The sequence below is a fragment of the Cnephaeus nilssonii genome, assembly GCF_951640355.1.
Source record: "Cnephaeus nilssonii genome assembly, chromosome: 15".
NCBI lineage: Eukaryota > Metazoa > Chordata > Mammalia > Chiroptera > Vespertilionidae > Cnephaeus > Cnephaeus nilssonii.
The window spans coordinates 24,828,314-24,952,560 of record NC_137086.1 but is presented as its reverse complement, the minus strand read 5'-3'; the positions used below and the strand labels follow the sequence as shown (position 1 = coordinate 24,952,560).

At 41.0% G+C, this 124,247-nt stretch overlaps 1 protein-coding gene, 1 long non-coding RNA gene and 1 pseudogene across 10 annotated transcripts; 2 read left to right on the top strand and 1 right to left on the bottom strand.

The window, feature by feature from the left end:
- Positions 1-31,612: 31,612 nt before the first annotated feature.
- Positions 31,613-117,395, bottom strand: SOCS5 (suppressor of cytokine signaling 5). 7 transcript variants are annotated; one of them, XM_079791696.1, is made up of 3 exons: positions 78,387-78,945; positions 64,862-64,945; positions 31,613-36,541 (listed from the first exon to the last, which is right to left on the bottom strand). In XM_079791696.1, the coding sequence occupies exon 3, from the start codon at positions 36,527-36,529 to the stop codon at positions 34,922-34,924; it is 1,608 nt and encodes a 535-aa protein (XP_079647822.1). In that variant the 5' UTR covers positions 36,530-36,541; positions 64,862-64,945; positions 78,387-78,945; the 3' UTR covers positions 31,613-34,921. The 7 variants fall into 7 exon arrangements, 6 of the variants coding, with proteins under 6 accessions (XP_079647822.1, XP_079647821.1, XP_079647825.1 ...); XM_079791695.1 differs by having other exon boundaries at positions 78,678-78,945; XR_013814611.1 differs by lacking the exon at positions 31,613-36,541 and adding an exon at positions 59,872-64,484 and having other exon boundaries at positions 78,678-78,945.
- LOC307111703 (small ribosomal subunit protein uS8-like) lies at positions 75,639-77,486 on the top strand (annotated as a pseudogene). Its single transcript has one exon. The product of its transcript is annotated as a small ribosomal subunit protein uS8-like (transcript).
- LOC307111706 lies at positions 79,419-113,617 on the top strand. Of its 2 annotated transcripts, none has more exons than XR_013814612.1 (3): positions 79,419-79,808; positions 81,034-81,147; positions 113,488-113,617. It is a non-coding gene; the product is annotated as an uncharacterized lncRNA (long non-coding RNA). The 2 variants fall into 2 exon arrangements; XR_013814613.1 differs by lacking the exon at positions 113,488-113,617 and adding an exon at positions 99,819-101,282.
- Positions 117,396-124,247: the final 6,852 nt, after the last annotated feature.

Sequence of the window (124,247 nt, the reverse complement as noted above, 5' to 3'; positions counted from 1 at the left end):
ACAGGGATGGGCGGCCGTCACTACCCCGTGCTCCTCCGCCCCTGACGTAGCACCACCTCCCCAATTTATCCCATAGTCTCTCAGCCTCCCAAGTGCAGCTTTTGTGCTTTTTCTTCCTTGGAGAAGAATATGCACTAGGAATCCTAGAGGGAAGAGCCCTGCTGGGAGTTGTGCCTTCCACTGCTCAGGGTCCCACTCCCACCTCTGGTGTTCTCTGCTCTGTGGAGGGGGCAGAGTGGGACCAGGCACCTGGCAGCCGGAGCTCACACCAGGACCTGGCTGCCTTAATCTCTCAGGGGCCAGTCATTTACACTCTCAGCCTCCTCATCCTATAAAATGGGGGGAGGATTAAATGGGAAATGGCTGTGGGAGCTCTTTGCCAGCTCTAAGTGGCTCTATCTAATTTGGTTCCCTCCCACTCGTGGCTTATTCTAGTCTTGGGCAGCTGAAGTCCACTGCCTCCAGGAAGACCTACCTGACTACACCAGTATGGACCGAGTCTTCAGCCTGGAGGGTCACCATCCACATTTGGTGACCTGTTTGTTGTGTGCTCCTGCAGCCCTAGAGAACCATGAGTACCCAGGCATCTCTTTCATGAGCGTCTGTTGGAATCCGCCATGCTGCCTCCACAGCCACGGACCCAGCAGGAGCTCAGCTTGATCCACTCATAACCTCCATGTCTTAGGGCTTCTCATGTTCCAAGTGCTTTTACCAGAATGGCCAGATTTGAAGGATCTCTTCACAACACAGAGAGACGGTTGTGGAGAGATTTTTATTATTCCTACTATACTGGTGTGGAAAGTGAGGCTGAGAAAGCCCAAGAGACATGGCTAAGATCACGGGACTGAGTATTCAATTGCAGAGTCCAAATTTGAACCCAAGTTTTTATGCTCTTAACAATCCCCAGGTGGCCACGTTTGCTCGGGCCTGACTAAAGCCAAGAAAACACCCAAAGTGCTTGCACTTGGGGTCTTGACCTCTGAAGTGGGCTTTTGCCTTTTCAGCTTTCCCCTGCTCCTTCCACCTGGCACCCCTGCCCCCCTCCCTGCCCCTCACCTGGCAGAGAGAACTTCAACAGGCCGCAGAGGCACAGGGACGCTAGATACTCATAGGTCTGCATCCGGGAAGCAGCAGGCGGGGCTTTGTTCTTGGTAGGACAAACAGTCCTGGTTCCCAAGGGCCCCAGAGGCCAGGATAGGGTTTTAAATAGCCAGTGACAGGCCGATTGTGAGGCCCGGTTTAAATTAGTTGTCAGTGCTTGATTGAATCAGGTTTAATTGTTAGTTGGTGCTGAAATGATGAATGAGGCATGGCTCTAAATAGAAACCATAAGTGTTTCAGCCTCGCCCTGGGCGGGAACTGCAAGTGCAGCTCGGGCCTCCTATTCAAAGGGTTCCTGGAGGGGGAGGTGAGAGAGAGGGTGCACTGAGCTGGGCTGGCTGGGCTGCTTCACCTGTTCCCCGGTGGTTTATTATTTTAGGAGAGTGATCCGAGAAGAGCCTGAAGGGTGCTCAGGAAGGTGAGGGCTCAATGGTTCAATCAATCAATCAATCAAGCAATTCATCCATCGCTTTCTCACTGCCCTTTGACTCAGCTGGCTTCCTCCCATCTGCAACTTCGCAGTTGTGCCCAGACCCATCTTCCCAGATTCAACAGAGGAAGAGAGGGGTGCGACAGAGCAGGAAATAAAGTTCAGGGAGCTTGGGAGCCAGAGCCCCTGCATTTGGGCCTCACTCTGCCCCTCATTAACTGTGTGGCCTTGGGAAGTCATAGGAGCTCTCTGAGCATCAGTTTCCACATCTGTAAACTCAGATGCAGCTCACCCTACCTACCTCCTTCAACAAGTTGTTGAGGGACCGAGAGGGCTAATGTGGAGAAGGAGCTCGGAAAGCTGTCACCCATGCCCTCCCTGCTGGTGGATCAGTGTCTCCCCTAGTGCCCTGGGCGGGCAGGGGTGTGGGGAGAGTGAACCCCAGTATGATCTCTGGAGCCTAAGGGCTCTCCCCACCCACAGGTTACTGCCCACTCAGCGGTGCTTTGGTGCTTTTCTTGGTGTCGCTGGAAATTTCTGGTTCTCTGGGCTGTGGCAGGAGTCCCCATTCGTCCCTCTCACTTGGGGCCTGCCTGGTAGGCTCACCTGGTCGTACTTTCACCTCTGTCTTCTCCTAACTCACACCCAGAGCCAAGTGGGGCAGTCAGAAGGGAGGGCCAGAGAAGCCCACAGACCAGGGTTCTGACGACCAGTCTCCTTGGGCGGGCACCCCCGTCCGTGTCCACACCAGTTCTGGGGCCGGACCAGGGGCAGTTAAGGGTCATCAGGGCCATCTTCCCATGTCTGAAGGACGGGTGTGGCCAAGGGGAATTTAAATTTCCTCTTCTTGCCTGCAGTTAGACTCAGGACATCTGCCCGTGGGAGAAAGTGACAGGGAGGTAGGTCTCAGCTCAAGCCTAACGCACCTTTCAAGCGAAGCTTTCTCAGGGAACACCGGGCCTGGACGGACCTTCTGTTGAGCGTGGTGCCGGGGGACGCCTCCTGGGCTGGGACAGACAGAGCTGGGCTCAGAGCTGGAGGACTACACCCTGGTTCCACCGCGACCTCCGCACTTCATGACCTTGGGCCAACTGCTTCATCTCCCGGAGCCACAAGCTCCGCATTTGTGAACACAGGGAAATAAGGTCTTTCTAAAAAAGGGTGGTGCGAGGGCTCCCAAATATAAACCAACAGATGCAAAAGCCTTCTTGCGGGGCCCAGGGCTGGCATTCGATAAATGTGGCCGACTGTGAATCTAAGTCAGGAGGGGACTCGGGCCAAGGACGGCGACAACCCCTGCGACCCTGAGCGTCGGTGACTTGAATCAGCACACTGGCCACAGGTGGCCCAATACCCGGGTGCAGACACCGCCTGACGAAGCGCCCACAGGGTGGATAGGGGATCTGCTAAGAGTGGGCAGTTGACTGCAGCACCGTGTCCTCAGCTTGACTTCTTTCGGGAGGGGGCGTACGGAGGGGGCCGGCAGATCTTATGATCTGTCTGAAGTGGACAGAAAGCTCTGATCATTCCCTGCTCCCAGCTCCATGGGGTGGAGAGGACTGTGGTGTGGACGTGCTGGGGGATAATGGGAACTGACAGGCAGGGCCACATTCTCCAGGTCCTCTTCCCACAGAGGTGTCCAGAGCGGGGAAATCAGGCCCTCTCCGCGGTGCCAAAATAAACTTACATTGTTTCCAGCATCACAGAGTCCTCAAGTGAGGCCAGCTTTTGCCAAACCCTATAAGGAAGGAAGGCCAGGGGAGGAAAGAAAGGTTTGGAGTGGGAGGTGCAACTCCCCCCCCCCCCCCCCCCCCCGCTTTTTCCTGATTTCCAGAAAACTCCATGTAGGCAAGCCCTACAGCAAATCCCAGAGGGCCCTGTGGAAATCTGCGATTTTAGAGCAAAACGAAGGGACTGGAACTCCTGTTTTTCGAATGTCAGTGTGGCAGGGGCTTTGCTTATAAGGAGAGTCCTGTAAGTGGGCTGGTACTGCACACAGGCCCGGGTTCAAATTCTGACCTCGTCATTTTTTGAGCTCTGTGGTCTGGGCAAGCAAATAACACCTCTGAGCTTCCGTGTCCTCCTTTCCTCAGGTGCAATGGAACTTACCGAAGGTTAGCTCAGGTGACGTAATCGAGTACTTGGCATGTCAAACGCACTCAATATAAGTGAGCTGTCCTTATAGCAAATAGCTGATATTAGTATTAATAATAATAACTTTCATGTGGAAACTGAGGCTCAGTAGGGATTGGGGCAATTTTTCAGAGCCTGGTGGTTCATGAGGGACAGGCTCAGGATTCAAACTCAGGTCCTGCTGGCTCCAAGGCCCACCCTTGCAGCACATGCATCTGAGATGGAGGCCCGACTGGGTTTCCTGATACAGATGCCAAGTTGCTCTGAGGCTGGGGAGTTGGAAAGCAGTGAAAACAACCTGCCAGGCATCATTTTCATGGCCCCTGTTCCCTAGACTTCATCGGCTTGGCCACTGTCCAGCTGGGCCTGGCTGACCACCAGTGCCAAGGGCTCCCCTCGCCAGGCCCGGGGCTCCTCTGTCTCTGGAGCATCCAGCTGGAGTGCGTGTCTGTGCAATCGGACCCCGGGCTCTGCACAGTTGGCCTCCCATTCCTGCACGGACAGCTCATTGAAGCGGAGCCAAAGCAGCCCGGGGTTTAAATTCTGGCTCTGTCACTCACTAGCTGGGTGACTTTGGGCTTGTTACTCACTCTCTCTGAACCTCTGTTTCCTCATCTCCAACACTGGAGCAATAATAGCTAGCTTTCCGAGTCCTTGTGTGAATTACATGAGATAATGAACATGACAGGAAGTTTCTGGAAGGTGTTACCCTGCCCCCCCGATCCCTGTGTCTTGAGACAAGTGCTCCTTAGGACCAAGGGGGCCCAGGCCAGGACCTATTTTTCATCCTTAGATATGGACTCTCTCCATGTCATTTTTAATGAAAAATGAATTACTCATGTGTTCATTTCATTAAGTGCTGCCCCCACAAAAGTGTGGGCTTATGCAATTCTCCAAAGACTGTCAACTGGAAGATATCTCAGAATTCCTCATAAATCAAAGGTTTCACTTTGCTGCCAAGACAGTCAACTTTCTCTGCTTTGAGTCAGGCAGAGGGTGGTGCTGGGCTGGGATTGGAGTCAGGAGACCTGCCTGCTGGTCCAAACTCTGCCAATTATCAACTCGGAAAGGAGAACCCTGCTTCTTGTTGCTGGGGCCTTGTTTCCTCTCTGGAAAATGGGTGGAGTGGGGGTGGGGGTGGGGGTAGTGCTACTGGATGATCTTCTATCTCCTCCAGTTCTAATATCCGGGAACTTCATCTTTCCTTCTCTCTGATTCTTTCTACCCTCCCAGGCTCTGCCTCTCCAGACCCCTTCCTACCCAAACGTTCTCTTCCTAGAATCTCTATCTCTCCTGTCAATCAGGCCAGATGAGCCCAAGGCAGAGACTGTGGAGGAAAAACATCTATGCATTCCTGGCAGACGACAATCTTCTAATGCCCCTTTATTGCAAAAGCAGCCCTTCTTGGGGTGAAGAGAAGGGCAGCCAAAATCTGTGTTTCTATTATGGGGTCCAGAAAGGAGGGGTGTTTGCCTTGGGGCTAAGGATGAATACATTTAGAAGTAATAAAATGTCCCCTTCTCTGGCTGTGGGCTTTGTGGTTGCCTGGTGGTGTAGATTCTAGGCCACCCAGAGAAGTCCATGACTATGAGGGTGAGGGGGGGCGGGGGGGAGGCATGGGGAAAGGGCCCTGAGAGAATTCAGTCTCCTAAAAACCACAGTCATAGTTGGTCTCCTGGGGAGGAGAGCTAAAATGTTCGGGTTTCTCTACCGCTGAGCCCATCTGACGGACAGTCGGAGGTATAAATAGAGGACTGGAAAGATTGCCAAGTGCAGAGGTTAGAAGAGGAGAAAGAGCTAGAGAAAGGGACAAGACAGAGACGGAAAGAGGCAGAGGGGACAGAGAGAGAGGCAAGGAAGGGAAAGAGGAAGAGAGGAACAAGGAGAGGGAGAGGAAGAGAGAAGGGAGAGGAGGGGAGGGGGAGAGAAAAGCAGTCAAGAGGAAGGGAGAAGGAAGGAAACGGTGAGGAAGGACAATGTATCTCCAAACCCTGTCATCTGAGTGCCCACCCTCCGTGACTGAGGGGTGGGAGGGCAATCAGGAAGCAGCCCGCACGTGGCGTGGCTTTCTGACACCCCTTTCCTGGGTAATCACTGTGTCCCAGCAAAGGCAGGTTTTGAACCTCCTCATCGCACAATTCTGGGAGCACTATTTACCTGAAACACCAAGTGAGCAAGTACCCTGGAGCTGTGCAAGGAAGTAGGAGGCCCTGGGTGGCTGGCAAACCCAACAGCATAATTAGATAGAGATATAACTGAATATTCTATGTTCCATTCACTAAAATCTTGCTTTAAATATGCTTTAAAATCTCTTCACTACTAAAAACAAATAAATAAATAAAATTTCTTCACTAGTTCTGAAAATAAAATATCCTATTTATGCCCGGCCGGCGTGGCTGAGTGGTTGAGCGTGGACCTATGAACCAGGAGGTCACGGTTCAATTCCCAGCAGGGCACATGCTTGGGTTGTGGACTCGATACTCAGTGAGGGGGGAGGGAGTATGTACAGGAGGCAGCCGATCAATGATTCTCTCTCATCATTGATGTTTCTGTCTCTCTTTCCCTCTCCCTTCCTCTCTGAAATCAATAAAAATATATTAAAACAACAACAACAACAACAACAAATCCCCATTAAGATCTCTATCCATCCATCTATCCTTCCATCCATTCATCTGAAGTCTATCTTTTCAGCCAACTTTTAGTTGAGTATCTACAGTGTGCCCTGTACCCTATTTTATTGGGTCAGCCATGAAAACTTCTCAGTCCTTGCCCTCCAGTGGCTCACCCTCTATTGGGGAAACACACAAAAATAATTTTTGTAATATATCATTATAAGTGGAATAATAAAAGTCTTACCAATTGTTATCTGGGAAAAACAAAAGAAGACAATCTACTGTGGCAGGTACCGTATTTTCCGGTGTATAAGACGACTTTTTAAACCCAGGAAAATCTTCTATACGCCCAGTCGTCTTATACGCCAGAAAATACGGTAACTGTTCCAGGGAATCTATTATGTGGGTCCCCTGGCTGCCAGCAGGAGGCGCCCTGCTCTCTCGGCCACTCAACCATAGACACCTTGTTTGGCTACACTGACCTGACTTCAGAATTGGCGTCTACATTTTTCTTCCCTTTTAAAAGACTATCATTTAAAAACTGTATAAAACTTATTCGTATTTAGAAAGAACTATAAAGCATATAGCTTTGTAACCACTCATGAGGTCAAGAAATAGACTAGAGCCCAGCTGGAGTGCCTCAGTGAATTGAGCATCATCCCATGGACCAAGAGGTCCCGGGTTCGATTCTTGGCCAACGCACATGCCCGAGTTGCAAGCTTGATCCCGTATTAGGCATGCAGGAGGCAGCCGATCGATGTGTCTCTCTCATCGATGTTTCTATCTCTCTGTCCCTCTCCCTTCCTCTCTGAAATCAATAAAAAAAATATATATTTTTAAAAAGCTACATCCTCAAAAAAAAAAAAGAAAAAAAAAAAAAAAAGAAATAGACTAGAACATCTCCAGTACCTGCAAACTTCCCTAACCCCTCCACCTCTCCCAATCAAAACTCCCCCCTAGTCCCCAGAGGTAACAATACCCTGACTTTTCTGTTCAGCATAATCTTGCTTTCCTACATGGTTTTACCATTTATATATGCACCCTAAACAATATTAGGGTGAACTGTAGGAAACTGCTATATTAGTGAAACAAAAATGGTTGAATATCAGCAATTTCTATAGGTTAAATTAGTAGTTTACTCTATTTTTAGATTTGTTAAGTAAGTATCATATGTTATGCATTTTTTTGTTTTGTTTTTTTTGTAAACCAGAGATATAATTGACTGTGCGGCCTGCCATGCCTCCCTCTTCTAGGACCTATGAGTATAACAAATTCTTTCATTTCATATGCTTCTCTGAGTGTAATTTCCGTGGCCATGTTGGAATGATCCTTAAAGACTCCACCAGGGAACCATTTAGAATACATTTCCCCATAGCTCTTTTTTTCTAGCATCATTTAAAAAAAAAAATCTGTTCTTTCCTACTGCTTTGTAATCATGCATATATCAAGTGTCTATATACATGTGGATCTGTTCATGGGCTCTCTATTCTGTTTTATTGACCCATTTCTCTATGTCTGTGCCAGTGTCACACTGTCTTAATTATTATGGCTTTATAAAAGTCATGCTACCTGGTAGGATAATTCCTTCAGTTTGTTTTTCTTCTTGAATACTTTCATATAAATTTTACAATGCATTTACTAAATTCTACATGCAAAGCTTTGTTGGAATTTTGATTGGGATGCATTGAATCTATATATAAATTTGGAAAAAATGACATCTTTACAATGCTGAATCATCCACCCATGAATATAGTATACCTTTGTATTTCTTAGAGCATCCTTTAATGTTTCTCAATAAAGTTTAATAATTTTTTATATAAATCTAGCATAAATTTTGTTAGATTCATTCATAAATACTTCATTTTTGTTGCAAATGTAAATAATCACTTTTAAAATATTACATTTCACAATGCTTATTGTTCATATATTGAAACAAACTCATTTTTTGTACATTAATCTTATACCAAGCAATCTTGCTAAACTTTCTTACCAGATCTAATAATATTTAATATTATCTGTACATATTTAAAGTTTTATTTCTTTTATCTCAATATTAATCATTACTTTTTTTTCTTTCTTTACTGACATGTAGGGCTTCAGTACAATGTTGACAGAAAAAGTGATAGTAACCATTCGTCTTGTTCTCGGTCTCAAAGGTAGTAGTTGGACAAGATAATCTCTTGTAATGCAAAGATCTTGATTTTCTTCATGATCATATGCTTACTTACAGCTCCCTAGTCTTTCTCCTGGTCCAGAGAAAGAGTCCTAACTTGTATTAAAAACTTTGAGAGTTGTGTATCTCTGGCCTAAATCTAGAAGATCCTGTAGTCTGATCTCTTATTCTCTAACAGGTCATACTTGTTGAGTCATTTCCTCTGAAATTCAGTTCCTCCCAAACTCCCAAACCATTTCTGGTCCACATTTGAATCACAAATAATCTTCAGAAAAACTACTAGTATGATGGGGAGAGGTTGGATGCAACCATCTCCCTTTTTTGAAACTCTCCCTGACCTTCTTTAGGGTGGGAGAGAGGGACAGTGTCTTTGCTCCCTCATCTAAACGCTGCCTGAGAGAACTGAAGTGTGCTGTGCTACGCTATTTTCTCTCAGTGTCTATGTGGCATCCAGGTGTAAGAACACCAGGAATACCACAACTGGAATCACCAGATCAGCCCCCTTTCACCAGAGAAATGCCTAATGTTCTAATCTACAGTTACTGAGGACTGATATAACACACAGTTATTGGAAAAAGGTTTGCCAAATAAGTATTGAAGATAGTGTTCACCATGTTGGTCAACATTCCTGGTATAAGAACCCACAGAATGCATTTCTTTTGGAATGTAACATCAGCATGGTTGGTCTCTCCCATTGAATGAACATGTTCTGCCATGAAGTAATTATTGGAATTACTTTTGGAATATTTTAGATGAATTTTTATATTCTGTAAATCTTATTGTTCTGGGGTTTCTTGTCCATTGAAGCAATGTTTGGGGCAGGAGGTAAGAGGAAGGCAGATAGAATACTAGCTCGACATATTCAGATTCGATTTTGTCTGGGTCTGTAACAAGGTTCTCAGATGGAAAGCTAGTAATTGTTAAGAGAAAAGGTTTTCTAAATGTTTTTGAACTCTCATTTAACATATCAAGGGTTCGGTGTATCTGACTCGATCTTTGAACACGAAGAGAGAAAATCCTGTTCCTTCTACTCTGATAGATTGCAGGGGAACAGGTAGTCAGGCACCACTGTCACCTCTTCCGTCTTCCTCACCAACGTGTCAGGGCACAACCTGGCATGTCGGGAGTTTTGAAGCATCCAGAGAAGTATAAAGAGATAGCGAGTGTCTGGGCTAGGAGGGCCCTGATCCAGGCCGGTGGGGGGAGAACACAGTCATGGAGAAGCACCTACACTGTGGCATGGAGGCGTGGCAGGGAGTAGTATGTAGGGGAGCCCAAGATAGCATCTGAGCAGGTTCTGAGAGAGCAGGCTGCACGCAGAGGACAGGCCTGGCAACGGGACCAAGCGGTCACCGGTCCTGGCACAGCACAACGCAAAGCAAGACGGGGCCGTCCCACCACAGTGACCATCCGTTCAGGGAGCAGCTAGTTCAGCCCTGGGCAGTGCAGAGCAGCGAGGATCCGGGTCATCCCTCAGGAATGCAAGGACCTTCTCCTGGGCTTCCAGCAGCGTCTGGTCGGAACCTTTCACCCCACTGCATCCCGCAGGCAGAGAAAGCAGTTTCCCCAAGGTTGAGATTCACCTGAATCAGACAAGTCACCTAGAAAGACAGTTTTGGTAACCGAATCAGATTGGAAATTTACCAAATTGGACAAAATTGAGGGATTTTTTGCCCCCTCCTGATACCTAGTAGAGCTGATAAGAAAAAAGTAGATTGATTATAAAGTAAATAGGAAAATCACATTTTTCCGCATTCACATTATAAAGTGAGTATGTATGCCCCACTACACATCGTTTTCATGGCACTAAGAATTATCCACCACATCACAGTCTCCTTTTAGTTTAAGAACCGACTTGCAATTGTACCCAACGACGGCAAGTATCCTTGCTCAGGCATGGAAACAGCGCAGGCGTGGAGCTGGGCAGGTGAAGTTTGTGGTCCTGGGCTGACGTACGACTTTTCCAGGTCCTAGGAACTTTGACACTTGTGAGCCCCTTCCTCCATTAAAAAATAGCAAAAAAAGTTATATTTTATAATTATGTTGGTATAGAGAAGACTATACAGTATTAATATTATATGTTAAAACATTTTCTCCAACCTAAATGTCCTTTATTTCTTCTGATAGTAAAAGAAATTGTAAAACATTTTCCTGGCCTCTTGAAAGTATCGTGGGCCCCGGACCCCGTGCCTGCTGTGCCTAACAGAGGGGTTTTGCTTGCGCCTGCACTTGCCTGGGCACACCTCTTCGCTCTCGCCTTTCTCGTCTGCAAAATGGGGCTGTTAGATTACAAGACCGAACGCACTCAAGAACTCGGTGCATGGCGATAATAGATGCTGCTGCTTTTCTTCAATTCCATGGATTTTTCTTCTCAGTGATCTTGCTGCCTATGTGGTTTTCATTGTGAGTCACTTTGGGAGTAGGTGGATAGAACTTATAAATACAAATTCCTTTGTACTTCCTCAGCCCTCAGCACAATGCTTTGCTTTATATTCTCAATCTTTGTTTATTGATGGTGCCGGTAAACAGCTCCCTCCCTTCCCAGCTTCCACCCACCACCCTGTCCCACCCGCGCCTGACAGACTCCAGAAGCTTCCCTCCTCCCTTTCTTTCCCTTCAGTTATCTCCCTCTGAATCCTTCTTTCCGTAGTGGCCTGCTCCGTGGGCTGTTCGAGTGAGGAAGGCACCCACGAAATGTCAGACACTGAACTGGACGGTTTCCCACAGTCCCGCTTCACTGATGAGGAGACGGTGAGGAATTCGCTCCATAAATCATGGGACAAGGATGTACACGGGCCTGCCTGGCCACGACTGTGCTGCGTTAGGTCTATAGAGTGCTACCTGAGAGGTAACCCAAAGGAATGCCTCTCCCGTGTCAAGGGAGATGTTTTTAGATGTTTCCGGGGGATTCCCGGGTGCTGTTTAAATCAAACCCTGTGGAAAACACCAAGTCTCTCTAGGTGTGTACTCAGCTTTGTCATTGTCAGCGGGGCCTTGCCATTCACCCAGGTGAAAGTTTGTGCTGAAACCCCCTTCCTGAATGTTAGAGGGAGTGACGCCAGAAGTTCAGAGAGAACAGTGAGGAGCCACAACGATCAAGCTGGGCGTTTAAAATGATGTGTCCACTGAGAGGGTAGAAACGGACCACACTTGCTTTATTCACTAGGCATTTGAGCGCTCATTATCTGCCAGGCACGGGGACTTGCAGAGGGTAGGAGAGCATTCAAAGAAGCAGCGCGTGTGAGGTGCTGAGCTACGTGGCGGCTCGAACGGAACCGAAGGCACCGGCACACATCGAGCACCCACCGTCTGTGCTGGGGAGATGCGCATGAATAAAACATCTTCCCTCTGATTCAAGAGAAGACAAAGCAAAACTTGCCCCGTGATGGGGTAAAATCTGATACTGAAAAAGAGACGCATGTGCAAGTTTATTTATGTCCTATTACACAAGCTCCTTCATTCTCCACCTCCACCTCCACCCTCTCCCTCTGACACATTCAGGGATCTGAGCATGAGAATGAATTAACCAGATTCAATGGCATGCCAGGTTTGCAAGGAGGAGGAAGAGAGAAGGTGGAGGAATGAAGTGGAGGGGAAAACTAAAAAGAGACCGGATTATTAGAAGTCAATACACGAACCTTGTGGAGAAGAGAGTGGGGGTCAGACAGAGACCTGGCGTGTTCCAGCTGGAGCAATCCTAGCCTTAATGCTAGCGATAAAGGGTCACGTGTATGAGTGTTTCCAGTGCCAGTGGCTGTTCCGAGTCTCTTACACGATTAGCACGTTGGATCCTCCAGTACCTTGGGCGGTATCTTCCACCACAACCCTGATATCCCTGATGAGAAACCAGGGGCTCAGAGAGGGACAGTGACTTGATCCAGAGTACTGGCGCCAAGAGGCAGCCTCCCACCTGAGCCTGCATTCGTCTATGGCTCCCGCTCAAGTGCCTGTGACCCGGTGGGACAGGAGAGGTCAGGGCGGGCTGTGCAAAACCTAGTGGGGTTCGGAGCAGAAAGTGTGGAGTGGGACTGCCGGGGTGTGTATCCTGGCTCACCATTTATTAACTCTGTGGCCTTGGACACGTTTTTTGCCCTTTCTGTGTCTCAGGTTCCTTATGTATTAAATGAGGATTGATGATGCTGATGGCAACTACGGTATCTGGTGGAGTAACTGTAAGCATGTAATACGATTCTGCATATAAAGGGTTCAGCACAGTGGGCTGGCCCAGCAAGCGCTTGATAAATGGCAGGCTTTCCTGAGACCAGTTTGCTTCCTGCGAGAGCTCCCCGCCACGCCACCCCATTGTGGGGTTCGTGGACGCCCTGTGGACTTGTGTTGACCCAGCACCGGTGTCCAGCCTTCAGCACTCACACATGCAGGGGCTGGAGGCCAGGGGAGGAGGCCAGTGCACAACGCACAGCGGGAACCACAGAGAAGCTGATGAGAAGGGTCCCCCGCCAACTCCCACCACCACCACCACCACCGCCCCTCCGGAGCCTGGCCCCATGGGAAATGAGGATGGCTGTGCCAGGCCCGCAGGAGCAGCTTGGACACAGGCAGCCTGTGATTGGCCATGGGGATGCTGGAGGACGTGGGCTGGTCTCTACCTCCAAGTGGAGCAAAAAGACTTGCCTACACAAAGCAGTTAGTGGACCAGGCAGGGTCTTCCCAAGGGCCCAGCAGTCCTGGCCGTCAGAGAGCAGGTGTGGGCGGCGCAGCAGGGGGAAGGGCACAGGGTCAGGTAGGCAGCACGGGGAAAGGGATGCTACCTGGCCACGCCAAGGGCGAGTTTCAGGTCTTTCGGCCCCACCTTCCATCGGACCTCTATGCTTTTGACCAGGTCTGTCTGATTTCCTCTCTCCTTTTCTCCCTTCTGGTGCGGGGCCCTTCTGGCCCCAGGTGAGGCAAGGCTGAGGCCAAGGTCCTCCTTGCAGAGCGGCTTCGCGGACTCTGCAGCTTGAATGTGCAGGGCTCAGCCTGCAGGATGCCAATAAATGCGCCAACCAGAAGGAACGCCCTCAGAGATGTGTTCATGCAGATGATTCTGTCCCACCTGTCGAAGAGAGAGTCACGCCAACCATCTGTTAGAGTCTTTATTTCCACCCCGCCGTGTTCATTTTTAACCACCGATTTTCACAGTTTGCATTACTTATTTAACTCTGTTATATAAAAAGACACATGTGTTGCTAAGTAAGGAGACAGCAGCTTTTGCCCATTGAAGCCTGTTCTTTCCTCTCCATAGTTGGCTGTGGCCCCATGGGAGACCGTTGTGTGCATTCCTGGGTGTCCCTTGACCAGGTTGGACTTAGGACTAGGTCCATCCTGGACTATCTGCTCTGGCTCAATTTAATATTTAGGACCTGTACTTGAGGGGTTGCAAAGCCTGTTTCTCTCCTCTCTGGGGAAATGAGTTCATGACCAGCAAAAATCCACAGGTCTAGGTGTTCTCTGAACAGGAGTCCAGTTCCACGCGCCCCTGCCAGGCTGAGAGCCTGGTCCTGCATCCATTCACCCAGCTCTCAAGGATAGCAGACACTAGCCAGACCCTTGACACAATTGTCTTTCATCTCACTCCAACAATCACACCCATGAATCTGATGAGGAAACTGAGGTTGAGTTTGGCTAAGTAACTTGGCCAGAGTCACACGGGTAGTAGGCAGCAAGCAGGACTGAGATTCAGACCAGGATGACTGGGCTCCAAAGTCCATTCTCCTTCAGAGCAACACATTTTTTCTCTAGCCCAGTCTCCTCCACCCCCTCTCCCCCACTCCAGAGTAGAGTTCACTGACCAGGGGAGGAGACCTTCAGGGCTTCATTCCAGGCCACAGACAGTGAGAAACACCGCCTGGAAGTGTTAGAGAGGCAGTGCCAAGGCTACAGAGGGGAAAAGGTAGTATTCACCTCGAGGAACTCAAAACCAAAGGTGAGGCAAGACACCGTTCATTCATAAACTGTGGATGACACAGGTCAATATACAACCCATGCCTGATTCTGGGGAAGCAAGTGGTGAGTGCTTTAAGACCTGGAGAAAGCTGGACATTCAGGGTGTAGGCCTTGAAGCTGGATCTTGAAGGATGGGAGGAATTTGGGAGCAGGGCACAGAGGGAAATTAAAGAGGTCGGTTGGGGAGATGAGGAGTAATATTTATTAAGCACCTGTTGTGAGTCATGGATGGTGCTGGGAGCTTGTATATATTATTTCATGTATTTAAATCAATTCTATTTCATTTCATTTACACATAAGAAACTGCACACATTTGAAGTGCACCGCACAGCCTCAGGGAACTGTTTGACAAATATTAAGCAGTCTGGTGTTTATGAAATTGGAATTCCAGAAAGATAGAAGGGAGGGGGAAATAAACAAAAGAATGTTTGAAGAAATTATGGCCAATATTTTTCCAAATCAGATAAGAACTATATAGCTACAAATCCAAATGTCTTACGCTATGCCACGATATGATCAAGTTTCTGAAAAACAGTGATAAAGATAGTGTCTTTAAAACATCCAGAGAAAAAAGACACATTTTTGTACAAAGGAACAAAGATAAAACTTAACCATAGACTTATTATTAGAAACAATGCAATCAAGAAGGCAGTGGAATGCATCTTAAAGTATTGAAAGAAAAAAAATATCAGCCCAGAATTCTAAATCTAGCAAAAATATAATTCAAGAGTGAAGGTGAAATGACTTTTTCAGACAGAAAAAAAGACAAGAGCATTTGTTGCCAGTAAGCCTGAGCTTAAAAAATATTAAAGTTCTTCAGGCAGTAGGAAAATGATGCCAGATGGAAACTTGGATCGACACAAAGGACTAGAGAGATCAAGGTATGGTAAATATGTGGGTAAAAATAAATCCTTTTGTTTTTTCATTTAAAAACTTAAAAAATAATGATTTAATGCAAAAGAGTGTATTGTGGTATTGTAATCTATGAAGCTGTAAAACGTATGATAACAATAGCACCATACAGGAGGGGAAAGTAGAATACCTTTGGAAGGTTTTTGTATTATATGTGAATTAGTATTTTACATGAAGGTGGACTGTGACACCTCAATTATGCATATTTTGAACCCTAGAGCAAGTACTAAAAATTACAACAAGGTGATATAATTAGCAAATCAACAGTGGAGCTAAAATAGAATGCTAAAGAAATGTACAGTTCATGCAAAAAAAAAAGACAAAAAGAATGAAAAGGAAACAAAGAACAGATGGGACAGATAGAAAATAAGTAGCAAGATGGTAGATAAAAAGCTGACTATATCAATAATTACATTAAATGTAAATGATCTAAACACCTTCCCTTGATGTGCAGATGTGTTTCAGAAACAGAGTCCCCCTTCCCCCTTGAGGTGGTTCGGGGAAAGAGGGGTTAGTACAAGGATCTATGTGGGAAGAATGGTGACTTGTAGAACAGGGGCCTTGACTTAATTGTCTCTCATGGGAGCTGTGACTGAGACAGGAAAGCCATTCAAAGCTAAGGCCATACTCCTCAGGTGACTGGGGTGGGAAGTCATCTGCGTGCATGTACAGGAACAGTCCTCTGAGCCTGCAGGAGACCTCCAGTAGACCAAGGGTATGTGTGTGGGACACAGACCAGGTCTCACTGACCAAGGTCCCCAGGCTGCTCTCCCTACAGGTGCTAACATCATCCGTGGTGACCCGGGAGGCAGGCTCTGCAGCCAGAGCCAACCCCGAGCCGCTATCTTTACCTCTCGGCCTTGTTTCCCTCTTCAGTTGAAATGGAGGTGCACATACTTGCTCCCACAAGAATGCGGTCAGTCCTGAAGGAGGAAATGGATGCAACTACCGGAACGTGCTCTAGAAACATAAATGCTCCTGGTGACCAAGCAAGTCCCCAACACCTGAAATAAACAGCAGGATGTCCACCACCCTCCCAGGCTGTCCCCATCCCCAACCCTCAACACCACTGCCCAAACCAGAAAACATATTCTGAAATGGCGATGCTGTGTGGTTTTTGAGACAAATGATGCGCGCCAAAATTTTTATTATTCGGTTCGTTCACCACGTGCTGCAAGCAGTTACTGGTAATTCTCCACCGACCACTGTGCACGTTTCACCGTGAATGAGAACCGGCGCGGCCATCCCGGTGCACTCCTGCTACTTCGCCATTTGCCTACCTCTTACACGCCTGATCCCAAATGTTCCCCCAGCCTCCAGCCCCCCCTCCCTCTTCTCTTCCCTCATTCCTATCCTGCACCTCCCCGAAGGAGAAGTCTCTAAAGTGCAGCTTCACCCTAGCATTTGCCTGCTGAAAAGCAAGGGGCGTTCTTCTTTCTCCTCTTATTGTACTGGACACGGGATGAGACATTCAAATAAGCAAACGGAGCAAGACAAAAGAGTCCTTTCAGTTGGGTTGGGGTGGGGCGGGGGGCGGGGAAGCCAAGCGTTCAACTTTGAACACTTCCTGAGGCTGGGTATGTGTCCAGCCAGTGACAGGGCTGGTGATGCAAAGAGGGACGAGATGTTGTTCTGACTCTTCAGGCATCCACAACCAAGTGAAGTGTCCGGCATAAGAAATAAAGGAGCTGTAATGCAAACAACGCCCCCCCTGCACCCCCTCCCCCCGAAAAAAAAATACACCAGTTATAATAGAGGTGTGAACAGAATATTCGGAATCCAGAGGAGGTGGGCGGTGTCAGGGAAAAGAACAGAGAGGAGATAACAGGGCCTGGGTTTGAGCAGCGCTGGGCCAGGCCGATGGGAGAGGGTGGCCGGCGGGCAGGGCAGCAGTCTAAGGAGCAAGAACAGCAGGCACAAAGGCAGAGAGTGCGGGGGAGTGGTGTGTCCCAGGACTGTGAGAATTCCAGAGTGGCTGGAGCACAGAGTGCAGGGGGGAAGTGTGGCTAGAGGGAGGTTGGGAAAGGTGGTCAGTGGTCAGACCACAGAGGCTGTTGTGTGGGATTAGCCCAAGGGATCTGGGTTGCATTTGTGGCCCTGGGGAGTCAGTGGGACAGTGATCAGAAGTGATGTTCGGGAGCTGTGGTGAGAGGCACAGGCCTGAGTAACCCGGGTGAGGCAAAGAAAGGAGAGGTGGGAAGAACATTGAGGATGGCCCTGTTGCCTTATAGTCAAGCCCAGGGACGCCCCCCTCCCCCCCTCCCCCGTCCCACAGAACCTGGGCTTCATGAAAGAAATGCTTGCTTCTCGTGATGAATTTTAGGTTTGTCACATTCGCTCGTTGTTTTATATAAAAAGCCTTGCCTAAAATGAAATTTAAAAGTCCCCATTTAACCTACTTCTCAGGACCCCAAATAACCTATGTGGCAACAGACTCGGGACCTGGGATGTTAGAATAAGAGGGATCTCAGGGATCCTCTAGTCCAACTCCTTATTTGATGGCAGTTCTTGCAGAAAAGGCTTGACCTTGCTTGAGTTTCCTGCAAACAGATTAGTATAATCAGACCATGGTCCTCTGTTCTGCCCATGGGGCTGAAGGACCAAGTAAACAGAGGGTGCAACATGAAGGGTTTCACCAGGTACTGTTGAGAAAGTGGCTTTCAACCTTCCAGATATCATAGTTTTTTGTTTTTGTTTTCAATGTTTTTATTGATTTTAGAGAGAGAAAGGAAGGGAGAGGAATAGAGAGATGGAAACCTTGGTGAGAGAGGAACATCATCAATCCGCTGCCTCCTGCACGGCCTCTACTGAGGATAGAGCCTGCAACCCAGGCATGTGCCCTGACCTGGAATCAAACCTGTGATCTCTTAGTTTATGGGCTGACACTCAAATGCTGAGCCATACCGGCCGGGTAGTTTTTGTTTTTAAAAATATATATATATTTATTGATTTCGGAGAGGAAGGGAGAGGGAGAAAGAAAAAGAAACATCAATGAGAGAGAATCTTTGACCGGCTGCCTCCTGTATGCCCCACACTGGGGGTGGAGCCTGCAACCTGGGCATGTGCCCTGACCAGGAATCAAACCGTGACCTTCTGGTTCATAGGTCAACGCTCACCACTGAGCCATGCTGGCCAGGGCCAGGTATCATAGTTTTGAAATTACAAATGAAATATTTTCCATTCTTCCTAAGAGTTTATAATTATGATTAACATTACTGAGGCCAAAACAGTCATGCTGGGAGCAGGGATGTGAGCTGACATCCGTCTTGGGAGCCCGGTTCTAGGTCAGCTTTGTCCCACCTCCAGCCTGGCTTTCAGAACCTGCTACCAGTGTTCCTCACTGTGTCATCTGTAAGTTGCAGCAAATGCCCACAGTGATCAGTAAAGTAGTTGGTTGTATCTGTTTGTTTCACCCTACAGTTCTAAACAAATGATGTGTATTTAGGATCTTAATGTCTGAAAAATGGGCAAACATTACATTGGGATTAGTGGAAAACATAAATTATTTTGTTATTATAAAATTTTTTTTTGGCATTAGCCAAAACCGGTTTGGCTCAGTGGATAGAGCGTCGGCCTGCGGACTGAAGGGTCCCAGGTTCGATTCCAGTCAAGGGCATGTACCTTGGTTGCGGGCACATCCCCAGTGGCGGGTGTGCAGGAGGCAGCTGATCGATGTTTCTCTCTCATCGCTGTTTCTAACTCTCTATCCCTCTCCCTTCCCCTCTGTAAAAAATCAATAAAATACATATTTTAAAAAAATAATAAAAAAATAAATTTTTTTTGGCATTAGAGGAACATAATAGCTATATTTAGAATAAATAAGCCAACCAGTTGAAAATAGTTTGTTGATAATTGGCAGATAGTGTGCTATTGAATAGAGGAAAGTTATTAATATAAATATTATATGTATACATAAACATATAAACACATACATCTATAATATATATATATATATATATATATATATATATATATATATATATATATATATAACATATATGTATGAATTCAGCTCTGGATGAGAGAATGGACACAGGTTAGATTTTTCGGAATCAGGTACTGAGGCAGAATTTGGGGTGCAAGATATTCTTAGGGATCAACACCGGTAAAGAAAAGAGGGAGAACGTTGGGTGGGACAGAGGGAGAAGCTGAATTGCAATGAGGCCTTGCTCAGTCCAGCAGGGAGCTCCGCAGCCGTCTGAAATGGCGGCGCCTGTGCATCCCTGCCTCTCTGTTACTGGTTGCCAACTGCCCGGGGAAGGGCATGACCTTGAGCGAGGCAGCTCTTGGGGGGAGGCGGCTCTTGGCAGCTGAGGCAGACCCGGAAGGAGCTGCCAGCTGGAGACCGACTACTGCCCACACTTCCTGCAGACACGGAGCCGGGGTGGGGCTCTGGGCGGTGCCTCCCCACATCCACCGCAGACAAAGGCGCCCTGGTCCTCTTGGTCATTTTATCCCGACAGCCTCCTCTGGCTGACGGTAGCTCACTCTGGAGTTTCCCTCCCACCTCCTTCTGCTGCCTCCCCCATTTCTCTTGCTTCACCTTTTATCCTCCTTGAACAAGCTAAAGGCGGTTTGAGGCTAGGAGGGTGCAGAAGAAAAGAACAACTCCAGATCGTCGCCTCTCCGGCTCAGGAAGTCTGGGAGGTCATAATAATGCCAAGACATCATTCGCTTTTTTTCACTTTCATTCTCGCATGAGTGTGCAGTGGAATTTTCCAGAGGCCACCGGCATATGACATCATTGCTCTGGCGACTGATGGGATGCATGTTTTGTGAATTTTTGTGTTTTCAATAATTTTCTTAGGTGGTAGGTTTAAGGTATAAATATGTGCCTATTTAGAGACTAACTCAGTTTGTTCTTAATGCTTTATACTCTTACTATATTTTATTATATTTGCTATAATTTCTGTAACTTTATTATTGCCCAAAGTATTGTTTTGAAATCCCAAAGTTTCCCTTGCATCTGTTTGGAAACTCAACAAGAAATAAGTATCCTTTGTTGTTGTTTTTGCAATAATATTTTTTCCCAAAAACTTTCAAATTTTAAAAAGCTTATCTCAAACAGTTATTACTTTATAATTCATTATTTTTTTCAAAATTAAAGAGAAAATTATTTATCGGATATTTTTCTTATCTTTAAGGATAGATCATTGGCTTAAATACAAGGGAAAAGAAGACTTGCTTTCTTAATCCATACCTATAGCATCTATATCCAAAGATGCTGAAGAAGATGAAACTGAAATAGAGACCTTGACTCATGGAAGAAAGAATCAACCTCATAGAAATGGGATGAAGCTATTCATAAGAAATGAAAACACAATGAAAGCTACCTTCTCACCTTTCTGGAAGTTAATAATTCATCTTTGTGTGTCTTATGCAACAAAACAATTTCAAGTTGTCATTTTGAGATTGATCAGAGTTTGAAAAAAGGAATAGTTTAAATGTGGGCATGATGTGCTCTTTAAAAGCTAAAAATTGTTTTACATTTTCAACCTAGAAATGGAAAAGAGGCTGAACCACCTTACAGGATGAGTTATCGTATTGCAGTGGCTGGGGAAGTTCACACAACTGAAGGGAAAATAAAGCTCTGATAATTGGATGAAAAGTCAGTAAAGTAAACCAGTGTCCCTTCCCAAAGACACAATAACTTGTCAAATTACGAATGTCACTGCAAACAGGAAGACTAAGTCAATATCTTACCTGCAGAATTGCACTTGTGCCTTCAAACTGCACAGATTTGCAGATGTGGCTGTATTTGCTATATTGTCCATATTAGTCCCAGTGAATCACTGAAGATCTTTTATTATATGAATGCTTGGAAACAAACACATCTGAAACAGTCAAAGTTTTTGAATTAACTTACACAACTGTGTCAAAATTTGCATTGATGGTACGAACGCAATGGTGGGTGAAAATGCCTTCACATCAATCCAGGGCCCAATCTGTACTAGGGGTCATTGAATCCCTTACCACCATGCACTGGCAAAACAAAAATGCCAGCTTTAGCTAAGAATGTTCTTGATGAAACAATACAGATATTAGTTTTATTAAATTTTGATTCCTTGAGTACACACTTTTGAATATTGTGTGTCAGAACTGGAGTGCACCAGAGCATTCTGCTGCATCCCGAAGTAAATGGTCCTCTCCAAGAAAAACACTGGCGTGACTGTTTTGAGTTTCAAGCTGAACTAGCCCCTTTTTAATGGAACACCATTTTTATTTGCCTGACAGACAAACTCTGATCGTTCAGACGTGAGTATGTGGCAGTAAAATTTTTTCTCTTTTTTTATTAAGGTATTATATGTGTATATATCTTACCATTGCCCCACCCCCACCCCCACCCCACTCCCATAAACGTGGCAGTAAAATTTGAGCTCTCAAGCCAAAATTAGAATTTTGGAATACTTGTAGCTAATATTATGAATTGGCCAATACTTAAAGATGAGATCAGAGGTGCTATTACCAAATGTGATTTTTAAAATATTCTATATTGAAATGAGTAAACATTTGGAAGAACTGCATAACTCAGTTAACTAATATTTTCCAAATGACCAATGCATGATGCTACAAAATCCATTCAGAGTGCAAGATGAACCACTGGATTTTAATGCAATGATTTTTAAAGTTCACTGATAGAATTTCAGATTCTAGTTTGCAAAGAGCCTTTAAGAAACTACCATTTTGCTCTAGTATCATTGAAGAGTGTCTACAGTTATTTGAAAAGTCTATGAAAATACTCCTCTACTTTACAACTACATGTCTATGTGAGGCCAGATTTTCTTCATATTCTTTAAACCAGAGCAACATATTGCCACAGGCTGAATCCAGAGGCAGATAAGAATATCCAGATGTCTTCTATTAAGCCAGATATTAAAGAGACTTTCAGAAATTAAAACAATGCTGTTCTTCTCACTACATTTTGTTTTTCAAAATATAGTTTTTTTCCAAAAAATGTTATTTGTGTTAATTGGTTTATCATTTCTTTTTAAAAGAAATCTACATTTGAACTTATTTCTGTTTTAATTTCTAATATGGCAAATATTGATGAATAAGGCAATGAATAAAAGTTTTTGGGGTCATCAATAATTTTATAGAGTATAATAGAGTCTTTTTTTTCTGTTTTTGTTCATCAGTTTATGTTGTTCAATATTTCCCCTAGATGCGTGAGATCATGTGATACAAGAAATTCACTTATAAGAACCGAAAATGAGACCAGCCGTAATGGTTATGCTGAGAGGCAAATGGATCAGTCTGTAGTGAGTTTCTTTCTGGGCCAACAGTTCCTTTGAGTCCTAATTTCAATGTCAAACAGTTCCTTATGTGTACATGTCAGCAATGATATTTCAGTTCTGGATGGTGGACAAATGGTGGTGATGCAGGTCCGACTGTCTCTGGTTTGGTCCTGGGCATCCTTCAGCGACACACAGCTGCTGTCTGCTAGTATGGCAAGGCATTGTCAGTGTCTTCCATCCCTGAACTGTTTCTCTTCTGTCTTCATGGCTGGAGCAGTCCTGTCAATTTCTCTCTGTTGCAGGAATCCACATGGTCCTCGAGTTGTTTTCTGAAAATATACTAACATATTCTCGACCAAAAGTTAATAAAGGAATTTTTTCTATAAATTTGACTTGGGATCCTTTTTCATTTTTTGCACAAATGATTTTCCTCTGGCTTGTTTTGACACCATGTGTGTTTTTCATGGGTGTCTTGCGGTTAGCATTACAAATGAAAGTTAATTTTCAAAAGTAAAAATTTTCTAGATGTAATTTACTTACAGGATATTTTCCCTTACATGATATTCTTCTACTATCACCCCCTTTTTAAAATTTAAATATTAGGAGGCTTTTGGAAATTTTATAATGTAGTCTTGATAGCTTTTACATTTTAATTTTTTTGCACTAAAATAAAACCTGCTTTAGGTTCATTACATGTTACGCAATTTTACCATGAGATGAACTGCCAATAAAAATTTTTGTTAATACTTTAGGAACAGCTTTTTGTACATTACAATAAATTTTTCTAGAATATTCAATTATTTCAATTAGCCAATTTAAATTACTCTGAAAACTTGACTACTATTCTACTGTCAAACTCAACACTCTAACAACAATCTTATTTTACCCTGTGTATATTAGTGGAAAGGATTATTTGCCTTCTTGAGTAGGCCCTGAGCATTCCTGGTACTAGGCTGGATTTGGATATCAAAAACCCGCTTCCCCTCACCATGGGTACAAGACATCTCAAACAAGTCTTGTTGCAGTGAGAGGACAGCTGCTGTCAGCCAAGTCTCTGTCTGTTACCTGGGTCCCGATTTGAGCTGTGCATGGGAAGCGAAGCAGCCATGGGGGCAGGAGTATAATAGAGTCTTAAGACCCAAGAGTCTGAGGACCACTGTCCTAAACTGATGGAAACATAGGATATATGGGGAGATGAACTCAAGTGGCCTAAGGTAACTAATTCCAGAAAGAGACAAGAGAACGTAGACACAGATAAAAGGCCACACAACTGCCATGCTCAAATGTCTGGTGGGGACTAGAGCACAGCTTTTGTAAGGCTGGGCCATGCCTTTTCTTGAAGGAGTCATTTATTAGACACAGCGACTTCCTGGTATGAGAATATTCTTCTTCCAAGATGTGGGGTTGGGACATCCAGATGTTTATTATTATTTTTGACCACTTAATATATTTAAGCAAAAAAATCAAATTAAGTATACTTTGGGTCATTCAAGTTTGTTCTCCATTCAGCAACAGAATAAAATAATCTTATGATCAAAACTGTAAAGCTTTAAACCTAAAAGAACTAGAATCACCCAAAGAACAGATCAGTGGTAAACCGGGATCGGGATTACACACTCCTCAACATTTTTCTGGTTTATGTAAAACAACAACAACATGATATTAGCTTTCTTGAACTTGAAGAAGAATCAAATAATTTAAAGTAGAATTGAGCTTCAATTCTACTAGTAAGGATATGGTTAGAGTGGTTTGTTTTGGAGTTCCCTTCATTCACCCTGACCTTCCTTCCCACATAGCCAGACTTGGGAGAAATGTGGGCCTCTGCACTGGATAGCACACACAGTTCCTCAAACCAGGACCTCCGGACAAGACATGCACTAGAAGTCACTAACCATTAAAATAAAACTACCACTTCTTTTGGCTTGATCTATATTGTGGTGTTCAGAGACATTCCTTAAAAGGGAAATGTAGTTTTCAAAACATTCTGTTAGAAACCCCTCCAGGGCAAGTCCCAAGGATAAGATCCTGAACACGGTGTCTCAGAGAAGGAAAGCACCACTCTGGAATCCATTGCCATAAATAAGTACATTCAGAAGTGACAGCTACCGCGGCCTTTTACCTAGGTCCCGCTGTCTCTTTTTAAGAAAAATCTTTATGTCAATTCGGTAGAAGCAATTTCCTCCTTATACTGGGGCACTACAGGTCCTCAGAGCCTCCCTTTTCAACAAACGGTAGGCACTTCAACTTCAAAGCAAAACTGACATCTTCTAAACCTCCAGCAATTCTAGAATCAGATGTGAATGCAGCCTTTTTATGGTTTAGAGGTTAGGGTCTAGAATCAGCAGAATGATGCAATTGAGTCTCAATTTCAAAATTAACAGTTAGAGAAACTTTTAACTACTCAGCTAATTGAGTCATAAGGTTAGAATAAAGCACCACGGCTTTTTATCAACGTTTTTGACATAAGGCCAGGTAAAACTAGCAGTTACACGATGCTCTCTTTAATTATTTCAAATCGAGATTTGGGTTTTAGGTCAAAAGGTCATGTTTCATGCTTTTAAAATATATGCTCAATAGATATTTAATTACTTTATTTTTGAAAATTAATTTATTCTTTCAACCGATATTATTTACTGAGTGCCTGCTATGAGCTAAGCACTGGGCTGGGCACTAGGCACACAGCTGGGGACATAATGGTAGGTCTCTGCCCTCAAAAGGCCCACAGTAATAACTTAGCAATGATTTTGTGTATAAGATTATGAGTGGCAAACACATATGATGAAAAGGTATACAGGAGTTTTTCCAGAAATCTCAATCATGAAAGGAGCCACATTGGCTTTCAAAGTCTCAGCCAGTAATCGATAATAATGTGGATTTCCCACAGGATGACACAGTTGCAATAATTTGTATTGGTGGTACAAGGTGGCTACAAACAGGTCTTATGGCTTACTGTAGCCATCCCCATGCAGTGTGTGCATGTGTGCGTGTGTGTGTGTGCCTGTGTGTGCGTGTGTGTCCCAGTCCTGTGGTCATAGCCCCGGTTATAAAATAGCAGGGTGTATTTAGAGAAAAATAATTAAACTTTAATAAAACTTTTCTATGTAGATTGCCACATTTCTACCAGGATGTAAAAATATGAACTAAATTTATAATAACTCTACTTCTATTGATTCCAGAGATAAATTCTTTCACTTTATGGAAAAAAACTAAAACATTTTATGAGCCTTGAAATAAAAATTTGAATAGAGTTATGGTTGGCTTTATCTTGGTTCCAAGTAATTTTCTGAGCAAGTTTTATAGATTTATTTCTCGTGAAGATTTAGAGATTATGTTTCAACATTTTGACTATGTCCTTCAATAAAACTCCACATTAAACCAACAATATATAGAACTACTGGCTGAATTCACACTGTAGTCAAGCCTTCAGCAGAAGACCAAAATCAACTCTAGATTTCAGTTCTGCATTTCTACTAATGGAATAATATGCATGATGAATGTAAGGATAAAGAAAACAGTAACAACATGTATTGAGCACTTATGATGTGCCAGGCACTGTGCTATGCACTTCTCAAGGATTATTTAGTACAGTATTTGCTCACCACAGTGAGGTAGGTAGAGGAGGTAGACGAGAAGAGTTAAGAAACTTACTGGTTAGTAGGTAGTTGAACTGCAGCACAACCCAGGCAATTTGACAATAGCTACACAGCTATGAAGTTTGAGTTTATCAGAAGAAAAATGTTATGTAAAAAACAACTTTCTTAACTTAAAAATTATCTATATTATAAAAGGCCTGTGGCCGTAATGCCGTAATGACCAAATGACTGGTCACCTGAAGGTGCATTGATGGGTCCTGCCTGCAGCAGTGTGGCAGAGTCTGGGGTCCTGCCCATGGCGGTGCAGCGGAGGGAGTCTGGGGTCCCGTGGTGCGAAGGGGTCTGGGTCTCGCGCGATTTTGCGTGCTGGGTCTCTAGTTTTGAATAAATCCCTGTCTTGTATTAACTCATATATACAAATTACAAAATGCTCATTTTTCCAAATGCCATAGAGCTCTGAAAATGATTGGTGATATATCTGCCATTTCTTATCTGAGATGATTTTCAAACTATGATTCTGTGAGATAGGCAGATATTTTCTTTTTGATAAGAAAAAAGGAAGGTCAAGAGATACCGTGATTTGACCAAGATGACATGAGTGGGGGCCAAGTCTCCTAACCTGAACCCAGGACTGCTACTCCCCTGCAACCAACTCCTAAAATCTCATATGATGTTTCTTCAAGGTCATTGGTTTCCACTAAAAAAGATGACTTTCAGTACCATATAACTTTGGACCTGTATTTTCACAGATATAGTTACCTCCAATGGCAAGAGACTATTGCCTGAGTGTTTCCTAAGGCATTCATTTGTTCTGTGAATTATCCATGGGTTTCTCCGTTCACCACAGGAAGGCCATCATATTAGTTATGTCCTTATCTTTCTTTTAAAGCTATCTGGATGGATAGCTTTGAGCCCACACAACCAGAGAGAACATAGTCCCCATTTCATCCATTCCCACATGATCATGAGTCCCCTTGGGTCTCTGCCCTCATTTAATAAGAATTGAAGAAACAGTAATCCTACACCTGCCCACCAGAGGTTCGGTTCAGTGAACTGAGACTGTAATCACAATCCATTTGAAAACATGATACCATGCTTTTGAGCACTTCTCCATTTCCAATGCAGCATTCTTTCACTGCTTTCCTAAAAGTTCAAAATAGCTTTAAGGTGTTGGTATAAAAGCAATTACTTTTATCTATCTAATCATCTTTCTATCTATCCATCTATCTTCTTTGTATTGGAATTCACTAGAAGCTACCTGAAGAACTGTGAAAAAAGTATGTGTGCTTAAAAAATATCAGCATATAAAGAAGGAAGATAATTCGAACACTAAGTATGAAAACAAGATTGGGGAAACAAACAAAGGGGGGAGGTGAATAGATATGTTCATTTGATTTTATCACTCCAGGGCCCTGCATTCCGGTTATTCAGGCAGAAAATTTATATTTTTCTGTAGGATATTTACTCTGAAACAACTTTTAAATGTCTCAGATATGGCATGTTATCAATCTTTTACTTTTAATAAAAGATTTAACTCTGGGTTATTTTAAATAGAGGTATTTTCAGATATTCACATTACACCACTTTGCTTTTATGAGACCTACAGTAGTACCTATTTTTGCTAACTGAAATATATCCAAAGAAGATTTTCGCTTTTATGATAAAAGACAAAAATTTAAAAAGCATTCAGCTTTTATTTTGCAGTGAGTCATTATAGACTCTGATCCAAATGCATGCTACTTACCACTGTATTTCCCCATCTTACTTCTCCATCTTCTGCTAAGTCAAATTCTTAGACACTGTTGTGATGAAACAAATCCAAGACACCAAATCACCCTGCTTCTACTCACGTTTCTGTTTTTCCATATCAAGCATGCAACCAGTTTTTGCTTAATTACTTTTTGCTTGGTCTATTTCCATATATTTGCATCATTATATTTTTACTAGAGGCCTGGTGCACGAATTTGTGCACAGGTGGGTCCCCTCTGGATGGCCTGCGGGGATCAGACCGAAACCCTCAGTCCAACTCCGCCTGCAGCTCCTACCTGCCGCTCCCACTCATCCCGGCCCCACTGTGCCTGCCATGGGCTCATGCCCAATCAGTTCCGATAGGGAGAGGCTTGAGCTGCCGCAGCAGTGTTCACCAGCCATGAGCCCTGCATCTGGTGCCCTCCTGAGGGTAGTGGCCTGTGGGATTGGGCTGAAATTGGCTCTCCGACACCCCCTGAGGGGTCCCGGATTGCGAGAGGGTGCAGGCCAGGCCAAGGGACTCCACCAGTGCACGATCGGGCTGGGGAGGGACCGCGAGAGGGCTCCAGGGTGTGTCTGGCCCATCTTGCTCAGTTCCGATCGCCGGACCCCAGCAGCAAGCTAACCTACCGGTCAGAGCATCTGCCCCCTGGTGGTCAGTGCACATCATAGCAAGCAGTTGAGCGGCCTTACCATATCATTAGCATATTACACTTTGATTGGTTGAACTGTCAACTGGTCACCAGATGACCGGACACTTAGCACATTAGGCTTTTATTATATAGGATATATTTGCCCATGTTCTCACCTAGTTTATAAATTCTGTGAGGTGAGGGTTCTCATCTTCTATTGAGACTTTATTTCAAGAAAGCACCAGTGATTAGGCCTTTGCATTCTCAGTTCCTCTAACCACTGAATAATTTGGAGCACATCTGAGTATACTCTCTAAAAGTTATTTGAGGTTTAAGCTCTTCTCATCTCTGTATGTTAATATCTATCTATCTATCTATCTATCTATCTATCTATCTATCTATCTATCATCTATCTATCTATCTACCTATCTATCATCTAAAAGCCAAGTGACCAGAACAACTGGAATGACTGGAACGACCAGAACGACTGGTCGCTATGATGCACACTACAGCCTGCCAACTTCCTGTCCCCCCCCCCCCCCCCCCCGGTCGGCTGGACCCCACCCATGCACGAATTCATGCACCGGGCCTCTATTATTTTATAAACTTTGATCTTTTAACTGTTAAAATGCATGGAAAATAGTGGAAGGGAATAAATGTTAATAACAGTTACTACTGGAAGACTACAAAATGGGAATTGGGAGAGGGAGGATTGGAGTTGGTGATAGTAGAGAAAGAGATAATATGGAGTTTTTTTGCTTTTTGGTACTGATTCTTTATACTTTCAGTACTTTCTAAATATTCCATAATGTACTTGTATCTCTCACATGAAAATTTGCACTAAAAATACACAAGTAAACTTGACATGGAAGGCATGACAACCAAATTTGACATGGATAAAGTGTTAAGAGTGCAAGGTTATGATTCCAGTATTCTAAAATTTTTTGAAAGGAAAGTCTCCTATTAAAAGTAGTTGGCTTAAAAAACACACCTAATCTTGCAGAATCTTGAATTGTCCAAAGATAAATGTTGCCATAATTACTTCCCCCAAAGAAATGCTTTACTCCATGCAAAACCCCTAGCTGTTGCCCTCCTGTCCTATGGTTTTAAATACTGTCTATCTAGTGACTCCCCAGATTTTACTTTCCCTTTAACTCTACATTCATACATCCAATTGCCTACTCAGTGTCTCCGTTGGGGTAATTAATAAGAATTTCAGAACTCAGCATATCAAAGATACCCTCAAATTTTCTCCTTCACTGTTTTTCTGAAATCGTAGCTACTGGCATCACCACTCTTGCTCAGGTCAAAAATTGGTGTCTGATTTCTTCTTCACATAGAATCCATCACCAAATCCTTTTGGCTTTACCGCCAAAAGACATCCTGAATTTGACTTCTCCCTATGACTACCACCCCAGTCCAGGCTCCCACCTTCTCTCACCTATTCAAAAAGTTTCACTTCAATAAACATGACACACTGAAGTAAAAGTAGCCACGAGAATCGTGCTACCTTCACTGGTTTCATAATCTGGAGCAAGGTTCAAGTGCAGCTGCCCCACAGCCCGCTTCCAGCAAGGTATCCTTATGGAAGGTGAACGGAGCTGGTTGTGGGCACAGTGGCCCCTGTGCCTTCACTCGATCAGTTCAAAAAAGGTGCAATAACTTTCCAAGTACCTGAGTGTGTGTGTGTGTGTGTAACTTATTGGGTAGTGAAGCCCGGTGAGGCTGTCAGAATGAGTGTGTGGTACTTTTAAATGTTAAGATAAAGATGTGTATAGAAAACAAAAGCTGTCTCCCTTATTTTGCCCCACTATAGCTCCATGTACCAAAGGAATAAAAAGCAGACCATGTCACTCCCCTACTTAAAATCCTCCAATGGCTTACCAACATATTCAGAATAAAATAAAAATTTCTTACTATGGATTCATAGTCCTCATTCGTCAGTCCCTTAACAATCTCTATAACCTTAGCACCTACTCTCTCCCCCCCCCACCCCCCTGCTACCCCCTCACTGGACTCCAGACTTGGTGGCATTTCTTTCTCAGTATATAAGCTCATTCTTGACTTGAGATTTTTTATTTCATCAAAATGCTCTTTTCTTTGGTCATTCTTCTCTCACCACTCCCCAGTGACCCTATAACTTTGTCTTATAGCCCACTGTAGACCCATCACCTAAAATGGTGACTGGCACATGGGTCTTCAATGAACATTTGTTGAATGAATGGCTCAAGAGTCTAAATGTTCAAGCTTCCTGGGCACCAAAACAGTTGTTCCAACTGAACCATACTTTGCGATGGCAAGCAACCACCAACCACTTCCCACAAAAACCCCACCCCAAACCTCTGTAGACCATACTATTTAGAAAGTCTGTTCTGTATCAGCTGTTGCAAAAAAAAAAAAAAAAAAAAACGAAACAAAACTTAACATCATTGGTACTGTAGTTTTTGTGCATACAACCAAGCAGTCTTGTCCTCTTTGGGAACTCTTCTCACCTTTAAGTCAGCCCTGTGTGTGCATCTTTATCTAATTTCATATAGTAAAACTGTATGTGTTGGTGTGCAGAACAAGTGAACGAACTGGTGTAATTTCACACTCCCAGAGATGGAGAGTCCTGACTCACTCATAGCCTCTTTTCCTTCACCTAAAAGCAATTTTATAGCTATCAAAGTAAGTGATCTAAGACTAATCTCAATAAAACTTATCAAATGACTGTTTAGTGCCAAGGAGCAAAGGAAGCTTGGGATAAAAATGAACAGTTCACCCTATCTGGTTTGGCTCAGTGGACAGAGTGTCGGCCTGGGGACTGAAAGGTCCTAGGTTCGATTCTGGTCAAGGGCACATGTCTGGGTTGCTGGGGAGGTCCCCAGTAGGAGGTGTGCAGGACTCATCACTGATGTTTCAATCTCTCTCCCCCTCTTCCGTCCTCTCTGAAATCAATTAAAAATATATTTTAAAAAAATGAATAGTAACCAGGTCAAAACGTCAAATAAAAAGGTTCATAAGCTTTGAATTTTGTCAAAATGAAGCTCAGAAGTATCAATTTTTATATTCAAGCCATTATCTTACATAAACCTTCTAATAGACCTTAAGAAAATGGATCAGTTGTGGGGTATAATTACTTGGGCTAAATTTTTGTCTAAGAAATATCAATTTAATTATGACTGTTAATAACTATATTTAAACCAAGCTCTTTTTTTTTTTTTACTGTGTTTAGCCAAAAAAGATAATACTAATAAAAGCATTATCTTTGTATGGTGATTGTGTTACAAAAAAAGACTAAGAGTAGCAAGACTAAACTGTAGGTGCACATAATCAAATTTGAATGATACAAGGTATATATATACACACACACACACACACACACACACACACACACATATATATACTAGAGGCCCGGTGCACGAATTCGTGAATGGGTGGGGTCCGGCCGGCTTGCCCTGATTGGGGCTGATTGGGGCCGGCCCAGCTGGGGGGAGGGGCCGCAGTGTGTGTCAAAGCAACCAGTCATTCCGGTGTTCCGGTCACTTGGTTTTTATATATATACACACACACACACGTATATATACACACATATATGGAATAAAGCCTCTAAATGACTTAAAATCAGATGGCAATATTGTCTGAAGTATTATTAACACCACAAATGTATGTATGTCTGTGTACATATATGCATATACAGAGAGAATGAACAAGTGAATGAGTGAGTGAAAGAATGAGAATATATATGAATCAGAGCAATCTGTCCTTGGGTTAATTACTTCACTGTGAAGATGTGTCTAAACTTCTCTAAAGAATTTCCTGGTTTGTATTAAAATACACTTCAAAAAGACCATGAAAACACAAATTTAGTTGACAGACTACAATGGGATTCAGAAAAAGACACAGTGAATATAGACTTCAGTGCAATTTCATGCTGGTGATTTTTCTTTTTTAAAATGTAAGCCACTAATATTTCAAGAAAAAAATTTTAAACCAAAAGTTGCATATTAATATTACACACAAACTGAAACATAAGTGACTTTTAGCACAGTGTATACATGCTTACAGAAACTCAAATATTTACACATTTAAAACAATTTCATTTAACATATAAAGTTCTGAAATACATAAATGCATTAATACTTTCTATAAAACTACAATTAGAACATTGATTTGCTACAAGCATATAAAACATCAAGTGCTTTCTTGGAGTTTCAAGTTACCTCTTTAAAACAAGATCTTGCTTGCACATATAGTCCGTCTCCAAAAAGCAGTAAGAACTTTTCATTTCCAAGAGGTTTATTTTCCAGGTACATGATAAGCTCGAGAAAATGAACCCAACAATTATGCAATATAATTATGTCATAACAACTTAATTGCACATAATGCTGTAAAGTAGGTTTGGATGAAGTTCTCAAACACTTTGGTATATGTTCTTCAGGGACTTCTATTAGAAATAACAGGAATTATAAGTTCCTTCAATTCCCATTTTGCTTTAAAATGGACAAATCTTTGGTTAAAGTTCTACATTTCAGGCATTTGTTAATTAAAATGGTCCCCTAACCAATAAATGGCGCTGATGTATTAGTTCACAAGACTTCTTTTAACCTGTTTCTGGTGTAGTGGGAGGCTAGAAATACGGTGACATGTCATTGACAGTTTCTATTTTTCACTTAAAAGCAGAGAAATCAACAGGTTTAGTCAATATTTCTCTGTTCATTTTCTGTTACAATCTGAACTGCACAGTAATTTGCAGTAACTATAGTGTTCCACAGTATATGTGATGATTGGAAAGATGTATAGCATTACATTTAGAGTTAGTTTAGTCAGAATAAGTCAATATTAGACTGTACAGTAATTCTGCATTGACTATAGTAGGTTGTCAGGTAAAGCTTATTTAAAAACCCAATCCATTCCATTTACAAGAGAAATTGTTGCAAATGTATAAAACAGTAGATATACAAGAAGAACACCAAACATACTTTATTAGCACAAAAAAGCAGCCATAACAAGGCACAGCAAGCAGAGAAACATACATTAGCAGTCAAAGGGTTAGTGTTGCATACAAATATAGCTTTTCTTTTTTGTAGCCTTGGCAATAGCCATCAGGATGTAAAATCACTTTCTGTAGCAGCAGGTAAGGGAACTAAGGAGCACTCACCAGTGGTACAGAGCACATGAACAAAAAGACACAAGAATGGATTCTACTACTTTAGTGCAAAATGTCTAGGACAGAACTGGAAATTCAGTTCAATGCTAAGAAGCAAACACTAGAACTTGCTATTACTTCCAAAATAGCTCACTCAAGTAGTATTGCATACTATTCTAAGTGACAAAAAGGTGCTAAGTAAAGTTATTTACAGATACAATGGTTGTACAGTACCTTTTAAATCTGCAACTTAGATTTCAGATTTTCCATTAAAAATGAAATTCAATTCCATTGAAATTCTATAAATCGTACTTTAAGTAATTCAGCTATGAGCATTTACAACAAAGAGATAAATACTGCCATCCAAATTATTACAGTTTAACAATAACCTCAACATTAGCAATCATTGTAGTTATTATTTCTGACTTGTTTGGACATCTTCTAGTCTCATTTTCTTCATGGTTCACAAACTTGTCATGGGCATAGGAAAAGATCCAACATTAATAAATCAACAATTAGACTACATATGTCAACTTTAAACATCACACACAGGACTAAATTGCAGCAGCTATTCCCAATATGTTTTAAGTTAAAGCATTCATTAAAAAATTAACACCTAAGGCTTTTAAATAAAATTCTCCTACCAACTTCATAAGTCTGAAATTTTAAGAAAAACTGGTTTACTTAACAGTACCTTTTGCAGAAGAGAAAAAAACTATAAACTATATCAACACTTAAGTGAACTGCACTATGCCCTTGTGGCCAAAAAATTGCATTTATTTTTTAATTTTTTCTAAAAGGAAGGCAGTCTTTATTTTTTGGACTTCCAAAGCTTGATTTGTAGTAACTACAAACATCACTACTTTTGGAAGGTAATAGAAAAATTCTTAGAAAAAATAATAATTTCAAACATTAGTCACACTTTTGAAATACTCATCCAATATTAACAATTTGTTCTTTAGTAAGAAATAGAATTCTTAATAGCAAATGCCTCAGAATTGACTCACTCAATAACTTCAGCCATTAAAAACCAAACAGCTAAATCGGCAAACTATTTTTGTAGCCTTACTGAACACTTCAGTTCTATTTTCTGTTGTCTCAATAGCCACCATGTTTTTCTGAGTAAGTAACAGCAGATCGCATCTGACAGATACTAACACCTCTGACAGATACTAACACTAAGCTTACATACGGTACTGAAAAAAACCTAACACTGATATGTGTGCTTGCTATAGGTGTACTGTCTGATGCACATAAAAGTAGATCTAGGACAGGAGAATTTACTTTGCCTTGACTGGTTCTCGCTCTAACCAGCGAACTCTAACTTTTTGTTTATAATGATACTCTTTTAGAAAATCCTGCAACATTGATGGTAAAGGGAGCCCATCAATTCCATCGTACGTAGTGCATCTGCAGATTACTGCACGGCAGATATACTGCAAGCTAAAAGGGAAAGTCCTATTTAGTGAGATAGTAAGCAAAGGTTCAAAAAACATGCAAGAACTGGGATCTTTATAATGTTCCAAAAGTCCTGTTACAGTGGAGGAGTGAAATACACATGGGTCGTGGGCATCAAAACTGAAGTTGTGATTCCACTGTTCAATTCGGGCATGCAGGGATCTGTTGTAGCGACGGAAGCTCACAGAGAAGAGGTAGTCCTCTTGTGCAGAGTCCCTGAGCAAGAATGTGCCTTCAGGTTTCCCTTCAAGAAGGGCTTCTGCTTCATAACGGTCCATCACTCCCCAGTAACAGGGATTGCCTGTAATCTGAAGCAAATCAGGCACGAGGCAGTGTATATAATCAATCTGTGTATGGACTTTCCAAGCTCCCTGTCTGCTAACGTGGGCATGGCTGTCTCCAGATACCTGACGTTGCTTCTGCCTACGTGACTGCAAACACAGCGTGGTTGTGTCCTCTTCTGAGTCACAATTAGCTTGTGGAATTGCAGAACTGTCCCCACTTATTTCAGTCATCCCAGGAGCTAACTTTGGTCCCAGTTTATATAAGGGATTAACCTGTGCAGTGGCTTCAAATGTATGTATTTGTGCATTGGGTGGGGGATCAACCCCTTCTTCAATACTAAGCCGTCTTCTCTCTCTAAGCCTATCTTCTTCATCTTCTGTAGAAACCAAGGATGGATCAAATGTATCAAAAAATGTTGAATGTGGGCTCACAGGGGCTGTATGCTGTTTAATCAAATGCCATTTTTGGGCTAAATCTGAGCCAGCAGGAAAAGGACATTTCTCAAGCATTAATTCAGAAAGGTGTATTTTTCTTTTATTAGAAAAGAGAGGCTTTGACTGCTTGTTATAAGTTCTCATGGGAAAACACAAGCCCACAGTATCCTGTAACCTCTGTCTCAGAGAGCGACTTCCTACAGTTCTGCTGGAAACACTGTCCATGTCATGTACGGAGCTTACGCCGTATCGCCTCTCTCTCCTCTGAAGTCCACTTCGAGTTCTACCAAACTTTTTATCAGTATCCAGTGAACTTTGAGTCTTTGTAGAACAGGAATGTTTCTTCTTCCCACCCCACGGAGCATGTCGAGAGTAGGAATCTCTTCTTCCAAGTCTTGATCCTGTGGTGACACACGGATCGTTATCCTTTTCAATGCTTATTTCAACAATCTGAGGAATTTCAGTGGCACAGTTTGGGTTTCTCCTTGAATTCTTTGAAGGGCTTAATCCCAGTTGTAAGGCAACATTTTCTCTTAAGGGACTGCTTTGTTGCTGAGGAGCTGAGTCTCCTATACTGATGCTTTTCTCTCTGACAGACAAACATCTGTTGGAGTTCATGTCCACATTTTCATTACGGCTTCCTCCCTCATGACTGAAGAGATTCTGACACCTATATTTGAAGTTATTCCACATTTTCCCCACTTTATCCATTGATTATAAGACCTAAAGACAAAACAGGGAAAGAAAAATAAGTTAATAGGTGTGTGAAAACAGAAAAGGCAGAACCCACTCCCCCTCTCTTTGAAAATTTCAGCAATAATGGTCAAGAGTTTGCCTTCCATTACTAAAGTGACAGGACAGACATCCCGCTAGGTAGCTGTTAAGGTCACCAGGCCTTTGTGGCACTGCATTCAAGCTAGTCCTCACTTCCCATTTCCCTTCAGATAACATATTGAGGACTCAGGGCAAAGGAAAGAAACACTTTCAATTAAACTCTGGTTTCTTTTCCCATTTATCAATCTAATTTCATTATGACATTGATTGTCTTCTTACTTTGAATAATTTAGGTACTTGCCTCAAGTATGAAAAGGGAAAACATATTCTGTATTGTTGAAATATATCTGATTCAATACTACTACTCCACTAACCTAGCAATCTAAAGCTTACAGGTTAATCACTTATAAAAATTCCATATCTTCCCTCTCCACCCTACAATATATCATATTTTATCCATGATTTTGAAGAAGCAGTTTGAGTAGAAAGAAAAATAAGAGGAAGGAAAGAGAATATAATATTTAGGTTTAAGTGAAAAGGTATCTTTAAGCTTCCCAATTCTCAATCCTGGAAGAGCTTAGAAGAAATAAAAAAAATTTATACTTTAGTAATTAACAAAATAAAAACAAAAAAAATGTGATTTGGCATCTTTATTCTTGCTCCTTTATAAAAATTTAAAGCAGTTTATGGCATTTTACAAATAAATTATTTTAAGACTACAATATTAACAGGCATACTGTCTTATTCAGTAACCTAAAAGTCAACATTGGAAGAAATGGAAAAACCTGAACTGATAAAATTCTAGGTGGAAAATAATTTGCCCTCAGAATTTTGAGGGCATTACTTCACTGTTCTAGTGGTGGCTGTCAAAAAGTCCAACATCATACTAATTCCCAATCTTCTTTTTTAAAAAAAATATATTTTATTGATTTTTTACAGAGAGGAAGAGAGAGGGATAGAGAGTTAGAAACATCGATCAGCTGCCTCTTGCACACCCCCTGCTGGGGATGTGCCCGCAACCAAGGTACATGCCCTTGACTGGAATCGAACCTGGGACCCTTGAGTCCACAGGCCAACGCTCTATCCACTGAGCCAAACCGGTTTTGGCCCTAATCTTCTTATGTGGCCTGTTTTTGTTTCATGAAAAACTATAGCTGTTCTTTATCCTTCGAGTGACCCCCCCCCTTTTTTTTTACATTCATTGAGCTGGGGCCTTTCCATGTCCTCCCCACTGCCCCCTCCCTCTCTCCGGAAAGTCCTTTTTATTAGATACTAGAACTCTTAGATTCATCTTTTGATTATCATGTTTTCTTTTTAATATTGTATTTCCTTTCCTTTTCTACTGTCTGGTAGATTTCTTTGGTGTCACTTTCCAACATTTCTAGTTTAGTTACAATTTTTCTATCACAGTTTTAATTTCCAAAACAATTTTCTTGCTCTCTGTTCTTCATATATATATATATATACACACACACACACACACACACACACACACACATATACACACACACATATATATACACACACACATATACATATATATACACATATATATGTGTGTGTGTGTGTGTGTGTGTGTATGTGTATATATATATATATATATATATATATATATATATATATATATATAAATTAATGTCAGAGAGGAAGGGAGAGGGAGAGAGATAGAAACATCAATGATGAGAGAGAATCATCGATCGGTTGCCTTCTGCACGCCCCCTACTGGGGATAGCAACTGAGGCATGTGCCGTTGACCGGAATCAAACCTGGCACCGTTAGTCCACCGGCTGATGAGCTATCCACTGAGCAAACTCGGCTAGGGCTCTCTGAATGTTCTCTTTAATAGCATCCTATTTTAATTTCTTGGCTGTAATATCTCATTTCACTAAGGACACAAAAAATTTTAAATGTTTTCTTTTAACATTTTAAATATTTTTATCTGTTTCTTCTCAGTACTGTTTTCTTCTTAAGTCCCTGTCTGATGAGCCCTGACTATCCATCAGCACTAACATGCTAATCAGAAGCTCTGTCTACTTGAGAAAGTTGTTTGCCAAATGACTGGTTTTACTACAGGGTAATGAGTCAATGAGTTGTTTTTTTATCCCCAAAAGTCAGTATCTATAAGTCTGTTTGCTGGCTGGCTCATCCCAGAGACAAATGCTCCAATCTCTTCTCTAGAGCATACAGGGGTGGGCAAAAGTAGGTTAATAATAATAATAATAATAATAATAATAATAATAAATATAATAATTACTTAATACATAATAATCTTCTCTAATAAAATGGTAATATGCAAATTAACCATCACTCCGCTACACAAGCCACACCCACCAACCAAGCCACGCCCACCAGCCAATCAGGGCGAGTATGCAAATTAACCCAAACCAAGATGGCTACAGCCACAGAGAGCAAGGTTTCCCAGGTAACAGAGGAAGCCAAGCTTTCCATAGCCGTTGCAGGCCTAAGCCTCCACTCAAGCTACAAAGTTTCAATTATAGAAGGTAAACAAATCAAACAAATGGCGGCAGAATGGAGCTTGAGAGAGCAGGCCAGGGTTGCCGGCGGCAACAGGGGAAGCAAAGCTTTCCGCACACCCTGGCCGGGCCCACCCGCTTAAGGCAACAAAGTTTCAATTGTAGAAGGTGAATTAACTGCCACAGAAATGGCTGCCGCCTGGGAGGGAACAGCAGGCTTGGCTCCGCTCCAGGCTACAAAGTTTCAATTGTAGAAGGAAAATAAATCCCAAATACCAGGGCCTCTGCTTGGGTTGCCAGGGGGCGTGGCCGGCCTGCAAACCACCACAGGCCCCTTGCTCAGGCTGCCCCACACCCCAAGGGAACCCCACCCTGATCCGGGACACCCTTCAGGGCAAACCAGCTGGCCCCCACCTGTGCACCAGGCCTCTATCTTATCTAATAAAAGAGTAATATACAGATTGATCATCACTACAACACACAATATAGCTGCCCCCATGTAGTCAAAGATCCTGCCCCCATGTGGACACAAGATGGCCACTACAAGATGGCCAGCAGGGGAGGGCAGTTGGGAGGCACCCGGCCTGCAAGGGAGGGCAGTTGAGAGGGACCAGGCTTGCAAGGGAGGTCAGTTGGAGGTGATCAACCCTGCAGGAGAGGGCAGTTAGGGGTGACCAGGCCGGCAGAGGAGGGAAGTTGGAGGTGATCAACCCTGCAAGAGAGGGCAGTTAGGGATGACCAGGCTGGCAGAGGAGGGAAGTTGGGGGCAAACAGGCTGGCAGGGGAGCAGTTAAGCATCAACCAGGCTGGCAGCGGAGTGGTTAGGGGGTGATCAGGCTGGCAGGCAGAAGCGGTTAGGGGCAATCAGGAAGGCAGGCAGGCAAGCAGTTGGGAGCCAGCAGTCCTGGATTGTGAGAGGGATGTCCGACTGCCCGTTTAGGCCCAATCCCACCAGGATCGGGCCTAAACGGGCAGTCGGACATCCCTCCAGGAGTCCCAGATTGGAGAGGGTACAAGCTGGGTTGAGGGACAACCCCCCGCCCTGCACGAATTTCGTGCACCAGGCTTCTAGTACAAGAATAAACTGTTTTGAGTGCTCACAACTGTAAGCCTACTTTTGCCAACCCCCATAAATATCTGACTGCCATGTTCTGAGAACAGGGCAAGAGAATAACCTCAACCTTAAGTTCCTGTTTTTTCAAAGGTGTCCTTATTTATAAAAGCTGTCCCAGCTCCAGGTATACCCAAACCTCTTGATTAAATTTCTCCCAGATCTAACCTCTAGTTTCATCTAAGGTAAAGGAATGGTGATCTCCTGGCTGCTGAGGATGAAGGATGACACATGGGAGCCTGATGTATACACTTTCAACCATACATGCTTTCAGCTGTATACTTCATCCTTACTCTCTGAAGTAGCTGGTTCCTCTAATTTCTGAGCCAGCAGTGTAAATTGGTTTGCTCCTTTCTAACATACTCATTTTGCAGGCGCTTAGATTGCCGTTCTCAGTTCTGTTAATTTCTAGTGACTTGCTTTTACCAAAAACTTGATCAATTAGGCCTATTTTTGTCTTCTCTCATTTGTTTTCTGCTTGTGAATTTATTCCTTATGCTTTTTTTATTCCTTTAGTTTTAGTGGTCATATGCAGGAGGCAACCAATCGATGTCTCTCTCTCACATCGATGTGGTTTTTTTTCCCCTCCCTCTCCCCTTCCCTTCCGTTTTCTCTAAAAATCAATGGGAAAAATATCTTCAGGTGAGGATTAAAAAAAAAGGACAATGCTCTGAAGTAGGGTGTGAACAATACTAAATAAACTATGTGCCACAATCTCATCACTATTTCTCATGTTTTTATTTTTGTCATGTATTCCACAGGCCTATAGAATCCTAGGAGAGACTGTCTAGAGCACTGACTCTTTTGTACTATAAGATATAAGAAGAACAAATTACTGGAAATAGGAAATGTAATAAAGACATGAAATGCAAGTGCATTATTAGATTGAACAGACATAAAAATAACTGTCAAATTGCTATAAAATATTTTAAATGATTGCTTTTAATTTCTATACCTAACTTATCATCTTTCTGGCATCAATTCACAGCCCATACTTTGAGTAGCTCTGGTATACAGTTGTGCTATCTAATACATGTGGTTATTGAGTCCCTGACATTTGGCTAGTGTCACCTACTGAAATAACAGCATGGATATAATTGGTTAAATATATCATTAAAATTAATTTCATCTGCTTTTTACTTTTTCAATGTGGTTACTAAAAAATTTAAAATTACATATATGGTTCAAATTATATTTCTTTTGGACAGTACTGATTTAAAGCAGGGGGTCAGCAAAGTATATAGCCTGAGGACAAAATATGGCCTGTGGCCTATTTCTGTATGGACCCTGGCTAAGAATGGTTTTTCCATTTTAAAAAAATATATTTTATTGATTTTTTTACAGAGAGGAAGGGAGAGGGATAGAGAGTTACAAACATCGATGAGAGAGAAACATCGATCAGCTGCCTCCTGCACACCCCCTACTGGGGATGTACCTGCAACCAAGGTACATGCCCTTGACTGGAATCGAACCTGGGACCCTTCAGTCAGCAGTCCGACGCTCTATCCATGGAGCAAAACCGGTCAGGGCTGTTTTTTACATTTTTAAAAGGATTAATAAACAACAACAACAACAAAAACCCCACAAAGAACATTGACAGAAACCACATGTAGCCTGCAAAACCTAAAATATTTGCCATCTGGCCCTTTACAGAAAGTTTAATGACCCTGGTCTACAGTCTGTAAGATTACAAACCATACCATGATAGACATTAGAATAGCAATATTCAAGAAGTCAGAGTCTCTTTTCTACATGTTTACAACATAAATTTTGTAGCTATCTAAAAATATTTCTTTGACAAGCAAATTATACTTGAAAAATGGCTGTTTTAGAAAGCAACTAAACTTAAAGCCACTTATCTCCCTATACAGCTGTTTATAAGTTGAATAACCAAGTGGGACATGCAAAAAACAACTGTACTTGCCAGGTTACAAAAGGCAGTTTCTAATACTGAAACTTTGGTTCAGTTTTATAAATAGAGCATGAAACTTAGTGATTTCTCTGTTTCTAATCTGAATAGTGTTGATAGATTACATCGTGACAAAATACTCTAATTTAAAGAAAGACTATTATGCTTCCACACCCTTTGGGGATATAAAGTGGAATTTTTCTTGATGTGGGAAATGCTATGTGGGCGGCTGTAATACTGGGAATAAAAAAAATTCTGATAATGATTCATAGAAGAGTCCATGTAAGAATCAGGCAGGCATTTCAACTATTTTTTTTTTTTTTAATGTTTTGCCTTGACATTCTCAGGAGGTTTTTTTTATTTTATTATTTTTATTTATTTATTTACTGATTTGAGAGAGAAAGAAACATCAAGTTGTTGCTCCACTTATTTATGCATTCATTGGTTGTTTCTTGTATGTGCCCTGACCAGGGATCAAACCTGCAACCTTGGTGAATGTGGACAACACTCTAACCAACTGAGCTACTGGGCCATGGCCTGCATTTCAACTATCTTAATATTTACAATGTCAGTTTTGAGGTTCTTTTGTTTGTTTTGTTGTTAAATTTTAGGAAATATTTTTAGCTGAAACCCTTTGAAACCTAAATTACATCTCTATTACTTTATATAACACTAGAGGCCCAGTGCACAAAATTCATGCACGGGGAGGGGAGGGAGGTGTCCCTTAGCCCAGCCTGCACCCTCTCCAATCTGGGACCCCTCAAGGGATGTCCAACTGCCCATTTAGGCCCGATCCCAGTAGGATCGGGCCTAAACGGGCAGTCGGACAGCCCTCTCACAATCTAGGACTGCTGGCTCCCAACTGCTCGCCTGCCTGCCAGCCTGATCACCCCCTAACCACTCCCCTGCCAGCCTGATTGATGCCTAACTGCTCCCCTGCCAGCCTGATTGCCCTTAACTGCCCTCCCTTGCAGGCCTGGTCCCTCCCAACTGCCCTCCCCTGCTGGCCATCTTGTGTCCACATGGGGGCAGCCATCTTGTGTGTTGGAGTGAAAGTCAATTTACATATTACTCTTCTATTAGATAGGATTAGATAGAAGCCTGGTGCACGGGTGGGGTCCGGCTGGTTTGCCCTGAAGGGTGTCCCGGATCAGGGTAGGGGTTCCCTTGGGGCGTGGGGTGGCCTGGGTGAGGGGCCTGTGGTGGTTTGCAGGCTGGCCACGCTCCCCGGTGACCCAAGCGGAGGCCCTGATATCTGGGATTTATTTATCTTCTATAATTGAAACTTTGTAGCCTTGAGCGCAGGCCAGGGCAGGCCAGGAAGTTTGGCTTCCTCCATCACCGGGGAAACCCAAGCCTCCTGCTTGCTCCGTGGCCACAGCCATTTTTGTTGGGATTTATTTATCTTCTATAATTGAAACTTTGTAGCCTTGAGAGGAGGCAGGGCAGGCCAGGGCAGGCGGAAAGCTTGGCTTCCTCCATTGCTGGGGAAACCCAAGTCTCCTGCTCGCTCTGTGGCCGCAGCCATCTTGGTTGGGTTAATTTGCATACTTGCTCGATTGACTGGTGGGCATGGCTGGTGGGTATAGTGGAGGTACGGTCAATTTGCATATTATTCTTTTATTAGATAGGATTACACATAGCTAAAAAAGTGTTAAATTTAAACTGTATTGATTCTGGAATAAAAGTCACTCGTTCATTACAATTTTTCCATTTCCACTCCTGTATAGCTATCCTAAAAAATAACAAAAACAAATTTCTAAAAACTCATTTCTTCCTCCAAGGATAATCAGAATTTAAAACTGGTTTTATAATGCCATTTTTAATAACAGCGTTTGTTGAAAAATGATATTTAACAGGATAAGCTATAAACCAGAATTATTGAAAATTATAGGTCAAATTCCATTACTAGAAAAATTTACATACATAAAATATTAAAGACTACAGTCAATGGCCCTCTTAATGCCAAGTTGTATCTATTACAAAATTCCCACAAAACAAAATAATTAAAAGTTTCCAGGAGTTCATTTTAATGTGACTCAAGTCACACTTTATTAGAAATAAATTAATTCAGTAAGTTTTAAGACTACATGGCATGCCACAATGGTTAAAGAGGAAGAATATGACTCAACTCAAATCCTTCGTCTACTGTTTAGTCTATCTAGACTACTTAGTCATGATAATACCTTCCCAACAGAAAGTCCTTCAGTTTCAGTAACAAAAATTGGGACACATGATTGAGGAAAGTATTTCTGTGCCAAATTCAGAGTACATGAGACAGTTTAAGAGTTTCAACTTTTGATTGGTATTTCAATAATTTTTAGAAAAATATAACTGGATGCCTATTTACTAGAATCTCTTATACTGTTATTCAATATTATGTTCAATCATACAAAATTACTGTTTTGTGGGTAATAAATGTTGATATAATTCAACCTCAGAGTTCTACTACTGGAATATACATAACATTTATATGTAATTTATACATAATCATTTAGACAATGATTTTCAACTGGTGTGCCACAGGAATTTTAGTAACTAGTTTATGTGTACCATGAGATGGATTCGAAATGTCTAGAAGTCAAATCTACAGGATTAATAACTGATTGGTAATAGGTAATGAAGAAGAGAGAGGTATAAAAAATGAATGCCAAGCCCGACTGCTGTGGCTTAGTAGTTGAGAATCAACCCATGCACCAGTAGGTCACCGGATGATTCCCAATCAGGGCCTGGGTTTTGGGCTTGATCCCCACCAATAGGGGAGGGGCAAGCCAATCAATGTTTCTCTGTCATTGATGTTTCTATCTCTCTATCCTTTTCCCTTAGTCTCTCTCTAAAATCAATTTAAAAATACATAGAAAAACAAAAACAACCAATGCCAAGTTTCTGACTTGTGAAAATAGGTGGATAGAGATGCTATTCTGTTATTTCTGGGATAGGAAACACAATAGATAGAGAAGTTTTGGCAAGTGAGGGGTTGGAGAGAGTTAATAAATTCAATTTAGAAAATGCTACAGTTGAGACTGTCATTGAGATATCTAAGTAAAGCCTCATTAGTCCCTCAATGTATGTTCATATAATGGATTACTATACAGCAGGGATGATAAAGTACATTACTTGCATCTATACACATGAATCTTAAAAACATAGTGCTTAGGGAAATAAATCATACAGATGATATATACATTATGAATTCATTTACCTTTTAAACTGGCAAACCCCAAAATATATTGTTTAGGTATACATACATACATACATAATAAAAATATAAAAAGCAAGGAAATGGCTACCTATTTGGGGGAGGGATATGGAATTAGGGATAGGCGCTCAGGAAGCTTCGAGAACACAGGTGATTTTTTATTTATTATAGTAATGGGGACATGGTTTTTACTTATTAACTATTCTTTAAACTGCACTTACATTTTATAGACTTGTTTCTGTACATGATACATTGCATAATAAAATTTAAAAAACTATGTAGGCCACATTTTGACCACAATAGGAATTAATAACAAAGTATTATACAAAAAAAAAAAAAAAGCCACCAGGAAAATAAAAAGTTCTCATAACTCTTAGGTAAAAAAGGAATTCAAAACTAAAAGTTACAGACTATTTAGAAAATAGCATATTCATATTTTGCAATTTTTTTCCTATATGACAATTTGGCAATATTTATCAAAACACTCTTAACTCTTCAACTTGGCACTTATTCTAGACTAGATGGTTACCCTAAAGCAGGCAAATTTAAAACAAACAAACAAACCAACAACCAGAAAAAAATATTAAGCTAAACTGGTTTTCTAATGTAATACAGAGGTCAGCAAACTTTTTCTGAAAAGGGCCATATAGTAAGTAAATATCTTAGGCTTTGTGGGCATGCATTCTCTGTGGAAACTATTGAACTTTGCCATTGTAGCCTGAATGCACACAGATAATATGTAAGTGAATAAGCATAACTGTTTGTCCATAAAACTTTATTTACGGTCAGTGAAATCCAAATGTCATATAATTTTTAGTGTCACAAAATATTCTTTTCCTGATTTTCCCCCCCAACCATTTAAAAATGTAAATCCATTCTTAGCTCTGGGGTTGTACAAAAACAAGCAGCAGGACAGATTTACCTACACAGTTTGCCAACTTCTGATAAAGTACATCATAAAGCCTTTGATATTATATTTACTAATATTTACATTTATTCTAGAAAACAATTTGGGGAAACAATACTCTAAGAAATAAACATACCAAATAAAAGTCTAACCCTCATACCAAATAAAAGTCTAACCCTCACCTGGAATCCCACCACTTTTACTATTTTGGTAGACATCTTTCCATAAATTCTCTTTTATGTAAAAAGCTGTATGTAATCTTCTTTTATAATTAAAATATATATATCTTCATGTCTGTGACTATATCCCTTCTCATTTACTGAATAGTGTTTTTCTTTTTTTTAGTTGGCTATGTCAGAAATGGCATCAGACTAGTACAAGAGAAAGACCTCTGACAGCTATATCTTTTAAATTGATCAATAAACCCAAGAGTATCTGAAGTAAACAATAAAGCAGCCCTAGCTGGTTTGGCTCACTGGATAGAGCGTCGGCCTGGGGACTGAAGGGTCCCAGGTTCGATTCCTGTCAAGGGCATGTACCTTGGTTGCGGGCACATCCCCAGTAGGGGGTGTGCAGGAGGCAGCTGATCGATGCTTTTCTCTCATTGATGTTCCTAACTCTCTATCCCTCTCCGTTCCTCTCTGTAAAAAATCAATAAAATACATTAAAAAAAAAAAAGGTCAACCTTTGTATTGAAAAAACACACACAATAAAGCAGACAAACACTGGAAAGCTGAAAAAAGGAAATAATAATGGTAATGATGGCTATAATGACGATTTACATTACTGAATGCTAACCATGTGCCAGCACTGATATAAGCATTATACTTCTCCCAACAGTCCTATGAGTAAAAATTATCTCAATTTTATATATAGAAACTAATACAATCGAAAGATTAATAATAATCTGGAATTAAGTTTCTTTCATTATTATTAATCTATTCAGGTTTTCTATCTCTTCTTGAATCAGTTTTAGAACTGTATATTAACAACTCTAACTCTGAGTAGGGTTATTAAGTTCTTTAAAACCTCAACAAATACATCATTTATATATATTTTCAACTATGGCAGAGAACAAAAAAAGATGAAACTGATATTAAAATTTGAAAGGTAGCACATGCACACTCAAAAGAACATTACTGGTTTGTTTCTTTTGTTGTTTTGGGTAATCCTTACCTGAGGATATTTTTTTCATTACTTTTTAGAGAGAGTGGAAGGGAAGGAAAGAGGGAGGAGGAGAGAGAGAGAGAAAGTGAGAGAGAGAGAGAGAGAGAGAGAGAGAGAGAGAGAGAGAGGGAGAGAGAGAGAGAGAAACATTGATGTGAGAGAGACACATTGATTGGTTGCCTCCTGCACGCACCCAGACCAGGGCCAGGGATTGAACCTGCAACCCAGGTATGTGCTTTTGACTGGGAATTGAACCCTTGACACTTTAGTGTGCAGGCTGATGCTCTAACCACTGAACACACCAACCAAGCTGGCTTGTTTCATTTTATTATAATGTATGAAACAATACTCTGACCAAGAGTCCAGAGTGAAAACTATATTCACAGCCTACTGCGAATATTTTGGTGTCTATACTCTATACTTACCTATTATGAAAATAATTTTTTGTGTAGAACTTGTATATCACTCAGAAATGTTCTGATATTTTTATAACTAATGGATCTATATGACTAAGTTCTATTTCTTTGCTCAAATACTACTTTTAACCACATGGTCAGTTAAGAATGTGTTTGAAGCCATATGCTTAATTCCAGGAATGAAGTTCAAGAAGTTCTTATATTTCTTTCTGCATATTAAGAAAAATATAGTAGTCCATTTTTAAAAAGAAGAAAAAAGAAAGAGGATATAAAATCAAATTAAGAGTCAGAGTATTATTATATACACTGAGTGGCCAGATTATTATGATCTCTGAACGCATAATAATCTGGCCACTCAATGTGTATACATATATTAGAGGCCCGCTGCATGAATTCATGCATGGGTGGGGTCCGGCCAGCCTGGCCAAGGGGAGGGGACATGGGCGTTTGGCCGGCCTGCCTGCTGGTCGAACTCCTGGTCGAGGGGACAATTTGCATATTAGCCTTTTATTATATAGGATATACACTGAGTGGCCAGATTATTAGGCATTCAGAGATCATAATAATCTGGTCACTCAGTGTAGATTCTGCATTAATACCCCCCCAAAGTGATAACCTAAGGGTGGTATCTTTTTCTAGTAAAAACAAGTATCTAAAATTTGTTTCTTAAATTTTACTCACATAGTTCTAACTTCCAGTGTCATGTAGGAAGGTGCTCCAGGCCTCAAAAATCCCATTCTTAAGCCCAAATCACTTGTGGAGACATTGCCTGTGCTTTGCTTAGGGCATAAGCATGTTGAGACAGTCCATGGGACAGAAAGGAGAGGAGGCTGAACTCCAGTTTTACCACTTAAGAATACTGTGAACTTGAATGTATTCCTTCACATTTCTGAAGTTAACTTTGTCTCTTGGTAAAATAAAGATAACAATACTATATCATAGATCGGTTATGAGGAATAAAAACCATCTATAATAAAAGTATAATATGCTAATTAGACCAGATGACCTTCCGGACGAAGCCGGGGCTGCGAAGGAAGCCTGGGTCCTGGGTGCACGCCAGTGGCCGGAGGGAAGCTGGTGCTGGCACCCGGGGGAAGGCAGGCCTATTCTTGCACGAATTTCGTGCATCAGGCCTCTAGTTAACTATAAAACCTTTGGCTCATAGGAGATACTCAAGACAGTGACTTTAAAAATGATATCAGTACTATCTAGCATAAAACTTTAGCTTTTCTTTCCTTTAAAAATAATTCTCCCATTCATTTATTGTGGGTCATGCCCCAAATGTCAATATCGTCCTATATACAGTATCTGCCAGACTGTAAGTTCTATTAATCATTTGAACTTCTATGTTATTTCCTAAGAAACTCTATGGGGATTTCAATGTTCCTTAGCAGTTGAAGCTACAGCTCATCTACAACCTAAACTAAGCATAGCTAATCTGTATAGTACTGGGAAAGATCCAGGAACGTAGTCCTCATTCTTTTTTTTTTCTTCAAAATTCCTTTTTAGTCTATAAAAACACTGCCACAATTTAAATTTTACCACATAGATATTGTACACCAGTGAAACATAAAGTCCTAATAAGTTATGCTTCATTTTCTGTGGAGAAAGTATCTTATGTAATATACTAACGAGTCTACCATTAACTGAAATGTTTCTTATCTGGCCAGTACTATTGGCAGACTGAATGGAACACAAAGAACATGTGCTTTAGCTTCTGAGGGCCCTAAAATAAAAATCAAGCACTCATTAGCTGTGTGAAATCTAAGTCTCAGCCTTTCCGACTGAAATAGGAAAAATTACTCCTCTTTTCAAGGGTTTTTAAGAGGATAACATGACATTAGGTAATAATAGCTGAGTATATAATAGGGGCTCAAAAATGGTAGCTTCTGTTATACAACCAATCTAAGGCAAGAGAAGCTACATGTTGGTGCTAGTAGCAAAAAACAAAGCTGTTTATGGCTAGGGAGAGATTATTGATGAGTTAGTCCTGCCTTTATCCCCCACCTCAAGGGAGGCTACTTTTAAATATAAAGAAAAGTGTCCTGGCTGGTTTTGCTCAGTGGTTTGAGCATCGGCCCGTGGACCGAAGGCAACAATCAATGTGTTTCTTTCACATTGACATTTCTCTCTCGCTCTCCCGCTCCTCTTCCTCCCTTCCACTTTCTCTAGGAAATCAATGGAAAAAAAGAACCTTGGGTGAGGATTCAAAATAAAATAAAATAAAAAAGGTAAAGAAGGGACTTTGTTTTGTGCCATGCTTGGTACATAGTAAATGTTCAATATATGAATTAGGTGACAATATACAAATGTTTGTGAAACTAAGTCATTAACATGGAAGTTGAAGGAAAAAAAAAAGGTAAATAGAAGAGTAAGTGAAGAAAAATAAGAAGACTACCGTTTCTGGTAGTCTAGGATTTTTCAGACAACCTCCTTGCTGAAAACAATTAAAAGTCCTTAGATCCAAAAAATCCCAAAATAGCTTAAAATAAAAAGCTGACAAGATGGTGGGAAACAGACCAAATTCTAGGGACAATTTGGAACCCAATAAGAACCCCCTAAAGACAATGATCCTGAGGGCACTTGCAGGTAGAGTTCAACAAGTTAGGTCTTTGGTTTCAGTGGCCTCACAGGATTAGGGGAACAAAATTCAAAGTACAGATTCCTCAAAAGGTGGAAAGCCCCAGGATCCCAAGGGGCTATAACCTCAATCAAAGGTAAACAATAACTAAAACCAAACCCAAAACCCACCCCCAGGAGACTGAAGAGAAGGTTATTTTAGCCCAGAGAGAAGTGAGAAAAAAAGAATGGTGGGTAAAACATCTGAGGATGTAGATCCCTAAGAAGTTGGACCAGCCTAGGTAGAGTTTGCAGTCTGGGTTTGCATGGACTCCTAATCCAGGGAACTTCAAGCTGTGAAATTCTTTAAAAATATTCCTTGGTAAGGGATACCTTCACATATCTTAAAAGAAGGAAAGATAAACCCTCACTGAAGGAAGACATCTTCATTCTAGGCCTCAAAGAATACTCACAAGTAATTTTAGGACAATAAGCAGGAGGTACATTCAAACATAACTACACAGAAGACATGACTGAAAACAAGAGTCTACAGGAGATAAAAGTATCAGTAGTCAAATTCTTTCCAAAAAGAAAACTTTGGACCCAAATTACTTCATTGGTGAATTCTATCTTTATTTAAGGAAAAACAAAATATTCCAATCTTACACAAGCTCTTCAGAGATCAGAAGAGAGAAACATCCTCCAACTTATTTTATTTGGCTAATATAACCTAATACCAAAGTCTAACAAGGAAACTTTGAGAAAAAAGGATATAGGCCAATCTCAATCATGAGTATAGATATAAGTTTTTTAAACAAAATATTAGCAAGCTGCATCTAACAGTATATAAAAATGGTCAAGTTAGACATATCTTAGGAATACAAGGTTGCATTAACATTAGAAAATCAATTAGTATAATTCATCATACTGACAGTTACAGAACAAAAAAATATGTAGCTCATGACATGTAGAAGAGCATTTAATAAAATCCAACACCCATTTGTTAAGAAAATATTTAGCAAACTAAGAATGAAAACTAAACATTGCCTAACTTAATAAAGAACATTTCTAAAAAATGACAGCTAACCTCATCCTTGATGAAATGCTGAGACTGGAAATAAGACAAGATGCTTATTATCATCACTTCTACTCTACATTGTAATAAAGGTTCTAGTCAGTGGAATAAGGCAAGTTAAGAAATAAAAGGCAGTGATTAATTTTATCTCTATAGATTTGAAAGGAACAAACAGTTATTATTTCTGGATAAAATAACTATGCATTTCAAAAATCCAAAATCATCTACCAAAAAATGATTAGAATAAGAATTTGAAAAGTTGGTAGATACAAATCCTTTATAATAAAATCCTAATATGCTAAGTGTCTGGTCATCCATTCAACCAATCAATGTGTAAGATGGACCAGACATGCCCTGTAGCCCTCCCTCGTCCCTCCCCGGTCCCAATTGTGCACCAGTGGGCCTGGCCTGTGCCCTCTCGCAATCCGAGACCCTTCAGGGGATGTCGGAGAGCCGGTTTTGGTCCAATCCTATTCAACACAGGAGCTGCCCCCTGATGGTCAGTGCACTCCCACAGGGGGAGTGCCACTCAGCCAGAAGCCGGGCTCACAGCTGGTGAGCACAGCAGCAGTGGCAGGAGCCTCTCCCGCCTCCGTGGCAGCGCTAAGGATGTCCAACTGCCCTATGGGGAGCGGGCCTAAGCTGTCAGTCAGACATCCCTCAAGGGCTCCCGGACTGTGAGAGGGCACAGGCTGGGCTGAGAAGACCCCCCCGCCCTGAGTGCACAAATTTCATGGACTGGGCCTCTAGTCCTATCTAATAAAAGAGTAATATGCAAATTGACTGTCACTCCAACACACAAGATGGCTGCCCCATGTGGTCAAAGATGGCTGCCCCATGTGGACACAAGATGGCCGCCACAAGATGGTCAGCAGGGAAGGGCAGCTGGGGGGGACCAGGCCTGCCGGGGAGGGCAGTTGGGGGGGGGGACCAGGCCGGCAGGGGAGGGCAGGTAGGGGCAATCGGGCTGGCAGGAGAGCAGTTAGGCATCAATCAGGCTGGCAGGGGAGTGGTTAGGGGGTGATCAGGCTGGCAGGCAGAAGCGGTTAGGGGCAATCAGGAAGGCAGGCAGGTGAGTGGTTGGGAGCCAGCAGTCCTGGATTGTGAGAGGGATGTCCCACATTGGAGAGGCAGGCTTGGCTGAAGGACACCACCACCCCCACCTCCCCGGGCCTCTAGTATATATATATATAAAAGGCTAATATGCTAAGTGTCCTTCCCCCTGTCCGGGTAATGACGTCACATAGCAACTCCCAGCTTCCTTTCCCTAGAGACTAGCCTCCTTGCGGTTTCTTCAGCCCAGGAACACGACTTACTTTATAGCCAGGCGCAAACACTTTACACTATAACCAAATGTCTGTGAAGCATTTTCCTGTGCCTCATCTCATTTGATCCTCACAGAAGTCCTTAAGTAGGTAGATAGGAGACTCAGTGGAATCCTATTTTCTTTTCATTAGCCAGAAAACGGAGATTTAGAAAGTTTAGAAACTTGACCCGACTGAAAAGAAGAAATGGTGGACCTTGAAAATGACTTCAGGTTTTCTCACTGCACAGAATATAGTCAAACACTGCTACAGTTGAGTATTTTACCTTTGTTCTCCCTGCATGATCTACAATAATAATCTGCTTTGTGTTGATATTTACTGCTGTGTTGCTGACAATTACCTGAAAAAGAAGTTGGGGTGCTTCACTGGGCTGAAAAAAGTTCAGCTAAATCAGAAAGCAGGTTTAATTAAACAAGTTTGCTCTATATCTATAAAAGGCTAAGTTGACTCGTGCATGCGCGATACATATAAAACTCTTGCTGGTGCCAATTGCATGTATGTGTTTCCGTCTGTCATTATCGATAGTGAATCTGGTTGACACTTCTATTATAGAGAAAGGGCAAATAGCAATATTAAAATATTTCTTCTAATTAATTTTCTTTCAATGTGCATGAATTCGTGTACCAGGCCACTAGTCAGTATATAAAATATCTATTGTGTCAGCAACAAAGAGAAAATGAAATGTAAAAATATGTACCATTTGCTGTTAAGTACCTAGGCAAATCTCTCCTGGAATATTTAAAAAGTATGATCTATAAGGGGAAAGAATGATAAATTATATTACATTAAAATTAGGAACTACTCTAGTTATCAAAAACACAGGGTAGGAAACAAAATTATATTGATTAAGAGACTAAAAGACTAATATCCAGAAAATATAAAGAACTCCTAAAAATCAGTAAGAACAGACCAGATAACCAAATAAAAAAGTGGGTAAAGGCTTTAATAGGCACATCACAAGAAGAAATCCAAATATAAAAGAGGGGATCATCCTCCTTAATAAAACCAAAAGAGATACCATTCTCTTGCCCAAATATTTAAGTTTGTCAATACCAAGTGATGGTGAGAATGTGAAACAACAGGAATGCTCATATTCTGTTGGGTGAGAATAAATTGTTATAACCACTTTCGCAAACAGTTTGGTATTATGCTGTGAATGGAAAATATAAATTTACTATGATCCAGCAATTCCACTCATAAATTTAGACCTTGAGATACTGATACCCATGCATACCAAGAAAAATATACAATAATGGTCATAGCTGAGTTTTTCAATATTATGAAACAGAACAGAATACACAAATTATGGTATATTCATATAGTAGGATAGTATGTGTACAATGGATTAGAGAAATGAAATGTTATACACAAATGAATGAATGGCACAAAAATAAGTCAGACACAAAAGACTATATATTGACATATATACATATGTCTGTATATGTGTGTATACAAGATGTAAACTACATCTTTAAGGATGTAAACTTTTGAGAGAAGGAAAAATGCAAGAATATGGCTACTTCTGGGGAATGGATAGGATAGAGACATGTAGGGTTTGACTGGAAAGGGCACATAGCACAAGTACGGTAGACTGGCAATGTTCTATTTCTTAATTTGGGTGGTGAATGCCTTATAATTACGCATTAAACTGTACCTTTATATATATATTTACACACTGTTCTGTATATGTTAGATTTCATCATGGGAAATAAAGAACAACAAAAAAGAATACACAGAGATCAAAAAAAGCAGAAAGCAGTATTTGTTGTAGGTATTAGTACTAGCAAAGGGCTACTTAACAATCTTTAGGTATCTTCAGTGAAACCCAAATAATAGTCTATCTCTACACTAGACTATTATTTCTTTCATTACTGTTACATATTATATCTTAACAAAATTTCGAATCTAATTATAAGAGAAATAGTCCTTTGCCAAGTTTTTTCTACTTGACTCCATATGGCTGCTACATACACAGAGAGCCAGTCCGAAAGAGAAAGCCATAAACATTTGGCACAGCAGATATAACTAAATGTTCCACTAAAAATGACCCATAAAACATTCAATTACATAGTGGTAGATTTACTTTAAATCTTATGAGGTTAAACTACATATTAAGTAGTTAATTCAGTAACTTAACTTACATTATTCAAGAACATAAGTATCCTTTATATAACATTTTTCTGCCACAATTTCTATTCAGATATGCTTTTTTTAATGAAAGAATCTAAGTTTTGCCCTGTTCTGCATCTTACTAGCCATATAAGGCAATTTGGATTACACTTTCTTACTTAATAGTATGGGAGAACTTCAGTTTCCTGGATGTAATTTATGTATTTCATCTATTTAACTAACCTAGTCCCTTCAATTGAAATGAAGCTAATGGGGAAAATTTTTTATTTGATTTTAAGAGTTTATATATTTCTTGTCTTTACAGTTATAATCAGGTATTTTCTAGAACCAACTATTACCTCCTTGAGTACAGCTGGATTTTTATGGGAAGCACATTTGCAGTCCTTATATTCCACTCACTTTTTAGTCCACTAATGGCCTACAAAAAATGTCTCAATTTGGCTATTCTTCATCGCCCCTCAAATTCATGTCTAAAATTAACTTAAGCTTTCTCCCAAATTGGGATACCATCAGAACCACGTTTCTGTGGAATTTCTTAGAAAAATTTTATAATTTTCCACTAACATAATTATATTTATTTATTATTTTTAAATATGGTTTTTATTGATTTTAGAGAGAGAGGAAGGGAAAGGGAGAAACATCGATGGGAGAAACATGAATCAGCTGCCTCCTGCACGCCCCCTGACTAGGAATCGAACCAGTGACCTTTCGGTTCATGAGACGATGTCATCCACTCTGGCCGGGCAACACCATTATATTTAATGTTACCAAGTTGACAATTTCTTTTCCAAAATGGCTCTCAAATTTACCTTTGCTCTGCACCTTCACTGCCAGTAACCTTGTCCAGGTTTCTATTGCTACATTCCTAGATTTCTACAACACCTCAGTCTCTCCTCTCTTCCTATACTCATACCACCACCAGACATTTCCTTTCAGCAACATTCAACAGTTGCACACATCTTGTGCCTGACTTTCACTGACTGACATCCATAATTAGGCCCCATTTTATCCAAACTTAATTCTCCTTACTCTGAAACACCTCCACCACTACTCTGTCCTTCACTATTCAATTCTATTTTTAATGTCTACATCAAGTTCTAATTTCTCTAAAAGGGTTTATTATTAACGCTACAATTTGTTGTTTTCTTCTCAGATCGTTTCAGGCATATTAATTTTATCTCTGTAACAGTACACCTAGGGGAGAAATAAAAAACTTTACATCAGATTTTTTAGGAAAAGATAAAAAGGTGTCAAGGCCAAGGTGCTCTATTCTATTCTGGTACTTGGGTCTTGGCTCAGATAACTAAATCAACAGCTGGTCTGTGAGCTGGCTAGTGAAGTATGACTCATTCTGCCAAATGGATTAAACAATTAGCTGCAATGGGAAAGTGTCTATGAAATTCTATTTAAACCTCTGGGCATGTATTCTATGTAAGTAATTATTTGAAAGCTTGGTCAGAGAATTTTAGTAAAAGAATTTGATTGCTAATTTGGATAATGTGCCTAGTGGGATAGAGGCCAAAACTCAGAGTTTACTAGGCAATCAAACATTCAATAATTATTATTTGATAACAAAAGAGGTCAGGTGATAGGAATGGGGCTGATTTTCCTTACTCCACCTATTCTTAACCCTTTTCTCTTGAATGTTATAGAAATTTTATAAAAGCAAAATCACTAAGCTACAGCTGTAAAAATTTCTTTTTCATTGACCAGTCATGGTAAAACCTTCTTATTTCAAAAGGATAGGGATTAATAGGTTGAACTCACTTGTGTCTTTACCATAAATCAAGCAATTCTCCATTAAAAGAAAATCTAATCTTTTCTTGTGAAAAGCCACTATATTTTCTTCCAATTCCACTCTTGTACCTAGATTTGACACCAAGATAATGTTTTCCATAACTTAATTTTATGTTTTAATTTATACTTCAGAAACTATGATTAGGAGAAGTGTTGATTACTTCCCATAGTAAGTTCCTAATGTAGATGATTGTTTTTATCTTCTTTATACTTTCCTTATATAAAGGTACGTAATTATATGGTTTCTATTTGGGGGTAGTGGTGGTGAAATTACAATAGAATAAGACACTATTTGTATTGAAAATACTTGTAGCATGTAAACTTACAAAAAAAAACAAAAAACAAACAGTGTAATACAGCAACCCAAGCATCCAGATGAAAGGATAAAAAAAATGTAGTACAATCTATAATGGAATATATTCAGCTTTAAAAAGAAAATAAATGCTGCCCTCACCAGTGTGGCTCAGTTGGTTGAGCATCATTCCAGACACTAAGAAAGAGGTTGCCGGTTTGATTCCTGGTCAGGGCACAGGCCTGGGTTGCTGGCTCCATCCCCAGTAGGGGGCATGCAGGAGGCAGCCAATAGATGTTTCTCTCTCACATTGATGTTTCCCCTTCCCCCCTCTTTTCTTTCTCTTCCCCTCTCTCCCTCCCTTCTTCTCTCTAAAATCAATAAAAACATAATTTTTTTAAAAAAGAAAAGAAATTTTGATACCTGCTGCATCATGGATGAACCTTGATGATATTATGCTACATAAAATAAGCCAATCACAAAAGGACAAATATTGTCTGATTCCTCTTATATGAGGTTCCTAGAATAGTCAAATTCAGAGACAGAAAGTAGAATGATGGTTGCCAGAGGCTGGGGGCAGGAGGAAATGGGGAGTTAGTGTTTAATGGGTACAGAGTTTCAGTGGGAAAGAGAAGAAAGCTCTGGTGATGGTTGGTAGTAATTAGTGCACAACAATGTGAATGTGCTTTAATGCCACAGAAAGGTATACTTAAAAATAGTAAAAAATGGTATCATTCATGTATATTTTATCACTATGAAAAGGCAGTATAACACAGAGAAGAATATACAACCTTTTAAGTAAATACAACCTTTTGTGTTCTCTCTGTGTGGTTGATAAATTTTGAAAAGAAGCTATGCTATTACTGAAGTATCCACTTCTCTCCACATAATAGAGAACATAGAAAAAAGTTAAGTCTAAGAAATCAGTGTCTACATAAGCAATCACTCTTGCTCACAGGAGTATTTAAATATTGCCTTCTTATGTCTCTGATAATTTTGCTGTAATCTTCTTGAATGTCTTTATCCATTCACTCAATACTTTATGAGCACAGACTAGGTACTAAACTTTATGTAAGCTGCTAGAAATAAATAAAAAAAGAAAGAATATCATAATCTCTGAGAAGTACACAATCTAGTAGACAAGGCAAACTAATTATTATACAACCTAAATGCTAATTAATTAAAGGCCTGTTGGGAATTCAAAGCACAAAGCAACTCCTCTAGCTGGGGAAGCGTAACACACTGCTTGTTGTACCCCCTACTTGTTCTTCCTTTCTTCCATCTATATATATAAAAGCCTAAGCGACCATTATGACCGGTCGACCTCTCGACTGGTTGCTATGACAATGCACTGACCAGCAGGGTGCAGAGGCTCAACACATGAGCTGCCCCCTGGTGGTCAGTGCACTCCCACAGCGGGAGTGCTGCTCAGCCAGAAGTCGGGCTCACGGTTAGCGAGCGCAGCTACAGCAGCGGGAGCCTCTCCTGCCTCCGCGGCAGGGCTACCAAGCGGTGGTGGTGGCAGCAGTGGCGGCAGGCATAGTGGGGCGGGGATGAATGGCAGCAGAGCTGTGCCTGGCCCCAGCTCGGGCTCCTCCCCGGCCACCTGCCGCTTTGCACACTGCTACATCCCTCGGGGGATGTCGAACTGCCGGTTTAGGTCAAGACTGCGGGGATCGGGCCTAAACCAGCAGTCAGACATCCCCCGAGGGGTCCCAGATTGCAAGAGGGCACAGGCTAGGCTGAGGGACCCAACTGATGCACGAATCTGTGCACCGGGCCTCTAGTAATAATATAATTAGCTAGCACACAGTTGCCAAGAACAAAGACATATTATTCAGTCTTCGTTCAAGCCAATGAGATGCAAGCAGAAATGTCGTGTGGGAGCTTTAGGGAAACTTTAAGAGACAGCTTGCATAAGACCTTTCATTTTTGTTCCTTCATACTCATGCTGCTTAAAACAAAGATACCTCAACTTTGGGCCAGGAGGACAAAGGTCTGAGAGATATGAGAGATTCTGAAGCAGTTAGCTGGAAACTACTTCCTTAGTGATTTTGTGAAGAGCTGTCATTTCAGCCTTACACTGCAAATTCCCTATTTTCATAGGAGAAAAATAAATTCTCTCTTGTTTTTAGGTCATTGTTATTCTGGTGGTTCAGTTACATGTCACTGTACATAATTCTAACGAACGCAGGGGGTCAGGGAAGGCTTCACAGAAAAGGTGATGTCGAGCAAGGTTTTGAAGAATGAATAGTTACTTGCCAAGTGGAGAAAGGCATTTCCGTTTCAGGCAGCTAATGTAAAGGCACAGACGCAGGAAAGGGTCTGACTTTCCAAAGGATGAGGAATGGTTCAGATGACTGATGTATAAGGTAGGTGGAATGAAGTAAAAGAAAAAGCAACCCGAAAGCTAGAGAAACAGACATAAAGAGTATTCTTCCATGCCATGCTGAAAAAGATGCTTTTATTCCTATATTTGGTCATCTATAATAACAAAAGCGTAATATGCTAATTAGACCAGTCGTCCTTCCCTGGACGAAGCCGGGGCTGCAAAGGAAGCTGGGTCCCAGGTGCCTGCCGGCAGCCACAGGGAAGCCCAGGCCCCAGGTGCCAGAGGGAAACCGGTGCTGGCAGCCGAGGGAAGGAAGGCCTACTCTTGCACGAATTGCGTGCATCGGGCCTCTAGTATTAAATGATTATGAATTCAGATGATCCTCCGCATATTTTAGAAGATCCAAATGCCTCTGTCAGAAAACAAAGCAGTATGGATTAAGGTATGGTAAGGGAGAGAAACTTAGTTCTATAAGAGAAAGGCACACTAGTATTTCTGTACATGCTGAGCACTAGAAGAAATAATACCTGGCAGAAAGAAAAGATTAGGACTCCTGCAATAGTTAAGGGAGAGGAATCTGGACAACAAAGAAAAGAAAAGCATACATATAATTTGGCAATGTCTGGCTGAGGTAAAGATTGGAATACCTGCTGTTTAAAGTAAACTGAGGTCAATGAATTACAGTGTAACTATGAGCATCTGATTATAATACATTTTATTTTTATTATCTGCCTGCACCCATTGTATCCTTTTACAAATGGCTGTCATAGCTGAACAGCATCTAGCTATAATAGGAACCTGGTATTTGATGATCAAATACCTTTTCCTATCAAAGAAGAGTTAAAAATATGAGTAAGGGAGAAAAAAAAATCAGTGCTCCTTATGTTTGTTTTAATTTTTACTCAAGCAGGTAGTATTCTTTTATTTTTCTGTAATATCATGTATTATTTTTGTAAACTTATAGTTTTAAAAACAACCATGTATGCCCAATCAAAAAATAAAAAGTGGCAGCAACTATTACCTCATAGAAGTATCAGAGACAAAATTATTGAGAGGGTCTATGGCCTCTGTGAATACATCATTTATCCGAACTTGCAGGAGACAATAAATAGACATCAACATTGAGATGAGGCAATGTTGGAATTACCTGACGAAGATCTTAAAGCAGCTATTACCAAAAATGCTCCAAAGAAGGGCAAACATTCTTGAAATGAATAGAAAGACTCAGCGAAGGAAAAGAACCAAATGGAAATTTGAAAAGTGAAAAATACAATAATTCACTTCAAGTCTCAATTTTTCTGTGAATACAAGTTTTCATTTCTCTAGGGATTGGGAGGGGGTAGGGTGAATGGGGAGATATTGGTCAAGGAGATGACAAAAGGAAGTCAGTGAACTTGAAGACTGATTGATAGAAATTATCTAGTCTGAACATCAAATAGAACAAAACATGAAAAGAGCCTCAAGAACCTTTGGGATAAGGAAGGTCTAATATTGATGTTACTGGCATCCTAAAAGAAGAGTGGAAGAGTGCAATGCACAAAAGTATTTAAGAAAATAATGACTTTTAAAGTTTTCAAACTTGGTAAAAGACACAACATATATACAGATTTGAGAAGCTCAGAGGACCAAAAAAGAACAAACCCCCATGAAACCCATGCCCAGACATATCATAATCAAACTGATAAAAACTCAAGACAAAGGAACACCATCTTGCTCCATAGTGCAGACTCCATTTCACCACTATTACTGTTGTGCATCCTTATTAACCCCTGTTTCTACTTATTAACCCTGCCCTTTCCTAAAAGACAGTTATATGCACCATTTTGTGGTTAGTTAGGCTAGTTAACCCCTAATTGCCTGCAGGCCTAACAAGCTATCTATAATTCTATCTTCTGTCACTGCTCCCCTGATGGAGAACCCAAAAAATAAAAAACTAAGGTTAAGTAAAGGAAGTGGTAGTAGCAGTGGCCAACACTTTCAAGAGACATAGACCGAGATGTATGGCTTTATAGAAAAAAATGGCAGATCATTTTGCATTCTATGTACTGAAACGGTAGTAAGCAGAACGTGGAATATAAATAGACATTTTGAAACTAATCATTCCCAGCTCTTGGAACAAAGTGAGGATGAAAGGAAGGAATACATTTCCAGGCAGCTACACCTTTATAAGAGCCAATCTAATTCCATCCTTAAATTTATGAAAGGCTCTACAAATTTAACATCTGCAAGTTTGAGCATTGCTCACTCTATAGCTCAGCATGGAAAAGCGCTCAGTGAGGGAGAATTTATTAAAGAAACTCTCCTAAGATGTGCACCAGTTCTATTTCACGATATGCAGAATAAAGATGCAATTATTAAGAGAATATCTGAGTTACCACTCAGTAGAAATATCATAAAAGACCGAATAATGAGACTGAACACAAACGTACATCAATTAAAGAGAGACATAAGGAAGTGTAAATATTTTTTGATCTCTCTTGATGAAACTACTGATGTCACATCATATGCTCAGTTGGCCATTATTGGTCGATATTCTGATGGTCTCACAATGAGAGAAGAGTTGATAAAGTTAGTATCAGTGTCAACAAGTAAATCAGGAAGCGAAATATGTAAGGTTGTTATACAAACATTTCGTGACCTAAGCATTGATATCTCTAAAGTTGTGTCAGTGACGACAGATGGGGCACCAAATATGGTGGGGGAGAAAGTCGGATTTGTCAAATTGTTTACAGAAGCTATTGGACATCCGATTGTGCCTTTTCATTGTATTATCCATCAGGAGGCTTTATGTGCCAAGGCAGGATTCACCGACTTAAACGACTTAATGTCAGTTGTTACAAAAATAGTTAATAGCTGCTCGCCCCCTTCACAAGCGAGAATTTTTGGCACTTTTACTGGAGGTTGATTCCACCTACAGTGGACTGCTGATGTACAATAATGTAAGATGGCTGAGCCGAGGCAAAGTTCTTGAGCGCTTTGTGGAGTGCTTTGAAGAAATTAAGGTATTTCTTGATGATAAGGATCTGGGAAACTTTCCTCAGCTTAATGATGATAAGTGGGTCAACACCCTGATGTTTTTTACAGATCTCTCTGTTCATATTAATGAACTGAACTTAAAGTTACAAGGTTTTGGCAAAAGTATTGACGTTATGTTTGGATACATAAAAGCTTTTGAAAGTAAAGTTAAAATTTTCAAGCGAGATGTAGAAACTAAAACTTATAAGTATTTTCCTTGAGTAACAAAGTATTTTGAGAAGGCCAGTGCAGCTGTACAAAATGAAATGGAACTCTTGCATATGAAGTACCAGCATGTTTTAGACTCGTTACTTGACCAGTTTAGTGATAGATTTAGTCAATTTATAAGTCTAGAACAGACCATGAAAATAATTAAGTATCCTGATGTAGTAGTCTACAGTAGTTTGGAATTAAATGGTTTCCAATGGATGCAAATTGATGATTTGGAGATGCAACTTGCAGAATTTCAAGACAGTATCTGGGCTCAGGTGTTTGTCGACTTGAGGTCAAAGCTTGAGAATCTGGAAAGGTGCCGCTTGGAGAATCAAGAGGAGTGCCACTACGAACAGGAAATTTGGAGTGCCTGGAACCGACTACCAGTCACTTTTAGCACCCTGAAAAATATAGCAATGGCTTTACTCACAATTTTTCCCTCTACATACTTTTGTGAGGCCTTATTCTCAGCGTTAAATAATATCAAAACCAACAAAAGAAACAGATTGACAGATGAAGTTAGTAGCACTTGCTTGGGCCTGAAGTGTACAAAATACCAACCTTCAATTGAAGATTTAGCCAATGAAATTCAGCAACAAAAAAGTCACTAATAGGCAGGTTAGTTAAAGAATTCCCCCTCCCCCTCACTTATCTTAGTTCACGGCACCCCACACAAGCTAAATAATATCAAGACCAACAAAAGAAACCGACTGACGGATGAACAAAGAAGTCACTGAGCAGGTAAGTTAAATATTTAGTTTTTGGTTTATTAAATACAATTATATATAACAATTATACATTTATGTTATTTAAACTATAAATATCGCGAAATAATGTTTTTTCCTCAAAGTGACACACTACCCGAGTTATGCTCAGTTTTTTGGCGAAGTTTGACACACCAAGCTCAAAGGTTGCCCATCACTGTTCTATAACTATATGTATTTTGGGGTGGTTGCCATAAAAGTTAGATCTTAGACTGTGAGTTTTAACAAAACACAACCATATGAACAAAGCCATTTATTTAGATAAGTAACCAACCTCACCATCCCTAACTGTGTCCTAGTTTCTAAACATTAAATGTAAGTTATCTGTAGAAGCACTCAATTCCTTTTAAAGGACAACAGCATTTTTATAACTTTTCAATCTTTAATCTTCTGGGGATACGAGCTTTAAGTAGCAAATCCAGCTCTTTCAACAGCTGAAAGTATGTTAATATGTAAAGCTTGGGGCAATGAAAATTTGACAACAAATATTTATCTACTGCTAAACAAGTTAATGATTAAGTACTTAAATATTCCAAGCCCTAAGGGTCATACAAAAGAGATCAAAATGGTATAGGTCCTCAAAGACTTAGCTGAGGAGACAATACAGACTCATGAGATAGACACCAGAACTGTAAATAAGAAACTATTATGTACAACAATTGGAGAATAACATCTAAATAGACATCAAAACATTCTGGTAACTCAGAAGAGAAAATAATTTCATCTGATGTAGAGAGACACTGGAATACAGTGAAAAGAATGTATTGGAGTCTAGAGGCCTGTCTCAGCTCTGCCATTAAAAACTCTTGGGTAAGTCCCAACTGCTCCGCAGTGTATAGTTAGTAGGCAAGGTACCTGACACAAAAAGGACATTTGTTCATTCACCGCTGCTTTGGATTTGGCTAAGCAAGGAAGAAGGGGCAGGCATAGGCTCCTTCTAGAACGGATTCTGAAACTCAGGCCTATGGCAAGTTCACTATTTGAATTCAATTCCATCTTTTCACAACCATGTGAAAGAAAGGATGCTGACACCCAAAAGAAGGAGTTGGCTGCTCTCCTTGCCTCCTCCAGAGCACAAACTCTTATATCAAGGGCCTCACTGTCCTGGGCCCAGCTGCACTGGCACCTCACAGTCACAGGGACCCCCTATGATGCATCAGCTGTCTGGCTTAGTTTCAGGCTGGTCTCTGGGTCTTAGTAAGCTTATCTGAAAGAAAGGGAATCAATCAGGTCTTTTAGAACATCATGATCTATTAATATAAAAATTAGAAATATTATCCATAGAACATAAACCTTACTAATTTGTCAGCTATGAGTAAAACAGCTTATAAAATTTGTTATCTGGACTTTACTTGTTTGTTCTACAAGAAATATCAAACTGTTTTTAGAAATGCCAAATAGGAAAAGTGAACACTAATGAATTCTTTATAAAAGAACAGTTCTTACTTTAGTCTAAAAATATTAAAATGGCTAGATCTCAAAGTAAAACATAACCTATGTAAAGATTCATCACAGTTCTTTGCTAGATTGAGTTAATTCTTATGACTCAGAACAATATTCTTGTAAATCAAATACTCTTAGTACCTCTAGAACACCAAGTGCAGTAGAGTTCCCAGTAATGTCTGCAGGCAGCAAGAAAAGGTCAAGAGTTGCCCTTAACTTCCAGACCTAAAACCCAGAAGTAGAAAAAAACAAATCATCTTAACAGTTACTGAATGACAACTATGTGCTAGATGTTGTCCTAGTAACTTTAAATGGATTACCTTATTTAGTTCTCACAACAATCCTATGACTCGGCTAGTTATTATCACAATTGTCATGATAAGAAAATTGAGGCTCAGGAGGTTAAGAAAATGTCCCACAGCTACATAATATTTTACAAAGCCTAAAAATAAGGTAATCAAAGAATGTGCCACTGTCTTAAGCCTTTAGGAAAAGTCTCTCATCAGTGGACCCAACTGTTCACATATCTTTGGTAGATATAGCCCTATAGTGAAGATGTGGACTATCAAACCATCATAACTGGATATTATATCTTAACGTAACTTAAGAAATTAGCTTTGTTTTCCACATGAGTCTTCAGTAATTTGCTTAGCATGAAACCAGTTCCCCTGATCAAACTGAGTTTCTAGATCTACAATTGCTGAGGAACAGACACCAGACTATTCAAGCTAAGGTCATTCTTTGAGGTCTGCTATGAATGGCACCTCCCTGGAGGAGATGTCTATTTCTTTGTTCATTAACCATACCATTGCTTTGTCCCTTCTTTTGAATATTAACTTTCTCCACTGGATTTCTAACATGTTCTATATATAGCAGAAAATGTGAAGCTGAGCCACTAGAGTGAGTTCTTGAAGAGTACCAGGTCCATATGCCTAAGATGCCCTGGATAGAGACAGCAAATATAATATTTTATTAAGAAAACTAAAGACAATGATTTCCATTCTTTTTTTAACATAAGAACATCCATACTGCAAGGAGGTGGGCAGTACCAGTGGCTGAGAAAGGAAAACAAAAACATCTTTAAAAAATACTCTGGAGCCCATGGCTCAGTTGATCACAGACCAGGAACCAAGAGGTTGCCGGTTCAATTCCTAGTTAGGGCACAGGCCCAGGTTGCGGGCTGGATCCCCAGTAGGGGGCCTGTAGAAGGCAGCCAATCTATGATGTTCCTCTCTCATGGATGTTTCTATCTCTCTATCCCTCTCCCTTCCTCTCTCTCTAAAAATCAATAAGAACATATTAAAAAAAAATTCTGAAAAAAAGAAAAAAGGAAAGAAAGCAATATTAAGTATCTTTAAGTATACAAAGAATTACTTGATAGAAACCTGCACTTTCAAACAATGAAACATGGACACTGCCTTAGTTTGGGAAAAGTTTAGAATATATATTACACATATAGTGTAAGAATAAATGTCTCTTTCACTTAGTCTATACTGATAAAGATCAAGTTAAAATATATGCAAAAATGGAAAAGAGGCATGGTTAAGATGAGAAAAACTAAAATCACTTAAATCCTTCTTCCCTTATCCTCCCAATCATTAATTTTATCAGAATTTTTAAAATTAAAGTAGTTTTTTTGGGGGTGTGTGTGTGTGTGCGAATGAATACATGTTTATTGTAGAAAATGTAAAAAATATTAAATATTGTATTAAGAATATGTTATCAGAAATAGATCCAGAGACATGGAAGCATGCAATAGACTGAATCTCAGAAGGAAGGGGGAGGGGAGAACGGTGTGGGAAGAGATTAACTAAAGAACTTATGTGCATAACCAATGAACACAGACAAAAGTTTGGTGAAGGCCTGGGGTGGGGTGTGGGAGTGAGATGAAGGGAGGAAAAAAGGGGACATCTGTATACTTTCAACAATAAAGATAATTTTTTAAAAAAAGACTATGTTCTCTGACTAAAATAGCATTAAATGAAAACACAGTAACTAAAAGATATGAGGAAAATCCCAAGTATTTGAAAATTATTTGATAATACTCTTTGGAACAATCTATGGGTCAAAAAAAATTACAAGAGACATTAGAAAATATTTTGAATGAAATGCTAATGAAAATGTATAGCTTTAAATGTTGATATTAAAAAAAATTTTTAAAATCAATGAACTAAGCTTTCACCTTAAAAAATTAGAAAAAGTAGAGTAAATTAAACCCAAAATAAGGATGAAGGAAAGAATTAATGGAAGAGCTCAAATCATAAAACACAAAACAGATAAACCACAGGAAAAAAAATCAAAAGAACCAAAAGTTGATTATTTTAAAGGATTGACAAAATTGATAACCCCTAACTAGACTAATCAAGGGGGAGGGGGAGAAAATGAATCCAATATCAGAATGAAAGAGGGAGCATCCACATAGATCCTACCAACATAAAAAGGAAAACTGTTTTATAACATATATAATTTATTTTCAAGCTGATAAATTTGACAAGTTAAGATAAAATGGGCAGATTACTCGAAAGGCATAAATTACCAAAACAGGGATAAAAAGAAATAGAAGATCTGAATAGTCGTATATCCATTCTTTTAAAAATTGAATCCTTAATTAAGAACCTTTCCACAAAGAAAACTGCAGGCCAAGGTGGCTTCATTGGTAAATTCTATCTAACACTTAAGGAAGAACAGCAATTGTACCCAAACCCTCCCATAAAAGGAAGAATAAAGGAACACTCACTGCTGGTAGAAATGTAAAATGGTAAACCCACCTTCGAATTTGTCGTCAATTCCTCATAATGTTAAACATACACATATTCTAAAACCCAGCAATTCCATATCTAGGTATTCATCCACAATACATGTGTCACAAAAAGCCTTGTATAAGAATGTTCATAGCAATTTTAGTCATAACAGTTGAAAACCCTTTCTGCAATAATAATAAACAAATTACAGTATATCCATACAATTGAATACTGGTCAGCGACTAGAAGGAAGTAACTACAGTTACATGTAACATGGATGAATCTATATTTTAAACAAGAGCTTTATAAAATTTTTATGCCCAGGAAAGTTTGAAAACCATTGTTATGGAAGTATGTAAGAAAACAAAAAGAGAAAATATAAGGGATTAGGGTAACTTATAAATTAATCAGTGCCATATACACTATAAACTATATGTAACAGTTGTTATCTTCCATTAAGTGCTTAATTATCATTTAAATCATGTTACACTATTCATCTGTTCATGTTCAATTTTCTACTTATGTGCTTCAAGGAATTCCAATTCCAAATTTTAGTCTTCAATCATCTAACTACCCTAATTTCTCATTAATCCCAACTCATACTGTGCATTTTTAGATAAAAATCCTGTTCACCAGTTCCCTTTCTTTTTCTTCCTTAATGTCCCACTTTCTTGGTACTGTTTTCCCCATCTCTTTAATAGCGTTATTCTTACTCTTCGCTGCACAGACTTGTCTTTCTACCTCCTTTAAGACTGAACCAAAAACTCATCTTTTCCACTAAGTGCGAAACCTCAGATTTTTTCCAAATTCTCTCAGCACTTGAAGATCTTGCTCCTAATATATGTATTTATTTTACTGAATTTGGATATCTCTTATAATGACTCACTAACTCCATCCCCTGGTTATAGAGTAGACCCTTTGGGTTCAGTGGATTAAAAAGATTACAGTCCTTTTCAAGGTTCATTCTCTTGTGCTGTTTTTACTTTTCTCTCTGGGATTCTAGTTGCCAGAGGCTTAAACTCTATATGGATGGAGGGGTAGGAGAGAGAGTTAAGAGATAGTTGATTATGGCTGCTCCTGGATTAGATTTTAAAGAAGGTGAAAAAAGCCTTTAGGCTTCAATATCTGTTCAGACTTGCTCACTTGCCCAAGGAAGCAAACAGGATTCTAAAAAGAGACTTTAGGAGAGGAATAAGGAAGTGTGTTTGTCTATGAATTCTCTGTGTTGTACAGGTGATCAGACAGGATGCAGTACAGTTTCAAAGACATTCAAATATTCTGACAGCAAATATTTCTATGTATTTTTTATAATGTTAGGGGGTAGAGGTTTGACTGGAGGTGGGCAAAAATTAAAAATCAAACTAAGCGCCAGTACTCTTTGTTCTGCATACATTATTACTTAGGAACTACTCATCTAATATCACAACTTTCAATTTTAAACTATGCCTTCCAAATCATATCTATAAACCTGATCATGCTCCTGAGCTAGAATATTTCCAACTGATATCTTGATCATGTTAATCTAAAAAGCATAATGAGTTATCTGAAAGCAAACTCAATATTCCCCCCTCTCTCAAACTTGTACATATTATTCTACTGCCAAGTCAGAAACCTTAGACTCATTCTCAACTTTCTCTACCATCTCCAAACACTAACGCAGTCTGGAAGACAAACTCTTAAATATCTCTGAAATCAGTGCTCTTGTTTCTATCCCCAGTACAAATTCCTTAATTCAGACCATCATTATCTCTTTCCTGAACTGGGGCAGAGCCTTAAATGACATCCTTGACACTAATCTACCTACCAGAGGCCAGAGACTGCCACATTCACTCAGCCTGCCATATGTATTACTTGATGAATAAATGTCTCCAATCTCTGTTCCTCCAGACTATTCTCTTTATTACTGCTATAATCAGTTTTCTAAACTACCAAACTATTTGTGTCACTTCCCTACCTATAAAACAAAATAAAATCCAAATTCCTACTATGGCATATAAAACTACTCACAATTTGTTCCCATTTCACCTTGGTTCTAGTCTGACTTCCTAATTTTTTTCTGCACTCATTTCAGCAGATCAAACTTCACCCTTTTCCTTAGACACACTATGCCCTTTCTTTTTAATAATCTAGAATAAATAGTAACTCAGTCCAGCTTATTTTGTTTTTATGAGTACCTTATACTATTTTAAGCCATTAGCTGAACAATCAGATAATACAGCCAACTCTCAGTTAGCTTATCTATTAACATGGTCAGTATAGACTAAGTGAATAAATGTTTCAACAACTGTTGAGCTTCTTCCTTACAGTAAATTAATGTTAAAATTCTTCAGTGACAGAATTATTTTCCTCCTTTTGATTCCCAGGCACAAATAGAACTATAATTCAATTTTCTTCATATCTATCCATTTCCTTTCTTTCATCTTTAACACCTCCCTTCCCCACTTGTTTCTCCTCTTGCAGTTTTCTTCTCCTGCTAAGCTTTTGCAGCAGCCTCTTTGTCCACCCTTCACAAGAACACCAGTATTCTTCTACCACTTTTAATTGTAGAGCACTTAAAAACTTACAAAGCACTTTCACATATACTTACTCACTTGGTTCTTACCTCATTTTTTGGGATTCCAAAATCAACAAATATATATGCCCTTATAATTAAAATATAAGATGTTCTTCTTATATTTTAACTCAAAATTGAGGAAACTGCAGTTCCAAAAGTTCAGTGATTCACCTAACATACTGCTATTCCCTCTGCCTAGAATTCCATAACCTCTCTTCATCTGTTCCTCTCTTAAGACACAGCTTCTGTCTTCCCGTCCTTCCAGAGCAGGAATGTTATCCCTGTTTCAATACTATCAGAATATTTTCACACCACTAGAATAATATAGGTCTCTGAACTCTACTCTGGTATTCTTTTCTGCCAAACTATTTTCCTTATTAACTAATATTATATTTACTAATGCCCATTAATTATCCAGCATTTTGTAAAGTCAAAAGGAGAAACATTTTATGGGCAACCAGCACTGATTTACCAATCTTGAGGGTAAAACTGTACACCAAAACATCCCTACCTTTCCTTAAAAATCAGGAATTTAAGGAATATCTCTAAATCCTCTGAAAATACCTAGATACTGTCTCTTGTGGTAATGCCACAGCAAAGTAAAACAGCACTCCATAAACCCTAAATTAAACTATTAAATGTTTTAAGAGATGCCTCTTAATATCTTGGGAAACTTTTAGGATTAACAATCAAAAGACCAGGGCCACAGTCCCAACTGCAACACATATTTAACTGACTTGAGAACATCATTTAATCTCCCTGATTCAAATTTCCAGTTTAATAATGCCACCCACCTTTCACAATTGTTAAGAGAATTAAATGAAAAAATGACTACAAATCACTTAGCCTGGAACACAATAGTAAAAAACTGATAACCCCTTGTATAATTATTTTTATATACAACATCATTTTTGTTTTCTGAAACATGTTCTTGGACTTTGTGACCCAGCAGCAAATACAATAAATGCCTTCAAGGAAGTTATTTCCATGACTTCTGGATCCCCTACCTGGGTCATAACTCAGGTCCTAGAAATATAACTTGGAATATCTCCTCCTAAAAGCATAATCTTGTTCTCTGCCACACAAAAACTCATCAAAAGATATTCCTGTAGCTTCTCCTTATTGGCTTGACTTTTAACTACCTGGAACAGCACAGAGTCAGCTGCAAATCTGGCATTTTTTTTTTTTTACTGCCAGTATGCTTTTTGAATCACTTATTTTAAAATGTTAAATAAAATTGGTCCCAGCACTGACCAACTGAAGGTTAATGAGGTTGGAATGGTGTCTCATGTTAATAAAGTAAAAAACTAAATAAATAATTAGATAAATCCGCTCCCCTTTGGCCATAAGCATATTTTACTGATTTTTTTCTTTGAGAGAGAGAGAGAGAGAGAGAGAGAGAGAGAGAGAGAGAGAGAGAGAGAGAGAGAGATATGTGAGAGCGAAACATTGATCAGCTGTCTCCTGCACATGACTGAACCTGCAACCTGAGTATGTGCCCTGACCAGGAATCGAACTGACAACCTTTGGGTGCACGGGATGATGCTCAACCAATTGAACCACATTGGGCAGGGCCACAGGCATATTTTAACCCTTAAGAAATTACTTGGATTTCTCTAATCAGACTATACTTAAAGTTTAGTAAATTTATCCTTTAGTTTTATAAAATACTTCAGTAGTTTTCCTGATACAACGACATGTAATCTATGGAACCCAAGATCTATGCCAGGCCCCAAGCTCCCATGAAATCCTGGTTTTCCTCAACATTTTTCTCTATCCATCCTCTGATGGCTTCCTTAGCTCCCCTTCTTTTGACTACCTACCATATATATAGGCTTAAAGTTCAGCTCCCAAATAATTTTCATTTTTTCATGTTTCATTTTAAGTATATATATTATTTAAATAGGCTTCTATCCTTTTCAATTTTTTGAACTACAACATATCATATACTTGATTACCACCTCTAACTGAAGAATCTTGCTCAGAATAAAAAGACTGGATATTATTCCTGTTATAGTGGTCTTCAAATTTAAAGAGTCATAATTTGAAGATAATTGCAGAGCAGATACTAGTAAGCCCATTTCAAAATTATCTTCATCATTGCTTCCTCTTATTAATTTTGATAAAAGATTACTTTATGATATCTCATCAAAGGAAAGGTAAATTTAATTTTGGTGCTAAACAGCATATAAGTAAAGTGGTTATGAACTATTAGAGAACCCATGGAAATATATTCTCACTATACTGTATTTGGCAATGGTGTAATTATAGTCTCTCTCAAGTCATTCCTTAGAATGTGTCACCTACATGTAGAATAAAACTAGGCAACTAATTCTCAGTTAAAGCACTCAGATGTAAATTTACCTAACATTAACCTGAGTCAGCAGTTTAGCCAATTACCCTTCAAGGTTACTTCTGCTTTAATCAGATTCAAAAGCCCTTTCCCCCCTTAAAAGTAGGATAGTTGGCTAATCCAGCTACAGAATTTTTAGGTTGGGCAAGGCAAATGATTTGTATTTCCCCTGTCATTCTCTAACATCTACACTGAGGCTAAGAAAATAATTTGCATGGTCCATATCTACCCAGTCCACATCCCCATGAATTTTAAATATGAGTACCAGGCAATTCACAATGCCATAACTGTTTTTAAATATACAAAGAAAATTCCAACTTAATGAAAAATTGAGCAATGGTTGTATTTTATTATAACATGTTTGCTAATGTCTTTTGAAACCATATTTAACTAAATATTTTATTCATATAATTAGATTACATAATAGACGGAACAAAGTATCTGCATGTCTAAATTCTATAAAATTTCTAAAGGCATGTAATGAGTCCAAAAAATGTACAATAAATTGTAATAACTTCATAATCTTTATTGTAATAGTTCATCAAAAGAAGGTAACTCTAATATATTAAAACTTTGTATCAGTTAAAAATTAATACAACCCTGGAAACTTTTGATGGCTCTATGTAACTCTTTTAGTCCTGCTAGCATTACTTCAGACTAAAGGGATGACCCATGTATTTATCATATGAAGTACCACCAACAGAATGCCTGCCTGAGATCTAAAACAATATAGCAAGAATCTACTACTATCATAATGAATAGGCTTTTGAGCTATACCTTATTTATGATTTTAATATATAACCTGTAAAATAAACTCAATTTAATAAACTCAAAAAATAAGAGCAATTAAAAATATTATGTGACATACACTTAAAAATAATTGAAATTAATGTCTTAAAAGAGGCATGCAAAATAAGCTCATATGTTACAGATGGTGAAAAGTTACATGTTGTTACAGGAGGTTGAGATGTTGTGAGAAGGAAAGACCACAAAGATGCTTGAGAATCAAGGAAAGATGATAAGGATGCTTGAGAATTAAGATTAATCTACTATAATCAGAAGAAGAGCTACTGTAAAAGCAATAGAACCTCCTAAGGCAGAAACAATACATATCCAAAAGAAATCTACCACTGTCACCACAAAATACATTTGATAAACCACATGCTCATGACACTAATTAGACCCGGGTTACAGCGAATTTAAAAAGAACAAAATGTTACAAAATTGGAGTTACACAAATTTTATCACTAAAACCTAACAGTTTAATGAATGAAGTCATCAAAATATTCAGTTAATAAAAAGCAAGGTTCAAAGATCTTTTGATGATTCCACTGGCAGAGAGGAGTTTAATAGCAGACCTTATAAATTCCTGGTTTCCTTATCTGAGCATACCCAGTAGGCCTCTAGAACTCAGTAGAGTACCTGCAAATCAATTTTAACATTTTGGTTCTAGAACAGTGAAACTGCAACAAGGGTCTCCTGATGACATTCAGAAAAACAGACACCCAACTTGTTATGCACATCTAGTTAAAGGTCCAAGGTGAACAGAGGAAGCAGGAAAAAAAGAGAGCATCAACTATACTAACTACCCTTAAGGCAGACTATTATTTTTATCTAGGAATTTTTTTTTTGTAGCCTCAAAGTGATTTTGTTAACAGCAAGGAAACAAGTGGGCATACAAATGCCTATATATACCTACTGAACCATAAAGTATAAGGTCTAATATTCGCTGTACCCTTACTATGTGCTAAAGAAGCACTTTTAATCCTCACCAATACCCTATGAGGTGGGTACTTTTATTACCCTCACTTTACAGATGAGGAAACCTAGGTACACAATGGTTAAATCACTTGCTAGAGATCATAATGTTATTAAGTGGCTGAAATACAAATCCAGTTTTTCTCTATTACAACTATAATAGAAATTATGTTTTCATAATTATCATGTAATTCTACTACTGCTCTTTTATAAAAGTACTAGAATCCATTTTAACATAAAACCTTCACACTTACTAAATTGGTTCAATTTCCTGACCACCGGAAATTGAACCAATCACCAACTCCTGGTTCATAGGTGGACACTCAACCACCAAGCCACACCAGCCAGACTGAAAATCTTTTAACAATTAATTTTTAGCATAAAAATTATAGAACACTAGCCTACTCTAATAAGCTTACCTAATATTTAAAATTTAGATGATAGTTTATCCCTTTCCACTGAAATATCAGCACTTTCACTAACAATGCAGCATATTGTTTTAAAATTTTCAGTAAAAGCTTATACAGCTTTACATCACTTCATGTATAAAAGTGGTTAATTTCAAGAATGTGGAACAACTAGAACTCTTACATGATGCTGGTGGGAGGGTAACATGGTACAGACATTTTGGAAAATAGTTTGGCAATTTCATAAAGGACAATAACCACAACCACAACACAAATCACACCTTGTATCAAACCCAGTCATTCTACTCCTAGCTATATACCTAAGAGAAATGAGAGCATTTATCCAATGACTTGCACATGAATGTTTATAAAAGATTTTTTAATAACCAAAGAATAAAAACAACCCAAATGTCCTCAATAGAAGAATGAATAAGCAAATTTTGGGACAACTATATAACAGAATACTACTCAGCAAATAAAAGATAATGAACTATAGATACAGATAATAATATCAACATCTCGAAAATAATTATGCTGCACAAATGAAGCTAGATAAAATCAAATACACACTATGAGAATCCTATATAATAAAGAGGTAATATGCAAATTGACCATCACTCCAACACACAAGATGGCCACCACAAGATGGCCAGCAGGGGAGGGCAGTTGTGGGCGATCAGGCCAGCAGGGGAGGGCAGTTGGGAGGGACCAGGCCTGAAAGGGAGGACAGTTGGGGGTGACCTGGCTGGCAGGGGAGGGCAGTTGGGGGGGACCAGGCCTGTAGGGAAGGGCAGTTGTGGGGGGGGGGGGGGACAAGACCAGCAGGGGAGAGCAGTTAGGGGCGATGAGGCTGGCAGGGGAGGGTAGTTAGGGTGACCGGGTCGGCAGGGGAGGGCAGTTGGGGGGGACCAGGCCTGCAGGGGAGGGCAGTTAGGGGCAATTGGGCCGGCAGGGGAGCAGTTAGGCGTCAATCAGGCTGGCAGGGGAGTGGTTAGGGGGTGATCAGGCTGGCAGACAGAAGCGGTTAGGGGCAATCAGGAAGGCAGGCAGGTGAGCGGTTGGGAGCCAGCAGTCCTGGATTGTGAGAGGGATGTCCAACTGCCAGGCATTTGGGCATCCCCCTAGGGATCCCAGATTGAAGAGGGTGCAGGCTGGGCTGAGGGACACCCTCCCCACCCCCCAGTGCACGAATTTCATGTACCAGGCCTCTAGTTTATTTATATAAAATTCTAGAAAATCCCAAGTATTCCACAGTGACAGAAAGGGTTGCCTGGGAATGGGGGAGGGGCAGAAAAGAAGGATTACAGAGACCTGACATTTTAGGAGGTGATGGATATGTTCATTATCTTGACTGTGCTGATGGTTTCATAATTGTATATTTTAACATGTGAAGTTTACTGTTTGTTAATTACACCTCAGTGAAGGTGTTAAAAATGGAGAGAAAAAAATCAGTCAACTCAACTTCTCATCTTTAGAAGGGAACAACATCACAAATAATTCAAAAGTCATTTATAGTTGGCACTAGAATGTTTTAGTTTAAACACTATGCTTTTCCACCATCTTTCTGTACCACCATAATGAGGCACATGAATGTATTGGCTGATGCTCTAAAGAGTATCAGCAATGCCAAAAAGAGAGGCAAACTCCAGGTTCATATTAGGCTGTGCTCCAAATTCATCATCTGGTTTCTAACTGTGATGATGAAGCATGGTTACATTGGTGAATCTGAAATCACCGATGATCACAGAGCTGGGAAAATTGTTGTAAACCACATAGGCAGGTTAAATAAGTATGGAGTGATTAGTCCAGATTTGATGTGCAACTCAAAGATCTAGCAAAATGGAAGAACAACCTGTCAGTTTCGTTTCACTGTGCTGCCAACCTCAGCGGGCATTATGGACCATGAAGAAAAGACAAAAACACACAGGAGGGCAAATCCTGGGATTCTTTTTCTATAGGTATAATACATATGTGCAAATAAAATGCCTCAATGGTAAAAATAGAATAAAATAAACACTGTAAATGTGATAAAATAGAAAAACCCTGGACTACAGTCCAGAGATCTGTCTATCACTAACTAGCAATTTGTCCCTTCCCCTATTCTGGGCCTTGGTTTCCTGATCTGCAAAATAATCATCTCCATGGTCTACAATTCCAGCTCTAGAAGAAATGTGACTCATACACACATATCTTTTCCCAAGCTTCCCATTCTCATTGTTTAGTTATTACTGCATTATTGTCCCTTAGTTCTACAAATGGAGAAAACAGCCCATTCTAAACAAAGGTGACAGAGAATAGCTTTCTAAGATCACTGGTTTGCTACAGATGAATCTCAAGGTGAAAAATGTAGAAGCTATTATAATGTTAAAAGGTGTTAGGTTTCAGTATTTTAGGCTACTGTTTTGTGTGCCAGTACATTCTCCCTAAGGACAAACGGTAAAATTCAAGGACAATAGGGAGAAAAAAAATGTAATTATCCATTAATTATTCAAGAACTAAAGAGGTGCCAACTGAACATATTAACTTTTTTGCAGATTTTCTCTGACCAATGAATTGCATTAAAAGGCAAAATCTGATCTATAAAATTTTATCAAATCTCTTTAAGTACTCCCTTAAAAAAACTTACATTTTATAAATTATGAGAAATTAGTAAGATAACATATGGGGTTAAGGAAATATTTAAAAGATTAAAAGATTTAGCTGTGCAATTCTTAGCTGCTGCTTCTCAGAGACAGGAAGTGCCTCTATGGACTGCCAGAGAGGTGGATTCTGGGGACTGCCACTCACTGCCTAACCCTGATATGCATTTTCTATGTTCCTAATCCATTCTTAAGAGTGTTATGCAAATGCACGATTCTTAAAATTAAACTAAGCATCTGACATTAAGATCCCCAACTGTTAGAAACCTCAACCTGACTTTAGTATTGGTTTCTAGGCTGCTAACTTACCAGCATCTTTCCAATTCAACACCAAGTTAAAATATCTTAAAACTTCTATAGAATTTGTGGTTCAGTTTTGCATGACCTTGTAAAGAAACAAAAGCAAGGGAAAGAAAGCATGTGAATTATGTATTAATGTGGAAGAATAAAAGTCAGTAGCAAACTAAACAAATACAGTCCAATCTAAATGCTAACGTGGTAAGAACGGAGCCACTGCTATAGATGAAGAGACCTGAAGAAAAAGGATCTTCAGCAGCTGGAGCGGCTGCTACAAGAATTTCAAGGTGCAGCTTTGAGAATCTCCAGCAAAACTAGTAACTGTAAAACACCATCAAATACGTACATACATTTAAAATTAAAGGATAACGGAAAAGGTCTAGCTGCCAGCCAGCTTCTAGTGGGAATGCCAAGAGAAAATGTCAAAATCACCTCGAGACTCCAATCGCCCAGCCTTCAAACTTGAGATCCATGACAAGACGTGCACTTCAATTGTTTCTTAGCATCCTTCTTTAAATGCAACCCCCCTCTCCGGAAAGTCACTTCGCTTCAGCTCGCTGAATACCCAAATCCCAGGACCCAAGAATCTTAGGACCCCCCAAGCAGTTGCAGAGAAGTCTTCCTGCACCCGCCTGCGCATCCCTTTCCACCTCGCGTTAGAAACCCGGAGGTGCTCCAGTCACCTCCAGATCAAGCGTCCCAGTTGCTCCTCTCTCCCAGTGGACCTCTTTTCTTCGACCTTGAGGACCCCCCACTCCCGTCAGAGCCTTGGAGCCCTAAGTAAGTCGGCGGGTGCCTCCTTCCCTGCAGCGCCCGCATTGCCCCACAATCTCCGGTAGCCTCGCCCCCATCCACCTCGACCTGGATCGCGAGCGTCCTCCTACTAGACCCGGGGGACCCTTGTTCCCCTTAGACACCTCACGTTTCTCCAACCAGAAAACCATTCCACAGAAATGCATCGAGAGCCTACTAAGCGCAAGCTCCCACTCCGCGCGGCGCGGTCTGCACGGGGCTCGCTGTCCCACGCCCGCTGTCTCCTTCCCGGCCAGAGGCACGACGCTGCCTCCGCCCGGGGTGTGGAAGCACCGGCCGGAGGCGGACTGCGCCGGGCGCGGGCACCAGGAACCGTAGAGGCAGCCGCTAAGGACGGTACCGGGGCCGGGGAACGGGTGCCGGCCGTGCTGGGCGCGGGCCGCGGGGAGACTCACCGGTCGGGGCGCGCGGGGCGGCCTCATCCAGGGGCACCTGCGGCCAGGCAGGATGGGCCCGGACGGCGCAGTCACTGAGAGGGCGAGTCCGCCCGCCCGCCCGCGGTCCCGTCCCCTCCGACTGCCTGAGCGAGCGCAGTCTCCCTCCCTCCCTCCGGACCGAGCTCGGGGACACCAGCTCCGCCGGATGCCCCCGCCAGGCCCCCACCCCCTTTCCCGGCCGCCTCCCCCTTGACACCCTTTTCCCCTCCCCCCTCCCCCCCAACCCCCCTCGGAATGGAAAATACCTCCCGGGGTGGGGGGGCGGCGGGGGCACGCCTCTCGGAAGGGCAGCCTACCGTGACCAATAGCAGGCGGGGCTCTGGAGGGGCGGGGTTCCTAGTGGCCAATCCGGAGGCATGTAGGTGGAGGCCGAAGGAGGGCGGCCGGGAGCGAGAAGGGGGCGGCCCGGGAGTCCGGGAGGTCCGGCCACTCGGGTGCGCGCAGTGCGCGGCTGCCATTTTGGAGTCGGGCAGTTGCTAAGGCGGTCGGGTCGGGCCCGAGGCGGAGGGAGGAGCCAGTCAGGTGGGAGAGAGTTGGTCACGTGATCTCGAGGGGCGGGGTTAAGCGGGCTGCGGCTCGAGGGGAGGGGTCGACGGCAGCGACTTATGGGGGGGGGGAAACTGAGGGTGGTCACGTGGTCGCAGTAGGGCCGCGGGTGGGCTTGGGGGCGGAAGGTCAACCTGAGGTGGGAGAAGGGAGGAAGCTTTGCCCAGGTTTCAACTCCGTTCAGGAAAAGGAAAGGAAAAACGATGAATGGATAGTGTGAGCGACGGGTCGGAAAATGTGAATGAGCCTCCGAGCTTCTTCCGGCGTAGAGCCTCGTCGTGACTACATTACAAGATCTGCGGGAAACCGGGCACTTAATTCAAGTATTGCCATCCCGACTCCCAGCTGTCGCAAACGTGACTCACAAATCCGATGGAGGGGTGTTTGTCTCCCACCTTTTGCCTTCACTTTGTATGGAAGGGCACCCGCTCTAGAAATGGCTGAAAGGGTAGACGCTTCATAGTTGAGGCCTTGTGACGCTGCCAGGACTCTTTCCCGCTGTCCTTCTAGAAACCTGTCATCATTCACCAACTAATGTGTTAGGTAAGCCCATGATTGGATTCCAACGCCTCCAAACGTAAAACAAACTACTACCTATCCACCCCCCCTCCCAAAGGGGGAAAAAACACTTGCCTATGAGACCCTATCGAGCTTTCAGTTCACGCTTCAAGTACAGTCAAATTATACTCCCTAGGAGTCCACTGAAAGTGCTCTTCTTAAAGCTGCCAGCGACATCCATGGAGCCAAGATTAAGGGTCACTTTTTAGTTCTTATTTGATCTCCACTGCAGTGTATTCTATAGACTACATCCTTCTTGAAACGTGCGCCACCCAAATGCACACCTGACCCCAGTTTCCCTGAAACTATAATTTCCCTGAAACTACAGCCTCAGGTTGTATTTGTCTTCAGTTAATCCAAATCTGTTCTCTGTTGGCTCTTTGAGCCCAGCATCTGATCACTAGCCCTCTCCTCAGTAGTACATAATCATTCTGTTGCATAGTAGGTGATGTAATCATTTTGATGGCTGGGTATGTATACCTTATATGTGCTTCTGGACATCTCCACTTGAGCTTCATCATTGGAACTCAGATACTTTCAGAAGTCCACACAGTCTGTTCCTTATCTTCCTTGGTAACATCACCATCCATTCGCTTAAGCCAAACCAGGAACCTGGGAGTAATCCTCCATGCTACCCCAGCACTGTGTAACACCTCTCTGTCCCTTCTAATTTGGCCCTGTTGATTCGATTTACCAAATGCCCTTTCCTCTCCATTTCCACAGCCACTGCCTCACCTGGGCCATTTACTCATTAGGCCAATATTTACTAAGCACTTTACTATGTGCCAGGGATTATTTGAGATGCTTAGGCTGCAGTGATGAACAAAACTGATAAGGTTCATGAATGGGGTGAGACATACAAGAGTATATCAGTAAAGTAGCAAATAAACAAGATAATTCAGGAGATGATAGTTGCTATGAAGACAAAAGCAAACAAACAAAAACCCACCCCACAACAACAACAAAAAAGACGGGGACACCTGCAAGACCCTCCTGAAGTCGTTGCCCAGCTCTTCACCTCAGTCTTTGTCTCCCCTTCTTCCCCCCCATAACACTCATCCTTTCTTCTTATTCTTAAAGAGAGTAAAGCCCAGAACTTTTCTCTATCTTTATGTTAACAGTTGTCTGAATACAAATCCCCCAACTAGAAGATAAGCTACTTTGAGGGCAGGGATTATGCCTCACTTTATACATCTTTGTGTCTCCTCAGCACCTTGGCCCAGAATGTGTGCTCAGAAAAATGAGTGTTAAATGCATTGGTGAATCGCCTGAGACCTGCATCACACTGCCACAGAAGCATCCCTGGCCCAAATCAGAATGGAAGGTCAGTGAACTCACCTATTAGAATCTAGTGGTAGTGATGCCTCATGGTCGGCGACAGGGTAATAATAAATTAGACAATCTGTGTTCATCCCTTCCAGGCCTGGGATTCCATGAAGCTGGGCCCCATGTGTAGCAGTGGTTGCTTCATAAACACCGTTTATTTGACAGTGCCAAGTACATGTGGGCAGTTTAAAAGTACTCTTTGTTTCCGATGATGAGCTTCCAACTCAAAGCACTTTGGGTGAATTGCCAGGGTAGACGCTGCAGGAGAAGTTGCAGTTGCCACTTCACTTTGTATTTCCAGGCCCTTGGGTATTGCACCCCGACAGGGAGAGAGTCGTTGCCAGTTCCGGCATAGTCACTGTAATTAAATCCAAGTTCTGGCAAAGGGCAGTGCGTAATTATGAAGTATTATTATGGTTTTTATCATTATTAGACACCCAGCTGCCCAGCCCAGGAAACCATGGTAGTAAAACACTGAGGAGCCAAGCTCCTCTCCCAGCTGGCATGAATTGATACCAGGTGTATTGGCACACAGGCTTGCAGCTCCACTCATCAAGATGGGTCCTTCTGTCCCCTCTTTTTAGCTAGATACATTTTTAAATAAATGGAAATAGGAAATGTAAAGACCTTTGCCATCATCTCTGGATCTAGTTCCTCACCCCGCCCCCCCATCTCCCCAGAATGATCTCTTCTCATCTATGTATATATTATATAAATCCTTTTCAACTTTATCCTTGACCTGTTAGCTTCTTAACCATCATTCCCTAATGTCTCCTGAGGATGTATTAGTTAGGGTGAGAGTGCAGAGTGCAGGTAAGAGTGCTTTTACATTGGGGAAAAAAAAACAACTTATGATACAGACTAAATAATTCAGAAAGTATAGTCAGGCTTGACAAGATATCTTCCTTTCATTAAGTGCCTACTCAGTGCCATACTCAGCATTTCACTTATGCTATCTGACTTCATCCACACCATCCTGCAAGGTAGATTTTATTAGTCTCATTTTCTTCAAGGTCTCAAAGACTTAGTAAGTGACAGAATTGAGATGTGAACATAAAGATACAAATTTGGTAACTGTATACTCATGGTAGATGTGTCCACACTGATGGGTGAATACAGGTATCAGACTTCACCTCCTCCTATCAAATTAAAAATGTTTTTTTGAGCAAAGTAGATTTTAAGCTGAGCACTGAAAGGACAATTCGGAAGTGATGCTGAGGGAATGGTGCCATAAAAGGAGGCCAAATTGGCCTTTAGCCTAAAATCAATCAATAAGGAAAGATTTCTTGTTCAGCAATGAGTCATATTATATTCTTCAAGCACCTTTCTTGTCTCAGCTCTTCCAAATACAGAAGTCAACCCAGGTGGTACAAGGTGTGCTGAGGATGGAGGAGGGTGGTTTGGGGAGGGAATACGATTTTGAACGCAGAACTCCCATATGGCCCATAAACTGGCACATCTAGCACTGGCTTCTGGAACAACAGAAACCATGGCAGCTTTCCGTGCTGATGTTTTTAACTGATGTGTGTAGAACAATTTCCCATTCTCTCCTCTTTTTTTCCTAAAAATCAACTGATTAAAAATAAAAAATAAAATTATTTATCACTTACTATTTATATAAAGCAGTTCACTTCTATTTTTAGTTTTATAAGGGATTTAAGATAACATACACCCATTTATGTGTAAAATTTGATCTGTTTTAAGTCATGCAAACAGTGTAATCACTATCATAACCATGAAATAGCACATTTCCATCAAGCCAAAAAGTTTCCTATGCCTCTTTTGCTATAGAAATTTTTATACAACTTGTAATTTGATGACTCCAAAAAAATGGATGTCTAGCTTTAACGTCGCTTTCAAAGTCTAGGCCCAAAATTTTAACTATCTGTTTAACATATCTAACTAGACATTACAAACAGGCACCTCAGATGAAAAATGAGTAAAAGATAAATCTTAGCTAAAAGAAAACCCCCATCTCCTCAAATCATTTTTCTGTATTCTTTAAGTTGGTTGAGAAAAATCATCATCTACCAAGTCATATAAGCTAAAAATATTTAAAAATCATCTTTACTCCTCGCTTTCTTCCACCTCCCCAAAGTGATTCTAATTCACACATTTTGTAATCTGTCTTTTTCGTTTCCACTTTCCTCCCTCAGACACTTAAACTTGCTTGCACGATCACACAAAAAAAGAAAGAAAAATGCCTAACTTGTTTCTTCATGCTCCAATTCACCCACCAATCTGCCATTCTAATTTTCTTTTGAAAACGCAGATTTGGCTGTTTCAATCCTCTGCATTCAAGGACTACTCAACTGTGTACAAAATGGTACCGAAAATCTTTCACAGAATAGGGCCCCAACCTCTCCTTCTGGACTCCTCTGCTCCCCACAACATGCAACATGCTATACATTTTCATCTTCCCTTTTTATCAGATCTCTGTCTGAAACATGTCTCCTTCTCTACCTAGAAACTCCTGCTCACCTTTCACAACTCCATTTATATGACTTTTCTTCAATGAATCCTTCCCTGACCTCTCCAGACAAAAAGTCTCTTTGTTATACTTGACCTCCCATAGCATGTTGCACATACATTTATCACACTGAATAGGCATAGTGGTAAAATAGAACAGGAGAGATAGTCAAAATATCTGGGTCTAACTTAAAAATCTTATTCATTACTTGCTGTGCCATCCAGGGCAAGTCACATAACCTCTCTGGGCCTCAGTTATTTAACCTATAAAACTTGTAATCATAACAATTATAGTAATACTCACCTAGGACTCTTGTGGTGATCAAATGAGGTAATTATAAATATGAACATGATTTGCATTATGTAGATATTAGATATCCTATCTAATAAAAGAGCAATACGCAAATTAACCATCACTTCACCCACAGGCCACACCCACCAGCCAATCAGGAGCAAGTATGCAAATTAACCCAACCAAGATGGCTGCGACCATGGAGCTAGCAGGAGGCTTGGGTTTCCCCAGTAATGGAGGAAGCCAAGCTTTCCGCACACCCTGGCCGGCCCAGGCCTCCACTCAAGGCTACAAAGTTTCAATTATAGAAGATAAATAAATCCCAACAAAAATGGCTGTGGCCATGTAGCAAGCAGGAGGCTTGGCTCCACTCAAGGCTACAAAGTTTCAATTATAGAAGATAAATAAATCCCAGATACCAGGGCCTCCGCTTGGGTCGCCAGGGAGCATGGCTGGCCTGCAAACCACCATAGGCCTCTCGCCCAGGCCGCCCCATGCCCCAAGGGAACCCCCACCCTGATCCGGGACACCTTTCAGGGCAAACCAGCTGGCCCCCACCGTGCACCAGGCCTCTCTCCTATCTAATAAAAGAGTAATATGCAAATTGACCATCACTCCAACACACAATATGGCTGCCTCCATGTGGACACAAGATGGCCACCACAAGATGGCCAACAGGGGAGAGCAGTTGGGAGGGACCAGGCCTGCAAGGGAGGGCAGTTGGGGGCGATCAAGCCTGCAGGGGAGGGCAGTTAGGGGTGACCAAGCTGGCAGAGGAGGGAAATTGGGGGCGACTGGGCCTGCAGGGAAGGGCAGTTGTGGGTAGAATATTTATTTATTTATTTATTAGATAAATAAATCCCAACAAAAATGGCCTTGGGGATTTTTACCACTCAAGGCTACAAAGTTGGGATTTCTTTATCTAATAAATCAGGCCTGCAGGGGAGAGCAGTTGGGTGGGACCAGGCCTGCAGGGGAAGGCAGTTAGGGGTGACCAGGTCTGCAGGGGAGGGCAGTTAGGGGCAAACAGGCTGGCAGGGGAGTGGTTAGGGGGTGATCAGGCTCACATGCAGAAGCGGTTAGGGGCAATCAGGAAGGCAGGCAGGCGAGCAGTTGGGAGCTAGCAGTTCTGGATTGTGAGAGGGATGTCCGACTGCCCATGGGCAGTCGGACATTCCTCAAGGGGTCTCAGATTGGAGAGGGTGCAGGCTGGGCTGAGGGGCACACCCCCTCGTGCATGAATTTTTTGCACCGGGCCTCTAGATATAATTATAAAATTATATTTTTTGATAGATTTTCAGCTCCTTGAGTGCAAAATTAATGTCAGGTCATTGTTATATCCCTCTGCCTAACATAGTCCCCAGGCCTGCCTGTCGCCTACATTGATTTATGGCATAAGTTACCATTTCTTGTAGAATTATATTCTCACTATTAACTCTTTTAGACTACTATCTATAATGTTTCTTCAAAAGCCAATCATGACATCCTCATTTATTTTTATAATTATTTACTGCCTTTTTATAATTAAAACTAGAGGCCCGGTGCATGAAATTCATGCACGGGTAGGGTCCCTAGGCCTTGCGGGGGATCAGGGCCAGCCCAGGGCCTTCCTTCAGGCTGCTGGTCAGGGCCTTCCGTCATTCTGCGCCACCCCCTGGTGGTCAGTGCATGTCATAGTGAGCAATCAAACTCCTGGTCTCCCGGTTGAACTTCCAAGGGGACACTTTGCATATTAGCCATATATATATATTTACAGTAAAAGTTCTCTAAGGAAATAAATATTCTACCCACAATAATTTTAAATTCCTTTATTTATTCAACAAAACTTTTTGGAGTCATTATATGTCCAGCATTGTTCTAGGCACTGGTCACACAAGAAACTTCATAGGACTTACATTATAGTGTGGACAATAAGCACAAACCAGCAAATTAAGATGTTAATCTATATAGTTAAAGGTGCTGCAAATAGAACAATGTTGAGTGCAGGGCTGATGTAACTGGAGCGATCAGAGTGGCTTCCCCGAGGAAGTGGTGTATGAGCATCATTGACGAGGCATCTATACAGAAAGAAGGGCAGGGGGAAGAGCACAAACAGAGGCCCTGAGACAAGAGCAGGCAAAGTAGATGTGAAGAACTGAAAGAAGGCCTATGTGGTATGGAAGGAGTGAGGGGCAGAAGTAGACAGTGAAGTCAAAGAAGTATACAGGGGCCAGATCAGATCATGTGGGGCTTGGAAGTTCAGGGAAAAGAGTTTGAACTGTATTCTAATTGTAATAAAATCATTGAAGGGTTGCTCTAGACTTGAATCTAGAGACAAGTGTCCCTGGAGTGGCTTGCATCCATGTTGGCTACACAAGGAGAGAGCTTGCCCAAGAATGGAGCCAATATTGAAGATGCTGAATAGAGAAATGGAGAGAGAGAAATCAGGTCCTGGGTCACACTGTTTGAGCCCTGGATGAAGCTTTGCCTGAATCAGAAACTCTAAATTACCTTATGATTAAGCTAGTTCAGATTACGTTTTTCATCTCTGGCAAGCAAAGGAGCTTTAGTTTATGAAATATCTTCAAACAAACTTAGGCAAATTAATCTCATCTTGTTCCCATGGCTTGACAAATTGCAAGATTTCCCCAGATAATTTCCAGACTCCTCCTCCTTGCACTTGGGGTGACTCTACCACTGCAGCACACCTATCTATCTACACACCAACCCAGAGTTCTGTTCCCTTCCCCAAAGGACTCCTCCGGTTATATGTTTAACCCAGCCCACTGATGTTAAAGAAGGAAAGGAACAGATGGCAACCTGATTCATGTTCCTCTTACAGGGAACTAAGCCAATTTATTTTGGGGGTCAGATCCAGTTCAGTTTCAGCCGTGAATGAAAGTTGTTTGAATCCATTTCGGGTTCAGGCTTGTAATCATCTGCAGTAATCCAGTCCTTCACATGGGAAACTATTTTGGGGGGTTAAAGTTTGTTTCAATTTGAGAGAACTATGTAACATAGAATCAAGTTGCACCTGTCTTATTCGGCCTTTGTGCTAACAGAGGTAGCATATGGGCAAGATAGGAAGGTGATTAATAATACACTTAATACTAAAATAATCAGCCTAGACTGCATCCATAATAAGCAGTATCCTAAAATCTACCCTTGGATTTACTTTGAATATTTCTAATCCAGGGGAGAGCACATTTTAAGATATATCATATAGTATCTACCAAATTTCTAAAATATAGGTTGAAACATCTTTTGAAATTTTTGCCTGTTAGAGAAACAAGGATCTTATATAGGTGAAACATTTCTGTTTGAGGATTATTTTTAATTAGAGTGATATTCTGTCAATATCTTAAGGCACAAAGACTTAGTGAGCAATTTTGAGACAGGATTATTTTCCAGAAAATGTTATTAAAAATCTAGATTCAGAATATCAACAGGACCATTTTTAAACGGCTTCAGGTAATCTAATGGCTGTGTTCTGATATGAAATATCCTTTGTTTTATTGCTTCATATATATGAAACTACATGTATTATATTTATTTATTAAATATATTACTTATAATTTTTATATATGCATATATATATATAAATAATTTTGAGACACAAAATGCTCAGCTTATTTCAGGATATTTTTTGTTAGTCGATGGTATGCAAACAAGGGATAGAATGACAGATGCTGTCTACATATTTTACAAAACACCTCTTGTTTATGCATGTGTAAGCAGGAAGTCAGATTTGACAAGATGCAAAGAGATGTCTTAACAGATGGCACACGTGAGCAGGACAGGTCTTCCAAACTGATGAGGCTATAAAAGCAGTTGTCATGAGTATGTGCATGTCTGTCACACCTGTTCTGTAAAGAAATGCACACTTGCAAGTATGAATTTTCAGAATTGAGCCCAGGGCTAGCTGAGGTTAGATCAATTTTTCATTGGTTCAAGAGAGGCTATGATCACCAAAATGGATTGCATATCTTTTTGTGACTCTTCTGAGACTTTTCTGTTTCCACTGGCTGTGTTATTTGAAGTTAAAGTTGGAGATTAAAATCCTTTTACTTGATCCTTGACGATATAACCATAATTAATCTTATAGCATTAAATTCATTGGTAATGTGCTTTGGAGGAAATAAACTCATGTTCTGCAAAAGGGCTTGGATATACAGAATTTCAGTGCTTCAAATGATGTAATTTTCTATAATATTTAGCTTGCCATTTTTAGTTTGGTATTCATATAATAGGAGATTTCGAAGAAAAGGCTAAAGAGGATAATTTGCTTGGTTGTGCTTCTGTTCTTTTGTTCTTTTAGAATCTAAAATTAACCAACATCTGCAGTGTCAACAAGGACTCCACATGGCATTCAAGTTCATACTTTTCCTAAATAATGCATTTGAGGCAATGTAATCTGAGAGGAGTAGAATGCTCACCATCTCACACTTTATAGTTTCAAAATGCTTTAACAATTAGGACATTATTTGATCCTCATGACAACATTAAGAGGCAAGGAGATCAGTTTTTCTTGTTTTTTGTTTTTAATCCTCACCCGAGGATATTTTTCCATTGATTTTTAGAGAGAGTGGAATTGAGAGGGAAAGACAGAGAAATATTGATGTGAGAGAAACATATCAATTGGTTGCCTCCTGCAGGAGTCCCGACCAGGGCCTGGGCTGGGGAGGAGCCTGCAACCGAGGTACCTGTCCTTGACCAGAATCGAACCTGGGACCCTTCAGTCCACAGGCCAATGCTCTATCCACTGAGCAAAACTGGCTAGAGCTAGATCAGGTATTTCTTATTCCTGTTGAACAGAGGAGAAAGTGGCAGTCCAAAGTATAGAAGAGAAATGACTATAGTCACAAACCTGGTGAATAGCAGAATGAAAATGATACCTAGGCCCTATGGTTTCTAACCTAATGCCTTTTCTACCATATTACTAGGATCAAGTTATTGACAACCCATGTTAAAGTGCCATGTTTTCAAAATAAAAGATTCCACAAACAACTCTGTAAGGAAATAAAAAGAACTCAGCACCAGAAACTAATAATAAACATGTATTTTGGTTTTTAGAGATTAATGGACTTCACTTGCTCAATTGAGTTAGCAAATGATTTCCACAGAGGTTCATCTAATTACTCTTGTGATTTCTTATTTTACCTACAAAAAAAAGAGTTTTCACCAAAATAATATTTTTTCTTATGAAATCACACCTCATAAATCTTTCCATATCTAGAATATTTAAAAACTTTCCTGTAAGAGATATTGCAACTAAGTGTTTTTTTTTGCATTAATAAATTATAATTTATGTCTACCTGAGTTCTGAAACATTTCACTTCAACTCAAACTTCTGTAAATTTCTACACTGTAACAATCATTCAGAATTTCTGGGACCAAAAAAAACAAGGAAAGAAAGAAAGTCATTTGAAGTTAAGGAATGAATTAGCTTGTGACTAATACACAGGCATAGACTTAGAAGGACCTCCTTTTTGAAAGCATAAATAACATTATTGCCAATCCATATAATATTACCATTTCTACTTTAAGATGCAGAGAAATTCAATTGCTTCCATTTCTTGAAAGTTTGAGACTTAAAAATTATGAATGCTGGCATTCTTGAAGAGGAACACTGTGTGTTTGTAATTTCAAAAAGGTACTGGCATTCTCAATCATTGACAGGCAGATGTATTTCCAACAAGTGGAAACACAGAACTCTACTGGCAAAAGGAGCAGCCAGCAAGAATTTTAATCATGCTTTGGCTCAGCCTGTGCTGGTTCTGACTTCACAAAAGTGCATCTTTAGGAAGCACCTAATACCAAATAGGAAGCTGTCAAGAAGCAACATGAGAGGTTGCTGATACCAGAGCTTCCTTAAAACTTAAAAACACTTCCCCCTTTAATTGTTTAAATATGCCTCAATGAACCACAAACAAGGTTTAAATTTGATATTGTCCAAAACATTCTTGTGACTCTAATATCTTACCTACTCTGTGTTCAGGATTAGTGGAAATACACTAAATCAGTGGTTCTCAACCTTCCTAATGCCACGACCCTTTAATACAGTTCCTCATGTTGTGGTGACCCCCAACCATAAAATTATTTTCGTTGCTACTGTAATTTTGCTACTGTTAATGAATCGTAATGTAAATACCTGTGTTTTCTGATGGTCTTAGGCTCCACAATAGCGGCTCTCAACCTGTGCGACCCACAGGTTGAGAACCGCTAGCAGGGTCACCTAAGACCATCGGAAAACACAGATATTTACATTACGACTCATTAACAGTAGCAAAATTACAGTTATGAAGTAGCAACGAAAATAATTTTATGGTTGGGGGTCACTCAACATGAGGAACTGTATTAGAGGGTCGCGGCATTAGGAAGGTTGAGAACCACTGCACTAAATATTTTGAAAGGTCATCTAACCTAAGTAGAGGAATGTTATCTTTCCATGCATGCAAATACTTGAACATGGGAGTGATAAAAAAAGAGACAGAGAGTGAAAGAGACAAGTGGAATGATATAGAATGTACTTTGCTAGAAATAAACTGGGAAGAATTGAGGGGGGTTGGAGAATTGGGGTAGGAAAGCCTGGAGAAAGGGAAGATTTAAATCATTTGAGTAGGCAGTAACTCCCTCTGGTTAGTCATGGAAATCTATAAGAAGGGAGCAAGGGTGATAGAGGGGAATGATGGTGGTGGCAGCATTCAGAGGCAATCTGACTGCAGAGAGACTGGGAATGCAGAGACATGAGAAGCAACTGCATGAGGAAGGGAAGTGCCCAAGTCACCATGAGAACCCAAACTGCTGTTGTTTTCTGTTCACTTGTGATCAGATCTAGTTTTTTCTCCCCTTGCCCACTATCTCCACACCTCTGCCTCCACCACAAGAAAAATCTGTGTTCACAGGCCTAAGTTTGTTTAACTTTGTTCTTATTCACCCAATGAATGATTTGTGGAAACTGGGGCTGGTAACCATTATTTAGCAATGACTTCAGCATTAATCAATCAGAACTGCAATGATATAACTTTGTTCCCAGTCAACCCATTCACAACCACAGACCTCTTTGGGCTACAGGGCAGTAACATGGTCTCTTGGCTATTCTGCTGATGATTAATGGACTGGACAGAAAAATGTTGGAAGGGCCAATGCAACTCTCAATGCTTTTCTGTCAGGTTGGCTTAAGGGGAAAAAAAAGGCATGTCAAACCATGTTAGCCAATACCTGTATGTGGTTTGCCTGAATTATAAACACAACAGTACATCCTGTTCTCTCATAATTTATTATTAGAAGAAAGAATACAAGAAAGTGTTAGACCATGCCTATAGCTAGACAATCCTGAGTACTCCCACGCTGCCCATTGGAACATGCCCTTTGCACACTGATATAGTAATGATTACTCTCAAAATTAGATGCAATACCACTTCCTCTTCCCTTTCCTGCCTAGATGCAGGTGAATAGTGACTCTCAGAGGCAGTAGGAAAAGGACATGGTCTGTCCAGATGTTGCTAAGAAGGATCGACGACTTAGCTACATACATATAGCTCATTCACCTGCTTCTTCTAAATCATCCAGTGCACGTATATGATTGCCACAGGAGGAATCAGGTTCCCCAAGGTCATCCTAAGGGTGTCTGTGGAGAGTAACTGGGCCTATAGGACTTTACCTTTTCCTCCACAGAAGGACTTTTCCTCCACACACACCCTAAAAATGGCCTTTTGGGCCTGTGCACCCCAAGGAACCTGATTTCTCTTGTGTGAAAATATCAAGAGCCAGGAAGAATGGAACACAACATGATTTATCCCCGAATCCCTCATCCTGCTGGATATGCCCCAGGGTGGAGCTATTCTTACTGTCACAAATAATTCAGCCTTAAGTGGATCAACATATTTAAAAGAAGTTTCCAAATATGTCTAAAACTCTAGGTGCAGAAACTTATGTGCCAATTAACAAGGGGAATTTAGAATAGAACAGAGGTTGGGAGTTAGGAAAAGCCAAGAGGCACTGTGACATAGTAGAAAGAGCCAGCTCTGTTGGTAACTATGTACTAATATGCCTTTGGTCATTATGCCCATGTCTCAGTTTCCTCAACTCTAAAATGAAAGGAATTTGGAGAGAAAGCTTTTAAGAAATATTGATTTCTGTTGTCTCTCTGTCTTTTCCCCTTTTCCTCTCTCATTCTAACTGGTTCTGTGCCTTTACCTCAGGAGAGACTTGTGGCTGAACTTCCAGGCTTTAGTTCTGAATAAAACCCATCAAAGAGAATTATGGCTTGAGGAGAACCATATCTCCCCACACTATCAATATCTATTCTCTGCTTCTTGGCAGTACCCCTGTTATGTATGCCTCAGGGAAGCCATGACTTTACCAAAGAGTACCTCTTTTCTAGAAAAAAGCAGAGGGTAAACCCAAAGGGATAATGCAGATTGGGACATTCCATTATGGAGTAATGATGAGAAGGGCCTCCAGATGTTCTTGTGCTTCTTAAGATGCCTGGTCCCTGCCAGAGCCCTCAGTGAGTGTACACAAGATACTTCAGACTGATCAATGTTGAATTTTCTGTCCACCCAACAGCACAGGGGCTCCAAGTTTAAGTTGAATTCAATACTCTGAAGACTCTAAGGAAACATCAGTGGCAAGATGACCTTTAGTTTAATTTGTGTCTCATTATTTATTCAAATGAAGCCTAAACAAATCTTGCACACAGTAGTAAATTTGCTCTCTTGGGGTTGAACTCACCAATAGTTTACTTTTGCCAGCCATCTTGTCATGCTTTTCCTGCACTGACCCTTTCTGGCCTTCATGTTTTCTCATTTGGGGTATTTTGTTGCAAAATATTTTTAATTCAAATACAATGTGTATGCATGTGTATACAAATATGAGATCATCATAATATTATTTTACATCTTGCTTTTTTTCATTTAATGATATGTCTGAGATATAGACCTATCTCATTTTTCTTGGCTGCATACTATTCCAATGTGTGATGTACCATGATTTATTCAATGAACCCCCACCTAACAGACATTTCCATCACCACCCCAACTTTTTAGCAATTACAAATAGTACTGCAGTGAACATACCTATACTTATATCTTTGCATATTTCAGTGAGTTTATTTTATAGACTAGCAGTGAAATTGCTAAGTCAAAGGATATGTGCATTTAAAATTTAAATACCACTTTTTATTATCAAATAAAACAAAAATACTGACACCCAAACAAAACAAATATAGAGCTTAATGGATTGTTATACAGTAAGCACACTTTTAACCGTCACCCAGATCAAGAAACAGAACTTGGTCAGCCATGTCAGAGGTCCTCCATGTGCTCTGTGGTGATCATAACTGCCTCCCTTCCCCTGAAAGTAGACACTATACTGACCTCTATAGAAATCACTTCCTTCTAATTTTGAGGTTTTAGCAACCAAGTGGCATCCCTGAACACTATGGTTCAGTTGTGTCCATTTTTAAAAAACTTTGATATGTCTTTTAAACCTCTTTAAACTTAGTTTTCCTTTCCAAACTTTTATTTTCCATACAATTTATCTGTTAAAGAACCCAGAGCAATTTGACCTCTAGAGTTTCCTGCAGTCTGGATGATGCCAGTTGTATATTCTTGGTGCAGTTCAGCAAGTTCCCCTGCCCTATTTTCTTTAAACTGGTAACTGGATTTTTAGGCTTGGTGAGACTCAGGTTTTGAGTCTCATCTTTGGCAAGATAATGAGTGGTACATAAGGAGGTCTCTGTGACTATAGCATATATTAATGCTCAATGCCTAGACCCATTCATTTATTGTGGGCTATAGAATATTCTAATTCAGTTATATATTTTTCATTTATTAGCTGGAATATTTCTATAAAAAGATACTTCCTCCCATCTATTGTTTGTTTAATCAGTGGTACAATTTAGATAAAAGAGGAAAAGTAAGTGCTTGATTTTTTTCCCTTTATTCACTAATATTTCCCCTCATCCTACAAAGGTGATTTTTATTTTAGTCATCATAAACTCATGTATTCTTCATATTTTATGGGTTTTGAGTCATTGCTATCATTACTTTTATTGCCTCTCAATTTCTCTCCCTTTGGCCAGAGAGAGCCTCTTCCATTGGTACTTGAGTCCTTTTGACATGATCCTGGTAATTTTTGATAGCTTCCTTGCCATCTGATATGACAAAATATTCTAGGCTCATCTTGTACATCTCATGCCCCACATCTGGAATCTGCCATTTCTCCAATAGGCCCTGTTTTCTTTCAGTAGGAAATGGTATTTCAAAACCACAATATAGGCACTAAATATGTTTATCACTTCTGTGTTAGCATAGTTTCTAGGCCTTTTTAGTGGACAGAGCTAGGAAATATCTATACAGTATACTATTAAAAATAAAATACATGCTGAGTTTATTTTTATACTTCTAATTCAAATTTAGAACCATAGGCTTAGGAACACAGTAGGCTCAGAACAATAATAGTACCACAACCACCATGATTGCTAAAAGTTACATTTTTTTCGTTTGCACTCTGCAACTGCTTCTATTTTTTAAAAATAATTTCTACTATATCTACATTTGTCTGAGTATATAGCCATTGCATACAATACTAGCTCCCCTTTATTCCTCACTTTATCCTGATTCTACGAGAAGCTATATATTTTAATCCTCACAAATCTTCCTACTGATGTGGCATGAGTTACTCTGAAGCTTGTTTTCTAGTAGATACACAGGAAGGATTCACAGGAACAATATTCCCTGAGTTTTTACATGCTGGTAACACTTTGTGTTCCTTGTACCCAAAAATCAGTTTTTCTGAATATAAAAATTCTCAGCTCACATTTAATTATGAATCTTGAATATGTTGCTCCATTTTCTTCAGACATAAGTATTATTGTTGAAACATTTGATGCTAACCTAATTTTTTTCACTTATAATACTGTCTTTTAAAAACTATATGCTAATCAATGATTCTCTCTCACCATTGATGTTTCTATCTCTCCCTCTCCCTTCCTCTCTGAAATAAATAAAAAAATATTTTTAAAAATGTAAAAATTGGCTAGATATTGCCAAACTACCTGGAGGATGATGAGCTTCTTTTGGACATTTGCTTTAAATTAGTAGACTCCTATTCCTAAATAGCAAAAAGGAAAATAGTGAATGTTCTATAAAGAGGCTATGAATCCTATGCATTTTCATTCTGAACCCAAAGTCTGTGAATAGGTATCAGAGAGCTTTGTATATAAGAGCTTGTGGGCTCTTAAATTCTATAGAACCTTTACAGAATGTTTATGGCTGCTCTGAGATAATGCAGCTGGAGGTTGGGGAACATGCTGACTTTTGGAGGCTCATTCAGGAGGAAGATGCATATGAACCCTCCCATTAGCCACAACATCTTTGAAGTAGAAACGGAATTCTCTGCAGGGTCAAGTTTGAATATAAATATGTTGGAGGGATCTATTTGGGTATCTCTCAGACCAGAGGTCACATGTCTGTTTTTTCAGCTTTCTTCAAAAATTAAGTTAGCTGTGAAAGAGAGTTGGTTTTTATTATATTCTTCTATTTCAATAGGCTTCTCATTAACAACAGGCAGCTTCTGATAGGGACTTTTAGTTAGGTTCTCAAAAAACTTCCACAACAACTAGCTTTTTTGGACCTCATACTTAGCTTGCATCTTTACTGTAAAAATGAGTCCAACACCTCTAAAATTAGCAACTCACATGGTATTGTCTAGTTAACTAGTACAGATATTTAAGGTTGAAAAAGAAAACATTCTTATATGACTTATCTTTCCAAACTCATGGATGGAAGAGTTCCTAGTCACTGACTAATTATATATTTTAAAATACTAGACTCCTTCCTTGTACTTGGGTCAACATTTGTCCCTGGTAATTTTATGTTCACTCCCAATTCACCGAAATATGATGCCACCTACTCAGTGGCCTGATCATGTGAAGGTGAAGATCCATCTACATCTTCAAGTAGAACTACTGTCATTGTCACTGGGAAACTCAGAATGAAACTCAATAGAGGTTTTTGTTAGGGAGTCTTGAGGCCAATGATGATTCTCTAGACTAAAAGTATTTAGAATGGATAAATCAGGGAAAGACTGAAGAAAACCTGGAGCACCTATACTACCAATTTTCATCTGCCTTAAAAAAAACCACAACCAAAAAAAACCTTTTCCTGAATGAATTGGTTACAGTGCTTTCTTTTTGAAGATATTCCAATGAAACCTTAAAAAGTACCAGTTTCTAGGGCTAATTCATTTATTTAAATGTATGTTGCTGTCATAGTTGTATTAATTCTACAGAATACTAGCTCACAGACTATCGGCCCCAAAGGTATTATTATTACCTTCGAACAGTTTAAAGCCCATACATTTCATCCATTCCTCATCAATCTATCACATGATTTCCATCCATCCAAAAATATTAACTACTTTAAAATTGGACTCCACAACATTGGAGTCTAGTTTTAAAAAGTTAATTATTACCTAAATGCAAGTTTCCCAATTGGCATTAATAAAATATGAAGTATCAAAAACTGTATTTTTAAGTTTCGTGCACAGAAGATGCTGTTAATTGCTAAAATTTATTTGGCTTAAGAGACCTATTTGCTCCTCACTGCATTGCTCTTCACTTCTTATCCTACACATTAGCTGGAGAATGAGAAGTCTTTTCTTTTTGTTGTGTTTTTAATATTTACCCTGTTTAAAAAAAAAAAAAAAAAAGATGAGAAAGAACCCTAGAGGCCAGAAGAGAACATGGAGTTCAGTGAGGGAGTAGAAAGAGCTAAAGAGAAAATGAAGTGTACAGGGACTAGGAGACGGTTTGTTGTTTGGTATTTTGCAGAAGCAAAGGAGAAACTTTTTTTTAAGTTTTATTTGCATGTGTGGGTTGGTTTTTTGTTTGTTTGTTTGTTTAGTATGTAGATAAGTGCTTAAGTGTGTATAGAAAACCAGTATCAGGGAAGATTTGCAGCAGCAGGCAAGGAGTTTTAAAGGAACGTCCTAGACAGGCATTTGCTACAGCAGGACTGTTTTGTTTTTGCAGTGAGAAAATTCATACAGCAAGGAAATGACTGGATAAAAACATGGATTGATGACAAATGGTTGTGTAAAATACTGACCTGTTTATTATTAAAGAATTATGTAAACATCAACCTGGATATATATAGAATCATGGTAGTCTACATCTTGTGTGCTTATCACCTACTCTTTTGGGAACTATACACATATCGATACAAACATGAAGAACTAGAACAGTTCCAGAAAGGCCTCATAAATGATTTGAGGACTGGTGGCTTGCTGCAGTGGATAAAGCACTTTGGAAAGAAGACTGAACAAAAACATGATTGAATTTTATGAATATGAAGTTTATATACTATGTAATCAGGAATGACTCACCAGACTATCCAACACCAAAACTAAATGGGATAAGGAATACCTGAACTTTGAAAGAAGCAATTTTAGAACACGGAAGAGGAAATTCTGCTTTACTCCTTGAGTTATAAATTTGTCATACCAAGAAGTACTAGAGAGGTGAACTAAATAAATGCTATAGGAATTTAGATAACTGCATTGATAAAGAACTAAGAGAGCTAGAGCTGTTTAGGATATATCTGTAATTTTTTAATGATGATGTACTTATGATTATTTTTATCCTTCTACAAAAACATTTCTTGGTTTGTCTAGCAGAGTAGTCTTCTGAACAAACCACACTACGTCTTTTCTACTATGACAAAACTACATTGTACCAGTACCTAGCACAGTACTGGTAGAAAGTCACCTATTAGCCTTTGCTTTAGTTGTTTCCCTCTTGTACTGGAGAGAGGTATGGCCTTTAGAAAATTGATGTTGTTGACTTAATAGCTGAATATTTAATTTGGATGAGGAAGTCATTTGAGCAATGCAGATAATTGTCATTAATAAATAAATTGAATGAATTGCTAATAGCAATGGGATGTTAATGTGTATGATGTAATACTGGGTTAAGACTCCTGAGTTCCATTGTGGCTTCTGCTACTGCCCAAGAAATGCTTCATTACCTTTGATAAATAAAATGACAGATAAACAAGGCTACATCAAGACAGACAGCTGCCTTAATAGGCCGCTTTGGTATTGCTTCAACCCATATTCTGCAAATATGTATTTAATATTTATTTAAAGACAGCCCGAGAACCACAGGGAAAAGAGGATAGGCTCAGTCTTTTCTCTATTGACTTGAACAATGTAGTTCTGACCCAAACTTGTACCCTCTGCTCAGCAGAAGACCTCTTTAGTAAACACACTCTACCCCTCTTTGAAGGCAGATGAGTGATCTTCTGTTGTTACTTGAGCAACTCTCTTAGGAGTCTCCCACCCCCAAGAAACTTCCTGAAAGGATCCTAGTAAGCATAATAATTTCTATTCATTACATTTCAGTATACATATTGACCCAGAATGCAGAATGATGCCTGGAGTTCCACCCTTACTTTAACTCCTCAGATAAAACAAAAGGAAGAGTGCTACTACTACTATAGCAATAGCATAGATAGTCACCAGATTGGCATTCCATGAGGGCAGAGATTTTGTGTTACTTCTGTATCCATAACATCTAGCTCAGTGTGGGCAGAGTGCGTTTACTCAATGCTGATGGAAATAGTGCATGGGTGATTGAAGGAAGATAACACTGGGTCACTCTCTGATTCTCCTCTTTATTTGGTTCATAAAGGCACCTTAATGACCGCCATACTTTGTTATTACACTGACTCGTGGTGAGAATTAATTCATGTTTAAAGGAGGAGGCATCATGGGGAGAGGGCTATTCATTTCATGCTAGCCAGCAGCATAGGAATTTCAGGTTTTCAAGCACAAACATTTAAACTATTCTGTTCTCTCTGAACAGCTCCATATACACTGTATTAGATTGAGCTATATGAAAAAGCCTATTTTCAACCATTTTTGACCTACAAAGAGGCTAATTATAGTGGAAACTGCATTGTTTTCAGCATGACTTGGTGGAGTACATGGAGGTCAGATTCTGGCGTTCTGTGACACTTTAGAGAAGCCGCTTAACTTTCATATGTCTGCTCATTTAATAACTATTGAGCTTCTATTATATGCAAGACTGTGGGGAACACTAAGATGTGCGAAACACAGTTTCTGCCTCCTTTAGGCTCACAGTTGACTTGGGGAGATAAAAATTCACCTGCAAAATATTATAAACCAAAGCAGTATATGGTGCCATCAAAGTTGCTTTTTAAAATTAACTTTATCTCCAGCAAGAAATTACTTCCTGCTGCAATAATCAGGAGAGAAATATAGGAGAGGACAGTTGAGCTTGGGCTTAAAGAATGATTAAGTTTCATTACGCAGAGAATTGGAGGAAGGCAGTTCAAGCAAGTCACATGGCAGGAGCAAAGGTGCAGAGGCTGAAAACACCAGCTATTTTTGTGTGACTGGACAGATGGTTTGTGTGGGTGGGCTGTGGGAGACAAGGCTAGAAACCTGTTTCTTCCATGGCATGTAGTAGGCACTTTTTCATTTTAGTTGCTACACTGAATAAATGAAATAAGGAAGACTGGTATAAAGAACCCAGAATGGGAATCAGGAGGCCAGACATCAATTTTGTCACCAATTCTGACACCTTCAAACAAATCGCTATGGGGTGGCGTTGTTTTCAGCTGTCAAAGGGAGGTAATTTGTCTAGTCCCCAGGTGGTTCTGAGAGTTACAAGGGTGACATGAACAATCAGAAGGAAAACCTTTGGAAAAGAAAAACTGCTGTATCTTTTCTCCAAACATAAATTGCTATGGATTAAAGTAAATTTAGATATATTTAGTAACAACAAGTCTGTGTACTTTCTCCTTAAATTCCTTGTTGCAGGGTAATCTCATTTCTCACAGTGAAATAGCTGGGGAGGTGGGGAAAACCCAGAATCCACCTTTTTTTTTTTTTTTTAGATGGAGGCATGGATAGGCCATGTGGAAATAGCTGCTCAATGTCAAATGAAAGGCTCATCACCACACCTGAGGGAATCCAGGGGAGGAAGCACCCTGGAAGCAGAAGATCAGATGGAAGGATTCATTGAGCCCCAGGAATATCATCAGATTGCAAGAGCCTCCTGGTGTCCTTCCAATTCTGCCCTTGCTCCAGCAGCTCATGACCCATGCACAGGTTTCTGATGCAGAGCAGGGAGAAGTATTTTTTTCTTTGCCAGTGACTTCCCTGGAGCCAATCGACTTTGGCAGCCAGCCACCAGGGCAGGATGGGTGTGCCTCCATCCTGCTTCTTGGATGATTCTTGCTGTTTTCAGCCAGCTTTCCTCAGCTCTTAGGTCCCAGTGTGGCCTCTACCAGGTCAGAGTCTAAGAACAGCTCCACATTTCCTCAATGATATTTGGTTTGATGGATTCTCCTTTGCTGACTCAAAACAGGTCAGATGCCCGCTAAGATATGCCCTATGCAGATCTCAGGAAACATGCTTTTTTTTTTTTTTTTTTTTTTTTTTGGTGCTTACACTCTATGGGTATGAGAAGGTTACTGGTGGGCGGACCCATCCATATGGCACTGCCATCGAAGTTGCAGAGAGGAGCAGCAATCTTCTAGGGAGTTTTCATTGACACTCTTGACCAGAGTCATTGCCATCTGTCAGGTCCATGACCAAATGAGCTCATTTCCCACAGTGCAGTGAATTATTCAAGAAAATCTAGACCAAACCCCTATGGAGCAGAGCCTCAAGGACTCCAGTTTTCATCATGGAGTAATTCTTCAGGTATCTTCCTCCTAAGTGAACACTGAAGCCTCCATCTCAAGTTGAGCTTATGGCCTTTTCAGGAAAGGAAATGAGGACTGTGTGGCCATGACATTGGACCTGGGCAGAGATGCCCTGCATCTGCTGCTTCTGTTCCTCCTCCTGCCGTGGAGAAGCACGAGTCACAAAGGGAGAGGTCCAACATAACGGGAAAGTATCTGACATCATGCTGAAGAGCAGTGCTGCTGATCACCAGGTACGGACAGGATGAAAACAAACATTTCTTCCATCTAAAGAACTAGAGCCACACTTGTCTGGACCCTTGAGAAAATTTCTCTTAAAGTTCAAGTGAATAAGAAACATTCAGTCTAGGGAAGTTCTGCACCGTGTAAATCTCTTGGTCTGGGAAACAATTTCTAACACCCCCTTTTAAGTCTGGAAGGAAAAATAACTGTAATTTCCTTGTGTGCCTGTCAATATTATTCCAGAAGGATTGGCTGGTGCTCATGATCTGTGTCAGTTATAACAAGGTGGATGAGTTGCAGAAAATTATTGTTTATGGCAGTTGAGAGTGTGTCAGTGTCCTGCTTTCGTAAAAGAAGATAAAGGTTAGGCCCGAGGTATGATTCCAAGAAGACAAGCATAGAGCTCGAGGCTGAGCTATTAGCAAGCCTGGCATTTCACAGCAGAGCTGCCATGAGCAACATCAATAATAATAACACATCAGAATGCAGCAGGGTGTTGTTTGGCTACCCAGAAGAGCCCTGTCAAGACAGGTGAGGGTCTGAGCCTCAGGTTGTAGATTTGCAGGCTGATGCATCCAGGAGGACCAGGGTCAAACGAGGTCTCTGAATAACAGGGATAAGGATCCTCTTGTCTGACTCCCAAGAACATAGTAAGATAAAGTAGTGAGAAGCATATGGACATGCTCTGTAGAGGTCTGTCCCCCAGAGGTTTGCAGTGTATAAATTTGTGTATTTGATTATTCATAGCTTGTTTTGTATAATGATATATATTTATAGTAGATTTATGTCAAGAATGTTATTCTTTTCTCCCATTGTGGATTATACTGAAAATTTTAAGAAGCATGAGAAATAGTTCAGGATATATATGATTTTCCACTCCTCAAACAAGGTGCTTCTGGGGAATTAATTGGATGTGTAAGATTTTAATTCTCTGATATTTACCTTCTAGAAATGTGTCCAAAATAGTTTCAGTAAAGCACAGTTCCATAAGCAACAAAATGGACACTGGAATGCTTAGGCAGGATTGTACCCAGGCTTCCTTTGTGTATGACTATTGAATTGAAAAGGGTATTCTCTCTCAGCAACTCTTCTTCCAAATTACCCCAGCCTGCTCTGTTCACTTCCTCACTGTACCCCTCAATATTTATGGACTCATTTCCTTTGGAATTGTTTAGCGCATGCTGCTTTGTAAGCCCAAAGCTCCCCGACACTGGGATATGGTGTCTTGTTCACCAGGATTTCCCCATAGCAGGGACTGGTTCTCTCCCATTGAGCCTTGGACACTCATTGGGCAGAGGCACACTCTTCACCTCCTGTCTTCTCCCCAGGCTTCTTGGAGGGGGCTGCTATTAGCTGACTGGCCTCAGATTACCATCCAACCTCTGTGTTGCAACAGGGCCACAGGCAAATAAGTCTTTCTTCACAGTAAAAAAGTTCAGTCATAGCCAAAGCTAATTCACAGACCATGGAGTCCACTGGGAATTGACAGGTGGCTCATCCATCGAGTCTGCTCCTTCTCTCTGTTCTCTCCCTTGTCCCTACCCTTCTTCTCTCTACCTCATGCTTATTTTCTATAAACCAGTCAGAAAGCCTTGAAAGTGGAAGAAAATCTTCTATATCTGTCTTGACCATTTTGCACAAGCTAAAATAAAACAAACAAAAAAAGAGCAAAATATACTGCCCTGTCTGGTGGTGTTCACTGGTTAGAGCGTTGTCCGAGAACCAAAGGGTCGTGAGTTTGAGTCCCGGTCAAGAGCACGTACCTGGGTTGGATCCTGCCCTGGTCAAGGCACGTGGGGGAGAAAACCAATGGTTGTTTCTCGCATCACTGTTTCTCTCTCTCCCCCTCCCTCCCTCCCTCCCTTCCACCCTCTCTAAAAAAAATTTTTTTTTTTTTTAAATCAGTGGAAAAAATATCCTCGGGTGAGGATTAACAACAGCAACAAAGCAAATTATACTGTTAAGCCCTGGCAGTTTTTGAGTCTTTGTAGTCAGTGGGTGATGTCATTGCCCAAGAGCTGGTAAAGTTGGGAGGTGGACATGGGTGGTGGTGGTGATTGGACGCCCGTTAGAGAATGTTGGAGCCTTTCTCTGAGCTTCACCTATAGTATAGCCCAAAATTATTTGGATCCATTTTGGGGCAACTGCTTGGCCTGGAATTGTCCCCTGAGTACTTTTTTTTTTTTTTAATGGATTGGCTGTATTTAGCAAAGTATAGTTAGTGTTTTTAATAGCCTGAAAATGATATCCAGATGCTTCACACAAAGGAGGGGCCCTTCCTCCAATTCCGAGCCTGCCACAGTCATCCTGAGCCTGGTCCCTCCCACTGGACAGTTGCCCTGCGCTCTCTGGGGGTCTACCTTGGGAGACCGCCCGGGAGCTCCAACTGGTCCCAAACCCAAGGAAGGAAGGCGAACCATCTGGAATGCATTGTCCAGATTGGCTCCACATTGCCCGGGCACCCCGACAGCTTTTTGGGATTGTTCAAGGCTTGGATTTAATCCATCAGGCTCTCCAGTCAGAGGCCTCCAGACATCTCTGTCTCCTTCCAGAATTTGGATTCCACAGAGGCACAATAACCTGACTTAGGTGGCAGGCAGGATAAATGTCAGACACCAAGGTCAAAACTCTGGTGAACATCCATGTAGAAAGAGCTATAACTCAGGGCCAATATGACCAGTGGCCCCAGATCTCCAGTTCGTTTGCCAGCAAGGGTGTGAAGGGAGTAAGCTAGGCACTAGGCCTTTGGGAGTGGGCACCTTGGCTGTGGGAACAGGGCCTGATTCTAAGTCCCACTGGGTGATGGGGTGAGTGAGCTGGGCTGAGCTATTTATGTACTGAACCAGCAGGGCCAGTGATGTTGGACTGGGGAAGGCAGAGGAAGAGGAAACAATGTAGAGGCTGGTAATCTTCAGCCACAAAGGATAACATGTTTGTTATTAGATTAGCACCTCCCTGGCACTCTGGCCAGGCACCAGCCTGAAGTGGTGGGAAAAGCACCAGATTAGGAGTCAGGAATCTCTGTTCTAGTCTGGCTTGAGCCAGTAACCATTGTGAGCCCCTGGGTGTGTGCTTTTATTAACTGTTGGGCTTCAGTTTCCTCATCTGTGACATCAAGAGGTTGGCCAAAATCAGTGGTTCTCATCAGCATCATTTGGTAACTTATGAGAAATGCAAATCTCAGGCCCCAACCCAGAACTACTGAATCAGAAACTCTGGGAGTGGGATCGAGCAATCTCTGTGTTAGCAAACCTCCAGCTAATTCTGATGAACAAGTAGTTTGAGAAGCACTGGGCTGATTTCTACATGCCTGCATGCTCATACACCTTTGGATCTGTTAGGAGAGATGAAATCAATCTCTCTGTCCCTCTGTTTCTCTCTCATACACACACACACACACACACACACACACACACACACACACACCTCAAGCCACAATAAAACTTGGCCACCCATAAAATACCAGTCTTATGATCATGCAGTTAGAAGCCCCAGGAGCAGGTTCTCACTACGTGTTCCAGAAACCCAGACTATGTCCTTTTTCTCCTCAGCCTGTCACTAAAATCAGAGCCTGCCTCCGAAATGGCTACATTCGTGTTCTAGTCAGCAGGTGGCAAATTGTATGATAAATTCTTGTCTCCCTACCTCCTGCCCATTTAGCCAGACATAAGATAGGAAGATTTACTTTTTTCCACAAGCAAGGTCACAATCTGGAATCATAATAGAAGCCAGTTTCAATCCTGACTCCTTGAGGCTGCTCAGCAGCGATTGGCTCTCGGCAGGTGGATCTGCCTGGTAGCAGGGATATAATAGGCAAAGCGGAGCAGGGAGGAGAACCAAAAGGGAAGAATAGCTGTGCTAAGCCTGTTGCCTTCTGGTTAAAAAAATTATAGATCTATTTATAACCTGTCTTGCTCCACAAAGGATTTGAGGCACTGCCTTCTTCTTGGAAAACCCCTGATGCCAATACTTGGCATCTGAGACTGTGGACTTCCTGCCGAGAGCCAGGGGCCAAGTTTTGTTCACACGGCCTTGCGGAGGGTGCTCCAGGCGGTCTGCTCCAAAGCACCCCTCTACCTGCCCTTCCCTTCCTTCTGCTTGCGCCCAACAGAGAACATGTGGTCTCCATGATCCTGTTTCTTTTTGTTTTTAAGCCACATGACCTACTCCTGGCCGTATGTTTTCCCATTCAGAGCAAATAAACAAGTTCCACCAGGAAAATGTTCAAAAGCCCAGTTTGCAGAGTGGTTGCCAAGGTGGATGCTTAGGGGCATTCTTTACCTTCTCTCAGTAATCTCTGCCAAGTGATTGATCACTCATCAGCTGGATACATTCTCTGAGTTGATTTGGGTTGGGAGGGCAGAATTTAAATAGTACATGGTAAGTGCCGACAAGAGAAACCAGTTCCAAAGTAAATGCTTAATAAGTGTCAGCTAAACAAACAAACAAAAATGGACATGTAGTGGAACCATTTACATTCTCTTTGGGAGAAAACTGGCTGGTTCTGTGGATTCACCTCGGTTTGTCTCCCTGCAACACTAACAGAAGCCTCTGAGTCCGAATCCACAACTCTGGCCTGTTTTTACGTTTTCACTTATCTCCTTAGCCTAGAACAGTACTCATCAATTAAATCACTGCTAGTTTTTCTCTTTTTCACAATAAATTATTCCCCAAAGGAGGCTTATGATAAGAGGTTTAGCACATCTATGATGTCCCTGGGCCCCTGGGCTAATAAAAACAAGCAGAGACAGCCTCACAGCACCTCTGAAATAAGCTTCGCAACCAGGTGGTCTTGTTCTGGCTCCCGGAGGCCTTGGCTCCTGGACTTCAGATATGCTCGGGTTGTTGGCACCACCTTTCACCACCTGCTCTGCCCCAAGCAGCCCGCCCTGAGCTGCGGTAGATACTCCTCCCGCTCCTGCTGTTTGTCCACAATGCTGCCTGCTAGGGTTCTTTTTGAAACTTGACAAACCATTTAAATTTTTTTACAGGAAAGATCCAAGAAAAAAGAATAGGCAAGACATTTCTAAAAAAGAAAAGAGCCTTACCTTACCAGCTATCAAGACATTAATAAGCTATAGAAATTAGAACTGTGTTATTGATGCAGGGATATCTTAACAGACCAATGGGATACAAGAGACCCACACATATATAAATATATGACAGAGAAGGCTCTAAAGGTAGACAAGGGAGATGAGGATCCATCAAATAAGTGGTACTGGAAAATTGGTTTCAGTTAATATGGGAGAAAAAATGGATCCCTATTAGGTGCAAAAAAATAGTTTCTGATGGAATAAAAATTTAAATGTGAAAGGCACAATATAAAAAATTTTTAAAAATATTTCAGCCCTAACTGGTTTGGCTCAGTGGATAGAGCGTCGGCCTGCTGATTCAAGGGTCCCAGGTTCAATTCTGGTCAATTGCATGTACCTTGGTTTCGGGCACATCCCCAGTAGGGGGTGTGCAGGAGGCAGCTGATTGATGTTTCTCTCTCATCAATGTTTCTAATTCTCTCTCCCTCTCCCTTCCTCTCTGTAAAAAATCAATAAAATATATTTTAAAAAATATTTTAAAAGAATAACTTTATCAACTCAGGATAGGAAAGAGGATCTCAAATAAATCACAGAGAGCACATACCATAAAGGAAATGATTAATACATTTTTCTACATTAAAATCTAAACTTTTATTCATCAGAATTCACCTTAAAGAGAGAATAAAAAAATTATGACATATGTAATTGGTAAATAATTAGTGTCCAGAATATATGAAGGATGCCAAAGAATCAAAAACAAAGAGAAACACCCCAAAAGAAACATAGACAAAATACATAAGCAGGTGTTCACAGAAAGGAAACACAAATGGCCAATGAGATATCTATTTCATATCCACCAGATCAGCAAAAATTTTAAAGTCTAACAATAACAAATGCTGGAAAGAATGCGAAGAAACCAGAACTCTCATACCTTATCAGTGTGAATATAAATTAATGTAGGTATAGGAAAACAATTTTGTATTTTCTTGTAAGGGTACACTCTACAATCCAGCTATTTATATCCTGATATGTACCCTGGACTCTCTATTCCCATATCCATATCCATATCCACACCTGAAAACATGTACAAGAAAGTTTCATGCCACATGTTCAAATAACCAACCCAAATGTCCATCAACACTGAATGAACATGCAAATTTTGATTTGTTGATTCAATGCAATACTATACAGCAGTGACTATGAACAATCGCTATGCACATTAATATGGATGAATCTCACAAAATAATAATGAGTGAGAAAAGCAAGACAAAGAAAAATACAGTGTTGTTTCTTTTATATAAATGTCAAAACCCAGAAAAACTAAAAATATATTGTCAGGGACATAGATATGTATTAATCAGTGCTCTGGCAAGAGAGAGATGACATACACAACCCGGGTGGTCATAATCACTTATTAAAGGGATTGTACAAAAATGTGAGTTTAGTTAGGGCATGCCTTCTGAATAAGGGCAGAAAATTAGCTCTTGGGGGCAAAAAATATTCTTTTCATGTACAAAGTACAGAAGTGATGTACAGTACATAAACAGATAGGCAGTACGGTATGTCTGTGCTATTAAAATTTAATGGTGGGGAAGACGAATATGGAAAAAATCTGGGAGGTGATAATGAGAAAAATGATTGAGAAACACTAGGTTTGGGAAACCAACAAAGAATGGTACAGCGCCCTAGGGCTAACCACACAGTCAGGAAGCGTTAGCATCCCCAGGCCTGAGCAGCAAGGCGAGGAGAAGAAGGGAATAGCTGTGTGGAAGGGGCTGCCTGACTTTGGTAGAGGATTGCAACCAATTTACGGTGGGTGACCCAGCAGGGAGGGGGCACGGGAGCAAACACCCCGACCTCATTCTCCTCATCCTCAGATCTCCTGTCCGTGCTTCACTTTTGCCAAACCCATCCGGAAGCGAGGGGTCAAGGGAGCCCCTGGTGGGGCACAGGGCAGGATGGAGAAGATGAAAATGGATATGGAGGGGCAAGTAGACATTACATAGAAAATACATAGGAAATGTGGTAAAATTCCAAGGGACAAAGGAATTATTGGTACACATTTTAGGATTGTGGTTACTTCTCGGTGGGAAGGGAAGGGCATATGGGGGCTTCAGTGATTTGGTAATATTCTAGTAAGTTGGGTGGGTGGGTTCACAAGTGCTTATTTAGCAGTACATATATATTATTTATATTTATTTGCATAGATAATCCATTTCATATAATATTTTTAGAAAGTTAACATGGTAGTAACTAGGTAGGAGAGGTAAAATGAAAAGAAGCAATCACTGGATCTGGAGACAGAAAGAGGATTAGAATCTAGGTTTTACCACTAACCAGTTGTTTGAGATTAAGCAAATAAGTTAGCTTCTTTAATGAACCTCCTAAACTCAGCTTCCCTGGCATCTTTGTCTGATTTGTGCTCTGAGGTCAGAATCTAGTCCACAGCTATTTAAAAGTCTTGCCTTGACTCTGGAATGCTGGCAAACTCTAGCAGAACTACTAGCAAGAGTTCATAAATGCAGTTTCCTAGGAAAGCTGATGCTTCATATGAGATGCTTAGCAAATCCCAACGAGATAGTCAGTAAACATATATATATACATACATAGATACACACACACACACACACACACACACACACACGTGTGTGTATATGTGGGTATGGATGTGCATGGATGTGCATGGATATGTGTGTGATCCTTTCCCCCACCTAGGCTAGGTGAGTACAAATAGCACAGGGAGTCAGGAAGTGGCCTTCAATTCACGGCTCCTAGAATTTCAAGGTGCACTTGCTGCTGTAGATTTTATTGCTTCTCATAAATATTATCTTATTTCCCCCACATGGGCAGTGCTCTCCCAGGGTGCAGGGGAGGCCATGCAAGTCCAATCTGTTTGTCTTGGCCTGCCCAGGGATAAAGCAGTGGCACCGGCCCTCCCCAGGCACTGGCAGCCCGCCGTGGGGGAGCACACAGGCTGCCAAGGGAAGGAGGGCAGGGTCGAGGCACACTGGCTCCCGCTGCTGGGGCAGAAGGGGCGGAGGAGTGGTGAAGGAGAAATCTAGGTGATGTGGAAACCCCTTTCGCGCTCACTGTGTTTTCCCCTTTTCTGCCCTCTCACAGGGCCTGGTTTAGGAGAGTGAGCATGGCTGTACAACTGCTGCCTCGCTGGGAAGGATGGAATATCTAATGTGCTCCTGATTAATACCCCAGGAGTACTAATCATTTATTTGCTGTCAGTGTGGTCTAGGTTCTTGAGAGATTTGGGCTGGGCAGGAGGAAGTCATTCTTTGAGAACGGGTAATTAACGACTGGGTCAGAAGCTCTTAGATGGCAGATCCCTGATTTTATAGATGTTCAAACTATAGCCCAGAGAACTTAATTGACTTGCCCCAGGTCACACAGCTCATTTGACAGCACACCTCATGAGTCCTTTCTTTTTTTAAGGATTGAATCATCCAGGAAATGTTCATTAATTTTTACATGAAATGAGAGCAAATTAGCAACTGGATTCTCTGTCTACCAACCCTGGTACCTCGTGCAAGTTATTCACCCTCCACTTCTTCCTCTGTAGATTGGGATAATTGACACCTCCCAGGACCACTGGGAGGCTAAGTTAATGTGTGAGGCATCTATCTTGGGCGGGCACTCCAAGGGCTCAGTAAATGCTGGTTCCCTTCTCCTTCCCTCACTATGGTTTTCTCTTCTCTGCCCTTTAAACTCACAATAAACAAAAATAAAACAAGTTCACACTTATTTCATTGACAGGCTCATCTCAAATCCATGCTGTAATGAAATGTAAATAGAAATGTCCTAGGCAGCCCAGATAAGTCAATGGCACTGTGACAAGGCATTGTGGGAAGGACACTGGGAACAGGGCTGAGGGGTGGGGTGGGGTGGGTGTGGATTTACTGAGCAGGAAAAGCCTCCAGATGGAAGGTCAGAGAGAGACTCTTTACAGTTAAAAAAAGAAATGTACTGAAGGAGGAGGGACCTCAGCGAGGGGAGGGAAGATGACCGTGACCGCAGAGATGACTAAGGATGCTCCCTTCCCTGGTGAGGACTCCGAATGCCATCGTGGGAGTTGAATTAAGCAAGGAGGCCAGTGACGACTGAGCGGCCCACAGATCCCAGAAGGGCAGCAAGCAGGGCACTTAATGTCAGTCCCCAGGGAAGCAAGGAGGGTGTCATAAGGGAGGAGCTGCCTGGGGATGAAGGCCAAGGAGAGACACCTCCCTCCTCTGCAGAACCATGACCTAAGGAAGGACATGCCCACTGGTCCGTCTTTGGTGGCATGGGCGGAGAGGGGCTGGCCAGCTTCATATCCCAGCCACCAAATTAGTGATTCTAAAAACTGTTTTATCTATTATGCATCTTACAGCTCCTCTGTTAGAGATGTTTGGCAATGGAAAGCAGACTACTTGATTTGTGTAATAGTTATGTTCACATATAGCATACATTAAAACAAAAACAAAAGTGCCATAAAAATATTAGTGTGGTCTTTTTGTAACAACAATAGGATGTACAAAGATTTCATTGTCATGCTATGTCCTATAGGATCTGTAGGACAAAACAGAACGTTCGTGGAAAAGTGTTAGTAACATTGGACTGAAGAGTCACTCAGGGCAGAAATGCAGACCTGAATGCACCATGCGGGTAAATCACCCGTTAGCCCAGCTGAAGCCCAGTTCCAGTCTCTTCTTGGAAGCTTTCTTAGCAGAGCCCTAGAGACACATGATGACTCTAGCTGAGTTCCCCCAGAAAACATCAGTCTGTGGAAAACAATTCAATGGCCTTTGACCACCAGGGTTCCCAGGTGCTCATTTCCTCCCAAGAAAACTCCTTTCCATTGCAGGGGAATCTCCCCATTGTTGTGTTCCTTTCTGCCACGTGGTGGCCCCATCTGCACATCCCACCCACAACCCACACCCAGGAAACCAGGGTTGAAATGCCAGGCACCAAGGCTGCTGCAGCCCTCATCCAAATCCTCCACGCAGACAAGGCAAGGGCTTGTTTATTGTCTCTCTTAGTTCAAAAAGTAAAGCCTGGAGTTTTGAGACCAATGGTCAATCCTCAAAGTCCTCTTCACCATTTCACCCCAGCAGGTGGAGCATCCACTCAAAGGGGAGAAATGTAATTTGCCAATACTAGATGTCAATGATTTCCAGGGGAGAAATAGAAATGAAAATCAAGTACCTTTCAATCCAGCTCTCTATCCGAAAGGGCTTAGGAGAGATGAAGAGTCCATTTGGAGGCAAAGCAGTGCAGCCTGGAATAATTACCTGAGCCCAAGAGCACAGCTCCGGCCACTTTTTAAGCGATGAGAGAGGAGGGAAGGGATTGTGGCTTGGCTGGACAGCCAGTGTTCACTCACTATTTACTGTTCTTGTAACTCACCCTGGAGAAGGGTTCTTGTTCTCTTTCTGCTGCTATTTACAACTCTTACTAGGTTTCCAAAATGTAGCTTAACGCCCTCTCTGGTAAAGAACTTGGGGTGAGTTCCTAGGTGTTGGCCAGGACTCTAGAGCTATTTGTGAGCATCATTACCACATCTCTTCCTGGAGAGATTCCTCTCACCTCACCCATCCCTGGCCAATCCTCTTTGCCCTCAAGGCCCCTCCACTTAGGGTACATAGAGTAATGTGCCTTGTCTGGAATCAAAGGGCACGATCAAAAATAGAGCGGGAGAAGGGAGAGGGCTGAGTTTAGTGAGTCAAAGATGAGCATCTAAATGGATGAAGCCAGAGACATAACAGTGGTTTCAAGCTGGCAAGCCGGAGGTGATCATGGTAGAAATCCGGAACACGAGTGGAGCCTGCCCTGCCCAGGCTTTCTACCGCAGGAGGCAAGAATAGACCACAGCTGTCTCAGCCCCAGGCCCAGGTACCTTAACTTTCCAATCTGGAGCTTCTGAGGACTTCTTCCTGGAGGTGAGGGAAGAAGTCCTCTTATTATCTCTCTTAGTTCAGCAAAATAAAGCCTGGAGTTTGGGGACAAATGGTCAATCCTTAAAGTCCTCTTTACCATTTCTCCCCCAAAATCTACAAGGTCTCTCATGCAAATAGGATCTTTAGGCCTGTCCTCCTGTCCCTAAGTTCAGGGTGTCTTATGTACCCCTCTCCCCCGGACTTTTACTGCTTTACTCATTTGGCCATTTCCTTAAACTGCCAGTTACATTTTTTATAAATATAGCAAATAATATATGTATTGTCATTCCAAATAAGTAAGGTGCTTTATGTTTAAGTATTCAGCACTTACTATGTTCTAGACCCTTTGCTAAGGGCTTTCTATAGGTTATTTCATCGAATCCACATAACAACCCTATGAGGTAGGTATCATCATTCATATCCCTACTTTTCTAGGGGAGCTAGGGAACAGAGATGTCAATAAACTTTTGGCTCCTTGGGTGGGTTGAGCAAGTTATAACCTCTCTGTGCCTCACTCTTCTCGTCTGTAAATGGGATGAATAATAAAAACACCCACCTGGTAAGATTGCTATGAGAACCAAATGAGCTGATATGTGTCAAGTGCTCAGAACAGGGCCTGCCCTGTGCGTGTTTGCTAAATAATAAATGAACATCTAAATGGCAGCGCTGGATATAACCCAAGTGGTCTGATTCCAGAGCTCCCATTCCTAACCGCTCGCCATTTCCTTCCAGATTGCATCCTGTTCTGTTTCTTCTGGAGGCTTTGGCAGAGCCTTTGGTTTCCACTTTAAAAGTCAGGGAAACAGCTATAGATGGTGATCGGTCCAGGACGACACACAAGTTTCTCTTCCTGAGAATTACATGGTGACACTTGATGTATTCTTCTAGGCCAGGCTCTGCTCTGAGCACTTCACACATATTATCTCAGATTGTTCATATGGAGTCTTAGGAGGTAGGCACTGTTATCCCATTTTACAGATGAGGAAACTAAGGTGCAGACCAGCCTGACTCTGTTGTCCTGTTGTCCTCTACCAAGCCCTCCCTTAAGCCTGAAGCCAACCAGTTCTGCTGGCAGGAGCTCTGGGACAGTAATCCAGGCACTCAGCAGGAAGGTATCATACGGTGTCCCACCTTTTCTGCCTGAACCCCGGGTTTCAAAAACTGCTGCAGCTTAACTTCCATGAGGATATCACGCCCTCGTAGTCTGACCCATTTCTAGGGAATCCAACCATCATGGTTTGCCCAGGAAAGTCCCAGGTTTAAAGCTGAAAGTCCTGTGCCATGGGAAATCGCTCAGCCCTGAGCAAACCAGGGCAGCTGGTCGCCTCCCCATTGCACAGCTCTGCGGCCACTTTCTGACCCAGTGGACTTTTGTTCATGGTGCTTGGTGATCCTTGCAGCGCCCTAGAGATCTCCATAGATCCTCTCTTCTCCAAATGATCCCTCAGATCATTTTAATTTAGCCACACTGCATCCCATTTTAAATCACAAGCGCATCATGAGCATTATTAGGGAGACTCTCTTTCCTGAAGGAGGAGATCTCTAGGGTTCACTTTTCTGACACACTGATGGCGCATAACCAGCTAAGTCAGCAGTTTCCTCCCTGCCCTTCACTGATGACCCACAAAGCTATTATTTTCCCTTCACATTTTCACTCTCCTAATGGTTTCCTTTCAGCCAAATGCAAGCAGCAGAATAAAGAGATCTGAGCTTGGCACTGGGGAGACAGCACAAGTAGAAGAAAGGACGTGGACTTTGAGGGCAGAAAGACCCATGTGTGAATCCTGTCTCTGTCATGTCATTTTGTGTAAGTTACTCAACCTCTCTGAATACCATCTGTAAAAGGATAATCAGAGGTCAGTGACGATGTATACACAGGGACTTGCATAGGGTGGGTTGTAATAGATACTAAATGACTGATGAAATAGGCTATGGTTTAAGATTGGAGTGCTCGATGGGCTGGCAGGATCCTGATCCTAAAGTGAGTTGAAGTTTCCAGAGAGATGCTGCTGGGTGGCTGAGGCATGCCTGGTGTGGCCTCTTAGCCAACTTCTTCTCTTCTTACCTTCAGTGTCACTTCCCTAGGGAAGTCTTCTTACAAATTCACAGGATCCTGTACTCCTTTATACTGCTTTTTAGAACTTGAACTCAAAATTTGGGAAATTTCTTAATTTGTCTTTCCTGCCTGCCCATAAACTCCCTAAAGGCAGGGACCATGTCTATCTTGTTCACTGTCACAGCATCAGCAGCCAAATGAGTGCCTGGCACACAGGAGGCATTCAATAAATGCTTGTTGAGTGAAATCAATAAAGCAATGAAATGAGCATCAAAGGTATGTACTAACTAGGGGAAGACATAGTTGTGTAAGGATGCTTAGGCAGTGGCAAGCCACTAGATGGAGCTAAATGCCCTGCATGTAAACTACCCAGATGCTTCTCAAAGGGACTCAATTTCCAGTGTGAAGCGATTCTGCTGATATTATAACATCTATCTCTTATTGAGCACCTTGCTAGGCAATTTACAATGCATTTTATACATTTTCTACTAGAGGCCCGGTGCACAGATTCATGCACCGGTGGGGACCCTTGGCCTGGCTTGTACCCTCTTGCAATCGGGACCCCTTGGGGGATGTCAGACTGCCAGTTTTGGCCATGGGACCCCACTGGTGCACGATTGGGACTGGGGAGGAATCGCAGGAGGGCCCCAGGGCATGTCTGGCCCATCTCGCCCAGTCCCCATCAGCTAGACCCCTGCAGCAATCTAACCTACCAGTCGAAGCCTCTGCCCCCTAGTGGTCAGTGCATGTCATAGCAACTGGTTGAATGGTCGAACAAATGGTCGGACTCTTAGCATATTAGGCTTTTATTATATAGAATAGTTCTTACAACAACCACAGGAGAAAGTATCCTATTTCACTGATGAAGAAATAAATTTCTAGCAATTTTAAGTAAGTTTTCTAAAGAATACACAACTTGTAGACAATGTAGAAGGCTCTGAACCAGGGTCTGTTGACCTCCAAGCCTGTGTCCTTTCCAGTATAGGCCAGTGTTTCCACTTTAGTGGCCTAATGCAACCAATAAGCATGCTTCTGGCTGTGTCAGCTCCCCCCACCCCTGATAGTTGTTGTTTTCTTTCAATTCTATTTATTTACCAGGAGCCTGGTGCACAAAGTTCGTGTACTTGGAGGGGGTGTCTCTCAGCCTGGCCTGTGCCCTCTCGCAGTCTAGGAGCCCTTGGGGGAAGTCTAACTGACGGCCATCAGTCAGACATCCTTAGTGCTGCCATGGAGGCAGGAGAGGCTTCTGGCTGAGTGGCACTCCTCCTGTGGGAGCACACTGACCACCAGGGGGAAGCTCCTGCATTGGGCATCTGCCCCCTTGTGGTCAGTGCTCGTCATAGCGACCGGTTGTTCTTCTGTTTCGTCGATTTGCATATTAGCCTTTTATTATATACTAGAGGTCTGGTGCATGAAATTCATGCATGGGTAGGGTCCCTAGGCCTGGTCAGCGATCAGGGCCTTCCAGCTGCCAGCCTGGACCTCCCTTCGTTTCGTGCCGCCCCCTGGTGGTCAGCGCACATCATAGTGGTCATAGTGAGCGATCAAACTTCCGGTCTCCTGGTGGAACTCCCAAAGGGACACTTTGCATATTAGCTTTTTATATATATAGATGATTCTTTTATTTTAAATATACTTTTATTGATTTAAGAGAGGAAGGAAAGAGGGAGGAGAAAGAGATAGAAATATCAACGATGAGAAAGAATCATTGATCGGCTGCCTCCTGCACGTCCCCTACTGGGGATTGAGCCCTCAACCCAGGCATGTGCCCTTGACCAGAATAGAACCCAGGACCCTTCAGTCCATAGGCCGATGCTCTATCCACTGAGCCAAACCAACTAGGGCTCAATTTTATTTTATATTGGTTTCAGGTGTACCATTTAGTGGTTAGACAACCATACACTTTATCACATACCCAATCAGAACTCTCCGCAGAGTCATAGGTTTCTAAAAAGTCAATTGGGGGTGGGGGGGGGGGGGCGGGCAGCCAGACTTATGGCTCTTGGACCAGACATTTACGTCTTGAGCTCATTAATGAGCTGGGCTGTAGCATTTTAAATGAGGAGGAAATAATCTTCAATTTATGAGTCAGTAGTTCTTCGTTCACACATAGGGCTGAGCAGACATAGATGAGCTTACAATCTGGTTGCAGATATAAGACATACACATGTGGGACATAATACACAGCAGTACCTAAGTTCCTTGTGGGTCATATACATAAATATAAGAGTACTAGGACTTCAGAGGCCAAAATGATGCCGAGTGGGGTGGTCACAGGTCTGAAAATCAGAGCTGACCTTCATAGAAAACACATTTAGGGAGATGGCAGGTAAACTAGTCCTTTCTACCAAAGGTGTGGCCCAAGGATCAGTGGCATCACCACCACCTGAGAGCTTGTTAGAAATGCAGAATCTTGAGTCTCATCTCAGAGCTCCTGAACCAGAATCTGCACTTAAACAAAACCTCCCCCCACCCCCCACCCACTCCCAGTGGTTCTCACACACTAAAGACTTTTGGAGACTAAGTCATATGTTACCGTACCATAAAATAATACTCTAAAACATTCTTTAATTTCACTGTTTAGTTATAACTTCGATTTTGATTTGGTTTTAAGAAGATAGTACTAAATACTCTATGCCTCTGACATTCCTCTCTGTGAGAATCTGTGGAGATTCCTAACAGTTCAAGGCTGTGCTCTGGAAGGAAAGCTCTTTTCCAAAGCAAATCTTCATGTGTTTATGCAATGGGCATCGTTCTTCAAGAAACTAGGCCTTGAAAAATCCTAAAGGATCATTTTTGAATCACTAAATTAAGTTTACTGTATGTTCAAATGATTTTGGCACATTTTAATTCTTTGAAACTGTTCATCTACATATGGTTTATGATGGAAACATGATCAAGTCTCCTCAGATCACTCCCTACCTCCCCACACTGTCCTTCCACCCATATTCTAAGTAAATAAAAGCTGGAATGTGGAATCCATGATAATGCTAATGGAGAAAATAACATACTTAGGCAGCAACCTATAAACAAGACTTGATTTAATATCTCAATAAGTAGTGAGGGTGGCCCTATGTCTAATTGTGGTTCCATTTCTCTCACCCACTCACTGAAGTTGAGTCCATTCAGAAAGGCAGCACGGTATAAAGAAAAGAACACTAGGAAACTAAGTGAGGAAACATGGGCTCAGGTCTGACACACGGGAGCCCAAGTGTGTCTTCATTTCTGCGAGTCTCAGCTTCCCATCTATAAACCTGGGAGTTGGAAGTAGATAAATGCTAAGGTTCCTTCCTGGCCTAGCATTATATGAGCCCAGTTAACTAGGAGTTAGAGCATGGGCAGTTAGTTAGTCATTAAACCCAGATTATATATTCCCAAATAGAAATGGCCCACACTCGTCTTACTTACCTAAAAGTTGAGAAGGCTGGTTTCCATAGCAATTCACCTTCATGAAGTCATTTATAAATTCAATTCCACAAAGTGACAACATTAGGTACTGGCACCTGCAAAACTCCCTGTTTCCTTTGCTTCCATTCTTGCTCCCGGCTCCGGTGCCAGGAGTTGTCCTAATCTGGAGAAGCAGTCAGGGCTCTCCAGCTGCCTGTCGGTCTGAGAGAACAGAAGGTGCTGACGGTGGGAGGAAAGGCAGGCCTCCTTTCAGTGTACTTATTCTGCAGCCGCCCTTCACAAACTTCAGCAAATATTTTGTGATGTTGCAAGGTATTACGAGACGTGAAAAGCAAGCTGTGATTCAGCTGGTATGGAGACTTTGCAAACAAAAAGGAGTGATCCGTTTTGCAGCAAACTATTATTTCTGCCAGAGCCCACAGGCTAGAATACTGACAGAAATATTTATGCAAGACATTGGCATCCTACATATTGGATTTTCCAACTAAGACCAATTTCAAATTAATTGGCCCAGCAGATCCTAACTGGTGGACTTCAGACCCCTGAGAGCTGTGTACCTCAAGGGATCTGCAACCCATGTGCATGTTCTGACTGTAGACTGGATGAAAAATGTGCTCATTCATATGACTTACTTCTCAAATATGCATAATTGTTGTGATGAATAAAAGAAATTAACTTACAATGTTAGTGAATATATCTTAACTTTTTGTTATGTGTTTTCTTAATTAGCTGATACTAAAAGTAGAGTTAACATGATGCTTGAGTTTAAGAAAAACATTTGTTTGATGTCTAAAGGCAGTGTTCACACTTGTCATCAGGTGTTCATCCTCATCTCAGGGATACGGACACCTTCCATCAGGAGAGAACCTTTTTCCTGGTTATTGGCCCCACTTTCATGGCATATATTGGATAGTATATCACCATTTGGTTTCTAGAACCTTAAAACCAGTTAGGAAGACAGTGTACTAGTAATGGCTAGTTCTGAGCACTGCTCCTCTATGGGAAATGTTACCCTAGAATATAAACGACGAGCAAGCAGTGGATATATCCCTTAGTCTACAAATTTACATAAACACAACCTGAATTTTAATTCAAGCTTCCCTCTCTTGGCATTGTCAGAAACTTGATCCCAGTGAACTTGATTTCCGCCTCCCCTTTCCCTAAGATTGTGTCTAGTTTCTGGGAGGAGTTAATGAGGTGCCAAGATATGCAGTAGGGGGAGGGGAGAGGAGTGAGTGAGGAACGGGTCCTCAGGGCACCCTTGCACAATGGTATTTATTGACCCATCCTTCACCCTGTTTGTCCAACTCCTTCAGCAAATGGAGCACCCTTCATTTCTCCAGCGCCCTCTTGGGCACAAGGAGACATGCTTCTGTGTCTCACTGGGGCAGGGAAAGCTTTGCAAGCCTTTTAAGGCCGCCTCAGTGGTGACCTACCATGCACCCATTTCTTCTCTGAGGTCTTGTAATCTTCCTGGGCCTCTCCTGAGGATGCAGGAAACATGTCTTCTCTATTCCTAGGCCCCACCAAAACATCTTGGATTGAGCCACCTTCCCAGAGTGAGCCACAGGACCTAGCAACATCTCTGCCCTTGGTATTTTCCCACAAATTTATTTATTTCCCAGTAGGGAACTCTTTCTACTCTAATTATCTTTTCTTCCAAACCTTTTGTCTATGCTGTTAATTTTTTTCCCCTCCTCCTCCCTCTCTCCCCCCTCTTCCTTCTTCTTTCTCCTAAGGGCAGCTTCTAAAACAAAAAGCCAGGAAGATATTCTATTCCTCTGTCTCTTGCTATCATATCCTTCCTCTGAGATAAGAAGCACAAAATAGGCTAGTGCCTGAATGAGGCGAAGGAAGGAGGAGGGGTAAACATGGGAAAGGAATCAGGTTGATATTATTCTGCCACATAAACAAATTAATATAGATTTCACGACTACAAAAGAGGCAGTCAGTCCCAAATAAAATCAGACATTGAGCAAAAATTGAACTTTTATAGAATGATTAAAATAAGACCCCCAGGACTGGTACAGTTTTCCTACAGGCTCTCAACATTTCCTGCAGTGTAGCCTCTGGAGCTAAGTGACTTTCATACATAACACTGAAATAGAGGTATCTTTTCTAAGGATTGGGTGAGCGATGAAGGCTCCATCCGTGTTATATGGAGGCTCTTCGGCAAGTCAGACTGGGGTGTTGGGAGGAAGCTGGGATAAGAAGAGGAGGCAGCTGTACACTGCCAGGCACCACCTTGAGGCTCTCCTCTCATGCAGGTCCTCTCTGCAACTTCCCTGTCCCTGGGGCTGTTGGAAAGGCAAGTTGCCTCTACATCCAAAGTTCTTGCCTCCCTCCTCCTGCCCTCCCCCCCCCCCCCGCCAAGATTATTATCAATCAGGAGCCCAATTAATTTGTTTATGTGGCAGAATAATATCAACCTGGTTGATAATAAAGTCCCTTCATTCATTCACTTATTCTTTCATTCAAATAATTGAATTTCCATGTGGGGCTATATACTGGGGAACTGGTCTTGATGAACTTTTAGATTCCGTTGAACAAAAAAAAAGGCCTGGGCCCTAGCCAGTTTGGCTCAGCGGATAGAGCACCAGCCCCGCAGACTGAAGGGTAGTGGGTTCACTTCCCGGTCAAGGGCACGCACTTCAGTTGCAGGCTGGTTCCCCGGCCCCAATCAGGGCGTGAGGGAGGCAACCAATCAATGTGTGTCTCTCTCTCACATCCATGTTTCTCTTTCGGCCTCTCCCCCTCTCTTCTACTCTCTCTAAAAATAAATGGAAAAATATCTTCGGGTGAGGATTAACAACAACAAAAAGGCATGATCTCTGGATTTAAGGATCTTATAGTTCAGTTGGAAGAGGAAGGAGCCTATGCAAAGACAGGTGAAGGAATAATCTCAATGATGGGGGAAATGCAGGTGCCCTGGGACAGAGGCAAAACACCTCACTAAGCCTTGAGGTGTCAGAGAAGGCTTCCTGGGTAGGAAAAGAAGGAACAGATGGCACTGAGATAAGAAACACCAGGATAACCAGGCAGGCTGGATACCTCTTAAGAGGGTGAGGGAGAGGGAGCAGGGAGCTGCTGATCTGGCTCTAAACAAACCTCAAATTTCTAGTAGCAATGATGCCTATACATCTCAAATTTGGTAATTATGAACACACACTTTTCCTCAAAGAGCTAACTGTTGCATGTCCAGGCAAGAAGTTTCTATTTCCATGTTTCTAAACTTGTGCTATTTGAATCGCGAGCCTAGGGGAGGAACACACAATGCAAAAGCCACACATCTCCCCCACTTGCTTCTTGGAGAGTGACATATAACTTAAAAGATTCTGTATTTTAGGCAAAGAAGAGTTTGTTGGCAAAACTACACAGGACACACCAGAGGGCTCAATTAGAGCTTTTGCAAGCAATGCATTTTTATCATTAAACTCCTGGCTAAGGCTCCAAATGCACTGCCTTAGCTGAGTACACTCACCTGAATATGGTGTGAGCTCCTTGAAAATACAAGTTTGTTGCAAATGATCCACAAAAAAAACAAATTAACATTTATTTTACTTAAAAAATAGTGCAAGAAGGCACGAGGGTCTTTGGCTCACTAAATCATGAAGTAGGATTATATTTCTTCTGTTGTGAAGAATGAAAATTAATGTCCTGTTTGGGGTACCTCAACCACATCGCCGAAAGGCCAACTCCATGTCATGGAAACAAATCAGAGGTGTATTTGGAGAAAGGTCCCAACATTCCATATCCCAGAAGATATTAATTACATTCTATTACTCTTGAGTGAACGTAGCAAGAAGGTATAATCCTTGGGTAAATAACCAGAACAAGCTAAAGGCATTTGGGTTACACTGTAAATAATCATCTAGATCAAATTACTTAATAGTTTAGTTATCAATGTAGAATAATATGTGCTTTAGCCTGTGCCAGAAAGACAATCTTTACAGATATCTGCATGACTCCTTGCCCTAAATTGAGTCCGTTAAGTGACTAAGGAATTAAGAAACAATAAAAATAGCCAGGGTAAACATTGTATTACTGTGCAGCCACTAATCTTTCATACCAATCCAAGGTTTTTCCAAAAATGGTGACCCTTTCTAGAACTATTTAGAACATGCGTTAGCAAATCTTTTCTGAAAGGTACAGGTAGTAAATATTTCAGGCTTTGCAACTCTGCCATTATACACAAAAGCAACCATAGATGATCTGTTAATAACCTAACATTTCCACCTTGCCCAAGCCCATGGCTTTGTCTTCCATGTGTGTGGTGCCCTTTAAAATAAGGCTTCAGACCCTGGGGGATTGGCAGATATTCCTAAAGGCAAACATTAACTTCGGTGTTAGTTCATCCTTTGAATTTGCACTTTCCCTGATTCTGGCTTCTGAGGATCATCATTACTTTCCTGACAGTTTAATTATATACATATTTAAAAATTACATACATGTATAAATTTTGTATACTTACATGCATATGTATGTATATAAATATTTTCCAGGATTATTATTGTTGTATGGTTAAGTTTCTCTGGCTAGCTTGTTCACTGTTGTTGGAAACTTAAGTCCATCTATTTGATCTTTTCTTTTTTTATTGTTGCCACTATTACAGGTGTCCCTATTTTCCCCCTTCTATTTAATCTTTTTTCTTAATGCATTTTTATTGATTTCAGAGAGGAAGGGGGAGAGAGGTAGAAACATCAATGAGAATCATTGATCGGCTACCTCCTGCATGCCCCCCACTGGGCCTCGAGCCCGCAACCCAGGCATGTGTCCTTGACCTGAATTGAACCCTGGACCCTTCAGGTTGCAGGCCGACGCTCTATCCACTGAGCCAAACCAGCTAGGGCCTATTTGATCTTTAAGTTGCTAAACTGTAAATCTTTTAGCAAGATGGAAAACCAAGAACACCAATGCCATCTGGTGGAGAAATATACTATTACCACATCTAAGTGAGACCTACTTGGACTCACCTTCTTCTCATTCCCCCCAAACTGTCAACAAATCCTGTCAAATCGTCTTTTCATCAGGTCTTCCTAATTCTCCTTTCATTTCCATTTTCCTAGTGCTACCTTAGTCTTGTTCCTAGATTTTTTTTCTAGAATTGTTGCTTTTGAAGCAGCCTCTCCCTTTAGTCACTATTCTTCCATTATATTTTCCTTGTTCTTATTGTCACACCTTTCTTTTACAATTTTACATTAATTTGACGGGTTGCTTATAAGCAAAACTTTTAGAATCAATAACAGCAATCTGATGAGGGATAAGAACAAAGTAGAGGTTCAATAAAAGTTAGATGAATTGAAAAAAGTATTTAGTGCCATTTGTTCATTTGCCAAATTTATCAGGGAGGCAGCATATGTACAGAAGTCTCCACATTTTTTTCTGTAATAGCATACTGATGAATGACATTCGCATGTATAATTCTGTGGGCTTACCTAGATTTTTTCAAACTTAAAATTATATTTGATTACAAAATACAAGACCCAATATGAAAAATTAGTAATTACATTGATGATGTTGGGAGCTACGGTTCTTACTGTGGAAGATACAAATGTGGAAGGGGGAAAGGGAAGGAAGAACCCTGTGGAGGTGGATTGGAATTGGAGATAGCAATAAAACTCATAATTTTTAACATATATGTTTTCTTGCTCTTTCTAGAGTCAATGACATCCCCGCAGGCCCAGATCTTAGGTTTTAAACACCATTTTCCAAAAGAAAAGGGAATTTTGGAGAAATGGCTGATTCTAGGGCTGAATGGGAAAAGAAAACAATAAGATAAACTTGGAACACTTGTGCTGGAAAATAAGGAATTTCTCAAAAAATGGTAAGAACATGCCGAAAAGATCCAGAAGCCAGCTTGAAAGGTCTCCTACTGGCCAAAGCTGGGACAATTTGACATCAAAACAAATGAGAGTAACAGACTGAATAAAATAGGAATCCATGAGTTCATGCTAACATAAGTGATAAAAAGAAAAAAACTTTCCCTTATAATAGAATGCCAACTAATAAGTGTACAAGGAATGATATTATAGGAAAACCACCATTTGGCAACAATCGGAGTAACAACTCAGCCAAGAAACATTACTGGGTGCTAAATAAGGGTGTGCAAGTTTGCTGAGAAATAGAATATTTACAGTCTCAAAGTATCTCCCCATAAAATGCTTAATTTAATAGAAAAGAAAAAGAAACTTTATAGTGGAGAAATGTAGCCAACGTCACCTAAAACAAGTGAGTGAAATTACACCTTGAAATGGGGCAATTGACACCATGGTGATGCAATGACAAGGACACATCATTTCTAGGACATTCCTGCCAAAAATGCAACCTAATCATTTAAAGAAACATAAAAAAACCTGAGATTAAGGGACATTCTAAAATAACTGGCCTATATTTTAATGAGCTTGACATTTTTGGAAGACAGACTGAAGAATTTTCTAGGAGACTAGAGACATGACTGCTAAATGTATTATCTTGGATTGGATCCTGGCCCAGCTTTGTTTAAAAAAAAAAAAAAAAAAAAAAGGCCATTAGTGGAACAACTAGTGAAATATAGAAAATTGGTTGTTAGAAAATATCCTTGTTCTTAGGAAATACACAAGTATTTGAGGTAAAGAGGCATCATATCTGTAGCTAACATGCAAATAGCCAGGAGAAAAAAGCATTTATTCTACACTGATAAAGGGAAAATTCTCCATTATAGTAGGATGACAACTAATTAATACACACAAAAAAATGATGTAGTTAGAAAATTATAATTTTGTAAACATCACAGTAAAAATGTTTTTCAGATAAGAATCATCAAAGGGTGCTAATCTAGGTGGGACAGGTTTGATGAGAAATAGAATATCAACATGGTGTCAAAAATTTCTCCTCACAAATTAACCACTAATTGCAAAGGAAAAACAATAATTACACAGTGACTAGCCACATCTGTCCTAAGTGATCAGAGTGAACATTACCAATAAGGCACAAA

Excerpts from the sequence above, each read along its gene's own strand:
- SOCS5 (XM_079791699.1), bottom strand. The coding sequence starts at position 36,529 with ATGGATAAAGTGGGGAAAATGTGGAATAACTTCAAATATAGGTGTCAG.